This window comes from Ambystoma mexicanum, chromosome 1p (assembly GCF_040938575.1).
Source record: "Ambystoma mexicanum isolate Mex_15411 chromosome 1p, UKY_AmexF1_1, whole genome shotgun sequence".
In the NCBI taxonomy this organism is placed as follows: domain Eukaryota; kingdom Metazoa; phylum Chordata; class Amphibia; order Caudata; family Ambystomatidae; genus Ambystoma; species Ambystoma mexicanum.
In genome coordinates, this window is record NC_090921.1 from 727,368,421 (window position 1) to 727,512,599 (window position 144,179).

Here is a 144,179-nt window from a genome sequence, read left to right on the forward strand (position 1 = left end):
TTTATTAATGGCGTGAAGGTGGGTTCCGGTTGTGTGCCTTACTCGGCTTCTACCTGTATGTCACTGTTTGTTAGCAAAAGAAGCGCGTTGACGATTTCGTCCAGTGGTGTAAGCCTTCTCTCTGTTTGGAATTTGCGAGCTGTATTTTTAAGGGAAGCTTGTAACATTGACACCTTCCATTATCTATTCCGTTCACTAGCAAAGCTTGCCCAGCTGCTGGCTGTCTTGGGTGCGTGTGTGTGCTGTGGCGTATGTGTGTCTCACTAATCCTTTTTGTGTTGTAAATGCATTTTGAGGATGCTTGCACTAATGCGCCCTGCATTGTTTTAGTGAGTGGGGCTTACATTACTGCATCCTTGGCTAATGACTAAAGCAAAGGCCAGAGAGACACAGGCTTTCGGGAAAAGGAGTGTCACACTGAGCCAGGTCCACGAGGAATGTCGTCTGGTTAAGCTCTGCACACATGCACGGTCCTTTTGGAAGGCATATGTCCCCTTTAAAAGCTATTTCTGAGGGACGTTTGCAGAAAGCAACAGATGCCTTCTAAAGGCAGGCCTCGCCACGTGAACCCAATCCTTCAGAGTCTTTTCTTAGGGCCAGGCCCTGGGATACACGTTTAATTGCGATTTCATACAAGTGGAGAGCAGGAGAAGGGCAGGTGGCAACTCGTCTCGGCAGGGTAGCATTGCTGGCACACCCGTGACCCTCGGCTGCCAAGGCAGGGGCAGTGCCAGGCCTGTGATTGAATTCTGTAAAAAGCCAGATTTGCAGCCAAGCCCGCTCTGTTCCTTTCAAACTCTCCCCGGTAAGAACAGGTTGCACTTGGCGGGAACGTAATGTGGGGCCGGGAGGAGCAGGCAGAACATTCTAGGCCAAAAGTACACACTATTAGAAAATAGCAACTTGGCTCGCGAAAGGTCCTTTTACCTAAAGAAATGGTTTTGGCTGGCAGAGGGGGATACAAAGCTGAGAAGGAAGTAACTGAGCTAGAAGCTGGTACCCGCAAGCCAACACAGGCTCAACTGGTGGTACCATCGAACTGCTTGAATATAGGAATAATATACATCTCACTTTTTATATAGCGCCACATACATCCTAATACTTCTAAGCACTGTAATGAAAGATTGTACTATATCCCAACTCACTTGTTCTGTAAGGAAACGGGGATTTTCAGACATCCTAGTACCTCTCTGCAAGGCCGTTTGGTTGAGGAGCGATGCTACAGGTTTTTGTGAGATCTGGGACCAAATTTTTTATATTGGAGTGAGGCTCCTACTAGTTTTTCATGCAAGCCCAGTGGCACAACCAGCAGAATGCCAATTCTACTGCTTAGAGGCCTGCCCTTTTGGGGTGGGACCAAGCCTGATTTGCATACAGTCTTTCCCCTTCTGTAATGGCTTGGCAGGCGAAGAACGATGGTTTGGAAGGTTTCTGCTTCTCTTTGCTTTCACCCATTTTTCCATGTTTTATTTATTTATTTATTATCGACTTTCCCTGCATTATATAAGTATTTTATTCCCCACTCTTCCACTGTTTACTTCTCCTTTTTGCTTGTTTCTACCCGTGCTGCACATTCTGTTACCTCTCCCCACTACTATGCCTGCTCTGTCCCAAGCCCTTGCCCTCTTCCCGCCCACCTGCCCGTTATTAGATGCCTCTACAAGAACTATCCTTCTTTATGGAGAGCCCCAAAGCAGCCTTGCCTGGGCAGCCCTCGGCTAAGGCTTAGAGGCAAAGGGCAGCTCCCTACCAATCAGACCTATGTTTGCCCTTGATCGCCTGGGACGCCTGCCGCAGTCATCCCGCAGTGACTGATAAGGTTGGTGTGGGTGGGGAGTACAGCCATTACTGTACTCCAGTAAAACTCACCACTCCTATTACCCAATATTGCATGCTTACATGCATTTAGCCCAACTGCACTACTTAGCCATATTCTGCTTTTAGCTTAATTTTGTTAGCCAGCCATATCTCACACTCTAGCCTAATTGTGTAAGGCAGCCATATTGTGCATTTAGCCTAATTGTGTAAAGCAGCCATACCTTGCTTTTAGCCCATTTGTGCTAGTCAGCCATATCTCGCATCTGAGCCTAATTGTGAAAGGTAGCCATACCTTGCTTTTAGCCCATTTGTAATAGTCTGCCATATCTCGCATCTGAGCCTAATTGTGAAAGGTAGCCATACCTTGCTGTTAGCCCATTTGTAATAGTCTGCCATATCTCGCATTTAGTTGAATTGTGTAAGGTTACAATATTCTGCATTTAGCAATTGCCAGGGCTAGCCACGCGTCACACATAGAGATAGAATTGTGAAGAGTAACCAGGTGTCACACTTAGCCGTGCACCGCATTTAGATAGATCTGTGAAGATTAGCCACAAGTTGCAGGTGATTGTGAAATTAGTCATGCGTATCATTAGAAAGGATTGTGACGATTAGTCATGCATCACATTAGATAGAATTATGTTGGTTAGCCACCTAGAAGAACAGAGAGAAGCCAATGTACTAACCTCCCTGCTCCTGAACCCTCCAAAACAGCACCCATATACTATACTTGCCCACTGGGCTAGCCAAATTATACACAAACATACTCACAATATAAGTAAGACTTGCATATAACAAGCTATCCCTGACACTGAACCATACGGATACAACAAGCCAGTGCGCACAACCACAACCTTAAATACCAGCCAATCTGCACATAAAACACACAGACGCCCCCCCCCAACATAACAAATATTCACCTAGGAAACAACCCAGGCATTAGGCCTTACCCGTATAGATACAAAAGCCAGTCCACTCAATCAACCATCTGCAAGCCAACACACACAGACGCCAGTTTCTCCTGGTTCTGAGCCAATCCTATTGGTTCCATGTGAAATGATCTTTTTTTAAAGGTCTCAAGAGAAAAAGACTGATTTACTTTGACCGATTTTCTTTTGAACGGTCACTGTAGAGGTCTTTCTCTCTTGAGACCTTTAAAATGAGGTTTTCCCTTTTTGTTTTAATTTTCGAGGGTTTCACCACCCTGAAACCCCATTGTTCTCCCCTCCATCCTCTCCCGTGTGATTTCAGCCCCAGCCCCCACCCCCACCCTCTCTCGTGGGATTTCAGTCCCAGTTTCCCCCACCCCCTAGCCCCCACAAACCTTCCTCCCACCACTAAATCAAAACACATCCATACAACACGCACACAGCCGCACACACACGCATTTACCCGTTCTCCTCTCCCTCTGCTTCCTGGTCCCGTAGAGCCTGTCAGCCCCTGCACACACATGTGTGGCAGGGACGTGACAGTTTGCTTTAGAAAGACCTCTGTGGCCGGTCACGGAGCGGTCTTTTTAAATCAACCTTTTAGTGAAAGGATCTTTTGAAAAAGATCTTTTCACTGGGAAAGATCCTATCCCTTTACCCTCACTAACCAACACCATCCTCTTTCCTGCAGAACCACGTGAGCACCTGTAGACTGTCGGTGGGTGGTAGTGATGTGCGGTATAAATCAACATAACATAACATAATATGTCTCCCACCCCTGCATGCATCTCCCAGCCCTTCATCCTGTTACCCCTAAAATGTGCCTCAGCCTGCATTGCTTACAGCCCTGCATGTTCCCTATTCTCACATGCCCCTTGCATCAAATTCCTGACAACTTCAAATGCCACCCAGGACTGCAAGACCCTCAAGCCAGCCAGACCATTGGCAATACACGCCTTCTACCTACCCCATCCCTGGCATGGTTCCCACGCTCTTGCATGGCCTCATTCTCAGCTATCCCACAGCCTCACATGTGAATGGACTAGCAGGGTAAACATACATATTTAGGGCAACGGAAGGAAGCTGAGGAAGAAAGTGGAGAGTACACGAACAAGAGCACTTGCACAGCAGCGATTTAACTCAGTGATGCGCTGACTGCCTGTGGGCCAGCAGTCTTCCCCGTGCCCATGGAAATTGTCCACGAGCAAAGACCAGAGCAGCTGGCATTACCTTTACCGAGTCTGTGTTGGCTCTCATTCATTGGGCCCCCTGCAGTAGACAACACCAGGAATGCCTGGGTCATTAATGTTAGATGAGGGAATCATTTACGCCTCACATAAGCAACCCGCTGATTGATCAAACTGGCTGATTACAAGTTCATACATAGCAGCCAATTCCAAAGTAAAACTATACCAGAATGTGCAATGGGGAAAGCTTTGGGCTACACTCAATGAAAAAGAGGGGGCAGGATAGGATACTACCACTAACCAACCCTACTAAAAAAACTCATCTTTCCACATACACCCCTCAAACTCTGAACTGAACACAGCCAGACCTCTATAGCACAACAAGCCGCATGCACTTTACTATACCACAACAACGTAATAAACCACACATAGCCTCGCCCAACAGCACATGGCGGCTACCAAAGGAAAAACACACCTATGCTAAGCGAGCGGTGTCAACCGAACTGGAACTACCAATAGCACATCACAGCTCTCTTGCTACTTTCTCCCACTCATCCCTATAACCAATCCGCCCCCTCCACTTTGCTTTACGCCGGAGCGCCAAGAAACCATGCAAGTGAGGACAGTGCGCGGTATAAGAACCTTTAACATAACATAACATAACATAACATGTTCTTCATTATTAAATCCACCAGTTGATTTGCACAGGTTACTCTGAGGCAATGCAACTTGCATGCACACCGTGCATTCAGATGCATAACTGCATCCCCCCATCACAAAGAGCAGGTCACTTAACCACACATGCATAGCTCAGAAGCGAGATTCGAGACATCTGGGCGCATGTTAAGTGCAAAATGCTCAGCTTGTCCTGGCTTTTAGACACCCATCGCTGTGCGTGCTGTTACTTGTAGTCTTGCCTTTATGTGGCAAACTAAAACCACAAATACCGTGTGCAGGATGATGCAGACTTAAAATGCCAGAACTTGCAAAACGTCTCAACTCTGACCCCGGACAAACTTGAAAGCTTTGTTTCGACATGTCTTTGTAAAATGTGTGTAAATATGCAACACTATAAAGGGGATAGTTCTTGTACCTTCGGATTATTGGTAAGTGGGGGGCGGGAGGGGTGGAACTGACAGGCTGGAGGAACAGAGAGCATTTTAATCAATCGTGTTTTTTAATTGTATGTCTTATCACCTTTACACAAATTACAACTAGGTGCGTGTTGTGCCGAATTTTAAAAACACGCTAACCAGTCCTTAATTCTGACTCCGCAATATTATTACAGGTCTGGCGGTCTGGAATTAACAGCGGCGGTAAACCCGCCGCCACTGTTAATTCCGGACCGCCCGATCCCGAGTCCTGCAGGCGGGAGGTGAAGTTCCCGCCAGGTCTGACCTGGTGGGTTTAACACCGCCGGCCTGCAGGCGGACGTGGAAACACCGGCACCATCACGAGATGGTGCCGGTGTTTCCACTTCCCCATTCCCATTGAGTCCTATAGGACTCAATGGGAATGGGGATTTACCGAATTCCGCCTCCGGAATTCCCGGGACACCAGGGTAGTAATGCCCTGGTATTTCCGGGAGTCACGGAGGCGGAATGGTAATACGAGTCCGGCGGTAACCGAGGAAGTAAAACCGCCTAGTTACCGCCTGACTCGTAATGAGGCCCCATGTCATTAATAGCACCTGTTAGCATGCAGTACATCTTACTTTCACATCGGCACCTTCCCCAGTGCTCTCTTTCGAGCCTGGACTGCAAGTGATAGTACAACACCATAGCCAAGGGATACACACAAAAAAAAAACAAGTGTAGATGTTCCACAGATTTTCCTAGATCCTAAGTTTAAGGTTCCGGAAGATTGACCGCCGCCCGTCAGTTTTGGGGTCTCTCTGTATGTGCCAGACTTAGATGTGGCATACCAGTCAAGACCACACTAAAGAGAAGAGCAGGTTCGCAAAGAGGTATGGATGAACAGGCAATAGCGCCCAAGAAGGAAATATCCATAGGGTGTATATGTTAAAAAAAGAACCATTCCATAGCTTTAGCAGAAATGGAAATAATGTATGTTATAAGGGGGGGGTGACCTTTTAGCGACGTCTGCTTTTGGTTCTCATTTAGAAAGGCACGTGAAATGTGCTGGAACACGCTGTTCTGGCGAAGGCGTGCATTTCACCCGTGCATTATGTTCCGGCCCGTTCTGGTAATATTTTCTGGGCAGACTTTAGAGAGACAGCATGCATTCTATCCGCCTACAAAACATGCTCTGTTTAGAAAATAAGACTGCATCTTCACCGAGGACATGACTGACATCCCAGCAAGCATCGCATTTTCATTCTGCCGGAGAAGCCTGGATCCCTCTCTATAAGCGGAATCCATAGGGATTTAGCTTAAAGCTGCCTTCTGCCTGCACTTACTCAGACAGACCCTCCAGCTGATAGCGATTTTGCGATCCCGCAAAATGCTGCGAAAAACGGCAGTTTTTGCAAAAAAGCATAAAAACGGCAGTTTTTGCAAAAAGACCCTCAAAAATGTGTTTTTGCACAAAAAAAGAATAATACTCAAGGCCAGTTTCTCAACTCTTTTTTTTTTTTGGGCTCAAGAAATGAAATGCGCAAGCACATCTCATCACTTGAGGGGGAAAAGAAAGAGCAGTCCAATCCACAATGGACATCTGAATGGACGTTTCTTATATGCGCCCATTCAGATCTCTTTATCACCCATTTGCGCAAATCAGGCGGTGTTTCTGCGCATTTAGAAGCGCATCCCAAATTGACAAGCAAGATGCGCTTTTAAATGTGCAGAAATTGTAGGCCACCCTATGCGCCCACTTTAAATACGTGAACGAGGGGTGCCACTGCTTTACAGGGTCATTACTGACCATACTGACTCATGCAATACTTAAAAAAATAAAAAATAAATAACTGCTGCTGTCTCACTTGCATTTCTGTTCCCCAAATGGGATAGAAATGTGTTTTTTTTTTGGGCTGCATTTTACAGTGGCAGGACCCTTAAGGGCCAGTCACGGTGAAATGCACGGGGAGCCTGTAGACCATTGTCGGGAGAGTGCTTCCAACACAAACGCATTCAAGGTGGCTGGCCAGCGCATCATTTGCGCTACAGCTCAGCCCCATGGAGATGCTCAGGTCACCTTTGAGATTAAGGTGGCCTGCTCATTTCCAAAATTGGGTTATCTAAAAACAGCACATCGTCTGCTCTATTTTTAGATGCCCCCTTTTTTAGGCCAAAATCTACAGTTTGCTTCAAAAATCGAAAAATGGTCACAATATGTGAGAGAAAGGAGTGAGAGGGTGAGTGATGGGTGAGCTGTGGCGTGGTAGGCAAGAAAGCAAAGGGAGATCAGAGGGAGAGCAGTGGGTCAGAGGGGGAAGCAGTGGGCAAGAGCAGAGCGGATGCAGTGGGGCAGTGGGCCAGAAATCAGAGAGAGAACGGAGGTAAAGAAAGTGGAAGGAACGTGGGCTCGGGGGTAGTAGTGGGCCAAAAGCAGAGAGGGGTTGGCAGGAAAGGGGCAGTAAGCTGCAGACTGGGAGAAAGGATGAGGGAAGAGTGATAGAATGGGAGAAAGGATGAAAGATGCAGAAGTAGCACGCAAAAATGAAGGACTGTATACTGTGGGAGGAATTGGGGAGCGTACCGTGTGAGTTGGGAGTATGATTGGAGTTTGGCAGGGACTAGAGAGCGCAAATTGTGACTTGGCAGTGTGACAGAGCATGTGAGTGTAAAGGAGGTCCCAGACCTGACTTGCACCCCTGCCTCTCCTTTCGAGGTACCCGGAAGGTACTCGCCAAGGCACGTGACGTATGAGGAGCAAATGAACCAACAGCGAGTCGCGCTAGGACTCTGCCCAGTATGCATTAGAAGATCCATACCTGTTGAAGCGCCCATAAACAGACAACCTTGGGCAGCACGGTACCCTATCAGACAGCCATACCTGCCACCAATATGAAATGAGTGCCTACATACGGTCCACAAAGAGACCCCAAGAGCGGTAATGGAAGGCCAGTGGAAATGACACAAGGGCCTGAACAGACTCGTGAATGAACAAAAGGTCACTATTGACTAGAACACGCCAACAAAAGTAAATACTAAATAAATATAATGGACACAGAGAAGAGACAATGTTAAAACGTGAGGAAACAGAGTTACGAGACAAGATGGAAGCAACCGACCTGATTAACCGTGTGTAAATAGGCTTGGAACGCAAGATGCTAAGAAATAGATACTGCTTGCAATGCTTAGTAGAATATAAGAAGCGGCATGCGCCAACTATATAGCTACCTCAAGAGGCACGTTATACAAGTGTGACTCCATTTTGTTAAGCAGAAATGGGCCCAGGCTGCCAGAGGCCTGGCAGGCCAAGTTTCACAACTCAGCCAGAACTGAGAGGAAGAGCGGAATCGAAACTCAACAGAGAGCAGCTCATGCCTGGGAAATCGAGGTCACCCAGAGAAGGGAGGAGAGTGTCAACTCGCAAGAACCAAACTTCGGAGCATACCAGCTCGCCTGTGAAGGTCAAGATAAGAGAGGCCCAGGCAGGTGGTAGGGCCGAGGTAGAATTAAATACAATAAAAGCTGGAAACTGAAGCAGATCCATGGTGAACAGACACGTGACCAGCCAGGCGCGAAGAGGTACCATCGCCTGATGTCATCCAGAACCCAGGATGCCATAACTTTTCCCGATAAGAGACTATAGTATTGAGGCCAAATCCAGCCAACTAATTGACACATAGTCCTAAGATACTGATTGATGGAAGGGAGGCAGGTTGAAACTTGGTACACCAGACCCTTAGGTGTCCATTCTGCATGCTGCTAATTAAAATGTGGATTTATGTCTAGGGGTGTAACCTGACCAATCACAATGAAACAAGTTATCTGGAGTCTTATAGATAATAGAACCAATGAGACGTCGTACTTGTAGTGACGTCAATCACGTGTGATCTAGTGGGATGGGCATAGGCGCCCACCCAATAAGAGTTATCCAATCCGCATGCCCTATTATCATATACAGATATAGTACCTATATATAGGCACTTAGATTAGATTGCATGCCAAGTTTTTGTAGAGTTAGACGTCAATGATGACAAATATTGTCTATAAGAAATGCTGTTCAACTGAAGTTCGAGGAAGTCGGAGCGAGACAGGTGATCGCACTAGAGCTGATTCCTATTTGTTTCTCTGTTTGATGTGCTTGCCATTAAACGGACTTCCCTTTGCCAATTTACTGAGTCTTCCTTATTGAGTCGTGCTGGAGTAAGTGAATCTTGCACCCCCTGTCCTCACATGGTGCAGCTATCTTGTCTTACAAGTTCTAGAGGATGAGTGCTGACCAATGGGCCCATCAGCGAATTCCGCTCCTCCTGAACATGAGTATGTGTATGACTGAGCATGAGGTTCAAAAATACTGTTCTGCCAAGCCATGGACATCTAGGACTCTTCCTATTTGATACAAAAGCTACATATATTGACACCGTGGCTCTCTTGTAGCCTTGCACACAGCCTCTTTCCTACAATGTACCTATCTTGCACCCTCCAGTCAATAAGAATTGTGCTGCAAACATGCAGCCATAAATAAAGAATTGTGCTGCAAAATTTGCCATTCCATGCCGCAAAATCCTGGAGGGTCTGCTCAGAGCATTGCTGCACTTTCTTTCCCCTCCCTTTCCCCTTGCACTTTTGGTTACTGGAGGGTGTGCTCAGAACATTGCTGCACTGTTTTTCCTCTCCCTTTCCCCTTGCACTTCTCGTTCTCGCACTTGCATGATCTGAATGACACAAGGCCTAGGAAGATCATTTGTTTTGTCCTCCCTCTGTCTTCCCTCCCTTGTCTTGTTGCACCTAGAAACACTTGTGTACAGGCGCGTTATAAATGACGTATCATATCATACCATGCACGTGCATGGTGACACACCTTACTGTTGTTTTTGCTTGTGTAATGGGTGTAAAAAAAGGCACAGAAACCTGGTGTCGAAACTGATATAATATTGTTTCGTCTTATTGTATATGTTGGCCTATACCCAGCCGCTTTGCGAGGAAATCCGTATTGCAAGGTTGTGACCTTAAGTTAATCAAGCCTCCATTTTAGGTTAGACCGCCATTTTGGTTTATCGTGCAAAGTCACCCTGTGGCCTAAAATGGCCGACCTGTGTCCTCTTGTTTTCACTTTAACCTCTTCAACCTCTGCAGGCTATGTGTTAGGGTCATGTAGACCTTGTCCTTTCTTGACCTAGGGATCAGGGGATTACTTGAATCGGCGATGTTAACCTACAAGTATACAAGAACAATAATGCTATTTAAACATGAAATGCGAAACATTTGTTTGACCTGCATTGAAGCAAATGTGTAAAGAGTGTAAAGTCACATCCAGAGAATAATAGTACTTGTTAGTAAATGTATTAAGAAGTAAACCACATGCACGAGATATGTAAATTAGGAATGAACCTGGCGCGAACCCTAGCCCAGTACATGATTAACTTGTAGGAGGCTGGACATCGTTACGAAGAAACTGTATAAATATGCTGATGTCCAGCTAGCAATTCCTGTTCACTGTTCACATTGAACCTGCTGGTGGTCTCTGTGAAGTACTGACGGCCAAATAGCTATTTGTGTACTTTGTTTTTGTAAACTGTTCAGTGTTGCAATGAAGATTCTGGGAATCTTTACAAGCCCGTGTTGGTGTATTTCTCTTTGCATGGTGTAAAAACCTTAATATTGTATTTTCTGATTTCACAGATGGCGCCCGAATAGGGACCCTCAAGATTGACTTTGTCTCGTTGAAGGTTGGCACAGTTGTCGGACCGGGATCGGATGGTGTCAACAAAATGGCCCCTCTGGACGAGAAGCGAATTCCTCGACAGAACAGCATGATCCGATCCCTGAACGGTGAGCTATAGCCCGAGACGACGTCTTGACGAAGGTCCATATATCGAGGTGGGTACATTTTCCAAAATCACCAGACACGTGGGTTCTTAGATTGTCTTTAGTAACCGGATCGGACCTCCCAGTCCTTTGGTCAGGTGAATCATGACCCGATTCTTAATTGAACCCTGACAATTTGAATTTGGCGCATTGTACTTGCGAGCACAATTATTTGACCAGGTAACACCAGAATTCTGATATGCCTGAGAAATTGTCTGCCTGCTTCAGGGCATTATTCCGCAGTGACAGACAATCTTTGGAAGTTAGCCGCCCCGCACCACAGGAGGGGTCGCCGGCATGTACTATGTACTGTAAGAAAGGCTTTGGTAGTATAGCATTTAATGATATTTGCCACAGACAGACCAGACATAACTCTAATCTTCGGTGGCCAACCAATGGTAGCTTCGAAATCCCTCGGGTAGAATTTTTAGAGTCTGTATTGATAAAGAAACGGGCTAGACCTGCAGCATTTGATGCATTGCACAGTTGGAAAACAGAAGCTTTGCAGCAACAAAAGAGTAGAGAAAAACATATGCGTCGACATATGACGAATGCCGAAAAGGCACTGTTATATGATCAAAATAAACAATTGGAATCAGTTAGGAACACGGACAGAGCGTTTCAATTAGGCATTCAGAAAATGTACCCTTCGAAAGATTTTCATACATCCGATGAATTGATTAACAAACTTTTGCATGAACGAAGGCCTGATGCCTCTGCGCCACTCCCGTACGTTCCTCCTCCTGATGCTTTGCCCCTTCCTGTTGCTATTCCTCCTCCCATAGTTCCCTCGGTCCTTTCTATTGTTCTTCCTGTTGTTCCTCCAGCCGTCGCTCCTTTGCCTGCTCCCTTGCCTCCACTTATTGATATTCAGAATGTGCCTACTCTCCCTCTTCCAAGTGATTCCGTATCGCTTGTAGTAGACCAGGGAACGGGATCAAGGGTTGTGACTCGTAAAACTGTGTCCCCAGATAAAAAGAATGAATTGATTGCTTGGGCTAAACATTGTATGAAGAGGGGTGAACAAGCTGATGTTTTTTCCACACTCGAAAATCTAAAAAGTATCCCTGAGAAAAAATGTTTTATTGAAGGACTAGGAATTCATTTGAGCATAATGTGGAATAGATTAAACGATGTAGATCTCCCACAAGGGTTACGGGATTTGAACACCTTAGTGTTGTCTAGAGATACTGCGGAGAAAGTATATGAGCATGTCAAGAGGATTTTTGTGTATAGGAAGGAGTTGGAAGAGTTACAGAATGAAGCATCAGATGGTGATAGTTTAGGCACTGTATTCTTACAGAAACGGTTTTCTCCTCACCACGAATTGATAGGTGAGGAAGTGCGAATTTGTACAAAGGATGCGATAAGATGGATTTCGGATATGTCGATAACTCCAGCCGAAGTATATGACACGTATAGTCCGTATACGTTAGAAATGCAAAAGAAAGTGATACAGGTTACGCTAGAATACCTGCAGGATGAGTGTGTAAAAAGAAAGATTTGTTGTCCCGCAGAATTGTTGGGTGTTTATAAGAGAGCCTTTTCGATTGACACCTCTTCGACTGCCTTAGCGCTTGATTTGGCTCTGTTGATTTATTATTTCCCGTACTCCTGCCAGTTGATTTGTGGAAACAGATTAGGACTGTAGATGATGTACCTGGGTTAGGAGATACATGGGATAACATGGTTAGGCTCGACAGAGAAAGACCAGCTGGCGAGAGACCGCCTCAAGTGATATTAACTTTGTCTTATAGGATTATTGTAAAATTAAAAACCATAATTCCTGAAAAAAGAATCATTTGGGACAAGCTTACGGCATGTGTCGAAGGAAAGTCCGAAGGTGCTACCGAGTTCTTCAATCGGTTCGAACAAGTGTTTTCGGATTTCAGTGGACAAGACTTAGGCACAGAGTCAGGGAAAAGGCTGTTTGTCGAAAAATTTGTACGTGGATTGCTGCCTGACATCCAGTTGCAGATTATGTCCTCTGAAAGCGCTTGGCAGGCGAAGTCTCAATCAGAAGTACTGCACATGGCTCAGTACTATGAAAATCGTGTGAATAATGAAAAGGAAAAACTTGAAAAAAGAAAGGGTGACCTGAAAACAAAAGTACTATTACAACAGATTGTTAGAAGCCCCAGAGGGGGTAGTACGCAATTTAGAGGTCAATATGTTCCACAGGGAAGTATGCCCTTGGCTCCGGTAACCATTAACCAGTGTGCCTATTGTCGACAGGAAGGTCACTGGCGCGCACAATGTCTGACCTTGCAGCAAAGGTCATTTGGGAACATGGGTAGACGATCCAGCGGTCGCCCATTTGTAGGGGGCCCTGGTAGAGGTCAGTTTACGCCAAAATCACAGCAATCTTTTTCACAGGATAAACAAGCATCGAGTGTGGATAATAGAAACATTTTTGATCATCCTTCTGCTGCATACCTCTCTGAGGAACTTCCTTTTGATGACATTCTGTTTCGTTAGGATTGCCTAAAGCAGGATTTGGAACCAACAGCTATTCCCGTTCATCAGAAAGGTCCCTACGTTGAGATGGTAGTGGGAAATAGGAAGCATCTATTTTTAGTAGATATGGGAGCACAAAAGTGTTCCATTGACCATTCACAGGTTCCAAACATTCCCCTGTCAGGGCAATCCAACGTTTCCGTAGGGTTTTCAGGCACACCTGTAGTTTGTCCAGTCTCTTTGCCGGTACCGATAACAGTGGGCCCCTTCACGGAGCAGTGTCCATTTCTACTTACTACAAACTGTGGAGAGAATTTCCTGGGGTTAAATTTGTTGAAGGAATTGAATGCAGTAATACATTTCTCCTCGGACGGAGTTCGGTTAACAATTTCACCTCAGCAATCACTCGCCTCTCAGTTTTTGACTCGACCTTTACCGCCAGAATTCAGTAACATTCCGGAATGCTTATGGGCAATTGATGATAATGATGTGGGCATTCTTCAAATTGAACCTGTTAAAATTATTCTGAAACATGGAGTAAAACTGCCTCGCATTCCACAATATAAGATCTCAGTTGAAGGCGAACAGGCTTTGAAATGTATAGTTTCTGATTTTGTACATCGTGGAGTGATTGAGGTAATTACAGGTAGTTTATGTAACAGCCCGATTTTGCTGGTGTACAAAAAAGGCGATAATGTGATTCCTTTTCGGTTTATAATTGATTTGCGTGCTATTAACAAAATTGTGGCTCCTCAGTTTCCCATTGTACCTGATGTAACAACAATACTAACTATGATTCCGGCTTCTGCCACTCACTTTAGCATTGTGGACCTCAAAAATGCGTTTTTCAGTATTCCTATACACTAGGATAGTAGGTATTTGTTCACGTTTACCCTAGGTGGACGCTCGTTCACATTCACTCGTGCACCACAAGGGTACACTGAGAGTCCAAGTATTTATAGTAGAGCATTGAAAGAGCAACTCGACACTCTCGAGTTGCCTACTACTTGCACGTTACTACAGTATGTAGATGATCTCCTCTTGGCTGCTGATTCTGAGAGTGCCTGTAAAGAAGGCACCATGTTGTTGCTTTGTCATCTAGCAAAACATGGCCATAAAGCTTCACTCAAATAATTCCAATATTGTTGCCAGGAGGTCGCCTATTTAGGCTATCTCCTGTCAAAGGAGGGAAGAAGGTTGACACCTGAACGAATAAAAACTCGTTCTGGCATGTCTGTCCCAAATATGCAGAAGGAAGTTAGAGCCTTGATAGGTATGGCTTCTTACTGTAGATTATGGATCCCTAATATTTCGTTAACGATTAAACCAATGCTGGCATTGACAAAGAAGGGCATTTCTTTGCCATTGCCATGGACTTTGGAACACCAGACAGCATTTGATTTACTCAAAACCACGCTGTGTTCTGCACCGGTTTTAGGAACTCCAAATTATGAAAAGGCCTTTGTGTTGTATGTGCATGAACGTAATGGATGTGCTTTGGCTGTGTTAACGCAGGAACATGGAGGGAAGAATAGGCCGTGCAGCTATTTCTCATCCGTCCTTGATCCTGTTGCATGCGCTTTGCCAAGATGTTTGAGAGCTGTCGCTGCTGCGTCTGTCAAACAGAGCGAGGGAATGTTCCTGGGTCATGCGTTAACCCTAACGGTACCTCACTCTGTAGATGTTCTATTAAATAGAACTCAAACGCAACACCTTACTTCTGCACGATTGACAAGATCCAAATTGATCTTGTTTGCTCCCCACATTCAAATTCAGAGGTGTTGTGTATTAAATCCGGCTGAACTTTTACCTGTCCCTCAAGATACTGTTGATAGTGACGAAACGTCACACGATTGCCTTTACACTACAGAACAAGAGACTAAAGGTAGAATCGATTTGAAAGATACGCCTTTGAATAGCCCACAAGGAGAGCTATTTTGTGATGGCTCTTGTTTCAAACTTCCGAATGGTACATCCAAGGCTGCTTATGCCATCACTACCTTGAGCACGATTGTGGAAACCAAAAGAATCATGCATAATTATGTGCAGGCCGCAGAAATTATAGCATTAACTCGAGCTTGTGAACTTTCTGAAGGGCTTAAGGTAAATATATATACCGACAGCCAGTATGCCTTTGGTGTGGTTCACAATTTCGGTAGACTTTGGAAAGAACGAGATTTCTTGACCTCACAAGGCACAAAAATACAGCACGGCACTTTAATAGTGCGATTACTTTCAGCGCTCGCACTCCCTGTTCAGTTAGCCATTGTAAAATGTACAGCACATCAGAAGGTTACAGATGATATATGAAAAGGGAATGCTTTTGCTGATCAGATAGCTAAACAAACTGCCACTGATTTTAGTTCAGAAATGTATGCCGTAAGGGAAACTGTAAATGTTTGCACTTTTGGTGAAAGTATTGATTCCGTAAAAGACATTCAAGCAGATGCTACTGTAGAGGAGACCAAGAAATGGGTCGAGGGTGCACGGAGATTGGATGGTGATGGGTGTTGGGTGGACAATGTTGATGGAAAATGGTTACTCCCTGACGCCTATATTACAATGATGGTCATTATGGGTCATGGTCCGACCCATGTCTGTGCACGTAAATTGACTAAAATGTTACACAGTGTATGGGTCAATAATAAAATTTTCAAAATTGCGGAGCGCTTTGTCCAAGAGTGCATGGTCTGCTTGCAGCACAATGTAGGAAAAGGTACCTCGCCTCCTAGAGGAAGGTTGGCTCCACCTTCTGTTCCGTTTGAGGTCATCCACTTTGATTTTATTGAAATGGAACGTTGCAACAATCTTAAATATGTGTTGGTCGTCATTTGTGCATTTAGCAAGTGGGTTGAGGCCTTCCCTGTTAGAGATGCAACTGACATAACCACGGCAAAGACTCTGTTGAAAGAGCTATTTCCTAGGTTCAGGCTGCCAAGTGTCATCTGGTCGGATAATGGGCCACACTTTATCGCTGCTGTAATCCTACAAATATGTGAAGGATTGCAGATTGATAAACGGTTCCATTCGGCCAGACAAGCCCAAAGTGCCGACTTATTGGAAAGACATAACGGCATTATAAAGAACAAGCTCGCTAAGGCGTGTGCTGGCACCAAGTTAAAATGGCCGGACGCCTTACCAATCATGTTGCTGTCGATGAGAACAACCCCTCAAACTAAGAATGGGCTCTCTCCCTTTGAGGTGGTGATGGGGAGGTCTGCTAATATTTGGGGTATGCCAAAGAGTCGCTCATTGCGGGATGTAGAGAATGTGCTTCTTTCAGATTACTGTAACCAATTGACTAAAAATCTATTTTCAATTTATCACAAGGTGCGAGAGGCATTACGTGTACGATACGAGGGTCCCGGTCACAGTCTACGACCAGGAGACTGGATCTTCACGAAAGTTTTTGAAAGGTCGTCTTGCCTTGCACCTCGGTGGAGGGGTCCCTACCAGGTCCTGCTAATCACCCAGACTGTGGTGCGGGTAGTGGGGCGGAATAATTGGATACATGCAACGCACACCAAACGGATCCCGCAGCCCGTGCCATACTATACAGAAGACACAGAATCCCTTTCCAATGCTGTAACCAACGTGCCCGAAACAGCAACAACCGACAAGAGAGTATCGGAGACTGTTCCAGAGTTCGTAATGCCAGACAAAACGGCCATCTTGTCTCCGCACTCTCCAACAGTGGTACTTCCGGATCATCCATTTTCTGATCCCATTTCTGTTTACTCACCACCTCAAGTGGGAAGTGACGACACCTTGTTTTCTGATCCTTCAGCACCGGAAAATGTGAACTACAATTTACGTCCAAGAAAATAGACGTATGGCACGGTTTAACTGTGCGATTGGAGAAATCATTTGAGGGCTTGTCTTTTGGCCCGACTGTACGAAAGGATTCTGTTGGCTAAGGGTTGTGGGAAAGACATTAAGAAGACGCGCGACTGGAGTTGCCAGCAAACAAACAATTGGCGTTTTTTTGATTGAAGACTACGATGCCTGCACCCGCTACTGCTCATACCGAACTTTTAGATAAATATGTGACTAGCAGAGACAATGAGCAAACGTCTAAGGGGACCCCGAAAACGTGTTGTTGCCTTTTTGTAATAATAACTGGGTTTTTAGTAACTACTGGTTTTGGGTTGTGGTACCTGGAGGAAGCATATCCGCTAGAGGACTTTTTACCTGTTGAAAATGTATCTGTTATACCCACTCCTTCTGTGCAATTGTATACCTTGTCACCTAGAGATTCTTTGCATAGACGGAACTATCAGAATAATACTCTTTTGTTAATAATGAATGCCACTCATGCAATTTCCAATAAGACCAACTGCTGGATCTGCTCGCATTTGCCGCAGCATGGGGATAAGGGCCTAGGTTGGTACATTCATCCTTTACCTTTGACAACTGCTTGTTACGCTTCTCTTAGAGCACTGTTCTTTGGCCGTTGGAATGACAGCATCTCAGGGAACTTTGAAGGTACAAATTTGAATAGTTTTGAAAAACGTGTTTTGATGCCCCTGGGATGCTCACTTTTTGCAAATAGGAGTAAGCCAGAGTTGCTTCTGTTAGGCCCTCTGATAGATTGTCTCGTCCCTTTCAGTCTTTGATCTCTTTCAAAATGGCTCCTATAGGCGATAAGGATGTCACGCCTCCATCTTATTCTGTTAACCATAGCCCCGACTCAGTGTCCTTCAGCATACAGAGGAATGGAACACGGTCAATGGGTGATTTTAGAAATTGTGTGAACGTTGCGAACTTGACTAGTGAGAACAGACCTCTGTATGTAGGTGAAGCTGTCTATTTTCTTTGCGGTAATGTGGCATTTCCATGGTTGCCTAGGGAGTGGCAAGGAACTTGCTATCTAGGGATCCTATTACCTGGGGTATTTATTGGCAGTACTGCAGAAATCTCGAAGACTCGTCCACGGCGAGATGTGAAGGGGGATACTCCAGGACAAACTTTAGGGGACATAATGAAATCCTTTGTGCCATTTTCTGGGCAAATTATGAATTCAGAAGATATCAGGGGACTAGCGAGAGTACTGGAGAGAACCATCAACCGGACCACTGACATACTCTATAATATGACGTTAGAACAGAAAGCGATAAGATTAGTAGCTCTTCAGAACCGGATGGCATTAGATGTCATTCTGGCTGAGCGTGGAGGAGTATGTAAATTAGTGGGGTCCGCTTGCTGCGTTTACGTACCAGACTCCTCTCCAACGATCTTTAGGGGAATCCAAAATCTACATGTTCTTAGTTCGGAAGTGCATATTCCTGAGGGAAACTGGGAACTTAGTGCATGGTTTTGGGATCTCCTACGGTCATGGGGATGGAAGTTGCTTTCGGCCCTGCTGATTATCTTGTGTAGTTTACTGTTCCTTTGGTGTTGTATACAGTGTCTCCCTGGTATATGTTTGGTATTAGGGGGATGTTGCGCACAAGCAACAAGTGTATTAGGACATAAAATATACGCCCCAGATAAGGTTTCCAAGGAGTACGTGTTGAAAGAAACTCTAGTGTCTGATCTAATGGCAATAGATATGTCTGATAATGATTCGGGGTGTATAGACGTTGAAATGTGGAGTTAGTCGTAAAGTGATTGAAGGTAGTTTAGCGCTTGGCTTAGGCCAAAAGGAGGGTTTTTGTCGAAACTGATATAATATTGTTTCGTCTTCATTGTATATGTTGGCCTATGCCCAACCGCTTTGCGAGGAAATCCGTATTGCAAGGTCGTGACCTTAAGTTAATCAAGCCTCCATTTTAGGTTAGACGGCCATTTTGGTTTACCGTGCAAAGTCACCCTGTGGCCTAAAATGGCCGACCTATGTCCTCTTGTTTTCACTTTAACCTCTTCAACCTCTGTAGGCGAGTTAATGTCCAACCTGCTTGCAGGCTATATGTTAGGGTCATGTAGACCTTGTCCTTTCTTGACCTAGGTATCAGGGGATTACTTGAATTGGCGATGTTAACCTACAAGTATACAAGAACAATAATGCTATTTAAACATGACATGCAAAACATCTGTTTGACCTGCATTGAAGCAAATGTGTAAAGAGTGTAAAGTCACATCCAGAGAATAATAGTACTTGTTAGTAAATGTATTAAGAAGTAAACCACATGCACGAGATATGTAAATTAGGAATGAACCTGGCGCGAACCCTAGCCCAGTACATGATTAACTTGTAGGAGGCTGGACATCGCTACGAAGAAACTGTATAAATATGCTGATGTCCAGCTAGCAATTCCTGTTCACTGCTCACATTGAACCTGCTGGTGGTCTCTGTGAAGTACTGACGGCCAAATAGCTATTTGTGTACTTAGTTTTTGTAAACTGTTCAGTGTTGCAATAAAGATTCTGGGAATCTTTACAAACCCGTGTTGGTGTGTTTCTATTTGCATTGTGTAAAAGCCTTAATATTGTATTTTCTGATTTCACACTGGGACCACTCGGATTCCGGTGCTCTTTCACCCTTTGTTACGCAAAAGAATCAAAAGTGAAAGTGGAGGGCCGGACACACACAAGTGCTAGTAGCCCACACTTCTCTGTGCACTTACTTTGAGTTCAGAAATCACATTTTAAGATGTCGTTTTTAGAACTTGAGAATATCCAATACTTTAATATAGCACAAAGGCAATAGTTCATTGCTGCAGTCAACTGTCAAACTCTGGGCAGGGCCAGCACACGTTGAGGTTGTGCTTAGCTTGCACCCAGTATTTTTCTGCGGGCCAATGTTGATAAATGCAGCAACAAGTGGAAAGCCTAGAGTCGGAGGGAGGAGGAGCTGTCACAGTAATGTTTCAACTGTGAAGGTGCAGGCTGTGCTCCAAGACTATGAAGGATGACACCAGGAAGCTGGACGACATTGCTGGACCCCAATAAGAAGAACATGCTGCTGGAGATCAGTGCAGCTGGGCCGGTATGTGAGATTGCAGCCGTGGTGGATGAAGTGATGTAGGTGGAGGGCTAGTGGTTCAGAAACCAATAAGGTGACTCTTAGGCAGTCATAGGTCTTGTACTCTGCCCACTGGCACAACAAAACCTACATTTTGGGAGGCTCGATGGTGATGGGAGGGGCCACTATCTAAACTGGGCGTGGCAAACCTGGAGGCTCTGCCCCCTCTGTTCATCCGCCAGGGTTTTCTGGCATGGGGCCCAAGAATCAAATGGTAGCAGTCCAGCATTACATAAGCGCACACGCAATTACACATTCATTCACCATACACTCACTCATTTACAAGCACACTCATCCTCCCATACATCATACACTCATTCACACACACCCACTCATTCACACATACATTACATACACACTCCTTCCACACATGCATTCATTTTGAGATAAAACACACCCTTTAACACAGCTACTTTCAGAAAAGGCTTCCCTCGTGTCTCTGCCAAACAAAAATCAAGTGTGCACATCAGCCCCTTCCCCTCAGATTAGACTTATGTGTGCATTTGATTTTTTGCTAGTCAGAGAGGCGAGGTGAGGGAAGGCTTTTTTGAAACTAGCAGATTAAAAGTGTTATATGTGTTTGTGCAAAGACATGTATCTGCACGAACACAGTAACACTTTAAAGGGGCTGGTTTCAGAAAAGGCTTCTTTCCCCTCTCTGACTAACATAAACTATTCAGCGCAATACCATTTAGCTAATCGGGCTTCAGACCCTCTCCTCAGCTCACATTGGGGGGGGGGGTGCTGAAGCCTGATTTGCTCACTGGTGTTGCAAGCCTGACTCCACCTACTGTCAATAGTACTTTGCTGTCAGATAATAGAGTTCAGGAGCACAGCCTTCACCTTCCTTGGGTAAGGTCCCCTCCCTGTCAGCTGCTTTGGGATGAGTACCAGTGTTTGACAAATATATGGTGCGAATCCCTATTTGTATATAGTTTTTGATGGCACAATTGAAATCCAGTCTCTAATCACACACTGCACTGTTCAAACCTTTGATGGACAGCCATTCATGAGTGGTCGCTACATGATAACTTTACCTGGATTCTTCCCTGGCAAACTCTTAGACTCTTGCATCAGTAGGGAATACCAGACACCCATTTAAAACATCTGGCCAAATCTGGTCATGGCTTCTCTTAGCTCCCAACTCTGAGTCTCAGGATTGTCATGCTCCCGTACAGCACACTCTGGTTTCCATCCTTACCAGGGAAGCACAGCCGGTTTGTCGAGTTTCACTAGACTTCTTAACCCAAGTCACCTTTTTAATGGGTCAACTACTTCCCTTATTATTTTCTTTTGCAGGGGGTTGCTCACCATCCACCCCACTTTCCAGTCCTACCACTTACTACCCCACACCCAAACATATGTATCCGCTGGCCACTATAAAAAAGTGCCGACCAAAATTACATCAACCAATCAGTGGTCAATTTAACAAAGGCAAGCAGGGATCAGGCCTTTTTACCCTGGTCACAAAATGGCTGCAGCAGCGTGCAGTCTTCTAAAATAATACAACAAGCAGCTACCAGTTAGTGAGTTACACAAGGAACTGACCTGTGTGACCGGTTTGGGGAATGTTCACTAGCGCCTTGGAGCGTATCTCATGCGCAGAATGGAATTACCGTAAGAAATGAGCTCAGGCCGAAATAACCGGACAAACTCAAAGAATATGGCTAATTACTACTTTATTGTCAGGTGAAATAAAATAGGGAAATCTGGTGACCATACAAAATGCAACTCACTCACTCTCGTCGAAGTTTTAATTACATAAAGGCTTTACATCTCAATGTGCGTCAGGTATGACATCGTCCTACGTGGAAAACAGCAAAACGTATCAAGGGGAGGGATTGGTTAGGGGAACATATATACCTATAGTATGTATAAGTGTTTATGACACCATTGGCTACCTCTTATCTGTTAGGCATGCCTCGAACTACCTCTAAATACGTATAATGCTGATTAAGAAAAATGATAACAGCGGATTGGCTATTGCAACACTCATGATTGGTAGGCATACTTTCCCAACCTTAGACATTCGGCTCGCTAGCAGCATGCGAACAGAATGAAATCCAGGTGCAGAGAACTTTACTGGCTGTTTTCTTCTCTGAGATTTTAAGGGAGTCGGGGTGCACTGCTTTCTTCATCTGAGGCTTAATGTATGGACCTTGTTTTCAAATCCTGCAACACGTGTCAGCAGACCACTAATTTTCCATTTTGACCTGCTATTTACTGTTCTTGGCCTCTGGGGGCTTGTTTGCTCCGTCTTACTTGTGCTTTCTGCACTTTTGATTGTCCAATACTTGCCACATAAAGATGTTTTCGCTTCTGCTTAATCTAAGAGAAATGTGCCCTTCGTTCATAGCTTATCCTGGTTAGCTCCCTTTGTGCTTTCCATTTATGTCTTGCTCTGTTATCCTTAGTCTTGGCAAAACAGATATTCTTTGTTTCTCACATGAAGCCGTTTTCTGCAGCGTTTCTAATCTGCGGCCCTGGTTTGTCTCTGAGGTCGTTTTGACACGGTCCGACGTACATCTTTTCATCGTGGCCGCTTTCCTCACATTATAGTTTCTACTGCAGTAAGATTCTATGTAACTCAGCTGCATTGTGTTTCTCTGTATATACATTTTTTGAGCTTCATCTCACTTGTCTTCTTGGCATAGATGATTTATTCATCTCTTTATACTTCATTACTTTGTTACTTGGATTACAACTTCATTCTTTAAGTATTATATTGTTTCTTTGCGTTATCGTGGCTTCCCTCCATGATGTCACTTTCCCCTGGTCTGACTTTATTTACAGCTCTTCTGCATCCAATGGTGTATGCCGACATCCCTCCACCACATCAGTGCGAGGGTACATTTGATACGCAGAACACGTCTCATATCTTTGATACGGTATTGCGATAGTATTTGCTGTCATATACAGAGTCTTGTTGCTATTCTTCCAGTATGACGGAGGTGAGGGGGCGGGCCAGTCGCTCCTGGGGACTACCAAGGTCATCTGCCCAGTATTACATTGCCAGTGAGGCACTGGATGGGGACTCAGGTAAAAGATAGATTAAGTCATTGGGCCCCATTACACGGATGGCGGTGGACCAAGGTGCTATTAGCACCTTGGTCCATGCCGGTAAAATACTAGCACCGCCTTGGTGGAAAGGGGAATTACCGCCCTATTCCAAGGTTGGTGGGGCGGTAATTCCCCCTTCCCCCATTGCCCTTCCCATTATGCCCTATGGGGCAAAAATGGGGAAGGTGCTAATTACGGCACCGCAAATTGCGGTACCGTAATTAGCTCCCTGGTCCCTTTGCGGGTTGGTTTTTAACGCCTGCAAAAAGCAGGCGTTAAATTCTCCAACCCGCAAAGGGACCTCGTAGTAAGGCGGTAAGGGTTTACTGGTACCGGTAAAATACCGGTACCGGTAAACCCTTACCGCCTACCGTGTAATGAGACCTATTGTGTAGGCTAGCTATAAGTAGTAAATAGAATGCAGGCAGAGCCGCCATTGTACAGAAAATGGACATTAGTATCATGAAATAATAAGCCAAAGAATCATGGAGAGAAAATGGAAGGCTGTGTCGCAGTAGAATAGCAGTTTATTGGAGCTGCATTGGGAGGCTGTCTGGCCTGAAGTCAAGAACTGAGAAGTCAAGGTCAGCTATCTACGCTTAAGAGAAACGTGTGTGGAGGATGAATCCTCTCACGTTAAGGTGCAAGAAAGAATACAAATGATGCCAAGTCTTAATTCATTTAAAACATTTAAAAGCTTGTAGAATGAGCAGAATCGTGGTCTCTTGTCACAGGAGTCGAGGATGGAAATAGGGCTTGAACTTGGAGTTCCAGATACGATAGTGAATGCACTCACTCCCGTTGCATTCCCAGGACAAGAATACTCTGCAAGGACAAGTACAAAGAGAATTTAATGGCAGAAGACATGGGTGATGAGAGATGTTGGGCTAATTGGGTGGTAGAGAAGCCTCGTGTCCTATCTACTTGCACCTGGGTCTTGGCTTACTTGCTGCTAATTGAACCGAATGTTCCAGATAAACAAATTGTATTAGTCCATATTACCAAGGACCTTATAGCTTATGAAACCAATGAAACACTGTGTAACTGATTTTTCTTAAATGACACGTATGAAGAGGTAGGCAGAAATTGTTCACATGATATTGGACAGCCAATAACAAACCTAGCTCCTATATGATTGTATATCTAGATGTGTTACTTAACCCATCCCAACCCTTGATAGGTTTTTCGCTATTGCCAAGTAGCATGACATAATTCTGATGCATAAAGAAGTATGTAACTGTATTTTTTGTGGAAATCGTGAAGAATGAGTTTACGTCCATTGATGTTAATTATAAACTCCCAGTTTTAGATATTTGCTAACAAAACAGCAACTTGCCATCTTCTTGAGTTTTTTGGATTATTTGGACTCAGTTACACTGGTGTATTCCCATCCAGTAATAGAAAGCACGTTCCAAGAACCATAACCTCATGTGGTAGCGGTGCAGATGGTTTCAGATCTAAACTAGTTTGACTTCAGAGTTTCGGACGATCAGGCATCCTCTGCCATCAGCTGGAAGATTGTGGAGTTTCCTGTGGAGAGCGGCCGACAGAAAAAAACAAGGGCGCTCCGCAAGCAGAAGTCGAAGTGGTCAGATTGGAGAATCGATACCGAAGGCCTTGAGTCGATTAAACGAATGTAAGTAGACTAAGGGAAATGGCAATATAAAAGGGCGGGATTGTGATATTTTATGAAAACAAGTGGGTGAATAAAGAAACGCCTAGGTAATCCAATTTCAAGGGAGATAGAAAAAGACGTCTCAAATTCCAGTTGGAATATTAAGAGAGAGAATACACATGGTCAGTACCGTGGAAGGTGACATCCACCTCTGCATGGGGTAATATAATTGGAGGCGAAGAAAGAATACCTCTTACTATAAATAATAATAATGATTATTATTTTTTTAAGTTAATATTTTATTGGTTAATCACATTTCAACCTTTAACATGTAGAAAAGAAAAGCTGGTGCCAGGGGCAAGGAAGGGGGTGGGGGGCAGAAAAAAGATGAAGAACTCAATCGACTCGAGATCCAAGGTACCCAATCACACCTCCCCCTATCCAGCTCATTGTCCTTTACAGTTTGTAATAGCACTCTGGTTTCAACAAGAATTCCCCAAGTTTTATTATTATAGGGAACAGAGTAGGTGATCACAGGGGTTGTTAATGTGTATTGTGTTATTATTGTGATTGTTATTTAATGTAGATGTATGAGGTTTTGAAAAGTGATAAATTGTGAAAGTTGGAAGTGAAGCTTGCTTGAGTTAAAGTGTAGTAAACGATTGGTGCCAGTCAGAAGACAGATAGATTGTGGAGACAAAAGAGGATTGAGCGGCGATTGATGGTGCTTGCTCATATTAATAGTTTTTAATGATTAAAACAGTTGACCAATAAGCTTTGAGATAAGTAGAGATTTATTAAATAAAACAAGATAACTATCTGGTAAGTATAAACAGTTAATTGTGACTTGTATTTATGGAGGACACTCCTCTTATGCACCTTTGTAAAATATTACCACGACGTGCGCCCAAGCTCAAACAGTACAGTGCGGAATGGGTAAAGGGCAAAGCTGATAAAATGTTCATGCCATGGCCACAAGGGGGATCTTGTAAAAAGCAGTATTACAACACATGACCGCATATGTGCATGCTGCGTACAAGAAATTAAAGAAAAGACTGGCAGTTTTAGAACTTTGGAAAATGTATCAATAGGAGAAAGAGGACCAACCATAGGAGGAGATTATGCTTAAACAGCATAAAATGGAGGGTATTGAGCCCTAGCTCCTCTCACTCTGCTTGAAACTAAGAATGTAGATGCAGAAGAGACAGGATGTTATCCTTTGAAAGAATTAAAAGCAGTGGTGGGGTACAGTAACCCGACAAATGCACCCCCACTTATAGTAGCGATGAAAGTCCAGAAGAGAGCAAAAAGAGGAAGACGCATTTAAGCTCATACGAGATAAAGAGGAACGAGGCGAAAGATCGAATTCATAGACAGATATAGACAGAGAAATGAAGAGATGGAAAGGAGAAAAGGATAGGACTGATGAGGTAAAGCTTGTACAGAACGAATGGATGGGAGGACAGATATTACTCAAGTTAAATGGGAAAAGTATTGAGGAAGTTAGGAAAAAGAATGACAAAGACAAGCAAGAAAAGGATAGGGAATGAGAAAAATGGCTGAGGGAGGATGAGCAAGGAAGGAAAAGCGGGGTTAGATGGGAAAAGAAATATAGAGAAAAACAAGAGAAAGATGAAAAGTGGGCAGAGGAACAAAGAAAGTATGTCAGTCAGAAGAAAGAAATAGGAGAAAGGGATAGGAGAGAAAGGAAGAGAGAAGTAGTAGAAGCACAAAGAGTGAAGGAAAAAAGATTACATAGAAGAAGAGAATTAGAAGAATGAAGACAAGCAGCAAGAAGGGAAGCACGAAAGCAGGAAGAAGAGAGAGCAAGAAGGGATGCGAGAAAGCAAAGGGAAGTGGAAGAAGAAGTAAAACTAAATAGAAGGTGGCAAAATCTTGATGCCAGTCTCATTCTTAAAGAATGAATAAGACCAAGTGATGAAATACAGTAAGCAAAGATTTCCCAATGAGAGAAATGACTCAAGAAATACCTAAAGTAGCAGAGGAAGGATATGATGCAGAAAGTATTGCAGGGAGGATTGATAAGGTATATCAGCAAATAAGGCAGAACAGCAAGAATGAGACTCAAGGGAGTGGCAGACGATCCCTGATACCACAACCATGGGATGTGGAGGAAAACATGTTTAGTGATGAATGCAGAGCATTGTCTTTGAGTAGATTACATTTAGATAGGGAAGAAAACGATGATCGCACACCAGTTGGGATAGAGCAATGTCAGACAAAGAAAGGGAATCAGGTTATGAGATAAGAGGGGAGGGTACAAGCGCCCTCTTGGGAAGTCAAAACCTTGGGAAGTCAAAAAGATGGTCAGATCTAGGCCACCCTAAGGAAAGAACACCAGATCCTACACCATATCCCGAACTTCCCCAAAGATGGTCATGTAGTGAGAGAGGAGAAAGCCCACCTTATGTGAGTAGGTTAAGGTTGTTACTAGCACAAAGAAGAATAGGGACCATTACCCCTACCTTGGGTAAACAAATAATGTGGTCCAATTAATGAATGGGGTTCTCACAGTTTCCCTTGCTAGAGAAGAGGGAGCAAGACCGCAATATATTCCATGGCCTCAGATGGATAAGGATAACTGAAAGTGCAAGTTACCTAGTTTGACTTCGGGGGCTGGGAAGTGGATATACGTATTATACAAAATGACAGGAGGAAATATGTTTGCCATAGGGAACATAAAACGTCTTCTGGCAGCTATTCTTGGAGAGAGAGCTGATGATATTTGGAGATGAGCAGGTTATGTGGGTGTGACAGCACAAAATACAGCGCATGATGTGCCATTTAATAATTGTAGGGTGGATGTTTGGAGGGTTCTCAGGGTCCAGTATCCTGATACATCAGATATGGGTGCAATTATGACACATAAAATGAAAGAAGATGAAGACCATATTGCTTATATTCAGGATATTTAAGAGAAATTGCAGCTCGAGGCACTTGAGCATTGGGAAAAAAACAGTGGCACTATTCTATCACTATTCTATCATATTTCTTGTCAGGGATTGCCACAACAAGAACATGGACAAATGAAAAAACAAGTAAGAATGAAAGCAAAGCCATGGGCTGAGGTACAGTTTATTATCGTTCATCATTGCCGATTATTACAACAGAAGAATAGAAAGAAAGGTGAGACCAGAATGATTGAGGAAACCAAGTTAGTTCAGAAGAAATTGTTAAAATGTGCTATTCAAGGACCAGTAGGAGGAACACAAGAAATAACAAGTGCATCGCAAGTGAATAATGTACACCCAGAGGATCAAAGAGGATATGGGTTTTGGCCATGAATAAGGGGTTCTGGAGGATTTAGAGGAAGAGGAGGTGGATTTCAGAATACCCACAGTGGATTTCAGGACACCCAGGGTATTGTATTGTAGGTGGATTTCAAAGTGCCCAGTGTGGGAGTCAGAATAGTCAGGGGGGATATAATGGTGGGTTTCCCAGAGGGCCACCCCCAGTGTGCTGGAATTGTGGGATAATAGGGCATATTGTGCATGTATGTAGATGCAGAGGAAGCATGCAACAGAATGGACAAAATTCAAGAGGGGGACAGGTCATCCGCCACCATACACCACACAAACACAAGAAGGGTATGCCCAGGATCACACATTCTATCCGACACATGCGCCACAAGCACAGCAAGCACAGCAGCTGGGGTCAGTGCAAAAGTACCCACCGTAAGGGAAATCACAATAAACTCCTATTCAGACACAACAGAATGTGAACACAGGACAAATTCTAACACATAGGATAGGGGGTGTCACTGTGGTAGGAGGGAACCCTTTTATGGGGACAGGGATGAATTTGTACCCTCAATAGGACAGCTCAGAGAGTGACTTCATGTGTTCAGTACTATCAGTAACACCAGACCCCCAAGAGGAAACAAGGGTCGATGTAATGATAGGAGGGAAATCTTTTTCTTTTTTTGTAGACACTGGGGCAACTCGCTCTTGTATAAGGGAGGGGTAAATAACCAATGTCAGGTATTGTTATGAGTGCTCAAGGGTTCTTTGGAGCTACAAAGTTAGTTCCTTTTACTGATAAATTACCTGTTTCTATTCGGGAATGTGACATGTCTGTCCCCTTGTTATATTCTCTACAAGCGCCAGTTAACATTCTGGGCAGAGATTTCATGACAAAACCTAACATGTCAATTTCATTCACTGATCAAGAAATAGTGTGCTCCACTCCAGAAATACACTATTTAAATGTAGGAGAGTTTATGCTGGCATTTACAGGACAAGTGGCTCTAAGAGGAGTACCTGTAGATCAAGAAGTCTTCATGAATGGAGTGAGCATTTTATTAACATGGCTACATGTATTAGTGGGGAAAATTATGAAGATACCTGATGAATTTGTATTTAGACCACAAGTACCTATGGATGAGGAAGATGGACAGATTATTCCTATAGAACTGGAAGCAGCTATAGTACGAGGGTAAATAACAATGTTTGAAGGAGTAGATGATGAAGGCAGTTCATGGAGAACAGTGATATCTCTTGAGGAGGGATACAGATTGACTCACATAACAGATGAAGATATGTTCAGAGATGAACATATAGATGATGAGGTAGTGTTTTTTATAAGCACTTCATACTGGATAAAGATCGAGAAAAGGGAAGTCACACAGCGAATGGTATTGATGCAGCAAAGAGCAGCGTTCTTTCAAGAATACATAGAAAAGGTGCCAAGGGTCCTTTGGACTATGGGCTCATATGACGTAGGCCCATTGAAGCAAATAGGGGAGGTTAAAATAAAACTTAATCCAGGAGCAATTTTGCCCTGAGCAAAACTGTCTTGAGAAGCTGATGGCATATTCAAGACAATTTCAGCATTGATGCATCAGTGAATCTTGGTGCCATCGGAGTCCCCATATAATACTGCGGGGTATCTGATAAAACCATCTAAAGGGGGGGTTGGGAAGATCTATCCAGGACTTGCACTCTCTGAATCAGAATGTAGAAGCAGAGTTTCCATTAGTTCTGAATTCTGTGACAATATTGTGCAGCATCACAGTTGAAGCTAAGTACTTCACCGTGATTGATTTGAAAAAATGTGTTTTTCTCGATCCTGATGCACTAAGACTCACAAGACCTTACTTCCTTTACGTTTAGACAAAAGAGACTAAAACATACTTGTTTACCTCAAGGGTACTGTGAGTCCCTGTCGATCTTTAATATGTTGCACAGATGGATCTAGGTACAAATATAGCTCAAGAGTGCGGTAAATCAGTAGGTATATGACATAGTAATCTGTAGTAAAACAGAGGATGAATGTAGGCAGGACTCTGTTCAGTTAATGACTATATTGGCAAACAAAGGATACAAGGTAGATAAGGAGAAATTACAGTATTGACAGGAAGAGGTGTTTAACATAGGCCAGTTTCACATGAAGGAAAGTAAGTGACACCTGAGAGAGATGAGGCTATCATGAAGACACCAATGCCAAATACAGTGAGGTAACTGCAGCAATTTCTGGACTTATGCAATTATTGCAGGGCCTGGGTATTTGACTACAGCACATACACAAAACTGCTTTTGTAAGCACTTAAGAGTGCGCAAGTTGGTAAGGAAAAGATAGAATGGACTGAAGAAATGGAGGAAGTATATGAGGAATTAAAAAGAGCAATTTGTACAACTCCAGTTTGGGGAATCCCCAATTATAGTGAAGAATTGAAATTGTTTTCACACACTAATGGGTCAGTAATGACAGCAGTACTTACACAAAGAACACGACTAGAGTATAAACCTTTGGGGTATTACAGTGGGATTTTAGATCCAGTCATGAGAGGACATTTTCCATGCGAACAATCTTTGGCTGATGCCGCATTTGCAATTGAGAAGTCCATAGTATTACCATGGGCTGTGCAATGACGCTATGTTGAGCACGCCTTATTTGCCATTTTAGAGATAACCAAAGGTACATTGACAACAAAAAGAGCATCTGCATACAAAATAATGATTTCCAATCCAGCAATTAAAATTGTAAAGCTTAAAATAATGAACCCACCCACGTTTGTAGCTGAACCTGTAGAAGAAGGTGATCATCTGCACGATTATGCAACTTATGTTGAATTTGATGATGATGTACCCTGTGCGAAGGAAAATGTTTTAGCGGGAGGGAAGGTTCTCTTTATTGAAGGTTCAACAAAAATCGACCAAGCCAATGAGGAGAGGCAATCAGGATCTGCAGTTGTAAGACATAGATTAAATGGTGAATTTGAGGTAGTTACAAGTGCAAGACTGCCATCCAATTTTTCAGCACAGGCAGCAGAATTGGTAGCGCTTATTATTGCACTTGAGAAACACAAGGATCAGAAAGTAACAGTGTACAGTGACTCTGCCTATGTGACGTCAACCGGGCTGCCATGTTGGAAAAGGAGGGGCTATCTCCGCACAGACGGCACTCCAGTGGAACATGTGTCTTTATTGGACAGGTTCATTCAGGCACTACAACTCCCCGTAGCCATAGCGGCCATAAAATGCACACCGCATACTCATCAAACAGATGTTATCTCTTGTGGTAACAAAGCCACAGAATAAGAAGCCAAAAGGGTCGCTATTCCTCCGAAATTTCAAGTTTCTAAACTGAAAATGCAAAAAACATATTGAGTAGAAGCATGCTGGTACGAGAGGAATTTAATATGCTGTCAATTATGCAACTAATAGAGATACAGGGTAGAACCCCACAAGAGGAACAGGAGCTATGGAGATGTAAAGGGTTCTCATTATCCCCCACCTAAGCACTATGCAGAGAGTAAAGCACTGGAAAGCCAGTAATGCAGCATTACTGAAAGTCGCACTTGAGCAGCTGCATTACCCCACGCATATAAGAAAATCTTGCTGTCACCATTGTAGATGTCTGGTTTGTTCCCAATTTATTGGAACATGTTGCACAGTTCATTGTGAATTGCATTGTGTGTCAGAAGTTTACACCTGGGCATACAATAAGAACAATCGGAAGAGTAATACCCAATTTCAGCATTTACATATCAACCAGAGGGATAGCCAGGATTGTCAAACAAGTGAGGCCTGAAGCTAATGTAGTTGGGCCTACCACAGTGACATTAACATCTGTACATTTCCACACAGAGCTGCTGAGTGGGCATTTACAGATTATGGGTGTGCCTTACCCGCTCATGCCCTACCCTCTCTACGCCTCTGATATCGACTATGTCAATATGCTGCAGATTTGTAATGGCTATAGGTATCTATTAGTGGTGGTGTGTCCCTTTTCCTGATGTATTGAAGATGTTCCTTGTACACACCCTGATGCCACCTGCACAGTGAAGTCCCTAGTGTGCGAAGTATTTCCAAGATGGGGTTTGTACGAAGTAGTAAGGACCGATAATGAACCGCACTTTGTCAATGAGCTGTTTGAACAAATAGGGCTTTTATTGAGCGTAAAGTATATGTTTTCTTCTGCTTATCACCCACAAGCAAACGTGATGTGTGAGAGGCTCAACAGCTTCCTAAAGGAAAGAACATCAAAGAGCAGATTAACTTATAAGAAGGGATGGCTATATTGCCTTCCCCTAGCCTTGTATGCCCTTCGAAATCAGCCAGGTTCACATCATCACTGTATGCCCCATGGAATAATAACAGGTTGCCACATGAGGATGGCCTTTACGCCCCAATCTAGGGTCAGGAGTGGTGCCCAGAGTGTAGCAAAGATGCTAGGTGATGAGATGCTTGATTATTTGTCATGTATGACTAGCAGTGTTTCTTTCAGTTCAAGTCAAGAATCGGAGGGAGGGGTTGAGTATCACGGAAGAGGACGGCCCAGTAACTGATCCAAGAGAATTATTGCCACCACCAAAGTTGTATGTTGGAGATCAAGTGCTTATCAAAAATGTCACCCGTAGATGGCATGCGCCATGGTTTAATGGACCTTTTCAGGTAGAGAAAGTTTCCCCTTCTGAAGTTAGGGTGGCTGGAAGAATAAATTGGTTACATTCGGGCAATGTAAAGATCTACAAAGGCGAGACCCTCCCTCTAGTACCTGCTGACTGAGAAGCAAGACAAGAAGAAGACTGCCAGATTTGCAGACTTGCCCGATGACCAGAAAGAAGGACGATAAAACAGTGTGTGATTAAACATTTTCTTTTGGACTGGAACTCATTGGACACTACTTAAAAATATTAGCAGGAAGTTCATGGACTTGCACAGAATTTCAGAGCTTAAACGTACATTTTAGAGATTCTTTGAAAAAGTAAAAAGCATATTGGCACCATGTCCAAGCGCCAATTCATTCTTAAAAATTTGAAGAGAGCTCAATACCCAGATTTATTTTTGGGAAGATATCTATTTTAAGAATAACCTATGACACCAGCCGAAAGTGACACACATAGATTTGTGGTAGCAGTATTTGTGTTTGTACTCCAGACTCCAGTCATATCCTACCCTTGGTAGGAGAGATGTCAATATTCTCACTTTTCTCCACGATCCGGAGAATGGCCCAGTTATAAGAAGGCTTTTAATTGCAAGTGTTTAGTGCATTTCCTGTTAACCTGCTAAGTATATTCATAACCTTTGATCAGTTATGTACAAATGTCCAACCTGTTATATGCCTAACCCACTTGTACCCTCCCTGTAACTAAAGTTTCCCCTCAAGTAACAGTGCCGTACCACGATGCCCATGGGCTGTTTGTGCGCTATACAAATGCAAAAAATAAATAAAATAAAATAATAATTGAGGAGATTGTGCAACTGCGAATGTGATTGGAGTAATTGCATTATACATGATTCAGGAGGAAGAAAATACAGTTGCAGGAAGACTAGCAATTTAAAGATGCATCTGCTTTCTCTTTTTCTTTCTGTATCTTACATTTTGAAGTCTTTATCATTCTGATGGTCCAATTGAAAATACGACACAGGTGATCTTTCCCAGTAGAAGTACAAATGATGATAATTTCTTTAACCTATTTGGGCATGTCAGATGACAAAAGAGGGATGTAGAAGACAATAACCAGGAGATGAATACCTATCTTGATAATTCATCTCACTTGGGGAATAAAATGTGGTACCAACATATGAAAAAGGTGGGGGAGAGGGCATCTGATAAGAGATGCTATGTCTGCTCTCTCACCCCCTGCGCCATGAGTACAGTAAGAACATTCATTTTGAAAGAGATGTTGGCACATGATCCGAAGTGCCTCAGCCATCTAGCAGCATGTACTATCAGAGGACAGTTCCAAGGGAGTTAGGCAACCCTACGATGGCGATCAAGCCAGTAATTCCCATACCAGGATGATTATGTCAAGACAACACAAATGGGAAATGAGCCTGGATGCTTGTGTATCCGTCCATGGGACAAGACAATAATTGAAGAAATTAAAAGGATGAATTGCTCTGACAAAACTGACAACACTTGAATGCCTGGATGATGGGATCACTCACAGCTGTTAATCTATCGATGAGTGATTATGACCAAAGGATGGGAAGACAGGATGATGTCCTGTGCAGCTCATCTACTAAGACAGGAACCAGTGCACAAGGTGCAGAAAGTGAATGATGAGTGCCTAAAGTAATTGACCAAGAATTCTAAACTGCTGACATGTGTGGACGATGAATCAGGACCAAAGGCTGTAGTCCCATTGAATAATGTAGCAACGTGCTTTCAAATCAAGGGTAAAGTCCAAGTTGGAGAGACTAAAGGGTTCAAGAACATAATTGATATCCCAGGAATGAAGAGAGGGACTTCTGTCCTAATGGATCAATATTATGCCTGTGGATCTATAGCATATATGAAGTTTCCAAGGAACTGAGGAGGAGTGGGTTCCATTGCACTCATCCATGTCCCAGCTTTGGTGATTCCCCAGAGCGACCTGTAAATTGAGGGATTTCCAAAAGTGGAGGACAAAAAGAAGGTCACTTGCAATCCGGCAGATGAAGAGGGAGAATTATTTCTCATCAAAATCAATAATGGCTTATGAAGACATTCCGAATGAACACAAGTTGTTCAGCAAACTGCTATGATAATGACATCTATATTCATGGCTGGACTCCAAACAGTAGTTAATGACAAATGGCTGCAGATTACCAGGTAGGAGCTGTTATGGACAATCAATGCCACTATAAAAGGATTTAACACCAAAAAAGAAGAATTGAGGGCCATAAAGTTAATGACCCTCTGGAACAGGTATGTCCTTGACATGAATACAGCAATGGAAGGAGGTGTTTGCGCCAAGGTTGGGCCTTCTTGCTGTACATTCACACCATCTCATGACGGTGAGAACAGAACTTTGACGGATGCTATAACCATGTTGGCAGAAGTAGACACAAAAATGGAGGAGGAGATGGAGGCTATTGGAGATGACGATTGGTTCACGTACCTGTTTTTATGGATTCCCGACTGGATGGTGAGTATATTGAAGTCCTTGGAGCAGTATTAGTGATGATGATGTTCATATTCTGTGTTATAAGGATAATAATTGGACAATGCCACGAAACAGCAAAGAAAGGCTATGGGAATGAAGATCATGATTGATGTGAAGGATGAAACTAAAGGCATCATGCAAACTGAAAGTACCATTAGAGACTGCATAAAAGCAAGTATTGTGGCACCTGAGGGTACAACGTTCCTGTATCCAAGAGATCCTAAGAATTATGTGGGGTGTTGGGTCTTCTATACCCCAAGTGGAGAAAGCAGTTACATGACCTGAAGTATGGACGAACACATAAAAAATGCAGGCACCCTGACAGGGGTGACGAAGATATGGATACCAAAGAAACCTTTCTTCAAGAGAAGATTCAAAGAAGCAGGAAAACTTGAGGAGGTGGTTGAGGACTTGACCAGAGGGGGGAATGTAGAGGAGCAGACGTACATATCCGCAAGAGATCCTACCCCCCACCTTCCCGGTATTGCAGCCATGAGAATGTGCCTTGTCTAACACCAGCTATTGTACCAATACTGCAGCAAGTATGTGGAAGACGGTATCCATTAAGATGACCATATCGAATGTATCCTCGAGTTTATGGCTGCCTACAGGAAGAACTCCCTGAAGGAATATGAGAAAGATCTAAGAAAATGGCTGGATGACATCATAAGAAAGAGTGCACAACATTCTAAACTACTGAATGAACTAGATGTATGGATTCTAGAGGAGAATAACAAAGCAAAGAATCAAGTGAACCTTAAAGTGTAAAAGAAGATTACATGGTAAAAAGTGCTGCAGTAATCAGATGTATGAAAAATGTATATACGCTGAAACGCAAAATAGATTAAGTCATTGTGTAGGCAAGCTACAAGTAGTAAATACAATGCAGGTGGAGCCAACATTGTACAGAAACTGGTATCATTGGTATCATTAAATAATAACTCAAATAATCATGGAGAGAAAATGAAGGCTGTGTCACAGTAGAATGGCAGGTTATTGGAGCTGCATTGGGAGGCTGGCTTGAAGTCAAGAACCAAGAAGTCTAGGAAAGCTAAGGTGCAAGAAAGAACACAAAGAATGCCAAGTCTTAATTTATTTGAACCATTTAAAAGCTTACAGAATGATCAGAGTCATGGTCTCTTGTCAGGTGAGTCGAGGATGGAAATAGGGCTTGAACTTGGAGTTACAGATCCGATAGTGAATTCCCTCACACCCATTGCAAGTACAAAGAGAATTTCATGGCAGAAGGCATGGGTGATGAGAACTGTTGGGCTAATTGGGTGGTAGAGCAGCCTCATGTCCTATATACTTGCACATGGGTCTTGGCTTACGTGCTGCTAATTTAACCGAATATTCCAGACATGGCACAAGCATGCCAAACCAATTGTTTTAGTCCATACAACAAAGGACCTTATAGTTTAAGACACCAATGAAACATTGGGTAAGTGATTTTTCTTAAATGACACGTATGAAGAGGTATAAAATAAAAAGTCGAGTTCCCAAATCTGGGAACTCACGTCCTCTGCACTCTATGGGTGGCTCAATGATGAGTCCTATTATTAATTTTTTCTATTAAATAGAAGTTTGGGTAATATATTCGATTGAGATTAACAGTAGAATGATCAATAATAATTGTTCAATTGCATATGTACAAATATACACAATGACAAAAACGTATATTAGTTTAAATCCAATGATTTATTTAGGAGCCCAACGCGTTTTGTGAATTGGTTCACTTCTTCAGGGCAATTTTCATAATTTTCAAAATTTTCAAACTTTTCAAACAATCTCTGAAAAACACAACATTCAAATAAATCCACATTAGAACAAATCATCTCAATGCAGAGTATCTTATATATTATTACAAAGGTAATCAAATCAGTCATATCAAAACACCTAATTTTGTGGATAAAGATCCAAAAATAAACCCATATCACGCTCATTCATTTGTTCCTTACTAATAGTCATAGACACACTGTGTCCTATCTGTACAGAAAAGTTCATCACAAAGTAAATCTTGGTATGTTGTGTTAAACCCAATAGTCAATAAAGTAATTGCTGTCAAAAATAGGGCATGTCAATATTCTAAGAGAACATTTACCTATGGTTTAGATTAAATCAGTCATCAAAAAGAAGGTTTTACATCATAGAGAAGGTGGGAAGTAGATCCTCTGTCTATTCGAAAAATGTGCAAAAAAATATAGTAAAAAATTATTAGAATGGATAAGTAGGTAAGAAAAAGTAAGGATAGTAAAGGCAGGCATAGCTGTATCTTACCAGCAAGGGTCTCAACACAGTTAACGAGTAAATACTGAAGCGGGATCCAGTTTAGTAGTGTGGTCAGCCATTTTGTTCAGCAATGAATGGGGCAGGAAAACCCCTGTTCTGAAAAGAAAACCCCAAAAAAAGGGAGGGTTAAATGACCCTAGTGGGCTTAAAGTCAAACAATTTTTTTTTTTTTTTTTCAAAGTCAAACAAGTATCAAGAGTCGAAGTACACTCACGTTGGACGAAATAGTGTAAAAGAAAAGAAGAAGAGCACAGTCTTCCGGGAGGAGCTGTCTCCTGTCAGGATCCACTACAAATGCGGTGACTGGAAGCAGCCCTTAAATACTCAGAAGTATAGCGATGCAAATCAACGTACTGCGTCGAGAGAACGTGTGATGTCACGGTGTAAACACTGTGACGTCATCACGCGCATGCACAGTTACGGTCAATATCGAAGTAGATACGAAGAAACCAGAGTTGTTGGAGGATGTCCTTGGAAAAGATCTGTTTAGTAACGAATGAAAAAAAGGTGGGGGGTTTGATATTGTGTGTAAAAGCAGGAACATGTATATTCCAATATAAAGTGTCTTGGTAAACACTAAAGGATAAGTAAAAGAATATTTAATGGATGCTGAAAGCAAACTTGACTGGCAGAAAACATCTGGATGATGTTTAACGAGTAAAAGCATCTAAAACAAAGTAAGAACCAATAAAATCGGATGATGCGCATGAAGAAGTATTATGGGATAATAGTATGAGATAATAAGTGTGGTCAACATCGTAAGAGTAATAAAAAAAGGGAGGAGATGGTAAAAATAGAATAAGTAAGAAAAAAATGTAAAAAAATTCATGTTGTGGGGGATACATCTCGTTGTTTGAATTCACATGTCACTAATACTAAATCTATCTAATTTGTGATAAATGGTAAAAATGACAATAACATAGAAATCACAACATAATCACAACCATTCAGTTTTGTAAGGTGTTTACAATTGTATACAGAGAGATGAAATGGAAAAAAGACCATTAGTAACAGGGAGGCTGTCTTTACGCAAGCTCACAATCTCAAAAACATATCATGAGGAAAACATCATGAGGAAAACATCAAGAGGAACAGTAGGGTTGTTTAAACTGGAGTTAAAGACTCTGAATAACGGGAACAAGAATCATAGACCTGGGGGGGTGAAAAAAAGGGTCTGCTGAAATTAATATAATTGTAAGTAGTATTTTGGGAGGTTAATTATCATCTAGATTCGTCTTATCTCTGGTAAGATTTATAAGAAAGTACCCATATAGAAGTCTTTGTTTGGACCCAATGGGGCTAATGCATCAAGTTTGTGGATCCAATATAATTCTCTTTGTGCAAGTCTTTTTGCATTATCTCCTCCCCTGGGTAAGTGTTTCATGATTTCCAGGACCACCCATCGGATCTGTGAGATGTTATGTCGGTTCTCTTTGAAATGCCTAAATACTGGTGACTTCTGATTGCCTGTTCTTATATTAGATTTGTGCTCGGTAAGTCTTTCCTTTATTTTTCTCGTGGTTTTGCCTACATAGTATTTGCCACAAGGGCATTTCAAGGCGTAAATTAGATTTTTGTTGTCACAAGTTGCAAAATCTTTCAGAGGAATTTTCTTGCCACTATTGGGATGTCGGATGTGGTCTACTTTTAAAATATTAGAACAATGTTGGCAACTAAGACAGGCAAATGTGCCGTGTTTTGGTTTAGCCAGGAACATTTGCTGTTGACTTTTTTGTTTTTCAGCTCTGATCAGTGAGTCTCTGAAGTTCTTTACCCTTTTAAAGGCCAACATTGGAGGTTCCGGAAATAGTTTGTTGAGATTGCTATCAGACTTTATGATGTCCCAATTCTTTAGAATAATCTTTTTGATCCGAAAGCTTTGACTTGAAAATTTGAGTGTGTCTATCAGTCTCATGTTTTCATTCCTTGGCTTCTCTTTCAACAGTTCTTTTCTCTCCAAGGTTGCAGTACGTTCGCATTTTTTTCAAATTCTTGTGTGAATTGGGTTACATCTGAAGTGATTCTTTTAGCCCTTAGGCATTGGCTGTACGGTAGATTCTGTTTCAAATGTGATGGGTGAAAACTTGCGTAATGCAGGGTACTATTGGCATCCGTAGGGTTCCTATACATTTTTGTGATAAATGTGTTGACTAGTCTGGCGATGTCAACATCCAGAAAATGTATTTGTAGATTGCCTATTTCCAATGTGAACTGAATCTTTCTGTGACACCCATTAAGGTAGACAAACAATTGTTGCAATTCATCCTGTGTCCCATTCCAGATGCCAAAAATGTCATCAATAAATCGTTTCCAGAAAATCAAGTTCTTGTTCCAAGGTTCTTTGTTTAGAATAAATGTTTTCTCAAAATGGTACATAAAAATATTTGCATATGCAGGGACCACTGAGGAGCCCATTAATGTGCCGAAATCTGGAGGTAGAATTTGTTGTTGAAGCGGAAGTAATTATTGTAAAGAATAATATTGATGATTTCAATTGGAACCATTCCAATGAGGCTATACCTTCTGCATGTGGAATTGACGTATAAAGGCTGGTAACATCTAGTGTAAACAAAAGGACTTGGCATTCATTTAAATGTAGTTCATCCAACAAGTTCAAGAAATGTGAAGTGTCTTTTAAGTAAGTTTCTGTCTTCTGTACCAAGGGCTGGAGTGCCTTGTCCAAATATATAGCCAATGGGTGAAATATGCTTTCCGTACCCGCTACAATGGGTCTGAACGGTGGATCCTGTATATTCTTATGAATTTTAGGTAATGCATATAGTACTGGAATGACTGGGAATGTCTTGAACAGAAATTCAAAATACAACAGCAGTGGACTAGGTACACAACTCCTATTGACACATTAATGTAGTAGTATTTTGATCCGTTGAAGTGCGGCAGTGAATGCTAATAAGAAAGTGACGGATCAAAATACTTTCTCCTGAAGAAAGTTCTCAAGAAATCACAGGAACTCAAACATGTCGAGGCATACTACCAGGGATTAGATATACTGGTTTATGTATTTAGGTCGTCATTGACCAATATTTCTTCCTCCTGTATATATTACATTAGTGTGTCAATAGGAGTTGTGTACCTAGTCCACTGAATGACTAGAGACGAATTGTTACAATTTTATTGTGATTATTGTGTCACTTGCACTTTATCTTTACTAGGTTTTAACATCTGTATGTTTTTTATGATGTTTTTTAACAATTATTAATAAAAGTTGTATTTTGTGATAATTCTTGGTTGCTGCTGATTTACTGATTTACATTTTCTCTACCTTGTGCTGTTGTATTTTGTCTCTATTATCCCTTCTTGAAAGTAGAGGTTTCTTTTACTACCCTTGGGAGTAATTGTTTTTTGAAGGGATTCCTCCTAATATATTATATTGAACAGGAATTCACCAGTGCAGTCTGAAATCCAATCATGGTTGATTGCTTTGTCAATGGTCTTTTTGATCACCTCTTTGATTGCTGTAGTAGGGTCATTATCAACAGCATGTATGTTTCTTCATCTCTTAGTAATTTCATGCATCCTTCATTGTACATTGTAGTATCCATCATAATCAAGGCTCCGCCTTTGTCCGCTGGCTTAAGAGTGATAGTGTTATCCTCTGCAAGTTCTTTTATGTTGATTTTACTGCTGGGGCCATATTTGAGGCGTTTGAGATCTTTAGTGGTTTTATGTTTGAATAAATTGATTGCTGCATGGTTAAGTTGAGGGTGAAATGTGCTTTTGTTCTTCATTTCAAGGAACTCATGTTGGTTACGTCGAGTTGGAGCTTCAGGTATTGAGTCGAAGAAGACTTTAAGTTACATTTTACGGATTAGTTTAAAAAGGTTAACCTCTTCTTCAAAGAGTGTTGTGTAAGTTGTGGGAATAAAAGAAATTCTCAAATTGAGAGTGTCTTATTGTGCTTTGGTGAGTTGTTTAGATGAAATATTGAAGATGATTAAATCCTTTACTTGTTTTTCTGTCTTTGTTTTCTTTTTCCCTCTGCGGGTCTTTCGCCTCCTTCTAAAAAAGGAGGTGGATCACTGATGGGTACGGTTGGTGTAATTATGTTAGCTATTTGAGCTTCGCTGGGTGGTGTCCGATTTTCACTGGTGCTAGTACTTGGATTGTTGCACTCTCCACTGGTCACATCTGAACTGTCAGTGTTGTCCTGTTGGTTTGGATGTCTTGGAGGTCTTGTTGGCGGTTTTTGAGGTCTTAAATTATTGTAATACTCCTGCCAGGAGTATACAATGTCTCTAGCATAGTCCAAGGTATCCCTTCTAAATATACGTATTTTCCTCTGCTCGATCTCTTGTTTGTATGACGTAATTTTTTGATTTGTGTCTTCAAGAATTTGTTTCAATTCCTCCTGTGTTTTAAGTTTTGAAAGCTGTGATGTGATTTCTTCAATTTCCACATTGATAGAGTTCAAAGATTTTAACAGTTTCTCAATTGTTAATAGGATTAAATTCAATGAGCATTTATTAAGTATCTGCTCCCATCTTTTGACGAAAGCCTGGTTCTCTTTGCACAATGTAAGCTTAAGATAGACTCTGAGTCCTCTGGGTATTTTCGTATGAAGAGGTAGCCATACGTTTTTCACCTGATATAAGACACTCAACAACAAACCTAGCTCCTATATGATTGTATATCTAAATGTGTCCCTTAACAATCCCAACCCTTGATCGTTTTTTTACTGTTGCCACGTAGCATGACATCATTCTGATGCATAAAGAAGTATACAACTGTATTTTTGTGAAAATCGCAGAGAATGAGCCTACGTCCATTGATGTTCGTTGTAAACTCCCTGGTTTAGATAATTGCTAATAAAACACCAACTTGCCATCTTCTTGAGTTTGTCCGGTTATTTGGACTCAGAATTACTCTGGTGTAATCCGATCCAGTAATAAAAAGCATGTTCCAAGGGCAATCAGCCTAGTACACTAATTCCTTTATGGACATGTAGATAACTTGCAGATGTACGTTATCCTTTAGAAGATAATCTTGTATTATTATGTTAGTCCTGTCGCTCATCAGCACAAAACTGATTGTGCCTGCCCAATAGAGAAACCCTTGAAATAATTGTAGGTTGTTTGGCTGAGAATTGCACCTGAATTGACTTTTATTTCAATCATTCAGATTCTGTATTTTCCAAAAAGATTTAAATTGAAATCATATTGTGATCATTGATTTGAAACTTCTGATTTTTCATTCACATTGTGTTTAACATTTCTCTTTGTTTTCTTCATTTAAATTACATTGAATTAAGACCTCAACACATGTTTCACCACAATCTAGTGGCTCATCAGGAGGATTTCTTAAAGATATCTGTACAACAACAATGATTCTGAAGTCTTATCAATTTACACCATCTAGTGTAGAATGGTATTTCTCTATTAGGTGCAAGCTGGATATGATAGTCCAGCATTTTGGGAAACTGAACGCTGTACCGCTGGTCCACACATTCCTTTAAAATGTTTTCAAGGCCAAATTGGCCTTGAATTAACTTGCCATTATTTATAGTTCAATGTGTAGAGCTGCACCCTGAGTACTCATCAAGAGCATACTTCCATTATCTTCCAAGACATCTAAAATGGATACGTCCAGTGTGCCCCAAATTGCAGGCCCTTCTGTAACTGTTCAGAGACATCTCATAAACTCAAAACGGATCCCAGCCACCAGGACACATTCTCTTAGTGTGTAAATATGGCTGCTAATGGCATTGAAAAAGTCGGTACCCTTTTACCTGTGCTTGGTCCCGCAAAGAATTTCAAAACAACGTACATTTGAAGATCAAACCTTGGTACATGCACGCCACTCTACCTATCTTCTCTCCTACAAAAGCACAGTTTACAGAGTTCCTGTCCACAAGCGCGATGGTCTTAGCTCTGTCTCCTTGGACCACTAATTAATTAACTCAACAGGACTCTTCCATCCTATCTGCCTCCGAAGGCTGACATTTTTGTAATCCAAAATAACGGAGTCATTGACATATACAAGACAAAGTTTAGGTTCAGACTGACATTTAGTAGGAAAAAATAAAGAGAATTTAATGGTAAATGAATCCGATCGTGCATGTAAAGGTTGACGTGTGGGGGTAGGAGGAGATGAAGTGGGAGATCCTTGCTTCAAACTACAATCAATTGTAATGTGCCTTGCGCAAAGCCCTTGCCCCACCACAAAGCCTTCTGAATTAACGTGACTCTGGGGAAATCACCGACCAGAGCCTGCAGGTAAGTTTACTGTAAGGTTTATTAGATGTCCCATACATAACAGGGAACCATAGTCAATATGCTTGTCAGTAGATACTGGCACGTCCCTTGGAGCCAGCTTCCATACTCCAACTGTCTCTCTTAGAACGCCCGGCTTCAGATAACAACAAACCCCAAGACGCCACACATGATGTCGCAGATTCCACTGTCAATGACATCACCTTCCAAGAAGGACACTACAACACCTTCTCATACATGATTATCCCTGCTATTTATTATTTATTTATTTATTACATTTGTTATACGCACAGACCCGGAGGTATCACAGCGTAGTTACAGAAAGAAGCAAATACAATCTTGGTGATGATAAGAACATTAGGACAGCAATACAGGTTTACCTAATTACATTATGTACATTTATATACAGTGAGGGAGCTGAGTTGGTCTGAGATGCAAAGTATTTGGCATGAGCTTAGAACTGGTTGAATAACCACGTTTTAAGGAGTTTTTTGAATAGTGGGAAGGACTGTTCATTCTTAAGGTTGATGGATAAGGCATTCCAGTGCCTAGGAGCGAGTACTTTGAAACTGCTGCCTCATGCTTTTTCTGTTTTGTATCATGGGATTAAGAGGTTTTCACGGTTATTCGATCTGAGGTGTCTGGTGTGGGATTTCTTAGTGACTGTGTTGAGAAGCTATTTGGGAGCTTTGTAGTGATGCATTTATCGGCGATGCTGAGGGCTTTGAATAGTGTTCTGGCTTTGATGGGAAGCCAGTGATTTTGTCTCCTGATATTAGAGATAGGGTCGGATTTCTTTGTGCCTAATGCTGCTCGTAGGGCTTTATTCTGCATGAGTTGGAGTTTGGATAGGATGGTGTTGGAAGTGCCTAGGAAGAGGATGTTACAATAATCAAGCTTTGATAGTATGAGCGCTCTTGCTAGTGTAATGCAATTACCTGGTGTGAGGAATTTGCAACTAAGAGAGATCAGTTTGGCTGTGTTGGAGGTGGAGGAGACAAGGATGTTTACTTGCTTAGTCATGGTGAGTGTTGCATCAAGGTAAACCCCTAGTGTCTTTACTTGTTTAAGAACTGGGATTGTGGTGCCATCAATGATGAATGATGAGTATACAGGCTGAAGGGATGCGTAATCCCTTAAATGTAATGACGGAGCTGCAATATTCAGATCTTGCAGCTTCCTCCAAAGCATTACCCGATCTACCCGGCGGCTTCCTCCAAAGCATTACCCGATCTACCCGGCGGCTTCCTCCAAAGCATTACCCGATCTACACGGCAGCTTCCTCCAAAGCATTGCCTGATCTACCCGGCTGAAAGCTACACTAAAGACTGTAAAATAGCAACACACTTCTTGCTTCCTTTTGATCAGAACTCTAAATAAGCCAAAGAATATCAGTGGTGCCCGGTCGAGCAGGGCTCGTGGTAAGCGGCACACCTGTCCATGTTACTCAATAATATCAGACTGATATTCCCAAGAAAGTAACATAGGCAGTAATAATACTTGGGTTTCTGCCCCCTGATGCAAACTGCACTGCTCCGGCATCTGCACGACGCGCCACAAAGTGGACTTTGCAAATGTGTTTCATGATTTTAAGAGGGCAATTAACATTAAAAAAGACATCTTAATTTTGAGTAACTACTTGATTCAAGGGAAGTATGAATTACAGCAAAATGTGTTTTAAAATTACAAACTTAAACGTGATGACTTCACAGTGTACTGTAATATTATCAAATTACTAAATAGGAAAAAGCATACAAATTCCATCCAAGTAAACATCAAGGAGGAGGGATAACAAAGGAGTCACACAAACATAAAAAATAGAAGGTTACAAGGCACATAGTGGCGACCCAGATCATCATGCGTCAATGGGCCTCATTACGACCCAGGCTGTAAGGGGTTTACGGCAGCGTAAACAGCGCCGACCCTTACCGCCTGAGTACGAGGTCCCTTAGCGCCATGGAGCTTTTAACACCTGCTTTTAGCAGGTGTTAAAATCCATGGCGCTAAGGGACCATGGAGTTAATTACGCCACCGTAATTTACGGTGGCGTAATTAACGCCTTCCCCACTCCCATTATGCCCTATGGGGCAAAAATGGGAATGGGGAAGGGTAAATGGGGATTGGGGACTTACCGCCCCGCCAAGGTCGGAATGGGGCGTTAAGTCCGCCAACCACCATGGCGTAAACGTAGTTTACGCCATGGTGGTAAAGTCACGGCCCAGGCGGTAACTTACCGCCTGGGTCGTAATGAGGCCCAATGTGTTGTCACGATTACAAAATTAGGAATAAAAAACAAAGACAGTTATAACCAATGGATACAAATATTACCAGGCTAAACACAAAATACATAAAAAATAAATATACAATAAACTTGCATTCCATCATTTAAAACAAGGACACAAAATAAAAGGAGATGGAAAGGAAAGGAAAAAGGAACAGCATGTCCATGGAGAGGGAAACATTCATTTGTCCTTCTTTTTCTCTCATTTTCCTGCTTTCCTCTTTAGCACTTTCTCCCCCTCCCATTTCGCGCTCCCCTCCGAGGCCGTACCATTTTCTTTTACTTCCTGACCTGACCCCTTTTCTTTCTATTTTTGGTCCTCATTTTAAAGCATTATATGTGAGTATTTTGTCTTTAGTATCATGGTAAGATTATATTTCACTTGATTGTTAACTTTCTTATTTTTATTCCGGATTTTGTAATCGCGTCATCATGCTGACGTATGATGTGCTGCATCGTGTCTAACCTGTGCTGGTTGTTTTTTATGCCAATGTGCTTCATTTGTTCCTTCCTCTTCCTCATTAATGTTTACTTGGGATTACCATTAAATTCTTTATTTAGTCATTTGATAATACTGTGGTTTGCTGTAAAGTCTAAGCAATTTTTACATACTGGCATCATTATGTGACAACACCATATGCTATGGGAATTTTTGGCATCTGGATTAAGATTCTGGTTAGCTACTTCATTGTTTTACTGATAGCATTAATATCTATGGTTCTTTTAATTTTTGTTCCTATTTAAGCCTGCTAGACCTCTATTTACTTTACATTTATTTGTATCTTTTGCAGTGGTTCGACTGTTGCTCCTGATGACAGCATCTTCCAAAATGCATTTAGCCTTATTTGTGGTAACACCATATCCCCTACATCTTTCATTAAGGATTTCCTTTAAGAGTATATGGGCCTCATTACGGGTCTGGCGGTAATCATGCCGGTAAAACCGGCAGGTCCCTTCCAGACTCGTAATGAATTACCGGCGCCTGACTTCCCGGTACCACTGGGCTATTCCGTGTCCGGTGGCCGGAAAGTCAGCCGCTGGTCATTTTGTAATTCCCCATTCCCATTGAGTCACATAGGACTCAATGGGAATATCTCCATAGCGGAAAAAAACAGGCAATTGGAACTCGGCTTAAAAGGAAATATTCTCGCATCACAAGGTGCCATACTACACGCACGTTACGGCAAATTCTCACTAACTCCATGAGGGGTTTCTACATACAAAAAGTTGTACCGATCCCCACTTATGGGGGGAGGCTAACCTAAATTTATAATGGAAGATCTGGTCTACTTCGGAGAGTAGACTCTGCAAAATCACTCTAAAGCTCCCAAAATGTTTGCAGATGGCTGCAATAATAGCAGAGTTAGGTTTGCAGTCACTACAATCAATGATTGTGTGGAAATCGGTAGGATTATTAAGGAAAATTGCACTAGAAGATTTGGCAATGGTCTACAAAATCTTTTTTAAAAGGACCAGGAAAAGGTTCAGTAATATAAGACAACTGGAAAGAAAATTGTGAGAAACATCTCGGGTCTTTAAATACGTGTCTGGAAAAACTAATAATGAACCCAAAGAAAGTCAAAGAGAAGTTAAAAAGCGATGACAGGATCAATACCCTCGAAGTATTAACACAGAATAAGCCCCTATTGGGGATGGCTGAAGTACTGAAAACGAGAGACACGCTTCCGCAATATTTATGGAAATTTCCAAGTAAACATCACAGAAATCAGCTTTTGCAGATAAGGCTAAACTGCTATACCACGAATGAATATCGCCATATTACAGGGAAACGTGGAGTTAGCAATGGAACATGCCGACTGTGTAATGAGGGAAAAAACCTGGAAACGGTAAAACACTTATTACTCTTATGCCCAGCAGTGACAGAAGTTAGATCACTGTTCTTGATATGATATGATATGATAGTTTATATATATAGCGCCTATACACAATGTGTTTCAAAGCGCTTCAAGGCAATGGAGGGAACAATTGAAAAAACAATGACATTCTTACAGGCCATGAACAGTAAGGATGTGAAATTAACTATCGTACTCGGCCTGACGACATTTCAGATAGTGCAAGAGCTAAAACATAGATAAGGAAGGGAGGGGGAGAGTGGGAAGGAAATGGCAACAGACAGGCGACTACCATACTAGGCCTGACGACATTTCTGGTAGAGCCGGAAAAAAAAACAAGAGGTGAGGGAGAGAAGTGCAGAAAGGTAGGGGAGGAACAAAACAAGCGACTATCATATTAGGCCTGACAACATTTCAGATAGTGCTGGAAGGGGTTTCGGGAGGAAAAAACCAGTAAGGGAGGGAGGAGGAGACAGACGAAGTTGCTATCATACTAGGTCCAGGGACAATTCTGATACAATAAGTGCATAGAGGAAAGTAAGGGGAGAAGATAGGAAAAGGGAGAAGGGAAAGGAGGCGAGAAGAGAGAGTTAGCAGTCAAAAGAGTGGAGAAGCAAGAGGGGAGAGTGAACACAATTGCAGAAGTCAGAAGTACATAATGTTGCAAACCAGGATACAAGATGAAGATGGGAACAGCATTATTCAGGGCCACCATGAGTACAAGATGCAAAAGAAGTTCAGCATGAGAGTTGAGAAAGGGTGGCGCACCATGAATGAATGAAGTCCATAAAAGTCAAATCCAGCATTGTCCACAAGACGATGATGGTGAGACCAGAATGTATCAGGACAGACTCCTGCAGAAATAGGCTTGAATGGGGTGAGGGGGGAGCAGGGTAGAAGAATCAAGTAAAACAGGCAACACCTGTGTGCGAGAATGGGGAGCACAAGGGATCATCAAGGGGGGGATGAAACTTATTGATGAATACAAGTCCCTGACGGCTGATGATTGGTGGAGACCGTTTTTGGAGGGAAGGAAAACATCTCTAGTTTGTGGAGGAATTAACTTTCTTGAGAAAATAATGAAATATCAGGAAATAAATAAATAGAATGACTGACATTGGGGAAAATAATCAATGAAACTGGCCTGATACTGAGAAGACTTGGCAATTGTATTGAATTTAGCTAAGAGGATCTTATTAACAATAGTGGAGAATACATGAATGGCCCAGGTGGGCTTTGTTGAAAGGAATAAGGAGTTTTGTTTTGTTTTAATGTGTAAAAACTTTTGTAACAAACGAATTCACAATAAAAAAAAAAAAAAAAAAAGGGGCCTCATTACACGGTAGGCAGTAACCATGGCGCTATTAGCGCCCTGGTTGCCGCTGGTATTTTACCGTGTCTGCCTTGGTGGATGGCAGAATTACTGCCCTACTCCAAGGTGAGCAGGGGTAGTAATTCCCCATTCACCAAGGCCCTTCCCCATTCCCATTTTTGCCCCCATAGGGCATAATGGGAATGGGGAAGGCGCAAATTACGGTACCGCAAATTGCGGTACCATAATTAGCACCAAGGTCCCTTTGAGGCACCCTACCTTAACAGCTGGTAAAACCAGCCGTTAAAGTCGGGTCCCGCAAAGGGAACTCGTAGTAAGGCGGTAAGGGTTAACAGTCACCGGTAGCATTACCGGTGACTGTTAACCCTTACCGCCTTCCATGTAATGAGGCCCAAGGACTTTCCGTTTACATGTTATCTCGAACTTGAGATATTTAAAATTCAATAAACTCTGTTTATTTATGTTCCTCACCAATTTAGGAGCATTGTGTTTATTAAATCAATCACATCAATAATCATGTTTTGTATGTATTGTTTGTATGTAGGTATCACTAATATTTAAACATGGTTAATAGTTTCCTCAGGATCTTACTTTCCCTTTAGAGAGTGTGCCACTTGTCATCATTCTCTTCATACTATAAGACAAAAGGTCAATTATTGTTATATTGTGCAAGGGACAGGAGAGTTCTTCTCAAAGGACAGATATAATTTAGCATCAATGCTTTGGTTTGTTATGAAGGTTTGGTTTGTCCACTATTTTCTGTGATATAAATAGACACCCCGTGTGTGGAGGAACCCCAAATTGAAGTGGGACAATACAAACATTAATGACCTGCTGTCTTATAGTATTCTTCATGCAACCCTTGGTTGCTGGTCTGATGGATTTAGTCCAAGAGTGGGACGGGTGAGTCCCTGACCATAAGTATACACTTAAGGCAGATCTAGGCAGTTAGTGGACAGAGAGACAGGAACATTTTCAAAATCTGCAAGGAGCTGGCCAATCCTGCAGCAGTCTCTATCTCTCCTGTTCCCTCCCAGGCACTCTGCACAGCCCTGGCTTCTCATTTCACCACTAAAACTCAGGATATCCTATCCACTCTTTGTTCCTTTACCTCCTCTTCCTCCCCCTCTGCCGGCCCTAGCCTTTCTTTGACCGCGTCACCTCCCCTTTTCTAGTCATTTCCCCTGCTCACCCCTGACAATGTTTATAGACAAGTCCGATCTATGAAAGTCTTGTCAAAGCAAGTATTCCCCTGTTCATCCAGAACCCTCAAGGACCACATTGACACCCTGGCTCCAGCCTTGGCCAATTTCTGCAATTACTCGTTTGCCACTGGAACCCTACCCTTCCCCTTCAGCACTCCCTTGTGCACCCCCTTCTTAAGAAGCCCTCTGCTGATCCTTCCTCTCTGGCTAACTATTGCCCAATCTCTATCACTCCTTTCCTGGGCAAATTCCTGGAAAAGCTGCCCATCTCCCAGTTTAATCTACAAACTGAATCTGTTGGATGTCTCCACGACCACCAGTCTGGCTTCAGAGCTGCCAGAAGCACGGAAACTGCTCTCCTGAACACACATGAAGACTTGCTCTCTAATCTTGACTGACCCTAATCTTCCTTCTGTCCTCATTCGCCTCGATCTATCCTCTGCTTTTGACACAGTAAACAATGCCACCCTGCTCAATTACCTCCATGACAACCTAGGTTGCACTGGTCAGGCCCTATCCTGGTTGACCTCCTTTCACACTGACCGACCGATCCAAGTCCAACTGGGGTCTTTCCTCTCTTCTATCTCTCTCTACTTTCTCTACTTGTGGTGTTCCCAGGGGTTTAACCTTTCTCCCTGGCTATTCAACCACGACCTGGCACCTCTGGCCCACCGCATTGCTACATTCTGTTCTAACTTTCTATGTTATCGGATGACCCCAGCTCTCCTTCAGGCTCCCCTCTGCCACCTCTTTGCCTTCTCTCATTCAAGACTGTCTGGCCACAATTCAGGAATGGTGTTCTGCCAATAATCTTTGCCTTAATGCCAGTAAGACTGAGATTCTCCTCATTGGGACACCTGCTCCCTCCTTTCCTCTCTCTCTCTGGCCGCCCACCCTGGGCCCCCTTCCTGCTCCTTCCTGCTAGGCTAAGAACCTTGATGCCATCTTCGACTCCACCCTCTCCTTTTCTCCTCACATCCCAGATGTCTCTAAGAAGTCACCCTTTCAGCTGCACCTCCTCAGTGGTATTCTGCCTTTTCTCTCTTTCCCCAGAAGTTCACAGTCTCTAGAGCCATGATCCTCTCCAGGCTGGACTATTGGAACAGCCTCTTTCTAAATCTACCTGTCTCTACTCTTCGACCTTTACAACTCATCCAGAACAGGACTGCAAGACTTGTCCTTGGCCTCAAGCCCAGGGAGCGTATCTTTCCAGCTCTAAAATCTCTACACTGGCTCCCTGTGGCTGCAAGGATCAAATTCAAGACCCTCTGCATTGTCCACAAGGCTTTCTAGGGCATGGGACCGCACTACCTCCAACATCTTCCTTCTCAAGGTCTCTGCTCATCCACCTCCAATTCTCTGAGGGTCAGACACATTTCCAAGAAGAGAATGGGGGGGCAGATCTCTTTCCTGGGCTGGGGCCTCCCTCTGTCCCTCTCTGCCTCCCTCAAACTTGAGCAGAACCACCTCTAATTCTGTAAGCAACTCAAGACCTTCATTTTTTTAAATTAGCATTCGGTTTAATACAAACTTTTGCTATATCATTCCATCCTTGAAATCATTTAAAAATCAACCAAATTAAACAACCTCCCCACTCAAAACGTATCCAAAAACAATAGTCCAAAAGTGCCGAGGTGAAGTGAGCGGGGAAGTAAAACCACCTTAAAAAGTAAGTAGTATTTAACCAATTCGGTAATTATCCTTGTGGGCTCCCACCATGATCTGCAGTCCATGATCAGGGTTATTAAGTTCAGTCCCAGGATATGTGATAAGTCATGTCCAAAAGTAGTCTGCCATTCGTGCTTAGTCCACCAAACATCCCCTCTTGGCTTTTATTCAGTCGCTTTCCCCTTGATTCTTTGTTCAAAGATGAGCTCTAAAAATTTTTGCAGGAGTCTTGTCAAAGCCGGGATTGTTCCTGCATATAGACACTCCCACCAGGCTTCTCCATCTAAACCAAAAGATTTCACTATACGATCATGCAAAGGATAGTTCTCTCAGTTATTAACTCAGAGCAGAAGAGAATCAGATGCCTGAGTGATTCTTGCTCCAGTTTACATAATCAGCGTCTGTCTTTTCCCACCATGCCACCATATCTGAGCAGAGTGACCTTAGTATGAAGAATCTTCAGTTGAAATCTCAAGATCATATCCCTATATAGTTTGGGTATGGAAATGTCTTTAGGTACTGAGGGGTAATGTTCAATTCTCCCGTAAGTAGTCTGGTTAGGAAATGTATCTTTGAGCTCCATCTTCTTGCTTCTGTTTTAGACCAGTCTGTCACCCAAAGTGATCTTTTAACCAGAAGCGGGTTCCTGCAAAGGATGTCGACTGACAAGCCTAGGTCATTTAAAATATCTAGGCTGTGGGATGTTCTAACTCACTAATCCATGCCCTGCAACATCACTGTGCATTTCTTGCATCAGAAACATCAGAAATGGCTACCGGAAAGAATTGTGCCCGCTAAAAATCACCAGAAGTGCACAGGAGAACCTGAAAAATAGGCTGCCAATCCACTTTTGCCCATGTCAGTGGTAACGCAGAAGACCACTGCCAAACCCACCATTGGGCTACCCACAGAGTAGCCTGAAACTACTTGAAAAAGCAATGCTGATTGCCAAAAGAAACACAGAGCTGTTTGGAAATCCATTTTTCTTGGTTGTCAAATTTGCAGAAATCATGGTTCACAATCCACACAAAAGATCCAACCTCCTTGTTGGGTGTTAAACATCATTCTACTTCAAGAATCCACATAAATACAATATCAGCAGAAGTACATTTATCAGAACAAAATCCACCTTTAAAGATGCTTGCTGTGAAAGAAATATGTCAAAAATGGGCCCAATACTGTTACTCGCCTCTGTCAGAAGCTGGCGATCTCTAAATCTGTCATTTTAAAGTTGTACTTTGAATCAAAATATGCCAAAGAAGAGACTTCCTATCCAAAGCAAGATGGGTTGTTATAATTCAATCCCTATAGTTTAAGAAGGCTGAAATTAAGAGATTTGTAGTTATTTGTTAAAAATGTAATTTGTATTTTAGGACAAAACTGTTAAACTTGGTTTTCAAAGGGAATTAAAGCCAACTACATTGAGCTTCAAAGGCATTCCACACCCTTTTGCCCAACAAAGGAATCTTTCCCCCTGCTCTCTGCTAAGAAACTGGCAGGTTGGTGTGAAAGGAACTGGGAGGGGGACTTTGGCCTGTTGTTCAGCTAGCAGACAAAGGACTCCGTTGAACTGAATGGAAATGCTAATTTGGGTGTGAACTGAAACCAGCCCTGGCAGGAAGAAGCCCATGTGACTCTCTAGCCCAGCCAAGACCTTGGAGGCGGAGACAAACCCTTGTGTGTATTCAGAGAGCACAGAAAATATTGTTTTGGAAAAGACTTATAAAAAATTGTACCGTACTGGCAAAAATATGGAATTTAGAGATTATTAAAATGAAAATATCGCTCACAAGTAGAAACTACTCTGGAATTTTTGCGATGTTCAGAGACTGAACTATCAGAATGTAGACTTTGTAGCAGTTGTGATTATGTGAAAAATATGAAAACATACAGGAATATGTCCAGAGGGTATGTGCATGTATGGGGAAAAAGTTGTGCAGATTTAACATTGAGAAACCAATCAAAAGCACCAAAAATTGTCATTTGTGAACCAAAACTCTTATGAAGATAGGACTTGAACAGAGACGTGCCTTAATTAATCTGTGATGTGTTTATATAATATTAACAAGTTGGGGATATTGTGAATATGTTTTTTCAGGAAAAATAGATTTTCTGGAACAGAAGCAAAGGGGAGGTTTTTTCTTTGGACCATAAACACAGTGTCACTCTGACACATCATGACACTCTGTTCCTTCTCAAATCAAGGGAGAGGGAATTGTCTGACCTATCAGATTCTTAGAGGGTTGGGCATAGTATAATCAGCCTCCCCACCCCTTTGGAAAATGGATAAATAGGGACTGCTGAGGACAGGCAAGCCAGACACATTCACCCATCACTGATCGACTGGCGAACCACTTTGAAGGAAGATCCAGACTCCAGAACCCACATCCAGACTCCAGAACCCTGAAGCAGAGGCCCAACCCAAAAAGCTGAACCCTTTTCAGCGGGCCTTTAAAATCATGCAGCCTGATTTTAACCCCTAAACTTTCATGGGGCCTAACCCATTCAACAGCCTGGCTGTGCTGTGTTGGCTGCTTCTGGCTAAGAACCCTTGCTAGAACCAAGAGATCCAGATCAGTAGAGCAGAGCTGTTCCCAGAACCAACCCATCAGATTCAATCCAAGAGGCCGTGCAGACCAGAGTGCCTTGCTGAGAGCAGAACTAAGTGCCTGAGACCTGTCCGGTGGCGAGCAAATTCCAGCCAAACCTTTGACCAGATCTTGACGGGCATATTCCATTCCAAACCATAGTTGTGAGTATTTAGCATAGAACTGTCCATAGCAAATCTCTTAGTATTAAGTAATCCAATCCAACCCATTCCAACAAAACCAAAACTGCATTGTAGAATCTCTTGTGCCTATCCTGAATCCTTCTCTCATCCATATAATCTGTGATAATGGTAGTGATAATCATCTGTGCGCTGATATTTTTCTGAAGAAAGTCAAGTGTCCTGGCAGACAAAAGTCGGAGCGGAGTCGCCCTGCTCTGGTGGCTGGCTGTTGGGTATCTTGCATCTTCATAGCCCCTTAGTATAAGCCCATCCTTGATGGTAAATCTTCAAAAGCGCAATCTCATTTGTAAAATCGTGACCTCTTTTTGAGAAAAATCAACCTTTACTAAAACCTCTGTAACCTCTGAACCGTACGTGCTAGGAACAAAATTTAAATGTCATTTTGAAGCTAACATCCTCAGCTTTCAATCTTTCAATCGCAGTAAGAACCGCACTCCTACCCTACTCCTTATAGTTCTTCCGTAATCGCATTTCTGGCGCGCGGAAAAGTTGCCGCGAATTTGCACTTGGCTCAATTTCACTCCATATAAAAATAGCTATTTCTTGCATTCAACTTCTGAATTTCGTTTTCAATCTGCTAATCATTCAACAACCATTGCTTGTGTATACCTGAACCAATCCAAAACAACTCCCACTAGTTCTGAATCCAATTTGGCAAATTAAAGTCCTTTTTAGCACTTTCCATTAATTTCAAATCACATCCAAAAGTATTTGACCTGTTTTAAAATCATTCCTATTCTCTCTAAGCTTGCTGGTGAATTGGGATTCAACTGCATTGTTGATTATTATTCCTGAAACCTGTGTGCCCGCATTCCATCTCTTCATATTGCATATTGGGGGGAGTGAGTAGTAACAGGGGGAAAAAGTGATTACATTACCTTTGATTGAATTCATATCAAGTTTCATTTCTGTGTTGCATTATTTCCTATCCTTGCCTTTCCTTGAACCCATACAAATTATTCTCTGCTACATTATTCTTCCTATTACTACTCCTAATTGATTAAAGAGATTGATGATCTTGTCATATTACCCATTGCGGATCACTGTATAAATATTCATAAGTGTGATATTCAGATATTGTTCATATTCATAAAGGTTTGATATATATATTGGGCAAATCTTCAAATAAATCTTTTAACTTTGCAAACAAGCCTCTTTCTTGGTTCAGTGAGACCGGGGGGATTCAAAGAGAGGGGTGTTATATAAGGGTACATCATCCAGAAATAAAAGAACTTTTGACATAAAAATATATAAATAAGGGTTTCAATTGGGCATCCCATACTAGGCATTGACTTAGGTGGAGTGCTGGGTTGAAACCACTTACAAGGCATCAGACTCTCCATAGATTTAGCGCCCAGTCTGTCATGCCATCTTCCTTCATTTTTATGATAAGATGCTGTGGTGAACAATCCAAGGAGTACAGTTTACCCAAAGTAGACAGAGACCTCCAGATGATATGCACGTGCAGAGACAAGATACCCAGCTCGTGCCTCAGGATCACCATTGGTACGGCTTTTGGCAGTCTTAGGATCTGCTTCCAGAAGCAGCTCTCCAGTTTCTCTCAGGATTTGCTAGGCATTCCCAAACCTGCTTCTGCCACATAAATCAGTGTAGGGTCTACCTTCTGGTTTGCAGAAGACAATAACTGGAGATAGGGACAATTTCCCATATTTTCTGGCTATCATTAAGCCTTAGGCAGTCAGTTGTTTAATTTTCCCCTGCAGGGTGAGCAGCCAGGGTTTCGCTCAGCAATTTGTGCTGATTGTTATCCCCAGATATTTTATTTCATGCACCGATCTTATTTTGTTTAGACCCAATGCCCAGGAAGATGGTCTCTTGTTTCTTGGTTTTGTGTTTTCCATCGTCAAGATTTACATTTTTCTCATGTTGATTCTCATACTGTTCAGGTCTACATACTTCTGTAGGGCCTCAAGTTTTCTCTGAAGCCCAATGGGAGTCTTATCTAGAAGGACTAGATAATTGGGATATAAGAGACAACCTGCTGAGTTTGCATTTATCTTTGGTGGAAAAGATCTTTGCGGGTCTAAGATCTCATTCATGCCTGAGATAAAAATGTTGTACAGAGTAGGTGCCAGGGGGCAGCCCTGCTTCAATCCTTTTACAGTTTGTATCTCTCTACTGTGATTTCCCTCCTGGTCAAGCTTGATCTGCATCACTAGTTCCAGTGTAAAGTGCTTTGATTGCCACCAGCAAATCTGTCGGAAAACCCATTGATGACATTTTGGCCCATAAACGATTTCTGTCGATACAATCAAATGCAGCTCCCATGTCGATGCAGGCAATGTATACATTTCCTTCTCCTTCTTGGCCTTTATCTTGAGTAGATTGATGAGGAAAAGGTTAACGTCATAGCCTACCTTGCTGACGAAGCCGGTTTGCCTTGGGTCATAAGATCTTGATTTAGATACCCATTCTTTTAGGCGATTAAGCAGGAGACCCGCAAAGACTTTTCCCAGAACTTCTAATAGGGTGATTGGTCAATAGTTCTTTGGGTTTCCTCTATCGCCGTTTTTATGAATGGTGATCACCACTGCTCGTTTCCAAGAATCTGGGATTTGACCTCCACTAGCAATCCTTTCAAACAGTGTCAAACACAAGGATGCCCACTCTTCAGGAGCCCTTTTGAGGATAGTGTTTGTCAGACCTTCCTTTTTGCTGTCTCTTTCTCTCTTCCTCTCCCCAGCTAATGTCCCTGATAGCTCTGCACACTGGTCACCTAGCCACCCCTGAACTCGGGCCCTGGCTCCTGCATGTCCAGTTGCTCTTGCACTCCTTCCGGCTCCCTCAGCACTTAAGGGTCTGTATATGTAACCTTACAGTCCCTTCTCTTTGCACTTAAGAGCCACCCTCTGGCAGCACTTATTGAGTAACCTACACTTCTCCTCACCCCCACAGCCCCTTTGTACTTCTCCCCTGCCCTCTTCCCTGCACTTGAGTGAATGACACAAAACATAGTAAAATTGTTGTTTGTCCTCCTTCTGTTTCCCCCTCCTTGTCTTGTAACACCTATAAACACTTGTGTACAAGCGTGTTATAAATGACATATATCATATAATTTGCATGGTAAAAAAAATAGCTATTGTTAAATGGAAGATGGCGGATCAAAACTACCTGGCTTTTGCAGAGGACCTGGTGGCAGGAATTTTGGCGAATCCCTCGATTTTGGGGGAGGATGTGACCGTCCAGAATAGAGGAAACACAGATGAGTGGAATGATATAGAAATCTTAAAGAAGAAACTTATTAGGGCTGGACTATATGGAGCACTGATAGAATATATACGAGCCCATGCAGCACCAAATGGACTAATTATTCATATAGAACCACAAATATTCCTGGATGATATCCAATTCCGGAAAGATTGCTTGAACTAGTCCTATAGCACAGCGAGTAGAGTGCTCGCTTTGACATCTGTGCAGAGCCTGATGATGCAGGTTCTAACAGCTGGTAGAGAGATTCCCTTGTTTTGCATAAATTAACATTGGGTCTCACCCTAAATTACCAGGGCGATCCAGACGTGGACCCCTTGCACAGCTTCACCTCACTGATGATGCCCAACAAGGCTGAAAAACGTGTATGGGGTTGCTGTTGGTACTCTTGTTCAGAGGAGAATTGCCCAGTATTTCGGTGCTGGACTGCCCCTGGGCAGGACAAATAGTGATATGCAGGGACATTTCTTCTCTGTGAAAGGGACAGTGAGCTAAATACTTGGTAGAGTCCCTCCCAGGGGTTATTCACCCAAGAACAGGTCATTAAGCTGTGTTCGTGCTGGTAGAGAGATTCCCAGACCCCCCCTTGTTTTGCATAAATTAACTTTGGGTCTCACCCTAAGTTACCAGGGCGATCCAGACGTGGACCCCTTGCTCACTGTTCTTAGAGAGGCACAGCTTCACCTCACTGGTGATGCCCAACAAGGCTGAAACACGTGAATGGGGTAGCGGTTGGTACTCTTGTTGAGAGGAGAATTGCCTAGTATTTCGGTGCTGGACTGCCCCTGGGAAGGACAAAGACTGATATGCAGGGAAATGCCTTCTCTGTGAAAGGGACAGTGAGCTAAATACTTGGTAGAGTCTCTCCCAGGGGTTATTCACCCAAGAACAGGTCATTAGGCTGTGTTTGTGCTGGTAGAGAGATTCCCACTCCCCCCTTGTATGGCAATAAATTAGCAGCTCTGGGTGCGACTATGAAAGAGTTTTGGGATCTCAACCTTAATAAAGAAATCATCAAGTTGAAGAAAGATGTGGCAGCTTTTGAACATGCACAAATATATCTGTATACCACTGATGTACACTATCAACAAGAAGTGCAACCAGTAAGGCAAGATCAGAGGAGAAACTATTCATATATGGGATGCCCCAATAGGGCACATTCCGAAGACTGGAACTACTCAAGTAACAGCTCAGAAGATGATCAGAGACTCAAGTACATCAACTGGGAGAAGGGAGGACCAGAACCAGGGGCGTCAAGTATGTTTCCAAGACCAGAAATGGTGGAATTGGAGGGCAGCCTACGAGTTCTACACAATAACTGCACCAAGGCAGAACTCATGGCCTTGATAACCCTGGAGACCAATCACAATATCATCATAAAACCAGCTGATAAAGGCGTGGATATCGTGGTTATGGATAGCATTGATTACTGCAAGATGGCTATGCGACTACTATCAGACCAGACAAGTTATAGGAAGAGAATAACAGATCCTGCAGAGGAGTTGAGGTTATTAATAGCCCCCATAATTGAGGAAGCTGGATTGGCGGGCCCGATTAGCAGCAAAGAAACAGCTCCCCTGACACCACAGTTTCCAAGGCTTTCGATGTTTTATGCCTTACCTAAGATTCATTAGGGCATTTCTCCTCCACCAGGCAGACCTATTGTGTCCAGAATCGGATCTATCCTGGAACCTTTGTCCCAATACGTGGACTACTTTGTGAAGAGAGCAGTTCCGAAAATGGGCTCCTATGTGACGGATTCTACATTCATGCTCAACTTGTTGAAAACCATTGAATAAAACCCAGAGACTCCATTTATGGTGACCATGGATATAGAATCTCTATGTAGTAAGATTCCACAGGAGGCAACCCTGTTGGCCATACAGACATACTTGGAAAAGGAATCTGTGGGAATACCTCCTTAATTCATCCTGCAGTTAGTGCGTTAACAAAAAATGTCTTTGGCTATCAGGATAAACTATTTGATCAGATATCTGGGACAGCAATGTGATAACCATTTGCCCTTAGTTTGGCAAATATTTATGTCAATGGGCCTTATTACAAGTGTGCCGGTCAGGTAACAATGGTTCTGGTAAGCCTACCAGCACTGTTGTTACCGAACCGGCACACTAGTCTGTGAGTAGTTGTCATCCCGCCACCAAGCCTGATCTGGAGGTTGGGACAGCACCCACTCGCAGACTTTCACAGAAGCACCAGTGCTTCCATCACCCTCGTCCTATGGGACTCAATGGGAATGGGGAGTTACATTGTTCTGGTGCCTTACTTCCCAGAACATCGGGGGTGTAATCCCCCAGTTATTCCAGGAAGCCAGGAGCCTTAAAAATGTATGAGTCTGGCGGCAGCCTGCTGGTTTTACCGGCATGGCTACCGCTGGACTCGTAATGAGGCCCAATGAGTTTGAGGAGAAAGCTATCTATACGGCCACCAACCCATACTTGAATCAACTGAAAGTATAGTGTCAATATATCAATGATATTTTCCTAAATACGGCAGTTGTATGTGCAACATCTGCTGCCTTGATTTTAAAATTCATAAATTCTGTCTCTGTAATACTGTATGGTGTGTGCAACTCAGGAATACATTCTGGGAATTTAACCAAACAAAAACATTGCTGTAAAGTCTCCAATGTCCCTTCAAAGAATCAAGAAAGAAATAAACAGCGCCCACTGAACGATGTCCTGTTAGGATTATATGGTCAGTGGCGACTTCAACCTCAGACTTTTATAATACACCAGGCAGATGGTAAACAAACTATAGTGATTTGATCAATATGCAACCTTTCGGTGAGTGTGTGTTGGCCATGACATTTTGACAAAAGAAACACAATGACAAGGGTTTCGGACCTCACATGAGTGACTTTTCTCCCTTTTAATGGGATAAAGCGTTATCAAAACAAACTTTTATGACTGATTGCAGTGAGGGGTCATGATGCCCATGCCATGTGGTTCCAAAATAATGCAGGTCGAGGCAGATTTCCAAAGAGATGACCTGTGACTCAGCAGCAAGCTCATTCCTCAAAATGTTCATTTTAACACTTCCACTAGTCACTCTTTCATTCAAGGCGATCAACGAGTAAGGTCCATGAAAGACCAAATCTGCAGCCGCCTTAGATTCCTCGAGGATCAGCTAAAAAGGTGCAGAGACAAATTTCAAAATGCTAACAATTTATGATCTTTAAGAAAATATTTGTTGAGATTAGTTAACTCCACCTGCTATACTGTGATAACCATGATATACCGTCATTTGGCAAGAAGGTTATCATACAGCCATAAAACTAATACCATGACATGACACCCCTACCTTACATTTTCCGCCATTGAAGGAAGACCAGGATTTCCAAAGAGGGAAGCAAGAGCCCTCCCCTAAGCATCTCCCAGGGAACGTAGGGAGATACTGAACCCAGTGGGCCCCCCCAGCAGCTCCAGAACCGGAACCCAGCCAACACACAGCGTCCTCTGCTAGGCTCTGCAAGCAAGCTTCCTATGTGGGAAATGCCCATGAGTCTCTGAACCAAACCAAGGACAAGGCCGTTGCCTGCAACACTCTCCTCAGCTTTGGCCCATCCACCTTAAAGGACACAAGCCCAGTGAAGATGCTAAGAGGAGTGCATTGTCAAGCAGCAACCAGCGTCTGCCTTCAAAGGCATTTTCGAGCCAATCGAGCCTCTCGAGCTACAGCTGACTTCACCACTGACTGTTGTCACGCCACAGTCGCTAACGTCCGAGATGTCTCAACCAGTGCTTCAGATCCGCCAACCAGCACTTAGACAATGATTCCTGTCCCTGGAGCCACTGTGTTGACCAGCCTGCAGCTGCCTATCCAGCTTTGCTCACCGAACTGCCTGCCACCTGATACTCGCAGCTGTCTCATGTCTTGAACTCTGTCGCAGAAGCTGCAAAGCACCCTGAAACCAACTCGACCCTGTTGGGCACCAAGAACAATCAAAAGGTACATTGTGGTTCTGTCCCCCTGGTCCTTCTCGAAAGGCCCATAGTGATGTTTTATGACACATTTATCCCTTTGTCCGGAAACCAAGTACCCTTGAAGTATTGTGATTAATTACTTTACCAACTAACCTCCTGTCAGTATCCAGAGTGCATCACCTTTCCTTCCTGAAACTGTCCTCTGCATTCCTTTACAGGGTGGGATGTATTTTGTAGTGTGCTAGAACTGTCTGGTGTGATAATAATAAAGTAGATATTTGTATACAAACTTGACTGGACATTCACTTTTATCATTGGGTAATAATTGTATGTTTGCTGTGTTGCAACTAACCAACAATCCACAACCTTGCAAAGATAAGCCTACCGTTCCATCCACATTACCAAAATCGGATATGGAGGATTATAATTTGCTTGTGTTTCCAATCTATTCCAATCTCTTCTGGTGTACTAGAGGTGTGGGGTGGATTGATGGTTTAAAAACCGATATTCATCCCTAGACCACTCGTACCGCGGAAGTTGATTTGTCACACTCAGTTCCCATATCACTTCATTTGGCAGGCCGAAATATAATATCACCAGTAAACACTGCATCAGAGATTCTGTCATAGCAGACTGAGATTCATTTCCTGCCCTGTTGCTGCCAATCACTGAAGTTGCCTGGGCCATTCATAGGACTACCCCAAATGAGAATGAGTGAAACTCTTTGCTATGCCAGGTTATGCTATGTTATTGAGACTTGCATAACACACTTGCTACCTTTTTCACAGTTTCTAGGGGATTCAGGACTTATAAGCAGTGGGTTTGGGGAACTAACATAGGTATGATATGATATAAGGCATTTATACCGCGCCTATACACAATTGTTTCAAGAGGCAAGGGAGGAGGAACAAAGGGAGGGCAGACAACGATCATACTAGGTCAGGTGCCATTCAGATCGTGCAAGTGCAAGGGAGGGGGAAGGAGGAAAAGTGCGGGGGAAGGGAAAGGGACAGTTCAGTACATGGGAATAGAATAACAACAATAAGTTAAGGTAACGGCCAGCAGGTGGCAAGTGCAAAGGTGATTGCAGACATCAGTCATTTCCCGAAAAATTCCTCCCCCATGCTTTCCGCTCCTTCAGGCACCTGCTACGTTTGGCAACCCTGACAGTTCTTCATCTGAGACAGAGGCCTGTTCATCACTGCCTTGGTCGGCTGCTACATGCTTCTCCACCCTCCAATCGCCTCCACATGGTGATCATGCATGCTACTATCCTGTCACTTCTATTCCATGTTAGGCATCTTCATGAACTCCTTCTGCAGGCTGAAAACCTCTGGGGCACACAGAGATGGATACCTGTCTCAACTCCCACCACTGGCTCAACCTACATCACCCCAATTCCCCGCAGGCTCGGACCAGCCTATAGGGCAATAGGACAACGCCTGAACTAAAAACACAAAATGCTAGTGTGGATAGTTTGTTGGGTCAAAGTGGGACACTTTTTGGGCCATGTGGGCCAGTTTTGTAAGTTACTTCACCATGTGGCTAGTAGTTTTGGCCAGCGTTACTGAATAAATATTCTTTAAAATGCACAATTTGCATCACGTTTGATCAAAGACCTTCCTCATTGGGTACTACTCAAACCGTCATTCACAAAAGAAATGAATTGCAATGTGCAACTGTGGGCCATTTTTTCATTGGTGCCTGAGACAGTTTTATGCTGCAGTCCGACCATGCCCCCAGAGCCGTTTCCTCTCGTGCTGTCCCATTTTACTCCCTTTTCTTTGCCAGCTACCTCCCAATGTTATTACTTTAACTGCTTATGTTTCCATACCTCCAGGTGGAAGGTGGCCGGAGTGCAGCGGTGTGCTCCAGTTCTCCCCTGTTGGCCTCTGCCACTCCCCATCCCATCTTTCCTGTCAGGGTGTGCTTGGTGACTTGCCTTTGCATTGTAACACAAGTTTTCGGACCCTCCATCACTCCCACTTCCCTTTGCCCATCTGTGACCTGTTGGGCCCAGCATTTCCAGCCACATTGTGCTTTCTATGGCCAATTCCTGCCGCAAGCTGTTTTGGGGATCCACAAGCTAGTACAGCAGCCAGCACTCCTGCCCACGCTGCACCTTGTGTCAGCAGCTTGCTCCTGATACCAATTAAGCTAACAAAGAACACCTGCAGCTCATCCGTCCCCGAACAGAGTTGCTCAGTAAATTGATAATTTAATTTCCTCCTGATATGGGGCCAGGTAAAGCCTGGCCCTCTCCCACTCTGCTTCAATAAGTGACACATGGGAGCCAGTGATGCTGGTGCATAACTGGCGAACGGGGAGCCATATGCCCTTTTATTCACACATGTTGCGGAGTCCCAATGGAATCCTGGACCCACGTAAGACCCTCACTGCATGCACACACACAAGATGCATATATTCAGTTCGAGCTACACGATCGCTCTGCTGCGCCCGGGAACACCCCCTTTATTTAAACCACACATGGTGGAATTGTGTCACTCTGCCGCGTGTATACGCCCTTAAAGGGGCAGACACCACACTCCTCCTTTTTCATAACAAAACAGCAAAAGAGGTAAAACGCACACAATGCACAACCATACACTGCACCCAAAATAAACACCCCTTTACTTACATGCCACCCCCAGATCCATCAGTCACTTTCCAGTCCATGGGCTGGGCCTGCCAGTTCATGGGTCCAAAACATACTCATTGAGATTGGCAGGCTTCCCCCTCCTGACCATTTGGGGATACCTCCTGCCCGCCTCCTGGATCAGGCCCTCCTCTCCTGTGTTCCCCTTACCTGGGGAACTCGGCGGATGGGCGAGGCACCTCCATCGACCGGTACCTCACTGAAGTCCCTTCTTTGCATCGCCTCTGGCCTTGTTTCTCCAACCTTCTTAAAAAAGCTGCCATTGCTGGTGACAGTGGCAGTCCCGTCTGAAGCAGTCACCATTGAGTCATGCTGTGGGATATTTTGACCCATTCCAATGTGCCGCACTGCATCGCTTCACAAATGGTGAAAGAAACAGCCTAAAATGGATGCGCTGACACCTGTGTGCGCCAAAATCTTCAAAACTGCGTTTGGGTCACCGCCAGAAAAATCTGCACACCCTGCCACACACAGTAAGGGGGGTGAAAATAGAGTCCTCACTGCAGGAGCATGCATAGGCTAGCCATTTGAAGACTTGGTAGGATTTCTTACTGCGTAAGGAACTGAAGTTATGAAAAATGACTAATTGCGCAGAAACTATTAATGCTGCAAATATAATATTGTGTACTCATGTCCTAGGGGTGATTACCCATATATGTACCAAATTAGGAATTGTTAGGCCAAACCTTTATGATTTAAATTGCCAAAATTCAATAGAAAGAAAAAATCAGGTCCCACCGATTTGGGAGTTGGATGTAAATATGGCCCACGAAATATGTAATTTATGTGTCCGATATTTTCTTAGAGGGCATAAGTATGTATAATATATATATATATATATATATATATATATATATATATATATATATATATATATATATATACATATATATATACATATATATATATTTGTGGGAAAGTTAAATTTTGGTCCCAATAACTATGGGAGTTTTCCAGTCACATCATAAAACATGACAACCCTTTCTGTCACCCAACCAGCAAAGAGCAAGGCGGGAAATGTGCCTTTTGCCAATCATAGCCTTGTGGGTGTGGGTTGTAAGTCTGCCCCTACCATAAACTGAGTGATGGCATGATAAATAAGGGAACCTCACAACACACAAACACACACTGATTCCTGACTCCATCCTGATTTCCACGTGGCGCCTTGTTCCTGAATTATCCATCTTGTTCCTGATTCCATATTTCTTTGCAAAGCCAATGCCTCAGAATTGCTGAACTCCTTTTTCAGCTAGGCACAAATTCTGAAGCAATCTCAAAACTTAAGTGAACATTTTAATCCAGTTTGACTTGCTACCATAAATGCTTGCCTGCTGAAACTTGCCATCCCACTGATCTACAGTGTCCAGCAACCCGAAGGGCCAATCTAATCCAGTCCAGTCCAGTCCGAGGTGCCAGTCCAGTCCGAGGTGTCAGTCCAGCTGATCCAATTCCGCCAGATATGCCCTGCTGTCCTAAGACCCGATCCGTGATGACCAGAGCTCTTGACGGTCCAAAATCTTAAATTAAAGTGGACTGTAAGTACCAATAGGAATCATAGTAAACCATAGTATATTTGCCTTGCCTTGTCATATCCCAATCTATAACCTATCCCATCTTTAACTTAAGAACTTATAATATTGTCAGAACCATTCTTGCAACCCTAATTGTGATTCCGAGTGTTAGCGCTGATTTCTCCTCATTCTGTTTTACTAGACCATAAGTCATTAGTGATTTGGATTAAATAAAATAATTCCCATAAAGAAAACGGGGTATCCGCCATGTGAAGGGTTACAGTGGCAAAGTAACTGTGGAGATTCACGGCTGGCATTCTTCTTTGTCTTCGCCATTAAATCTAGATTAATTAAAATCAACCTGTCATTTTGAAGCCGATTTTCTGTTTTTCTGTTTTCTATTTTCCTAAAAACACCTCTCATTAATACTTGCATAACTTCCTCAATTTAATAGTTTGAGACTTCATTTCAACTCTGACTTAACCTAAGACCTTTAGCTACATCCCTACCCAGGATAATAAACAAGAAAACAGTCAACAATTTAAACAATTACACATTGCACCTTAGCTGTGGGATGCAATTTAAACAATAACACATTGCACTGCGGCTGCGGTACCCCTTCGCTTTCGCTATCCTTTTCCTATAGCATTCTTGTGTATTTGTGGTGCCACTCCATTTCATCTCTTTCTCCTTGTCGCAACACCATCCTTGCTTGCCGTAGTAACCTACACCCCATCGGCTGAGAAAAAAACACATCCTCATCCTCCTGCTTAGGTACGGCTGCCATGTCACCTTCACAGAGCGCGGTTTCTTCCATGCTTCCATATTCTTAGTTGCCACCCCATCGCTGGGCATCCTCTAGCATACAGCATCACTCCCCCACTCCCCGCTCCACTTTTCCTACTCTCTGTTCGACCTGCGTGTACTTTGCCCACCTTCAGCCATTTGATGGCCTCTTCCAACATCACTGACCGTGTTGCGGCCAGCTAGCAGGCTCTTCTCAGCCCCAACAGTGTGCCCAAGTAGGGCTGAGGGTCACAGGTCTCCCTTTAAAGTCAAATTCTGGCACTGGGTGGTTGTGAAACAGACAGGAGCCTTTGGGGTTAGACAGGTCCTCTCATGTCATGTCCTGGTGCCTGCATGTTACTCGCCCCCTGGCCTGACCCTTCCTTGTTACTTGGCACAGGCGTGCTGAGCAACGCCTTGCTGGCCGATTCCTGGTTCCCACTAAACGTGTGTTCTCTCTCCATACTCTCTCTTCGTCCCTGTGGCTCCCCCCACAGGCCCCTGGACCAGAGCACATGAGCACCCTCGGGGTGATAGCCTCGGCAGGCAGTGTATCGCACACCTCGCTGGCAAGAGACACCTGGCAGCCGTACCTGTTGACATGGCCGACCCCTTCCTTTCTGGCTGGTTCACTTCTCCCACTTTAACCCGAGTGACCTGCCCCCCATGGGGCCTGGGCCAAACCACACAAGCACTGTGAGGGTCATGCAGGCGGGGAACCGCAAACCACCAGCTGATCACTCCAAGGTCTCCGGGCTGCACCTGATCTCCAAGCAGCCTCCCTCAGCACCTTCAGGGATTGTGTCCCAGTATGCAGCACCAGGCCGTCAGCACTTGAGCAAGTTTAAACCCACATGCTAGGTGCTCAGGCAGCGTGCACCTTAGTAGCACGGTCCTCAATGGAGGAGCCGGTGGCCATCAAGGAAGTCCTGTGACAGCAGAGCTGTGCACTTGATACATGGCGTGCCGAGCCCTAGGCGCACACCAGGGACTAAGGAGGTGCAAGCCTGCTGTCGGCGGAACCCCCTCTGGGATGTCGGCAGTCGCCGGAATAGACCCAACCAGGATCTGAGTACCGCGATGCGGATGCTCTTCATGGCATGCACCAGAAAGACCGTTTGCACACGTGGTCACTCGTAGTCCTTCGTCACCAGTTGTTATGGTGCAGGTTAAGTCCTGCCCCCCTCCCAGTCTGCTTCAATAAAAGACACACGCAGTGGTCGAAGTGTACGAAAACAAGTAGTGGAACTATGTTCCCTGCTGGCCTGCTCCGCTCCACATAAACCCCATCACCTCGTCCCCTCCCACACACAACACACACACCCAAACACTTGCACCTGCTGTTTAAGTGCAAGTTTCAACTTCTTCCTAAACTTTTATTTTAAAACAAAACCATTCCGGAACGTTTTCTTTTTCGGTGAGTACTGGAGCACAGGGGGACCCTTTTATTCAAACAGTCACATGTCACTCCATGTGACTGAACACGTAATTCTCACTGGCCATCAGGTGGCGGATTGCGTTACAGCACCACCCATATGAAAAAACAGACGGTTTCACCAATGTCCATTTTAGGTCCTTATGCCGGAAGTTAGACCCCAGCAATGTACTGACCCGCCACCCAGCAGGGCAACCCAGACGTTTGGATCCTTGCCGCCCTTTCCTGCAGGGTTTCTTTTTTCACAGTTCCTGTATGGTAATGGCCCTGGGCAAGACCCACAGTGTCCCAGCATGCCCCCGCCAGGGGGCATACAAAGTATAAAGGATACGAGTTAGCCCACATCATGCACATCGCAGCCTCTCTGGCAGTCATAAAGCTCGTTATACTTGAACACCATCCTCCACGATACTCCACGTTAATTCTTGTGTTTAATTTCCCCGGCAGATCGTTTTCTGCTTTAGGACTGCAAAAGCAAAGCTCATTCATTTATTAATGTTTATCTCCCGACAGCTCGCGGATTTTCAAGTGTTCGCCCTCTCCGTTTAATTAAAGAACTAGGCTCCGTAATTGAACCTCTTTTTGTTACATTACACAATCGCCTGGTATCAGTCCAACTAATTAAACTTTGCGGGCCCTGAAAAGGTCAGGCTGTGTCTACTGCGAGACGGCAGACAAGATCCGGGCACGTGTCACCTGTTTCTGTCTTCAAAGAGGCACGCATTAACGCATTAATATGCTAATATCTTACATTCAGAGCCTCTCCCTGGGCCGGGCTTGGCATAAGAAATAGCCACTGTAATAAAAGAGTGGGCGGAGTGGATGAAAATTCGAAATACCACTTCAAATGTTAATTCAATAGGCCTTTTCCTTATGCTGTTCGCCGGTCTCTCCCCTTTGCTTGAAGATGGAGGCATGTCTTGCTGAGAGAGGGGCTGTTACAGGAGAACCATAGATATGGGCCAATATTTACGGAAAACACTATATTTTGGCTATTATGGTCCACTTTTTGAATGTTGAGGTTCTTTTGGCACAGTGTGATATGATAATTTATAAAGGATGCTACCAAACAGGCATCTTGGCGTTGAAGACTAGTGTGACCATCCCAAAACAAGCCTAAAATCAGGGCTCAGAAAATCTTCCATTGCATATAAATGTATTCACTAACAAAAACGTTGTTAAAGGGATGTTCTGGTTAAGTTGCGCTACTAAAAACATATCACCTTTACTGAAAAAAGATGCTAAAGGAACGTTCTGGTTACAGTGCCCTACTAAAAACCTATGCAATTCACTGACAAAAAACAATAAAGGGACGTTATTGTTAAGTTGCATTAGTAAAAACCTATGCACTTCAATGGACAAACGTTCTTACAGGGACGTTATGGTTACAAGTAAAACCGAAAAACCCAGAAGTCGCCATTTATGGTAAGCTAAGCAACCATAACTCGCGCCAGCACCGTGCACTTCTAACACTAACACCCAGGACATCAAAGATGACATCACAAATCCAGATGAAACGCTAAGGACAGAGTGTGGTCCAGGGTGTGGTTTCATAGCTGCGGACCGCACCCTGTCAGCACTAGCGCACCAAGGATGTCAGATAGATGTATCTATCCGGTGCCATGTTGGGGTCCACAGTTGGTTCCTCTTTGGCAGCCATGTTGGGATGGGTTGCCGTCTTGCTCCATGTACGCCTCTGCCAGCCAGCCATCCCACAAACCCATTGTCTCCCTACACTGTCATGGGGGGAGATCCTCCTGGCCCTGACCCATCTGCCTTATAACTGCACTGCATCCTGACAGCACTCTCCTACAAAGCCCCCCCCCCAAGGAGGGCAAACCCAGGACCTAGCTTTGTGGGATAATTATGGTGGTAAAGGGCTAACAAACAGGGTGCATGAATGTGTTCTACTGGTTCCCAAGTCCAATCTAAAACGCTGTACCCTTTCCAATCCACCAGGAAATGTAATTTTCGGCTAATAATCATGGAATCTAAGATGTCCCGTACCTCATACTATTTCTCCCCATTTAAATTTTCTACTGGAGGAGGATTATTCATTGAGTTTCGTGTGGCGGGGCTGTACTGGTTTCAGTAACTATGCATGGAAGACAGGGTGGATCTTCAATGAGGGGGGTAGCCCCAGTTTAAGTACAACAGGGTTAATGATGGCTGTTATGGGGTAGGCACCAATGAATTTAGGGTGAAACCTTTTGGGGCTTTTTAACAGAATATGTTTGGTGGAGAGCCAGACTTGGCTGCCGACATCATAAACTGGTGCATTTCTTCTTTTGTTATCGGCAAAATGCTTCTGAGCAATTTTTGCATCATGCAGGGTTCTGGTGGCTTTACATTAAGTCTCTCCGAAACTAGTATGCAGAGATATTGCAGCTGCCACTTCCAAAGTGGTAGTGGGTTCAAGAGCTGTGGTACGTGGATCAATTCCATATAAAAAGTGGAAGAGTGAAAAACCTGTGGCACTGTGAATATTGTTGTTATATGCATATTCCACTGCCCACAGCAGATAAACCCAACTGTCCACCTGGGTAGACATGCAATGCAGGTATTGCTGAAGCATTTGGTTAGTTCCCTCCATTATTGGTTTGTGGGTGATGGCTGGTGCATAGTCTGATTTGAATTTGAGCCTTATCACAACTCCTCCAACATTTGAATATGAATTTACTCCCTGGGTCTGTACTGAAGGGCAAGTTTAGCTGGTAGGCATCCGACTCCAGTTACTTCACTGAAGACTAGCTGGTCAGACCGGCTACGACTGGTGAGGCGTTAATATAGATCTTGATCGCTTCGCAATGTAAAACGTAACTTGTATGTGCAATGTCTTTGTAGATGCCTTGAATATTAATAGTCTCTTAATTTCTTCACTTCTAGGCTAAACACCGGAAAGCTGTCTGTACTCAGAGCGGAGGGAAGAAGCTGGAATTTTTATGCACGTGAGTGCAAGTTAAACCGAGTACAGGAACGGGGAGGTACTTAGTATTTCAGTCTCTTAATATTGTCATTTTCTGATTTCCAGTTCCCAGGAGCTGTGATTACTTTAGACAGCAGACGAAGGACCGGAGATACCGGGTTACCAGGATGGGACGCTACAAGTGTTCTGAGGTCAAGGAAATGATAAAGACCGAACACGAAGCAGTAGGCCACCAGGGCAAGTAGTTCTTTAATTCCGGGTGAAAATGCTGCAAACCCGCGTAGGGGCCGATCGCACATGCAAAAGAAACAGGAGCAGTAAGCATAACCCCGCTCTGTTAGAAAGCAGAGGAACCGCTAAGCGCAGGGTGTGGTCCGAGGCGTGGTTTTATAGTCGCAGACCGTGCCCTGTCAGCAGTACACCACCAAGGATGTCAGATCCATCCGGTGCCATCTTGAGTTCCACAGTGGGTTCCTCTTTGGCAGCCATGTTGGGCTGGATTGCCGCCTTGTTCCATATACGCCTGTGGCAGCCAGCCATCCCACAAACCCATCGCCTCCCTATGCTGTCATGGGGGGAGATCCTCCTGGCCCTGAGCCATCTGGCTTGTACCCACACTAGAATCGTGACAAAAACACCAGCAGCAACCAAATGCATAAAAAAACAGCGCTGCAAAAAGGAAGCCGGTAAACATTTACAAAACACCAACTGCTATACAACGCCACCCATCCTACGCACATGTATATGGCAGAAATCGTAAACCATTACATTTCCTCCTACTTCAAGAGCACACCTTAAAAATTGCTGTTACCACTGCAAACATTACTGTAAATCATTGTGCACCATAGCAGCGATGAAATTTCCAGTTTTCTTTATGCAGAACGGATTTTTTTTCCCCACAGACCCAATGAATATGCAAGCTAACACAGGCACATTGCACAGTACACTGAGTCAAAGTATAGTACCTATGAGGTACTAGTTGTAAGGGTCCACAAACTGAACAAATATATGCAACATTGTCGATCACAAAGTAACGAAATACCTGCTCTAACATATTCTGGTCCCGTTCCCCACGGACAATGCAGCAAAGAGTACTACAACATTTCATATTCCATACACAAACAACAACACAGCTCCTCCCCCATCCAAGCAGTAAGTATGAAGTTTGTGCTATCATATGTCTGAACAATGTGCACAGTGCAATGTGTGCACTTACTTCTGCAATGCACATACCAATGCCACAATTTGCAATGTATACCTATAAAACACTGCACAGCTGCTGCCTAAGCCCTGCACGCTTCACTGCACCCAGTACAGTGTACGGTCTCCAGCCATGCACTCAATATTTTACACCCTGCCCACAACTAACTGCAGTCCCAAACATGTTCATACTGCAAGACAGCAAACTGTGTACGATGGCCCAGCTACCCACATACACTGATCCAGGGCACTCTCTGCCTTCGTCCACCGTTGCCTCGTAACACACTGCACATATAATTTTTCTTCAGGGACAGAAAATGCACATTTTATGTATTTTGCCATCTGTGCATGCAGTGCAGCATGTGAACGGCAGCAACATTTCTCCTTACACGTCGTACCACCTTCACCGTCATAACACTACCAACATTCGGAAATACATGGTACAATGGAAACACGTTGCCGCCTGATTCCTTTTTTTTCCCCCAGTATCATCTCCGGAAAGCGAACATACCTCTCGTTCAACAGGACAAATGCTCATTGTAAAACAGCCTTGAGTGGGAAGCATGATTAGCGCCAAGGGCAGAAAATGTATGAAATTGTGCAAAAAAAAGAAAGATAACTGATACTGCAGTTGCTCTGCCCATGTGCTCCAGAGGGTGTCTGCAACGATTGAATACGCTTTTCACTGAAATTTGTGGTGCACTCAATACAAGCATGGAAATTGCCGAAATGATGTAAATCCAACTTTAAATCACAAGTGTATTAGCGTTAAAATGTATGTGACTGCAGTTCTGTATGCATAATTATAAACTTACTATACTGCACACTTTCTCTGTGTGCATTGTGCAGAGCTTTGTGACAGCAGTATTCACGTGCCGCTACAGTGCCATGTCTCCACCATTCCCCGTGCATTGCAACTATAATTGCACTTTGGTTTCTTGCCATTCTTCCCCAGCCTTTGCGAATGCAGACACAAAAGGCAAGACGAAAAGGCACTTGTGCAATGCTACATTCCCTGTTTTGCCTTCAGTATGCCCTTCCTCACAATCAGCAGTTCTACCCACCCTCACTGTAGTCAAAGTAATAACGGCCAGAGGTGCACGCAGCGGTCAACCGGCACACAAACGTGAACAGGTCACATTTCAATGTTGCAATTTTCAGCAAAACAGCTCCTGCATTCTCATGCAATCCAAGAGGACACCCATGAGGGTTTTTTAAAAAACTTTTTTCCTTTGGGCACACACAGAGACATTGTGGCGTGGGTCTAACAACACTTGCTAATACTGTCGTTTTTTATAAAAAGTAAACATATGCAAGGAGCGTCTGGTGGGAACGTTTTGAAAGACATTTTGCTTGTGTGGCGCCGTACAAGGACATTATCACGTACACAATAGAGAGCAAAGCAGTGGGTTCACATATGACGCCACTCAACAACATTCACTACATGTCCATTGAGGCAGCCTCTTAGGACAACAACCTTCCCGCAAACTCTTGTCCTATACGCTGACAGTAGTAATGGCTACTTACATCTATTCTTATTCCTGTTTCTTCTTAGATATCTGGCACCTTATTGCGCATGCCACTCCTTCCACATTCCAACAGACGGGTGGAGGACCAAGCATATCAAGATTACCATAACCAATGTGTTTTCTGTCATTGTTATCTGGGCCGACCAATATGGCCGTTTGTCCATTTGCGGTATCGGCCATACGAACCACCCTGCACACGTGTTGGATATAAGGCATCACAGAGGAAACAACTGGTACCTTCTTCACCTTGCAAATAAAATGTCTTCTTCCCCACAGGCCACCAAGGGCTTTTCCACTTTGCTAGACACCAACAAAAGGACGGAAGTTCACAGAGAGCATTGCACACTGGATTTTGTTTGCAAAATAAAAGAGCGGTGATAGCAGCCACCTTACATGTTCTCGTGATCATTCTGGAGAGAAATAAAGCTCTTGCATCAATTCACAATGTTGGTCGTACAGTATGGGAATATTCTGGAACCGTATGCTCTGTGTGAGCATGTGTGCTTTTGGTTTTGTTTCTCCTTTCTGGAGCGAGGTGCTCACATGACACAGTGCGCTAGGCTTGGCACACACGTAACGAAAATACTTGGATTGCACACCGTGAGCAACCAATCTCCAATATAACATCTGTCATAAAGAACTGGAATGCCGCTGGTGCATTACACAGGCCAAAGGGCATGACTGTATATTCGAATAACCCAAATGTGGTGCGAAAAGCAGTTTTCCACTCATCCCACCCCTTTATGCGGAATAAATGGTAAGCCCCGCGCAAATTAAATTTTCTGTATTTCTTCGCCTCTTTAACATGGTCCAACAGTATGGGAATGAAAGGTAACGGGTTCCTATTCTTCAGAGTTATCTTATTGAGTCCCCTACAATCGATGCAAATTCTAAGGTCCCCTTCCTTCTTTGGTGTAAAAAAGACAGCAGAAGAAGCTGGGGACTTAGAAGGCCAAATAAATCTGTTTGCCAAGAACTGGTCCAAGTACTGTCGCAAGTGCTGGTTTTCTTTTTGCCTAAGAGCAGAAATGCATCTAGATGGAACCTGCAAGCCTGGTATCAAATCGATTTGGCAATCATATGGCCGGTGAGGAGGAAGGGTATTGGCTTGTTCTTTTTGAACCACATCTTCAAATTCCTTGTATATGGCAGGCCGTTTTTTCTCTCCATTGGGCTGTATCACGGCCCCCAACCTTTGTGTTCTAGACGCTGGCTTCTTCGCCACAATCGGTACAAATGGGTAACAGGTACGAAGGCACTCAGATGGAAATATTACTGTATGCGTTTTCCAGTTAATAACAGGATTGTGGTACTCCAACCTAGGCATGCCAAATATAAGTTGGAATTGTGGGGCATTAATCAGGTGGAAGGCTATACGCTCTCGGTGGCCTTCTCTGCACAATAGTTCAACCTCTTCCATACACTGCGTTACTGGCCCAGATGACAATGGTAAACCATCTACCGAGACTATGTTGTCCACCTTCTTCCTTTGGTGCCCCGGTATGCCGATTCTCTGCGCCACTTTCATATCTATGTAATTACTGATTGCACCGCAGTCGATATAGGCTTCCAAGGCATACTTTTTTTGGGGTTGTTCTAGTCTGATAAGGATGACAGGTTACTGTAAGGTGTGAGTCCGTGGTTAATTTCTGCTCCCTCGAAAAGCCGATCCCTACTCTTGTTGAGTCTTGGAATTGTCTGACGGTGGAGTAGGACCTTTTGGGGTTCACTGGGAGCACCTAAGATGCTGCCAAGGGCCGTTTGCTAGGTTTCTTGGTACAGTCCTTCAGAAAGTGGCCTGCTTTGCCGCAATATAAGCACAACTGGTCATGCCAACGTCTCTCTCTTTCCTCCTTGGATAGTGGCCCCCTCACATTAACCAACTGCATGGGCTATGGGGCAATCGCCTGAGCACGGGGGTTGCATTTCGCTTGTGCGGATGTATAAGGGACTATTCTCTGACTGGGCATGCTCTGCCTTTCTCTCCAGTAATCAGTGATTTAGCTGTGCTACTAAATGTATGTATTCTAAACATCGTTATGGTATATTCACCACTTGCACTAACACATCTTTAAGTTCCCCACACAGACCCCGATAGAAAATGGTGCTTCTATTTTGTTCGGGCCAATTGGTTTGAGCGATGAGTCGCTTAAATGCAGTGATGTATACTAGCAATTCCTGTGATCCCTACTGTAAGGCCAACAGCTCCCCATGTAATGCTTGCCCCTGGTTTTTACGAGCAAATACTTTGGGCCTCATTACGACCCAGGCGGTAAGGGATTACCGGTACTGGTAAGGGTACCAGTACCGGTAATCCCTTACCGGTACCAGTACCGGTAATCCCTTACCGCCCTATTACGAGGTCCCTTTGCGAGTCCCTACCATAACGGCTGGTTTTACCAGCCATTAAGTACGGGACCCGTAAAGGGCCTTTGAAGGTAATTACGGTACCGCAATTTGTGGTACCGTAATTACCACCTTCCCCATTCCCATTGAGCCCTATGGGGGCAAAAATGGAAATGGAGAAGTGCCATGGTGAATGGGGAATTACCGGCCCCGCACACCTTGGAATGGGGCGGTAATTCTGCCATTCACCATGGCGGAATTGGTAAAATACCGGCGGCAACCATGGCGCAACTAGCGCCATGGTTACCGCGCAGGTCGTAATGAGGCCCTTTGTCTAACTCTAGTTAGAAATCACCAAAAGTATGCAGGATGGGGTAATCTCGATTCACTAAATGCACTGACCAAATAACGGCATGCCCACCCAAATATGACTACACTAAAGCCACCTTCATTTGCTCCGTAGGAAATGCCCCTGTCCGACACAAATAATGTAATCTACACTGGTTCATAAAAATAGCATACCTTTGTGGGTCCCCTAGAAATCGTTCAGGAGGGGCCAGGGAAATGGTAGGTGGGGTGGTTACATGTATATGGGGCGCCTCAGCTATGGTCCCATCAGATGAATGAGGTAGTAGCACATGGCCTTCTTCCGCTACCAATAGGCGTTTGGCCAAGTCATCGGTTCTTTCTCTATTAACTACTGCTTTCCTTCACAGTGAGTTTGTTTCTGAATGGGCTGCCAGCACCTCTGTTTGCAAGTCCCCCAAAAGGGTTGCTAACTGGTCTACCCCTGATTCCGTGACACTCGGGCACGGCTGGTGCCGTGGGCCTAGCATTCTGTAACGCTCACCTCTGGTGCCCTACAGGAGTGCCTGTTCCGGGCTGTACTGATGCGTTGCCCCCTCACTCGGGTTACCTCGGCACTCAAGAACACCCCACCCACTCCCTTCCCCTGCGGTCTGGTGGTGGCTTAACCTCCAGAGGAACGTGAGCCTGGGAGGACCTGTATGAACTTGGTTCCTCTGGAAAATGGTGTTCGGGGGGGGGGTTTAGATAACCTAAAGATATGTGTATGTAGGTAATATTGGTCTCTATTGCTTTCTCTCCCATCTCCCCCCTTCCCTAATGTACATGGATGGCTGGTGCGTCGCGGATGTAACTCACCGTAATAAACTGAGTACTGAAGGGCAAGTTTAGCTGGTAGGCATCCGACTCCAGTTACTTCACTGAAGACTAGCTGGCCAGACCGGCTACGACTGGTGAGGCGTTAAGATAGATCTTGATCGCTTCGCAATGTAAAACGTAACTTGTATGTGCAATGTCTTTGTAGATGCCTTGAATATTAATAGTCTCTTACTTTCTTCACTTCTAGGCTAAACACCGGAAAGCTGTCTGTACTCAGAGCGGAGGGAAGAAGCTGGAATTTTTATGCAAGTGAGTGCAAGTTAAACCGAGGACAGGAACGGGGAGGTACTTAGTATTTCAGTCTCTTAATATTGTCGTTTTCTGATTTCCAGTTCCCAGGAGCTGTGATTACTTTAGACAGCAGACGAAGGACCGGAGACACCGGGTTACCAGGATGGGACGCTACAAGTGTTCTGAGGTCAAGGAAATGATAAAGACCGAACAAGAAGCAGTAGGCCACCAGGGCAAGTAGTTCTTTAATTCCGGGTGAAAATGCTGCAAACCCACGTAGGTGCCGATCGCACATGCAAAAGAAACAGGAGCGGTAAGCATAACACCGCTCCGTTAGAAAGCAGAGGAACCGCTAAGCGCAGGGTGTGGTCCGAGGCGTGGTTTTATAGTCGCAGACCGTGCCCTGTCAGCAGTACACCACCAAGGATGTCAGATCCATATATCTATCCGGTGCCATCTTGAGTTCCACAGTGGGTTCCTCTTTGGCAGCCATGTTGGGCTGGATTGCCGCCTTGTTCCATATATGCCTGTGGCAGCCAGCCATCCCACAAACCCATCGCCTCCCTACGCTGTCATGGGGGGAGATCCTCCTGGGCCTGAGCCATCTGGCTTGTACCCACACTGGAATCGTGACAAAAACACCAGCAGCAACCAAATGCATAAAGAAACAGCGCTGCAAAAAGGAAGCCGGTAAACATTTACAAAACACCAACTGCTATACAACGCCACCCATCCTACGCACATGTATATGGCAGAAATCGTAAACCATTACATTTCCTCCTACTTCAAGAGCACACCTTAAAAATTGCTGTTACCACTGCAAACATTACTGTAAATCATTGTGCACCATAGCAGCGATGAAATTTCCAGTTTTCTTTATGCAGAACTGATTTTTTTTTCCCCACAGACCCAATGATTATGCAAGCTAACACAGGCACATTGCGCAGTACACTGAGTCAAAGTATAGTACCTATGAGGTACTAGTTGTAAGGGTCCACAAACTGAACAAATATATGCAACATTGTCGATCACAAAGTAACGAAATACCTGCTCTAACATATTCTGGTCCCGTTCCCCACGGACAATGCAGCAAAGAGTACTACAACATTTCACATTCCATACACAAACAACAATGCAGCTCCTCCCCCATCCAAGCAGTAAGTATGAAGTTTGTGCTATCATATGTCTGAACAATGTGCACAGTGCAATGTGTGCACTTCCTTCTGCAATGCACATACCAATGCCACAATTTGCAATGTATACCTATGAAACACTGCACAGCTGCTGCCTAAGCCCTGCACGCTTCACTGCACCCAGTACAGTGTACGGTCTCCAGCCATGCACTCAATATTTTACACCCTGCCCACAACTAACTACAGTCCCAAACATGTTCATACTGCAAGACAGCAAACTGTGTACGATGGCCCAGCTACCCACATACACTGATCCAGGGCACTCACATTCTGCCTTCGTCCACCGTTGCCTCGTAACACACTGCACATATAATTTTTCTTTAGGGACAGAAAATGCACATTTTATGTATTTTGCCATCTGTGCATGCAGTGCAGCATGTGAACGGCAGCAACATTTCTCCTTACACGTCGTACCACCTTCACCGTCATAACACTACCAACATTCGGAAATACATGGTACAATGGAAACACGTTGCCGCCTGATTCCTTTTTTTTCCCCCAGTATCATCTCCGGAAAGCGAACATACCTCTCGTTCAACAGGACAAATGCTCATTGTAAAACAGCCTTGAGTGGGAAGCATGATTAGCGCCAAGGGCAGAAAATGTATGAAATTGTGCAAAAAAAAGAAAGATAACTGATACTGCAGTTGCTCTGCCCATGTGCTCCAGAGGGTGTCTGCAACAATTGAATACGCTTTTCACTGAAATTTGTGGTGCACTCAATACAAGCATGGAAATTGCCGAAATGATGTAAATCCAACTTTAAATCACAAGTGTATTAACGTTAAAATGTATGTGACTGCAGTTCTGTATGCATAATTATAAACTTACTATACTGCACACTTTCTCTGTGTGCATTGTGCAGAGCTTTGTGACAGCAGTATTCACGTGCCGCTACAGTGCCATGTCTCCACCATTCCCCGTGCATTGCAACTATAATTGCACTTTGGTTTCTTGCCATTCTTCCCCAGCCTTTGCGAATGCAGACACAAAAGGCAAGACGAAAAGGCACTTGTGCAATGCTACATTCCCTGTTTTGCCTTCAGTATGCCCTTCCTCACAATCAGCAGTTCTACCCACCCTCACTGTAGTCAAAGTAATAACAGCCAGAGGTGCACGCAGCGGTCAACCGGCACACAAACGTGAACAGGTCACATTTCAATGTTGCAATTTTCAGCAAAACAGCTCCTACATTCTCATGCAATCCAAGAGGACACCCATGAGGGTTTTTTAAAAAAACTTTTTTCCTTTGGGCACACACAGAGACATTGTGGCGTGGGTCTAACAACACTTGCTAATACTGTCGTTTTTTATAAAAAGTAAACACATGCAAGGAGCGTCTGGTGGGAACGTTTTGAAAGACATTTTGCTTGTGTGGCGCCGTACAAGGACATTATCACGTACACAATAGAGAGCAAAGCAGTGGGTTCACATATGACGCCACTCAACAACATTCACTACATGTCCATTGAGGCAGCCACTTAGGACAACAACCTTCCCGCAAACTCTTGTCCTATACGCTGACAGTAGTAATGGCTACTTACATCTATTCTTATTCCTGTTTCTTCTTAGATATCTGGCACCTTATTGCGCATGCCACTCCTTCCACATTCCAACAGACGGGTGGAGGACCAAGCATATCAAGATTACCATAACCAATGGGCCTCATTACGACCCAGGCGGTAAGGGGTTTACGGCAGCGTAAACAGCGCCGACCCTTACCGCCTGATTCCGAGGTCCCTTAGCGCCATGGAGGTTTTAACACCTGCTTTTAGCAGGTGTTAAAATCCATGGTGCTAAGGGACCTTGGTGTTAATTACGCCACCGTAATTTACGGTGGCGTAATTAACGCCTTCCCCACTTCCATTATGCCCTATGGGGCAAAAATGGGAATGGGGAAGGGTAAATGGGGATTGGGGACTTACCGCCCCGCCAAGGTCGGAATGGGGCGGTAAGTCTGCCAACCACCATGGCGTAAACGTAGTTTACGCCATGGTGGTAAAGTCACGGCCCAGGCGGTAACTTACCGCCTGGGTCGTAATGAGGCCCAATGTGTTTTCTGTCATTGTTATCTGGGCCGACCAATATGGCCCTGTTTGTCCATTTGCGGTATCGGCCATACGAACCACCCTGCACACGTGTTGGATATAAGGCATCACAGAGAAAACAACTGGTACCTTTTTCACCTTGCAAATAAAATGTCTTCTTCCCCACAGGCCACCAAGGGCTTTTCCACTTTGCTAGACACCAACAAAAGGACAGAAGTTCACAGAGAGCATTGCACACTGGATTTTGTTTGCAAAATAAAAGAGCGGTGATAGCAGCCACCTTACATGTTCTCGTGATCATTCTGGAGAGAAATAAAGCTCTTGCATGAATTCACAATGTTGGTCGTACAGTATGGGAATGTTCTGGAACCGTGTGCTCTGTGTGAGCATGTGTGCTTTTGCTTTTGTTTATGTTGCTCCTTTCTGGAGCGAGGTGCTCACATGACACAGTGCGCTAGTCTTGGCACACACGTAACGAAAATACTTGGATTGCACACCGTGAGCAACCAATCTCCACAATTGGAGTCAGCTATGCCAGTGCCTGTTGCGATGGTGTATCGTGCACGCACGTATCGGTAACGGAAGCACTGGACACATAGGAATTGCACGCAATAGGTACACCAACCTTGTACGTGGGCCATCCCAAGAAGTATGCAAAAGAAAGCTACCAGTCAGATGGTCTGCCGTCCTGTATGTAGCGGGACTTATTGGCATACATAGTTTTGTTCAGTGCAAATGTATGTGAGTCGGTCTATACATTATCCATACTTACAATGTGTGCTGCCTAGTTACGTGTGTCATGACGCAATGTCTTTCTTAACTCACATAGCACAGAGTATTATCAGGGACCCACCATACCAAACAGAAATGGTGGCATGTCAGTCCGTGAATGGCAACAAGGCCAATGACGTACACCATATGGAAGTGCAGGCACTTTATGCCACCTCTGGTGGTGTACCAACTGCAAAATGTCCTCCACACTGATACTGTAATGGTGGCCACTCACAGGGGAGATGCATACTTCCAAGAGTGTTCGCTAGAGTTACATATCAGTATAGGAATGAACCCAAAAAAGGCAACAATCAGAAACCTACTTCCAACCTGTGGCAAGACTGTTAGTTCCAAGGGCCATAGCCATGCACACAAGGCAGTAGGGGCTTCCCACTCTCAACACAACAGAGTACACAGAATGGAAATATCCCAATATCATCTAAAATACTCTCCCCATCCCCAATGGGCTCTGAAATTAGTCGCCTGTCCAGGTACCCGACAGTGATTTATGTGTCAGAAGCTGCGGAAATAGGCCTTATGGCAAAAGTGTGATGGTAAAACAATCCTTACATTTCCTAATGTCTTACTACACTCCCTGACGCAAGGCTCTGTTGACGGCCACACCATTCCAAAGGGAAATACTGCCATGTCACACCACTGCTGCTGTAGGAAGTCAACCATGTTCTCCACAATGAACATACAAACGTGGACACTTCCATACTTAAAAGTGTGTGGGATGTATGGTTATATTAACTTATCCAAATGAGTTAAGGCAAACGTAACCCACTCTTTATACATGTGTGTGCAATGCACATACTTGTACCACTGTGCTCCCATACATGCCGGCATTGTGTTGCAGAGGTTGTGCCCAAGGCCTCCGCCCATGCACCCAAGCGCCTAATCCTTGTGCACACCCAATACAAGCCAATACAGCCATGCATGGCATCATGTTGCCACGTAACTTTGCTGTCTACAGGTACGTATGGACATAGTAACAAACCCAAACAAGGCACCATTCTCACACCTACTTCCAACCAGAGCCCAGAGTGTTACCTCCAAGGGCCCTAGCCATGCACACAAGTCAGTAGGGGCGTGGCAGGCACAACATAACATAGTACACCGACTGCGAACATCCTCATAGTCTCTTCAAAGCACTGCCTATCCCCATTGGAGTCGGCCTGCACTCACCAAAGAATGATAGTGGCCTGTGCAGCTACCTGCCAATGAAGTATATGTGCGTTGCTGCGTGAATGGTGCATATCGCCAAACTGTGATGGTAAAAATTCCTTCCATGTGGCAATGTCTTAAGACCCTCCCTGAAGCAATGCTCTGCCTGAGCCCTAGCCTCTTGGGTATATGTGGAGGCCTACGACCTCTGCCCATGCACCCAAAAGGCTAAGCCTTGCCCACAACCACTATACGGCAATGGAGGCATGCATGGCAACATTTGCCCACGTACCATACTTGTCAAATCCTACCACTGCCACTGACACCGCTACCAAGCGCTAGAATACAATGGAAATCCACAAACTCAACATAAGCACCGACACCCCTAGGCAACAGCATAATACATTGTCGAGTTTGTCGCATCATCCGCAATGCACTCTCCGTTCCCAATGGAGCGTCCATGCAGTCACCACAAAAGGTTGTCTCCTGAGGAGCTATCCGCAAATTGCTGCATTGCTCGCATACACCACTTGCACGCCACCGTCTTCTTTGACCTAAACAAATTTATCCTAATTTCGGCTTTTTACTCCTGCAACCTTTTCATGTCCTCTATCACCAACCCGATCCTGCACACCATGTTTTGCAACTCCTTCCGCAGCGGTACTATCCTCTGATACACCATGGCAGCGTTTCCCACACACGCTTCCCTCCAGCCAACCAACGGCTGTGTCATTGACAGCACGGCGTACTGCAAGCCAATGAGCCTGCTGTCCGTGGAGCGAGCAGGGAAATGGGGCCACGGAGCGGAGCCAGATATCACACATTTTTTGTGATGCCAATTCGGTTCTTCAAACAAAAGTACTGGTCAGATCTCCACCAAACACACAAAAGCACGCTTTCTGACCCAAGCCCCCATTCCTGCCACAAATCTGGTGCAAATCCGTCCAGCCGTTCGGCCTGTAGCCATGCGCAAAGTTTTTCCCCATTCAGTCTATTGAAAAATAAAAAAATGTGGGACCCCACTATAACTGTGGCCCCCATGCACGAAACCTCACCAAACTTGCTAGAAAAATTCAGAGCGGGCCATATACCCTTTTTCCAAAGTTTGGTGAGGATTCCTCCAGGGGGAGCAAAGATATAAGCCGTTGGATTAGTGGTCTTCCTAAGAGTTTAGCAACTGAACCATAACTACACAGCCGCTACCGCGAGCCGTGTAATTAGGGTGGCAGTCATATATATATATATATTGTAGGGCAGCAGTCGTAGGATGATCTGATTTTCAAAATAGAAAAACAAGACGGGCAGAAATATAAAGGTAGTACTACACCCCAACTCCCCAAATTCGCCCTCAAGCCCCCAACTGACTCCCACAGTAAAATATTTCCTTTTCCAGCACTGCTAATACTGGATATACTTGGCTGTGAGTATAAGCATGTCAAAACAAACACGTTTTTTCTCTGATTGCCATTACAGGCTTTGGTATGGTCCCATTGCAGTTAGCTCTGTGGCGCAATGTTTTTTTTTTTTAAAAATGATGTGCAAAGGGACAGGTGAACAAAGGGCGCAATTCTGGGACAGTCCCAGCAAAACGGGCCTTGCTGGTCACCTCAGGCAGTCACCACCCTATAGTTAAGTTAAAATCAATGGGCAGCGCAGGAGGCAGGTCCAGTGAGTGACACCAAACTCAGATATTCTTTGCAAGGCATTAGGCCGCATTTCTTACATTTCTTACCACACCCAAATGTGATAACGCCATACGTGAATGACTTCAAGAGCACTGTTACGTCATCAATTACCTACTTGAGCGTGGGGGATTGGACCTGGCCAACGCTGCGGGAACAGGCCTGAGGGAAATATGTGACCCCGTAAACTGACCAGAACCCCAGTTCCATCCCCCCTTCCACAGCCTGGTAAGGACAGCTCAATGAGCGCCTGGTATGACACCTCACTGTTCCTTGCCAAACCTTGGACCATCGCATAAATCAGCAATTCATCTCCCTGCTGTGACCCAAATTGCTTAGTCCATAACTCGATTCCATGAAATCTGCTGTAACCTACCACAACACACCCTCTGAAACCCTAATCTACAGGGTGGGAGGGTGGTACATTTCGGAACCCTACTGCCTCTGAAGTTCACCGGACTCGGGCGGGGGCAAAAGAGAAGAGAGAGCACCTCATATTCCCTACGAGACCACTTAGCTCTGTGCTTCTGGCGCAGAGTGGCGGTGCCAAAATAGGACAAAATGTCACACCACCTGGCTCAGGATGACTCACCCCCTGCCCTTCCTGGTGTCACCCACTTCTCGGCTCGCCACCACGCTTCCCAATCCGCTGCCATAGCTAGGCGCTAGGGTTGTTATTGTGGGCCGTGCAGTGCAGGCAGCAGGGCCAGTGAGTGACACCAAACACATATATTGTTTGGAAGGCATTCGGGTGAATTTATTAAATTTCTTACAAAATTTTGTGACAAATCCTCACATGAATGTCATCAAGAGCACCTTTACGTTATCAATTACATACTTGAGCATGGGATAGTGTATGTGGCCAACGCCCTCCACGCTCCAGGAATGAGCCTGAGGGAAATATTGTGGGCAGTGCAGGCGAAAGTGCCAGTGAGTGACACCAAACACAGACATTCTTTGGAAGGCATTAGGCTGCATTTCTTAAATTTCTTACAACACCCAATTGCAGGGACGTCATTTCACCAAAATGCAAGGGGTAGCGGAAGTGACATCACAGGACCCTTGATCTCTGATGACATCACAGGAAGTGATGTCATTTTTCCCGGCCCCCAAGTGACATCATGGGAAGAGGTGACACACAACCTTTCACCCCTTGACAAAACAGGAAATGGCATCATATAGCATTTTTCCTCAGTACACTAAGAAAAATATGGTTACGATATCACTGTTCAGATCAGTGTGTACAGACCCATATTACCATATTACTGTGAATGAAAGCCAACGTCCAACACAACAGCCTGGACTATTTTGTACATCACTCGAGCTAAACTGTAAACAGAGAGAGCCTCTAGAAGAGGCCTAAACCCCAAAGGGCAGACTTCCAGTATCTGCCAAGCATCTGGCCACAGACTGGAAAGAGTAACTGACCAACACAAGGCCAGCCAGAAAAATGATGGTCTGGAGGGTTGCCCAGTACTATGCCAGTTGTTATGAATGATTTGAAACCTTCCAGCCATCACATTTCTGTTTTGCTTATTTGGTAAGTAACCCACTGTTTAAGACCCCTCAGCCAGGCGATCCTCCCGCAATGGTCCACCCCCAGGCTTTGGATCCCAGGGCAATGGCTGTTCCCTGGCCACCTGAGAGAGAGATTCCCGGGGACTACCAAGTGAGACACCCTTTGGTTTCTCACATCTGTGACAAAAATCTTAGCTCGGATTCCCCCCCCCCATGCTCAGACTACAAGTACATATATGCGATCACAGCAGGTATCAACAGTGAGCCCAGGGTGACTAGTGTGAAACCCCAAGTTTTACAAATCAAGCAAGCGTGTGGAAGCCCCTCCACTGAAAATGAACATGGACCAATTACCCTGTTCTATGGAATTAGGTCCACTCAGGAGCGTCTACAACCACTTTTTAGCTCACTGCACCCTTCACCTTCACCCTTCCTTGCCCAAAGGAGAATTGCCTAGCATTTTGGTGCTAGACTGGCCTTGAGGGTGAGGCCAGACTGATATGCAAATGGTTATTTCTCCTCTGTGAAGGGAGAAGTGAGTTAAAAGGTGGTTGTAGGCCCACCTGGGTGGAAGAAATGTCATAGAACAGGGTACTTGACCCATGTTTGTTCTCGGTGGAGGGGCCCCCACACCCTTGCTTAATTTGTAAAAAATGTGGGATTTCACCCTAAGTGACCCAAGGTAATCCAGACATGGACCCTTTGCTCACTGTGCTTTAGAGAGGCCCAGCTTCACCTCACTGAGGAGGCCCACCAAGGCCAAAATACGTGTCTCGGATTGCTGTACTCTTGTTCAGAGGAAAATTGCTTAGCATTTCAGTGCTGGACTGCCCTTGTGGGTGAGAACAAACTGATATGCAAATTAGTATTTCCCCTCTGTGAAGGGTTGAGTGAGCTAAAACATGACTGTAGACCCTCATGAGTGGAAGAAATTCCATAGACAAGGGTATTTGACCCCTGTTCATTCTAAGTAGTGTAGGGAAGGCATGGTGTCACAAGTATGACACTGAGACAATGGATACAATTTGTTAAACCTTTATTGAAAATGTTGGGGTCGGGGAAACTCCTATGTTGCCCTATAACTAAGGTGGGAGTAGTCTCGACCATCAAACGATAAACAAAACAGTCCTAGTGGAGTCTGTCAAATCAAAATGGCCTATGCTAACAAAACCTAATGCCTGCCGTATCTCTTGTACAAAGTCTACGAAAAGATACCAATGCCAGAGTAACAAAATAGTTCTTGAACTTACAACCTTTCTTTTTTACAGTCAAACATCAAAAAGGACAAGAACAGAGGAATGTTGATTTGTTGAGCTGCTTTCCCATCAGTCAAGAAGGAGAAGCCACAGAGATGAGGAGAAAGGTGTGTGATGAATTGAGCAAATGTGTCTCTTCTCCCCCTATGAGGCTAAGGATGTGAGCCTGCTCAGCAACACCCCCCTTAGATGACAAGGACTCCTGGACAAGGACTCCTGTTCCTGTGAGGAACTCCCTAAAGCTGTATAAACTGTTGCCTACATGGGATGCTCTAAAACACCAAAGACTTTTAAACAGCAAGACTGTGATGAAGAAAAACTTATTAGAGAACATGGCCCTTTAAATGGCAGTATCCAATCCACTACGACGAGTCTGTTGAATAGAGATTACCCCACAAGCAACAGAAAGAGAGAGGAACACATACGCAGGCAAGGGGCGGCCCGAGCTGCCATAACACCTAAGAGGCAGAGTAGGCATGAGCCGTGAAGCCCACTAGATTCAAGCTTGCACTGTACTGAACAGGCAGACGCCAGAGTTATGGCAAATTCCCACCGTGAGAAGCCGAACGGGCAGGAGCCCAAAGGAGGTGGTGGTGTGACGAAGAAGGATCTGTGGTGGGCAGCTGGCCCACAAACTATCACCGATACCACTGCAAGCACAAAGCAACAAGGTGTCCAGTCACCCAGCAGAACACAGGTACGCTGCGAGCAGAAGAGAAATTCTGAGGAAGGAAATGCTGGTGAAAGTAAGCCAATGGCAATATGGGGGCAAGAGGGAAGCTCCTAGAGAAACCAGAATCCCGAAGGTGTTCTCCTTCATAGTCAGAGGTAATGGGAGAATGGGAATAATGGGAGGCCCAGAGGGAATCATTATAACGTGCAAGAAACACATCACAGTACAATTTACGAGAAAATGTTAAACGTCAAACTGATGTTGTGATGTAAGAGAAAGAAGTAGTGAAAAATCGCGAGAGTGAAAGAAAAGGACAGTGCATAACAATACCCTGGAAAAAGGGGAAAGTACCCCAGTATTCTATACAAGAAGAGAATAACATAAGAGAAATAGAACTTTATGAGCCAGAACTCAGACGAACTGTCCTGGTGAACATTATATAGAATCAAATAGACCAGAACAAGGTGAATCATAATTGCAGAGGAGAGACGGCTTACCAGAGAAATAATATTTTTCAAGAATACTTTGAATCTAGTAACCAGAAATACAGATTGTATAAAGGATCCACTAAAGCTATATACAAGGAGGAGAGAAAAGCTAGTAGCCCACTTGAGTTACAGAGACTAATACACGAAATAGCAAGAGACTATTTGGAGATTATATATTAATAAGGAATGATATGACTGATAACAGAAGCACCCTCAGGATAAGGGAGCCATTCTTCTGGCCTAAATTAGTTATCATAGTGTTAGGGTCAGTTAGGTTAGTTTGGACAGAAGGCTTATTCCTTTGGACTTTCAGGGATGACTGACAAGCACCTTAGTTGGTAACAAAGGTAGGGACCATTGTGAAAGCATCATGAAGTAAGACACAGACAACAGATTCTGAATTCAAAACAAACACTTTTTTTGACTTAAATGTCAGGATGGTTGAATGCCTAACTTGCCCTATTACAAGGTGGGATTTCCCTACCTAAATAAAACTAAGGAAAGTCTGAGTCAAAGAGTTCAACTGAAGAATCTGTCTGTGTCCAAAACCTATACTTGCCCTCAGAGCTAATCTATACAATGTGCAAGGTTCAGCAACCAAAAGAAACAGTGTCCAACATAAAGTGCTGAACCTCTTCCAGCTCGTAGCTTCCTTTAAGCTCCCTTTCGCAAGTATAAAACAGTTCCAGCAAAATGAGTCTCATATGTACCTTTTATTGAGTTCAGGATGAAACAGTTTTAATCAATACTCTGGGTTCCCTTCCCCAAGTTCCAAGTAACACAATTCCGAGCATCAAGGGCCTCAAGTCAATAAATGTCTCAGGTTTCAGGGTTCCCTTCCGCAAGACTTAATTTCAGCAGCACAAAAATATCCTTCGTCTTTTTAAAGTTCTTTGCCACTTGTGTGACTTCTTTTTATGTTGGGGTTTTCAGGCATAAATTGGGACGATGTTGAAATAACCTTCAAATGTTTAATTCATTCTGCTTTCAATGTCATTTTCTGTTATATGCAGCTCTCATTTCATTTTGTATTCAATATGCTTTACGTTGTTGTAATGTGAAAGTTCCATTTACTTTAGAATACAGCACATATTGGTTTCACTTGGATTTACAGTTTCATCCTTGTCAGCATACAGCATCTAATGGGTTTATTTGGATTTAAAGTCCCATTTTACTTCTGAACTTAAAATGTAATGGTGTTGCTCTCTTGTAAGGTTTTCATTCATTTTGGTATTCAAGAAACATAGATTGTACTCACTTTGGTGTTCAAGAGGCACGGGTTACACTTGTTTTGATTTTCACTCAGTTCAGTATTCAAGGTACATGGATTGTACTCAGTTCGGCATTGAATATTGCACTTATTAAGGCTTTCATTAATTTCGGTATTTAATAGGCATAGGTTGCGCTTAGAACACACCTTTCATTCAACCCACTGTGTAATGTTTCTTTAATTCACTTCAAACAAAATTTCTAATGCTTGGAGACTTTGGAGAACATGTTTCCTCCAACATGCGACCACTCCGATACAAAGTATTCCTAGTATTATAATGTTGGACAATGGATTGAATCGGAGAACTTCAAAAATGTGTTTCCTCAACCACGCGACCACTCCAATACAAAGTATTCCTCAAATAGCAAAGTTTAAATGCTTGTGCACCGGGTTTCTCAATTGCTAGAAATTCACTGGTCGCGTTCAGCAACCTGAGGCACACAGCCTTCTGCTCTTCATGTCAGGGTTCCACTCCTGCCCCTCACGCACTCCTGTGACAATGACCCAACACACAGGAACGAGCATCTTGAACACATATAAAAGGGACCGCCTCTCCACATGGATCTCTTTGTGATGTTCGGCTTGGTCCACGGAGCCCCAGCTCCCACGCCACACTTCCAAAGACCACCTCTCTCTGCAGACCTCACCGTTTCAGTGTGTCTCTCAAGTATGGTCCCATGCTGCTTGCACCGGCCTGCCTGCTCTGCTCCTGTCACTCCTCCACACACAGGTCTCCCTGTTGTCTCACCTATTGCTGGGCTGGTCTCCTTTTATACACCTGCAGCCCCTTGACGGCCTGTAGGTATGGATGTCCATCAGCCCTGCCTGTCCACAATCAACAGAAAATGCCTGACCTGTACAGCTCTTAGCAAGCACCTTCCTTGTCCCAGTACCAAAGTGGTGAAAGAGTGTGGTCCTCATCGTTCTTAGTTGCCTCTTCTTCATCCCAGTACTATCAAGTGTCAAATGGGGAGATATATGGGGAACTGGCTTATAACAGCCCATGAAGATGGGGGAAGGGTTGGGCTAGTCACTAATAAGAAAAATGGGATACCATGTTGCACCCACTTCCAGTCCCCAAGGACCCTCCACCCCCAGGGTCAGGTTCCAAGAGCAATGGCCTTTGCCTGGCTACCTGTGCAGAGTATCCAAGGGGTCTAGGAGGGAGGATACCCTCAGGTTTCTCACACCACCCATAGTGATAGGGAAAGTTGGGCCTTATAACTTTTTCTTTAATAAAGCCGCGTGACACATGTTCGCAGAGTGTCTGCGTCCATCTTCTGATTCACCACAGTATATTTCATGATTTTTTTCTTTATCTAGATGTTATGCATACAGTTCTGAACTGAAATGGGTGGCTGGATTGGGTGTAGTGAAGAATCACAAGGACGTATAGCACTGGCAAGGAAAAAATTAAAAATGGCACAAGATGCTACAATGATTGCAACATTAAAGTGAGAAAGAAGTAAAACTAAATTGTGAGACTGTGTGTAACGACTTTAATAGGCTGGCTTCACCCAGGAATGCTGAAAATCTTGGGGGTGATGATCACAACTCGGGATTTTACTGGATTTAGTTCTGGCAGGGAGCGAGCGATGCAGGGTGGTGGTTTACTTTATTAAATTCATATGAACCATGTTCCCCCAATCCCCTCTATATCCCCCTATGGGCAAGGCTGGATCCACTGAGCCTTGTTGTGGTGTGGTGTGCACAAACATGGTGGCTATGACACTGTGCCAATATGCATGTAAAATGTAAAGTAATGGACCATTCGCACACACTTTCATGAAATTGGAAACGATCAGTAATTTGTCCATTTTTGGCTTTCATGTAACCATTGCTCCAGCAACGTTCACATACCTATCATGCAACACACGTGTACATGAATGTAATTGCAATATGAATTATATATGTTCCATAACTATTTGCCCTTTTCCTACTGATCCTTGAATACTGCAAAGGCCAACAAGCGGGTGCATTGCATGCATGCAGAGAGTGCATGCCTACTCACATATTTTGTTTCTCATACATGCAGGTAGAGCAATCAATCAAGAGATTTCCTGAGAGGCTACACGTCCACAAAATGCATACACACAAACGTGCTGGAGAAGACAAGAAAGGGGCCAAACTCGATGAACCCCACCAGCAGCAGCAGCGTGGCTCAGTCAGCCATCAACCCATCCCAATTCTTCAGAACACTATAGAGGATGAACAAGGCAGTACTGTTGACTCTGAACCCAAGGCAGGATCTGATTCAAAATGTGGGCAAAAGAAGGTGGACGGCGTTGTTGTTCTGGAGACAGTCTTTGGTGGTGGCAGTCAGTCATAGGAGGACTGGAAGAGAATCAAGATTTTACAGGTTGCGCTTCCTGCAGAAGGAGGGCGGGACAGTGGTATGGTGAAAGTGAGGAAAGGTCCAAGAGGAGCCGCTCCTCAGCATTTTTGCTTTCAGCTGACGATTATGGTACCATTGATCCAATTTGGACCCCTGCGGGTTCTGCTAAGCGGAAGAGGTAATATTAGTCAACGCACTCTAGTGGTGACAATAGCAATGCTGCTGTCATCCCTGTGATTGGAAGTGGGACAGTGAAGCAGCAGAAGCACAGCACAAAGCAAACAGTGTTGGTGGCGCCACCAATCACATCCATTTATTTGGCCAAGAAAATGAAATTAAAACAGAGTAGAGCAAGTAATCCAGGTGTGACTGGGAGCCCAGTGGTAGCAACAGATAGCAGTCTAACAATCCCAGGGCCTCGCGGTTCTTCTGTGTTGTCCACTCCAAAATCTGTCGGCACCTCCACCAAAATAGGAAGTCCTGTCACTCAATGTTGCCAATGTGAGAAAGCCCACATCAAGTGCCTGGGATTGTTTCACTGTTAATACGGCCTATGACTACATTGCAATCTGCACACTCGGCGAAAAACATGGGTGTCACGGGAGGCAGAGCACACATTCTGGCGCTAGGAGACCGTGGAGTCACTTGTAAAACAATCATCGAGGGGAACTGCAAGCTCATCAGAAAAAGAACGAATCTGGGTCGGATTCTGGAATTTCTTGCAAAGGGACAGTGCTTATGGTAGATGAATAAGATGGTACGGTGAAGGAGCAGCTCAGGATGTGAGCCTGGCATCAAGCCTCTTGTACACGCCTCCAGGTGGCACAGTGATTTCTCCCATGCCTGGTCGTGGTCACTCTGACAGCACACACTCACAGTCTACTAATCCTAAAAGAGTCAGCATCAAGACTGCTTTCACCATGCCCCACATAAACCATCCTTGTTTTGTTTTTACAATGGGAAGCTGGTCAGAATGTTGTGTGTTTAACTCCTGCCCTATTCTTTGGTGGACACTGACGGATTCTGGCAATTTATCAAAGCCATTTGTCCAAAATATCTTGTACACTGCCACACAGATTTTTCAACAGTTGCAGTGCCTGGTCTCCACAGAACATGTTTAGCAATGTTTGGAAACTCCCTTATGGGGTCTAACTTGCACAACATTCATATAAAAGATGTGGCACAGTGGACAGGCAATGGACTACACATGAATCCCGGCACATTGGGCTTTATTAAGCAACTGGTCACTGAACCACCACTGCCGCAGCTGCTGCCATCCCACAACAATGTTGACAGCAAGCAAGTTTTTAATGTGTTCCTTGGAGAAGACACATTCAGCAGCAACCATCGTGCCAGTATTCAAAGCCACGGTTTTTGGATGTCTTAAACCTAAATGATTGAATGTTGGTTTTGTTTTCAGAGACAATGGTAGTAACATCATGCATGCAATGGCGGATGAGAACTGTTACCATGAACTCAATTTTGCATAATGTTCAAACCTCATAGTGCATACATTCCTGAAAAAGACACGGAGGTTGGCAATGTAATGACCGTATGCCACAAAATATGTGGCGATTTCAGTGATTCTGCCAAAGCCCCTAAGACAGTGAGAAGATTGCAATCTGCAAATGAGCTTCACCCTCTCTGCCTCAGACAAAAAGGTAAACACCTGATGGAATTCAACCCCATTTATTCTTCGACGCCTCTTTGAACAGCACAAAACAATCAACGAGTCTGAGATGCAACTCAAATTTGAAGCAGGGTCATCCATGTCTTTGACTCCCAGGCAAGGGGATCCTGTGAAATGGCTCATCCAGCTTCTAGTACAATGTGAATATGCTACACAAGCTGTCGGCAATGAAAACAGAACCATGGTGCCACTAGTTCATGTGATCAGCGACCAGATCGAAAGCCTGGGGCAGTAAGGAATAGGGTTTTGAAGCTCTGGGTTTGGCCAAATGCATACACCCATACTTGGTAACACATGTCAGTATCAACATAGACCTATTTGGCTCCGGGAAGTTCATCTGTACCACTATATCGAACCCATGCAATAGCTTTCGATTGTCTTTTTTTAGAGGGTAACTCGGCAAGATACAAGGCATGGATGCTGCACTGAATTGTGGCTCACAAGAGGAAGAGGTGTTACTTACAACTTTCCAGAAAAGTAATTGGGAGATACCCTCTTCACCTCCAAACAGAGCAATCTCAGAGGGAACCACCCCCACCACCCCTTCCCTGCCACCACACTCCCAGACCATTGGAAATTGCCAGCCTCTACAATGTCTCCTCAATCAGCACATGTTCAAGTACGTTTTCTACAGTAGCTTACCAAATTCAGCCAAAAGCAGAGAAGTCTATTTGGAAACTCAGACTGCTTGACCATGTCAAGGACAGAAAAGGAAATTCTTGAGCAATATCTGACAGATAATGAGATGTTGACAACGCATGACAAGCCTGTGCTTAGTTGGCATATCAATACGGAGCAATAACCAACACTAAGCAGGTTGGTAATCAACAGCTAGAGTGCCCGGCAGCAAGTGCCAACTGCCATCATGCTTTCAGTGCTGCATGGAGAAAGAGGCTGTCCGCCACACGTGTGGGACCCTTGGCAATTCCCATGATGAACCAGTGCTTCCTACTCTGCACGTGCACTGTTCACACACATGAGGATTTCGAGTAAGCACATCATGATGCTGCTGACGTAACTAACAATGTTGCACATGGCACTGTCACCCACCAGTATTGCTGGGGTCTTCTGCACTAGAGAAACCATGTACACATGTTTAACATCTGTATTGACTGAACCCAGGTGTGCGAGTTATTCTTTCCACAATAATCACAGTTCTTGCATAAAGATAATTTACCTTTTAGAAAATGCCTAATCGATGCTTCCAAATAAAGAAGTTAAGCCTGACAACCCACATCACACAGCACAACAACAACAGCTACAACAGAAGGCCAAATGCCTGAGGATGAGTTTGTCTTACTTCAACAGGAGGTTTTGCTTCTATGAGGGCTTGTGCATTTACTGCACTTTCAACAGCAATGCTACTTTGGATGATGTGTCTATATATTTTAGTTATATATTTCATTTTTGTAATGCACGCTGCACTTTTATCCAAGGAAAGGATTTTGCATAATGTGCTCAGTGACATTGTGCAAAATGGAAAGGTGAAGTAAGAACTACTCACCTCACACATGAGAAATATGAGCATTTGAGGATTATAGAAGGATTATAGGAGGGAAAATCAACCAACACCACTGCTACAGCAGAGTAACCCACGTGTTACTATGCCACGCATACATCCTGCCATGACAACGACACTGGTCTAGTGGCTTTGGTGAGCTGAACAACATAGCAAATGGCTCAAGGGAGTGCAAGGGGATTTGATTACAAAAAACTAAAAACTCTTACCTCACAGCAAAGACCCAAAAGTTAAAACAAAAATATAAAAGCATACCACACCAGGTTGTAATGTATGAACAACTAGTGAAATTGAGGGGAACCCATTAATGCCACTGTTTTATCCTGGAGTTGATAATCCTTGTTATGTTTTGACTTATGTGTTGATGGTTGGCGTTGTTTTAGCTGCGAAAAGCTAATAAAAAAAATTTAAAATAAATAAATGCATTAAAAAAAAGTGAAAAATAAAACAACGGAAATTGAAATTATAAAAGGCCAACCCCTTGCAATAGACCATGTCGAGACACTATTGAAGACCATGTGTCGTAGACTCTACACGGTCCCGCTGGTTTAGGACTTCCCAGAAGATCCCATGTATTCCCTTCCACAGTACCTGAAGTCTGTGATGGGCCACTGGGTAGATAGATGCCAATGCCATTTGGACAGGGGTCACTTCAGACTGCTATGACTTCTTATGGTTGAGTTCCCACACCCGTGCGTCTTTCAGCTCAGTGACTTCCCGGCTGCGGCTCCCGATTATCCATCTATAAAGGTAACAGGTGTGTTTTTAGCATTTAGGAGATAGAATAGTACAGTTTAGACTCAAGAGTGTTTAGAGTTTGGAGTGTTTAGTGTTTAGACAGTTGGAGTTCAGACTTACATTTTTACAATTTGGAGTTAAAGTTTAGTATTTAGAATCTTGTTTTTAAATGTAAGTTTAAGGTTTAATCAGACCCAGATTTCCCAAATCACTTGCTCATGCTTACTGCCGCTTTCAGTTCCTGTTGAAAACCTGGGTTTCACAGCCTCCCACACCTGCATCGCGAAACTCAGAAGAAAAGTCTGACTCCCAGAGCCACACATCGTACCACTGACAATGTGTGGGGGTAGACTTGTCGCCAATTCTCACCTCCATCATAGAGGCAACCTTTTCCCACGGTGCCTTTCTTACTGGGAGGGGTTATGGCTTCACACCCCACTCCAAAATAATGGTCTTGTACACGCTGTATTAGGCAAACCACCTCCACCTCACTGCATTTTGTGCTCCCAGGGGCCATATCCCGAACCACAAACACCAAGAGAAAGCAGCAGCCAGACTGATCCTAAAGTTGCATGTGCCGTGTGGGTATATGGGCTTCCGCTTGCACCTACATCATCTGTACTATGGGTGACCAAACATTCACCAATGTACATATGTGCTTTCCACTAAATGTATGCTCAGCCAATAATAATGGTTGAAAATGTGTTTATGCATGTTGGTTATGTTCCACGAAATGTACTTTAGGAAGTAAACTTTGCAAGTGAGGTTATGGTTCTCAATTCTTCAGTGCAACTGTATTGTTGAGAACTGGACCTTAGTGAATTTTCTCACAATCACCCAGAATCACCCGCATTTTGGGTGATTCATCAAGGATGACCCGGTACAAACTTTTTGAAAGGTTTGTCTGAAGTTCTTTTACATGGTTTTAAGGGCGACATGTGGCTGAGACTCCCATTCAGTCTCAGGCAGCTTTCAAAGAGGCACGATATTGTTGCTTGAGGCAGTCTTAGGAATGTATGGGGATATTTTGGGATGTGTAGGGATATTTATAGTAGTTGAATGAAGAAGGGTGTGGGGATGTAGTGATTGACCTGGACAGTTAGATTTAGTGGTGGCTTTGCTTATGCAGAATTGTGTGACACTGTCACTGAATTGGGAGTGGGTAAACAACACAAGTGCCATCTCTAGAAGCTTTGGGAGGCGGGTGACATACACGCCAGTGGCTGTCTCTTTAAGTGAGTGGATGAGAAACACCTAGCAGGAGTAATAAAAGGCAGTGGGAATCCCTGAGGGAGGGAGAGAGGGAGGGAGGGAGCAGCAGTTATTCAGGGACGCCGGTACAACAGTGGTCAGTGCTAGTTTCTTGACACGAGTGGGGAAGCCACATGCTATTAGGTGTCACCTGGAAGGAGGAGTGGAAAGAGGCAGGAATCCCTCAGGCCAGATTGTGAGAGAGTCGCACTTGTCTGATGTTGCTGAGAGGGAGGATCCAGTATTCTCTGAGGGCAGCTTGTGGGAAAGTGACACTCACCTAAGTTTTCTGAGAAGGAGCAGCACAGATTCAGGGAGACAAGTGGCATGCCAATCAGTGTCCATCACTTGATGTGAGTGGGTAAGACATGTGCCATTAGGTGACACCTGGAAGGAGGAGTGTGAGGAGCTGAGAGTCCATGTGGGCAGCTTATGGGAGAGTCAGACTCACCGGATTCTACTGGGAGGGAACAGCAAAGATTCAAGAAGGTAAGTGACACAACAGTCATTCTCCATCTCTTGGTGCAAGTGGACAAGATGCTTGCTATTGGATGAAACCGGGGAAGAGTAGTGGTGGGAGCCGAGAATCTCCAAGACCAGCTTGTGGAAGAGTCACTGTTGCTTGATTTTACTGAGAGGGAGGATCCAGGAATCCCTGAGGGCAGCTTGAGGGAGAGTCACAATCACCTGATTTTGCAGGGGTGGGGGGGTGAGGGTGTGAAGCAGAGATGCAGAGATTCAGGAAGTGAGTGACACATAGTTAGACACATTTTGAACATACGATCTGCACCTGAATGAGTGAAAGGTAGGGAGATATGTGCTGCATGCAGTCTTTACACTCCTGAACCTGCCCTTGATGTGTGCACTGGGGAGGCGAGAATTGCACTCAGTCAATTGAGGGAATCATCCAACTCATGTTCCACTCCCTCCTTCTCAAGTCACTCAGTGATGCATGCGCCAGTACAATAAAATGCACAGGTATTAAACTATGGCAATAAACCTGTAATGCCGCAAACAGCGCTGAGAGCACTTACTGTTCTCCCACGCATCTCAGGGACAGGAGGAAAAGGTGTGCAGATCTTATCCAATTGAAATCAGCAGAGAATGACAGAGTTTCTATGTCCACCACCTGCATCCATTGGGTAAGACTGTTATAATATTGGATGATGATATAGACAACAAATATGCTCCATCAGAGCCAGGGTGAAAGCATTGCTGTTGGAAAGCAGTGATACTGAGATGAAGGGAGTGCATGTCATCGCCACAGATTCAACGGATTTAGTATTAATTGAAGTTTGTCCCCTACCTGCATACAGACTCTTTGAGAAACAAAGCACCCACTCTAGATCAGAAATCACATCACATCATTATGTGGTACCCAGAACCTCACCAGCACCACCACCATACAAACATGAATCTAGCCTGTGTGCTGCAAGCCTACTACAAAATTAAAAAGTGTGGCAGTACTTCACAGAAAATAAAAAGCAACCGAATCAGGCCGCAGGCACAGTCTGCAAGAAAACAGTGTGACAGGGAGGAGGCCGCTACACACTTAGGCACCACAACCATATGGTCCCATATGCAGGAGCAGCAGGCACCTGTATGGGAAGAAGTAAAAAAGATCTGAAGTGCATAACTCACATAGGCATCAGACAAGTAGCATACATCCACTCGCCTGCACTATTATCCCTAAAATACTTCAGCTTCACCAGTACTTGGCAATGTGAGTAGCACACCAGGCTCTACCCCCTCCACCACAGAAGTACATAGCAGTGGTCCACCATTGCATAAGGGCAGGGTGGCCTTTCATCATGGCCAGAAAATCACAAGTCACCATGACAGACAGAGTGTGTTTGATACTAACCTGGCTATTATGTTGGCAATAGATCTCTTGCCCTATTCATTTGTTGAAAATGCAGGTTTCCGGGGCCCTTTGGCTAAAGTCGATTATCGCTAGGACATTCCAGTCAAATATTTTCTCTCTCAAAGTGGTACTAGAATTGTACGACAAGGTTATGACTAGAGTCGGGGGCAAAATACCCCAAAGAACCATGTAGCAGTAATCAGAGCCTTGACTACATGTGTATCACCGCACATTGAGTGGAATTTCCTCCTCCAACAGCCAAGAGGGTTGCCTGAGCAATTCACGGGTGTAGCAGGTGTGTGCAATTTGGTAGCAAGCAGCCTTGTGCATGCTATGTTTTTAGGGCATAAGCCACTGAAGTGTTGACGTTTAGTAGACGGTGGAGGAGGTGGACGCAGAGTGGCTAAAGTCACATAGTGCGCACTTTGGGCTTTGTTACAGCAGACAATTGATCACATGACCTTACTGTTTTTTAAATTTGCAAGACAATGCACAACGTACCCTGGTTTTTACTCATGTCCTCCACTTTGTGGTCACACACTTCATCAGCAATTGTGAACCTGTCAAATAAATGGTTGCTGTGGTTTGGAAGATCCGTTCCCATTTCAGCTGGCTTACGATGCTAAAAAATAAACTACACCAACTTCAAGTGTGATGTTTGTTGCCAGTGTACAACCTAAAGACTTTAGTGCCACCCATTGGAACTCTACTCTGCATACATTAACCAATTTATATGAGTAGTGCAATGCCATTACTGATTAGTGCAACACTCATAACAGAGCATTATACACTCTGTGTCAGGGCAGCTTCTGTCTGCTATGCACTAAATCTTTTAAAATCTTTTCGAAGATGCCTCTAGCCAGGTTAGCCATCACAAGCATCCCTGAGTGAGATTCTTCCTTTGGTCTATTTGCTTGAACTCATCCTGACCAACATGGGCAGGGCCCAAACCTTGTCAGGTGATGCTAATGCAGCTGGCTGGTGAGGGACCTGATTTCAACCTTGCATGGTGATCCACCGTTTGTTGGTTTGAATTGTAACATTTATGGCCTGCTGGCTGCCTTTGTGGAAACCCTTGTCAACGTGAAAGTGGCTGTTTTTCAACCACAGGGAATGCGTTCTTGCATCAAGTATCATGAGGAAGAGACACTGTGCACGGATACTTTGCTACAAAATGAACTGGTACAAGAACGTAGGCAGCAGTAAGAACACCAGGCAGCACACATTTTGCAAGTGAACCGGATATGCCAAGCTCACAAATAACATAAGCATCAGTGGGCAGTACATCACTGATACCCGTTGAAAGCTTTCAGAGCAGTGCAGGCACAGCCTACCATGGGGAAGAGAATCTGGGAACACCCTCCTGAGTGACTCATGGATCCTGAATACAGACAGGTCATCCAGAGCAGACAGTGGACCATGAGCATCAGAGATGCTTGAAACCTATCTACTAGACACTTCACCTGTGGGAGGTGTGAGGGTGCAGAAGTAAGGCTCAGACACAATGGTGACATGTTTTGAGGTATAAACATTTAGGAAACGAAAAGGGGTGGGAAAAATGCGTCTCTGGCCCTAAAACTAAGAGGGGTTTCCCTGCCTCTAAGAAAACTAAGGCCATTGTCAGAATGTCCAAATTATAAAGTCCTTCACTGTCGTGTCTCAAAAAGCCTACTTCTGTCCCTAACACTAACAACGTAAACTGACTGTGCAAGAATGCACTCTTGTTAAAGTAGCGTGTTCTTTGTAGATCCAACCAACAGAAAAGTTCCCAGTCTCTTGGGTAATCACAAGTGGCAGAAATAAAAACAAATTCAAAACTGTAGAACTCCATGGTTAGGGTCATAGTCCTTTCCCCTAGATTACTTCTTATATGGTTTCTCTCCTTTTGGGGCCTCTCAGCTGTGGGATGTTTAAACTCCTGCGTTGGAAAGGTGAGTTGCTTTGGGCCAATCACATTTGTTGAGAACCTAGAGCACTCACTCTGCTTCTCCAGATTGATCCTTGGACTCCTTGATCCTTGGACTCCTGGTTATCTTCTTCTTCTCAGTATATGCCATAGAGTCAGATGTAACATACTATGCATTTTCTAAGGTTTGAGTCTTGTGAAGTAAATTACATTTCCCAATACTTGTAGTAGACCCATATGCCATATACTCTGGAACTTTCAGAGGGCACAGCCGCCCACTAAGGTTCTCCGGTATTTACACAGATAGCAGCTGCCTTCTAAGGTTCTTGGGTATTATTACAGGGTGCAGCGCTCACTAAGGTTCTTGAAGGTTAGGGAAAGAGGTTTTCTGTTACATTGTAATGTGCTGTACTTTCCATTATGTGAATTGTGCTTATGATATTGCTGCATTTTGGAGTGCACATTTTGTATATTTGAATATGACACTGCCTTAAACTCAACAAGACATATCTATTCATATACATGTATGATTCCGAGCCTTGTTTGTTTGAACTTGTGTCAACTTTTGGTGACGGCCTGTAAAAGCTATGCGAATTGGTGGTGATTCATCGCATCGGTTGGTGTTCTGTTTTTTGCAAAGTTGCTACTGATTCTGATTGGGCAGGCTGGATGGGTGAAGGCTTTGGTCTCAGCATGCCCAATGTCACATCTCTCCTGTATACTGGCCTGGGGAGCGCTTTTCAGAGGTGGTAACAGAACAGATATACAGCGGGGGGTAGGATACATAAGGACACAGAGGAGTGGTATAGCTGTACAGTGTGGTGGGGAGGAGAGGGGCGGACGGCATCTAGAAAGTCAGATGGCATGGGGGCATCATGATGGCCTAGGTGTTGAGGAGGATAGACTCCTTGAAGAAGTGACTCTTGAGTTCTTTTCTGAATTTGTTTTAAGCTCCGTCGTCTGTGAAGGGAGTTGATCACTGGAATAGGTTGCTCATGCTAATGCATGAGCGTCCTTTTCTAATGAAAACCACCTCACTCCCGCGTCAAAGCGGGGAGGTAATCATCTCAATAGGGTACTGATGCAAACCATCAGCACCCTATTGTTATTAAATGCGCCCCACCCGCGCAGGCGCATTTATTAACAAAAGGGCGCCTGTCCCGCCTTCTTCCACTATGCCAGCTTGAGGGAGCCCTTGAAAGACTCCCCCGAGCTGGTGAGGTGGGGGGCTGATGGCACCCTGGGGGGCTATAGTGCCCTGGGTGGTTTCCTGGTCCACCCTGCCCTAAGGCCAGCCCTGACAGGGAGGAGCCGATTTGTGAATCCATTTAAACACAGTACAAAGAAAATGAAAACGTAGAGGAGAGTGAAACGGAAGCTAGGGCAAAGAAGCAGGACAGGGAGATACTAAAGTATCTCGTGATATGATATGATATGGCATTTATAACGCGCCTATATACAAGTGCTTCAAGGTGCGATGAGGTATGGGAGGGGGAAAAGAAGGAAGACAGACAACGATCCTACTAGGCAAGGTGTCATTCAGATCGTACAAGTGCAGTAGTAATTCAACATTTAGTGGCCTGGAAGGTAAGGAAAGGTTGCATTTTTGAAATATTGAAGAAATCCGTCATGTGTGCAGTACGGGATATGTCGAGTGAGAAAGGTCAATAATAATAATAAGGAAGGTAACATGGAAGAAAAAAGATCAAAGAAGGAGGAGAAAGTAAAGAAGGAAGTGAAACAGTAAAATAAAGAATAATTTCAGCTTTGGAAGGATTTAGATGAAGCGAGTGTGTAAGCGACCATGCTTGGGTAGCACAAAGACAAGAGGAAACAGAAGATGAAGCAAATAAGAGAAAGTAGCAAGGCTTTATTAAGGTTACCAGGGCCAGCATAAGGGCAGGGCCACCCGGGCGACCGCCTGGGGCGCCTTGCCATTAGCCCCCTGCCACGCCAGCTCGGGGGAGTCTTTCATTGGCTCCCACCGAGTTAGCACAGTGGGAGAAGACGCGGCAGGCAACCTATTGAAATTAAATGCGCTCTGCTCTCAGGAGCGGAGGGCATTTAATAACAATAGGGCGCTTGCCGTGCCTATTGAAAAATGTGCCACTCTCCACCCCTCCCACATGACCTGGGGTGCTCAGGGGGAAGGGAGGGGCGCAACATTTTTGTATTGCTACCCAGGGTGCTGCTGCTTCTAAGGCCGGCCCTGCCCTAACAGTACTTTAATTACATTTCAACCTTAATGGTGCTCTGTTCTTTGCCAGTTCGGGTTCCGAGGGGAATGGGTCCACCTCCTCCACCCCCTTCACAGGCAGCAGACTTTGCTCACATTATCCTGTAGAGCGAGGCATATTCACGCTATGTCAATGCACCTGTGCGCAATTTGTGGAGGTGTTTGCCAGAGCTCAGCACTTATTTCTGAGCCCCGGCACTTATTGTCTCAGACTCAGATTGATTGTGTAGTAATGATAGCCAGAGCATTCATCATTCCCAATGAGCAGGTGCACGCTGTAGTTTAACCCCAAATGTGTTGACACTGTGGGGAGCAACTCTGGGTGGCAGCAGCAATGGTGCGGACCTGCCTGCCCGCAGTGTCACAAGCGTGCTGGAAAATATTTGGGCCCTAGCATTTATTTTCTTACAAATTAAGCACTGACTGTGTGGTGCTCCGGAGAGCAGGCCCGCCCTCAACATCTCGTTTCTGACTCTTGCATTCTCCACGCCATCAGCCTTGCTTGTAATCACTGCTAAGCCACCTCCACAAAGGGCTGCTGGGATCATTAAGCTGCGCAGATACATAATGCGGCCCTATACATGATAGCCATAAAATTAACACCATGAGACAGTATTTTGGTCAAACAATTGTTAGGGCACAGGCAAAATACAATTTTAAGCATAGTTAAAACTAGTAAGGGCTTTCAGGCACCTCGTGGTCAAAAGAGGAAGTTCACCTCCAGCCAGTCGTTTAGGGTCCCCAGATCTATCATCCGATCCATGTCGGTATGTTTCATGACCAGTTGCCGCTCCGGTCATCTTGCCCAGGTCCGCTTTCACATTTAGCAAGTGGGATCTGTTCATTCATGAGTCTTATCTCCTTACTTTGGTCCTCATCAGAAGTTGGGTGGTATCTCAGTGGGAAATCCACCGGGATACCGACCAACGCAATTACTGTTCCTGCAACTTGGTCCGGCGCTATTAGCGCCAGATCCCAAGTTGTGGTGTCAGTGTAAGTCCCCATTTTTCGTTTAGTCCGTAGGACTCAATTGGGCACTTTCGGCACAAAATAAAAATGGGTGGAAAGTCGACAGATTTACGGCCAGCTCAGAGCCAGTGGTGAATCCTCTGGGTTTCCCTTAAACTCAGCATTGGCCGGTGCTGTAATGTGGTGGTAATAGTGTTACGGCTGCATTTTTACCACACCGGCCAAATCCAGATGAGTCCCTTTATTAGTTGGCCCTCTCTCATATGCAAGTGGGCTTCCTCTGCTCTGACCCGTGCCGCCATTCACCTGCGACGTCTTTGTTTGTATTTTATTTGTATTTATTTTATTTGTAAAATGCATCCAGGCCCGTGGGCAACTGGGCGTATAAAGGTGACATACGTGGTTACATACAAGCAATTATAAACAGTTACGTAGTTACAAATGTACAGGTAAATAAACGGAAATCACAAAGATGCAGTAGACATATCGCATGAAGTATTTACAGTGGTACAAGTGTGCTGTTAGTGAATGTGATAGGCCATTATGTGTGGACCGCAGCTAAATCCTGCTCAGAGAGCCAATTTATGACTTTGTGCTTGAAGGAATAGAAGGAAGGCACAGCTCTTACTGCAGTAGGGAGGGTATTCCATAACTTGCCCGCCAAGACTGGGAAGCTGGCCCCAACTGCTTTTTGCAGTTTAAATCTAGGTATGCGCAGCGAATGGGTGTGGGTAGATCTTAGGGGTCGTGTGGAGGTGTGCGCCAAGAAGCGGTTTGAATGGTATTCAGGTGCGCGGTTCGCTTGGCACTTGTGAGTCAAGGTGCGTGTTTTCAGTGCTATTCTTTGGTCAATAGGTAGCCAATGCAGGTTGTGTCTGGTATCAGATATGTGTGATTTCATCGGGATGTTAAGGGCAGCCCTAATGGCGTTGGTTTGCGTTACCTGAAGTTTATTGATGTTTCTGTGGCTGGTTCCAAGATAAAGAGTGTTACAATAGTCAATCTTAGACATTATTAGGGTTCTAGCGAGGGTGATGCAGTTAGCAGTGGAGAGGAAGGTTCTACAGGCTATCAGTTTGCAAGTATAAGCAGTTGCTGATGCCACAGCATTAGTTTGTCTATTGAAAGATAAGGTGGAGTCAAGATAGATGCCCAAGGCTTTGGTATAATTGGACACCTTAATAGTATTCCCATCGATATTGAATGCTTTGAGTGAGGGGGTCTAGTTTGTTCAGTCTAGGGCGAGAGCCTAGGATAAGTAACTCAGTTTTTTAATCGTTCAAACAAAGCCCATGGTGGGCCATACAAGCCTGGATGGTCGCATAGACCTTATTGAGGGTGTACATGGTCACCTGAGATAGGGATGAGTATTTGGGTGTCATTCGCATAATTTGTGTAGGTGACACCAAGATAGTCAAGAATATCAAAGAGTGGCATAGTAAAAACATTATAGAGGGTGTGGGAGACGCAGGATCCTTGCGGTACCCCACATAGAACAGGGGATTGCTCTGCGGAAGTGGCGGGTGAAAAGACCCTCATGGAACTGTTAGCCAAAAAGGATTTAATCCATGAAGTGGCTTCGTTAGAGAAATGTGTAGCAATTTTGAGGTGGTGACAAAGGGCCTCATTACGACTCAGGCGGAGGACCATGGTGCTCTTAGCACCATGGTCCATGCCGTTGTCCGCCATGGCGGAATGGGGAATTACCACCCCATTCCGAGGTTGGTGGGGCGGTAATTCCCCATGCCGCCATGGCCCTTCCCCATTCCCATTTTTGCCCCATAGGGCTCAATGGGAATGGGGAAGGCGCTAAGTACGGTGCCGCAAATTGCGGCACCGTAATTAGCACCGAGGTCCCTTTGCAGTACACTACTTTAACGGCTGGTCTACACCAGCCGTTAAGGTTGGGTCCCGCAAAGGGACCTCGTAATTAGGCGCTAATAGGTTAACGGTGCCGCAGCCTTTTACAACACCGTTAACCCATTAGCGCCTGGGTCGTAATGAGGCCCAAAGGATTTGATGATCCACCAAATCAAAAGCTGCTGATAAGTCAAGCAGTAGTAGTAGTGCCAGTTTGCCCTTGTCTTTTAGGTCCTCGATTTGTGTTTTTAAATCATTTAGGGCGGTTTCTGTACCATGTCTAGGTTGGAAACCTGATTGGCGTAGACCAAGGAGATTATTTGCTTCTAGGTAGGCCTGAATTTGGATGTATGCTGCTCAGTCCAGAATTTTTAGAAGGAAGGGCACCGTTGTAATAGGTCTGTAATTGGCAGAGTTGTTAGGATCAAGGGTAGGTTTTTTGATTAGAGGGATGAAGCAGGCGTCTTTCAGGTTGTCAGGGACAGTCCCAGATTTAAATGAGGCATAAATGAAAGAGGTGATGAAAGGATCTAATTCATGAGCAGCCTCTTTAATGATTGGGGCCGGGCATGCATCGCCTTGGCAGTTGGATGGTTTGATCTTTCTAATGATGATTTCTACTTCCCAAATGGAGAGTGGGGAGAAGTTAAAGGGTTTGAACTAGGGCTGTACCGAACTTCGGCTTCGAGTCCCTATTCTGCCGAACTTCGGCTGAAATACAGCTATCCGGCTTCGGCAGAATAGTTTCTGTTTAGGGACTCGAAGCCGAAGTCCACTTTCTATGATTAGCTGCCCTCTCCCTGTTTGGGAGATGACAGCCAATCATAGAATGTTTGACAGTGTTCAGTCAGGCTGCAGAAGCCAAACAAGCTGTTTGCCTATTGGCTTCTGCAGTCTGACCACAGAGGAACCAGCCTAACGTGTTGAAATAGGAAGCGAGGGAAGGGAACAGTTCTTCCCTTCCCTCACTTCCTATGCCAGCACCCGGACCCAATCACCAGGTAAGTGACCCGACTCCCCCCCCCCCCATACCCCCTCATCACGGTGAGGCTGCGGGGCCTCAGGGAACCCCCGCGGCCTCACCGCAATAATGTTCTGTTTGTCGGGCCACCGGTGCAAAGCCGGTGGCCCGACGTTTATTTTGCATTGGGGGGCCGCTCCTACAGGAGCGGCCCCCCCAGACTCATGAGGCCGCCGGGGCACTTTGCCGACCCCGGCGGCCTCGGTGCCCCCCATCCCCCTCACCACGGTGAGGCCGCGGGGCCTCAGGGAACCCCCGCGGCCTCACCGCAATAATGTTCAATTTGTCGGGCCACCGGTGCAAAGCCGGTGGCCCGACGTTTATTTTGCATTGGGGGGCCGCTCCTACAGGAGCGGCCCCCCCAGACTCATGAGGCCGCCGGGGCACTTTGCCGACCCCGGCGGCCTCGGTGCCCCCCATCCCCCTCACCACGGTGAGGCCGCGGGGCCTCAGGGAACCCCCGCGGCCTCACCGCAATAATGTTCTATTTGTCGGGCCACCGGTGCAAAGCCGGTGGCCCGACGTTTATTTTGCATTGGGGGGCCGCTCCTACAGGAGCCGCCCCCCCAGACTCATGAGGCCGCCGGGGCACTTTGCCGACCCCGGCGGCCTCGGTGCCCCCCATCCCCCTCACCACGGTGAGGCCGCGGGGCCTCAGGGAACCCCCGCGGCCTCACCGCAATAATGTTCAATTTGTCGGGCCACCGGTGCAAAGCCGGTGGCCCGACGTTTATTTTGCATTGGGGGGCCGCTCCTACAGGAGCGGCCCCCCCAGACTCATGAGGCCGCCGGGGCACTTTGCCGACCCCGGCGGCCTCGGTGCCCCCCATCCCCCTCACCACGGTGAGGCCGCGGGGCCTCAGGGAACCCCCGCGGCCTCACCGCAATAATGTTCAATTTGTCGGGCCACCGGTGCAAAGCCGGTGGCCCGACGTTTATTTTGCATTGGGGGGCCGCTCCTACAGGAGCGGCCCCCCCAGACTCATGAGGCCGCCGGGGCACTTTGCCGACCCCGGCGGCCTCGGTGCCCCCCATCCCCCTCACCACGGTGAGGCCGCGGGGCCTCAGGGAACCCCCGCGGCCTCACCGCAATAATGTTCAATTTGTCGGGCCACCGGTGCAAAGCCGGTGGCCCGACGTTTATTTTGCATTGGGGGGCCGCTCCTACAGGAGCGGCCCCCCCAGACTCATGAGGCCGCCGGGGCACTTTGCCGACCCCGGCGGCCTCGGTGCCCCCCATCCCCCTCACCACGGTGAGGCCGCGGGGCCTCAGGGAACCCCCGCGGCCTCACCGCAATAATGTTCTATTTGTCGGGCCACCGGTGCAAAGCCGGTGGCCCGACGTTTATTTTGCATTGGGGGGCCGCTCCTACAGGAGCCGCCCCCCCAGACTCATGAGGCCGCCGGGGCACTTTGCCGACCCCGGCGGCCTCGGTGCCCCCCATCCCCCTCACCACGGTGAGGCCGCGGGGCCTCAGGGAACCCCCGCGGCCTCACCGCAATAATGTTCAATTTGTCGGGCCACCGGTGCAAAGCCGGTGGCCCGACGTTTATTTTGCATTGGGGGGCCGCTCCTACAGGAGCCGCCCCCCCAGACTCATGAGGCCGCCGGGGCACTTTGCCGACCCCGGCGGCCTCGGTGCCCCCCATCCCCCTCACCACGGTGAGGCCGCGGGGCCTCAGGGAACCCCCGCGGCCTCACCGCAATAATGTTCAATTTGTCGGGCCACCGGTGCAAAGCCGGTGGCCCGACGTTTATTTTGCATTGGGGGGCCGCTCCTACAGGAGCGGCCCCCCCAGACTCATGAGGCCGCCGGGGCCCTTTGCCGACCCCGGCGGCCTCGCTGTGAAAAGTGCTCACCCCTTGAGCACGGTGAGGCCGCGGGGCCACAGGGAACCCCCGCGGCCTCACCGCAATAATGTTCTGTTTGTCGGGCCACCGGTGCAAAGCCGGTGGCCCGACGTTTATTTTGCATTGGGGGGCCGCTCCTAAAGGAGCGCCCCCCCCAGACTCATGAGGCCGCCGGGGCCCTTTGCCGACCCCGGCGGCCTCGCTGTGAAATGTGCCCCCCCCTCACCCCTTGAGCACGGTGAGGCCGCGGGGCCACAGGGAACCCCCGCGGCCTCACCGCAATAATGTTGTGTTTGTCGGGCCACCGGGCCAAAGCCGGTGGCCCGAGATTGTATTGCATAGGGGGGCCTAAAAAAAAAAAAACTATTCGGCTCACTATTCGGCTCCGGCCGAATAGTTGACAAACTATTCGGTATCCGGCCGAATACTAAATATGCTATTCGGTACAGCCCTAGTTTGAACGTGCATACATGAATAGAGTGGTTATTGGTTTTGGGGTTATAGGGGTGATCTATTGGAAGGCTACATTTTTTGGAGTTGATTTTGATTTGCAAAGTAGACATTTTCTCTAGGAGTGCTTTTTGTATATTGGACACCAAGTGGTGTCAGTGGTACAGTTGTCGATCGGGGCTATAGGAGATTCAAGTTCTCTGAGAATCTTAAAGAGATCTTTGGTGTTAGATTCTGCCTGAGATATGCGCTTGTAAGTGTCTTTTTTAGCCAAGAATATAGCGTCTTTGTATGCAGTTGATGCCGTGTTTAGAATATTTTTGTTTGATTCTGTGGGGTGGCCTTTCCAATGTGCCTCAGCAATTCTCTTAGCTTTAAGTAAATCTCTTAATTGAGGGGTAAACCATGAATACAGATGGGGGTGAGGTTTGGATTTGCTTAGTTTGAGAGGGGCTACAGCATTTAGTGCCTTTAGTAAGGTTCGGTTGTAGATGTCTACCAGGACTGTAGGGTCGAAGTGGGCTTCAGAGGCTTTGTCGAGAAGAGGAAGGATTAGGGGGAGAGGTTTCTCCTTGGAAATGTCCTTTTTATTTCTAGTGTGGATGGGAGGTGCAGGGTTTGATTTGAGACTAAGGGGATCGAATTTAATGGTGATAGTAATTTTATAATGATCCGACCAAGTACATGGGGTGATGGCTCCAAGATTAATGGAGCAGTTCAGATCGGCAAGCCAATCCAGAGTTCTTCCTTTAATATGAATTGGTTCCTGGATGTGTTGAGTGAATCCTGAGTCTACTAGTGAATTGGCTAGGTCTTGTGTTCCAAGTCCTTGGTGTCTTGACAACCTAGATTGAGGTCGCCAAGTAAAATAATTTGGGTGTTGAGCTTAGTATTAACTGTGATGAGTGCTCATATGTCTTCGACAAAGGTGTTGATTGGGCCAGGTGGTCTGTAGATAAGGTGCATTGTGGCTGTTTGAGTGAGAGATATCTGCAGTTTGACTGTGAATAGCTCAGCAGAGTTAATGTGCGAGTTTGGTATTTGTCGCAAATTAAGAGATCTTTTAAAAATGAAGGCTACGCCTCCGCCTTTGGAGAGGGAGGAGTCTCTATCACATCTAATGATGGCGTAGTTCTCTGGTACTGCTAAGGATAGTGAGGGGCCCGATGCTGCATGTAGCCATGTCTTTGTTATGGCAAGGAAATCCAAGGCTTCAGTTTCGATGAAATTAGCAATGTCTAGTGTATGTGCTGGGATAGATCTGGCATTGATAAGGGCGCATTTGATCAGGGTGTCTTTAGCCTTGTGCAGAGTAGTGTTATAAGTAGCAACTTTTTTAAGCATGACAGTAGGAGTGGCATTGCTTAAGTAGTGGCCTGGTTTAGATGAGAAAGAGGTCGAGTTGTGTGGTGTTTGCAGTGTGAGTCTAGAGCCTAGTCTTAGGTTCCTGTATTTGGTGGAGCATAGTTGGTTTGGTGTTGGTTTGGTAGTGAAGTGTTTGATCCATAATGCTAGGTTATTCAAATATTGATTCGATGCGGATGTAATAATTGCCGGATCCATATTGGGAGGGTGAGTTGCACAGTGGCAGTTAAATGTAATGCCTAATTTGTAACAATTAAGTATAGAGATAAAACACAATAAGAGGAATAGCCCTAAGGTTTAAAGTGCATGGTACATAGTGTACTGCAATTGGATGGTAGTCTAGTATAGTCAAATGGGATACTGAGCCTAGTACGTTAGTATACTGGATGGTGCTGGGTAGCAAGGATCAGTCCTCATATAGTAACGTATAGTCGATTGGGTATAAGGCACAACCCAGGGATGTGACAATACATCAAGTGGTGATAGGAAAAGCACCAGTACTGACTACCGCAATAGTGAGTTGTGGAGATGATGCCTATTGCGAATAGTGTGGGAGCGGTGAGGCAATGTCAAGCCTGCGTAGAGGTGAATACTATGCCTGATAGCAGCAACTAATGAGCAGTGGAGGTCTCGTGATGGTGGGGAGGATGTGAATACATACGGCCTATGGTGCTATAGCTCATCTATTGATTGGTGTAGTCTGGCAATTGGAGTACTGAGTGAACCTGGAGTGTGGCGCGATGCTCAACACTAGCAATACAGTTGCAAAGGTACAATATACAATGCGTAATACAGAGCGTAATGGAAAGTGAAGCAAGGCAACAGTACATTGATTGGCTAGTAGTAACAGGTCGTATGGCTAGTACAATGTAAGGAGGCAAGGAAGGGCGAGGCGAGGACAGTGTAATGCCTGTATGATTAACACATTTAGCCCAGTTTTGCTTTGGATGAGTATGAGAGTAACACAATATTGTCTATACAGCGGTATAGAAGGTGCTGTTTACATAGTATGGCGGGCGCAGTGCTTAGACCGGATTAGTTCTTAGAGAGCATTATCTGGTCGTCGAGGTAATGTTCCGAACAGCAGTGGGAAAAGCATCTGAGTGTTGATATTTAAATCAGGCCTAAAGGTAGCACAGCGCTAGATAGGGCATGTCAGGAAAGGCAGCATGCAGGGCTGAGGACGAAACTTGAAGCGAGGTTAATGGGGGGCAGAAATACCGTAGGTGCTAGGCTCGCAAGGGCGAACAGACGGCAAACAGGAAGTTGGCCTTTTTCCTAGGGCCTTTTTCAGGTCAGGCGATGCACGTGGAGCGGCAAATAACAACAGCTGATTACAACGGATCACAGCATCGGATTCCAGTAATCACTAAGCATAGGATATTGCAGCACCAAGGTAACACACACAGTGTTATTGTGGCGTCGCTTGCGAGACGTACCGTAGGTTCAGCTGAGTGCACAGGGCACGATGTAGTGGGGGAAGACTGCTCTTGCAGTCATAGGTGAGCAGGGCTCCAGCCCTCTCCGCAGATGGTGGTGGAAAAGAAACAAACACCCACCCACTTGTTGGCAGTGTTCTTGCCGTCCTTTAACTCTTTGTGCCAACTTTTAGCATCATTCTTTGCTTTTAACGCTTGCTTCCGTGAGGAGCAAGCCAGGTACCCTCTTTTACTTTTCGAATTGTGTTGTATGGTGTGGGACGGTGGGTGTTTGTTTCTTTTCCCTACTCAACCTGTCTGCTTGAGGGGCACAGCTGACAAAGAGCTGCTGAGTATGATTTGGAGCGCATGGTGCATGTTGCCCCCCCCCCCCATGGACGTTTTGTGACCCCGGCCTTCTCACTTCCTTTTTCTTTTGGCCTCACCCTGCTATTTGCTCACCTTTGTGATGCCTTACTTTGAAGCATGCCTACTGTTAGGTGGCCAGGGTCTGTGGCCCCAAGTGGTGAGGATCCCCCGTTGTGTGGGGCAGCGTGAGCATGTGACCCTGAACATGTGACTCAGCATGAGCCCTGTGGCTCGTTGCTGATGTCACAACACCTACCGAATGCTGCCATAGGCTAACAGTGGTGACACCTAACTGCCAGTATCTGCCTTTGCCATTAGCTTCCTTGTGTTTGCGCTTGACAGTACCACATCCTGCCACCCCTGCCTTCCTGATCTCACTAGCTTAAACTCTTGGCCCCTTAACTGCATGGACTGTGGCCATTCCGTAGCCAAGAACAGCTTCTCCTCAATGCTGCCAGCCCGGTGTGGCCCCGGAGTGGGCAGATGCTCCCTAGACCACCACTTCTGTTTGTTCCATACTGTGCACAAGGTACGGACCTCCAGCTTCCCCTGGGCTGCACTCCTGGTGCGGCCCAGGCTAACAGCATTCCGCAGCCTGCCCAGGCTAGCCCCAGGGCAGGCCACCTTCCTCTACAGGCCACTTCCATCCCTCCCCGGGCTGCACCGGCCATATGAACCCTGGGCACTTCAGCTTCTCTGTGTCCGTCCCTGCGTATCCAAGGGTGGGCCACTGTGTCTTCTCCCCCTGACACGGCCGGGTCACCATCTTCTCCACACGCCGCTCCCTGTGCAGCTCAGTTTGGGTTGCTTCTGGAGCCCGATAGTCTCTCCACACCCGGAAAGCGGCTCAATACCCCACTCCATAAGGAAATTCTCTCTCATTTCCTGCAACTCTTTTTATCACTTTTTTCCTCTAGGATCATTGCTCGTGCTTGGACCAGTCCATCTGGCCACCTGAGGTGTGACCTTTCACCAGTCCATAGTACCCTCGGTCACCAACATTCTGGGGCTACCCTAGGAGGGACTCTTTGGTATAACCTATAAACATCAGGTAAGGGAAGAGAAACTAACACACATATATTTAACAACCAAAGCTGTGTGTGTCTTCCTTTCTCTCTGGAAGGGGTTGCTTTCTTGGTATATGTATGTAACCGTTCCCTAACCCTACTTGATCCAGAGGTTACTCAATTCTCTGGTATTTCAGTTATCTTTAATATAACCTTGTCATCCGTTTCTTGGCTTCGCATTGTCTGTTGATCCTGCAGCTATGGTGTATGGTATCAGAAGAAGGATCAGCAGAGTCTGCAGCCAAGCCACCCCCCTCCATAGACCCATTGGGGGCCGAGAAGTACAATCTGAATAGTCATGAAAACAGATAGGAACTTGCTGATGAGAGAACTCTGATGCGCAACGGGGCCAGCGTATATTGGATATGGGGTTAAATACCAGCAGAATGGGGTGGGAGGGGGGAGTTAAAGTTTTTCTCATAAACCTAGGGAACAGATTGCTCAACTTCTTTGCAAGGTGATCTTCCTCCTAGAATGAGACCCAAAGGGGCATCAAGGACTTTGGGTCCACTAACGGCTCCAACCCCCTGCCCAAATGCTGAGGGACTCCACCTGTCTCCCGAATTTGTGGGCAGCTGAGCCAAACATTGCTGCGCTATGGAATGCATTTGATCAAACAAGCTCAATAGAAGCGGGGCAGGCAAACCGGGGCGTTTTTCATGGAACTAATCTACTGGGGAGCAAACAATGTGAAATGGAATGAGGTCACCGATATATCAAAAATGGGGGATGGATTTTATAGTTCCCATGCACCCTTCTAAACCGGGGAACGGATAGATGAATGCTAGTGTCTTATAATACACTGCACACTATCCAGTGGCATTTGCACTCAAAAACGACACCACCAAACAAATATTAAAGCACGTGGTTACTTTTTTTCTCACATAGGTTTTCCAAAGGTGATATTAACAAACCAGGGATCTACCTTCATGTATTTTAACATACAAACCGACAGAACCAATTGGATGCAGCAATGAACCAGTTTGTTCATAAGATGAGGGAACATTTAACGCTGGTATGTGACCTGGTAAATAAACCAATACGCCTAGACTAGTGTTGAGGCACCTGTATGGTTGACAGGCTTGACTACATAAATTTAAAGTTCGGGAGCAGGTTTAGGTGCTAATTCCAACCTCTGAAAGCAAGGTTCTCACACAGGGGCATGGAACCAACGTAAAGTTTTGTTATGTTAATACATAGGTATACTGCACCCACAACATCACGAAAGTCCTTTGTGACCTCAACTATCAAGTACAACATACAAGCCATTGAAAGCCGTCACAAATATACCACCTGAATTTGTTGCAGGTATGGAAAGTACCAGATGTGCAAGTCTCTGTGGCCACTGCTTAGTGTGAGCTTCTGGAGGATTTTATTCACATGTGGTCAAAATTCATTATCCGAGATGGACTAAAATCTTATCAAATGGAAGATCTCAAAGAATTTCTAGATCAATTCTGGGATGTCTACTCAGACTAGCTAAGAAGACATAAGGACTTCTTACACCCCATATATACTCCCCCTAGTAATTCGGACCAGCAATTAGCTGTGGTGGTGGAGAGGCCTATTGCCAGTTGGTGCTTCGGCACCCAATCCCAGATGATGAATATAGCTTTCACCCCTGCTGTGGGAGCGGACATGGCCTTTAGTGGGCCACGAGCCTCCGCGAGGGCTGTTGGCTGATAAATGCCATGTCTGCCCCCCACAGTAAGGGTGAAAGCCAGTCGCACCGCAGGGTTTATCTGGGATGGAAATATGTTTTTCCCTTGGAAGATAGGTGTCGTTTGCGCAGCAAATCTCCTGAAAAAACAAAAATGAAAAAAAGATCGCCACAGCCATAGGGGAAAAGGGACTAAGTCCCTTTCTATGGTGGCTGGGAGATGGGAGGAATGCCAGAACTGGAGCACAAAGTTCCGGTCCAGCAGATAAGTGGGGACGGAGGGGGGCAGGTAAGGGGTAAGGATTGTTTTGGTGGGGAGGGGGTGTGGAGGCAACAGGGAGAGACTCCCTGCTGCCCCAACAATAAAAATAATTTAATAATATAAATGGTGCCACCCGGTGAAGTGCCTCAAGTAAGTAGCGTGCAGAGAATGTGTATTGTCGCCTGCTGTTCCAGCCACCTGATTGGCTAAGCACCCTTCCCCAGTGCAAATGAAACATCCACTTTGATGTCTACCCCATGCACTAAATTGACAAGATAATCAAAAGCTTGGTTGCATTCACTTGAATGTCCAACTAGGATCTCAAAAGGTATAATTGGTAGATCCCGCAGGCTCCCGAGAAGGAAAATACCACCTTCTCAACACCCCATGGTCTGCTCCAGTTCAACATGCTTCCATTTGGTCTGCAGAGAGTACAAGGGGCACATTACAGGTTCATGGATCAGGTCTTACGACCCCATCCGGTTTATGAGTCTACCCAGATAATATACTAATAGCACTTGGGCTGAGTACATTTGATAAGAGGACGGCAACCTAACCCCACAAAGTGTCATGTAAACCTGGTTGCCGCTAAGTCCAGAACAAGCCTGCTAGTTGAGGAAGCAGATCGCAGACCGCCGACCGCCGCAGCGGTACCCCTGGAGGGAGCCAGAGTTCCTCCCGTACCAGAAGCTGTAGGTAAAACCTCTTGCACTATTACAATAGCAAAGATCTACTTTTGCATGACCCAACAGAAACACCTTCCAAAATGGCCGCTGCGGGCGATAGCACAGGAGTGCTACATTCATGCAGCATGTTGCTGCTCTGATTGGCCAGCCCTTCACACAAAGCTGACCAATACGGGAGCTGGCAGGTGTATGCCGGCCCCCCACCTAAGGCCCACACTCAAGGGCCATGTCCTGAGCCTGTCAGAGACAGAAGCAGCCGACAGCCACACTCTTTGACCAACGTGGCACACCTTAGCAATCTCGGGTACTACCGTCGTAACTTTACGGTAAGCTAATGCGCTCCGTAGCACCTATATTCTACATGTTTTCCATGCCTGTCTAAACCCAAACCCATGAGTCTTAACCATTTGGATGTTGTGATTGCTACCACATCCAACAATCCTAACTCATTGCTTTTGCTCCCCTCTGCATTGCGTCTTGCTTGGCATACCGCCACAGTCCCTCCTTGCTTCACCACTCGCACTGAGTATGTTCAAGGCACACCATAACCGAGTACGAGCTTGCCCACCTGCTCCCGTAACCAGTTATATTAGCAGCCCATATTGCCCAGTGCATAACGCTGGCTCCTTACCGGAAATATCGCATCCTAAACACAGTGCATGCCACCTACTACTGTCAAGTTGTTTTCTCTTGTTTTCTGCTATTTACTACGCATTGCTATCATTTGTGCTCAGGCTGCCCACTGTTGTCATTTTGAACTATTGCATCTCCACCGAGCTATCTGATCGGGTGACCACCTAATTGGTGCCTCTGCCAGGCATTATCTCTCCCTGTTTTTACTGTTATGCATTCTCCATGAGTATTGAATTTCTGTACTAAACCTACCTGCCCTGGCCACTCCTGTCTAGGCTGTCTTCCACCTACTACACAGAACCTAGGGTACTATCCATCTAACCCGCTGTGACCAGCACATTGCCTAGCTTTATTCCCTGACATCATCTATGGAACACAGCGCAGCCAGCCTCACTAACCTCCGGTAGCAGGACATCAGTGCAGGCTACCTCCCCCTAACATTTCAATGCTCCTTGCCGCACATTGCCTCTGCTATGCCCACACACAATGCTGCTGCCACAGATACAAATAACATCACCTTGCCTACTCTGCCCAATACCTTGCCATCATGCTTCAGTCCAGTCAATATCGATATCCACTCCAACCCCTCACCTCCTCCTCCCTGTATCCCCTCTCTTGATTGCGCCCTCATTAAGGCCCGCTCCCTCCCAGCCCAAGCAGTTGACATACACGACATGATCATCGTCCACAAGCTTGACCTCTGTGCTGTTACAGAAACTTGGCTGCATGAAGCATCTGGCCCTGCCCTTGCTCTTGCACTCCCCATGGGTTACACCATCTTCCGTCAAGACCGCCCTCTTTCCAAAGGAGGTGGGGTAGCCCTCATAGCCAAAGACTCCATCGCCATTAGAAAGACTGACCAATCAATCACAAGTAACTGCAATCTCCTATCCCTCAAAATCACAACCTAACACAACTGCACTATCACAATGCACATTTTCTACTGCCCCCCCTGGTCCTCTAGCTGACTTCCACTCCACCATCACACACCTCTTATCAGACAACCTCAAATCCTCTTCCTGAGTCATTCTAGCAGGCGATCTTAACCTAGAACTACATGATCCTAGTGATGCCCCAGCTAAAGCCCTAGCCAAGGCACTGGAAACACTAGGTTTCTCAGACTCCATACCATAGCAACCCATAGCAAAGGCCGTACTATCGACTGGATAGCCCACCACAACTGCCCAGCAGTTGTCACAGCAATCTTTCCCCTCCCATGGACGGACCACCACATCATCCTTTTCACCCTTTCCCCACCAAAGGTCCAAAAACCAATCGTCATGCCTCTCCCCTCCTCCTCCACTAGAAGCCCACGCCTCCTCACTAAAGAAAGGTTAGCCCCTTACCTCAGTGTCCCAGGCCTATCGGCCCCTTTTTCCAAAGACCCAAATGCTCTTGCCGTCTCCCTCAACACCATTCTCTCTGAGGCAATTGATGACATTGCCCCCCGAACTGTCTGCAAAGCCAAACACACCAAACACTCCAACACATGGTTCACTCCAGAACTCTCGGCCCTGTGTGTTAAAAAGAGTGCAGCCCTATCTAAGTAGCAAACCAACCAACTTGCCTCAGGCAAACTCGAATTCAACAAACTGTCCAATGAATACAAAAAAGTGATAATCGTAGCCAAGGCCAACTCATTCAATACAAGAATCGCCAATGCCAAATCTAACTGTAAGGAGATATTTACCATCTTCAGGGGGCTAGACACTCCTGCACTCCCCCAGCCCCAAGCCATCCAAAAAATGAAGCTTGCTGTGCTGACATCCAAGCAGCCATGTTTCACAAGCTTGACACCCTTCAGAACAAAATCCGAGCGAATCAACTCCATAAACACCCCTCTAATCATGCCAAGCCACACACCCCCAAACAGCAGGCTTCCAACACAATAATCTTCTCATTCAGAGATGTCAATGAGACTGAAGTTGCCACTATCAAGAAGAACATTAAACCCTCCATGTGTAGGGGTGATATCTGCCCAGCATCCCTTATCAAGGAGCGTGCAGACCCGCTCATACCCTTCATCACAGCGTTCATCAATGCCTCCTTTGCATCACGATCGGTTCCTCCCAGCCTTAAAGAAGCATGGGTTCGCCCCCTTCTAAAAAAACCTTCACTTGACCAATTCAATCCCAATAACTACAGGCCAATAACCACCATGCCCTTCCTACTTAAAATTCCGGACAAGGCAGCTTATCTGCAAGTCCAGCAATTCCTAGAGTCGAACAATATCTTAGGTACCCGTCAATGAGGATTCCGTCCTGGTCACGGAACCGAAACGGCCCTACTGGACCTTAAAAACCAAATTGATGATATCAGAAACACAGGGAAACCTACCCTACTCCTTCTCCTTGACCTCTCAGCAGCATTTGAATTGGTGGATCATAAACTACTCAGTAAACACCTCTCTGATTCAGCCTTCTTCTCACCTAATTCAATCAATTCAATCGCCTCCTTCCTTCAAGGAAGAGCTATGCGTGTCTTCTCAGACCAAGAAGCCGCAACTCCAGGCACCATCCTATTTGGAGTCCCACGGGGATCCTGCCTGCCCCCCACGCTATATAAAATGTTCACCATTTCTCTATTCAATATACTTGACAAACTCGGCATCATGTACACCAACTATGCCGACGATACTCAAGTTTTTTAAAATTAAATTAAAAGATTCCTATTCTATTCCCGATCACAATCTAAAAATGGAATGCTGTCTATGTCGCATTCTGGTTTCTCCTGTGTGCACTCTGTTTATCCTGCTGGTCTACCGCCCACCTGGGTATGATGCCCAATTTTGCGAACAATTTCCGAATCTTGTGCTTGAGCTTCAAGTTAAATATCCTGGTCTCCTTATTGCTGGAGATTTTAATCTCCTCTTGAACACTGCCTCTATGTGTCCGGTTACCAATTTCTTAGCCTCTACGCAAGACATGGGTCTTCCCCAGTTCATCTCTGAACCTACCCATATTCGGGGTAACACCCTTGACTTAGTTTTTGCCCCCATAGCTGATCTGTCTTCTATTTCTGTCAGTCCTATGGTCTGGTCCGACCACTTTTTGATAGCATTTACTTATCTTCTTCGGGGTCCCCCTCCCCGTTCTGTCAAACCCTCTGTTTTTAAACGCAGCTGGTTGAGTGTATCCAGCCTCGATTTGACCTCTGTTCTGCTTGCTAATCCTGCCAACGCTGTGGACTGTTCTCTACTTAAGCTTGAAGCCGCCTTCTTAGCCTCGGCTGACTTGTTAACCCCTATTAAACTTTGTAAACCCAAAACCCGTACCCCTGAACCTTGGTTTACTGCTGATCTTTCAGCACTAAAATTGCTCTGTCGCCAGGCAGAGAGAAAATGCCGCCTAGATTACTCTCTCTCCGCTAAGAAACTATTTCGCTGCTCTCTGTCGGCCTATCATAAGGCTATGACTACTGCTAAGATGCTCTTTTATAGCCAGAAAGTTCAATCAGCTCTTAATAAACCTAAGGCCCTCTTTGATCTTGTCCAATCTCTTTCTTCCCCTGAGAATGGGAAGGCCTCGGTCCCTCCTTCGCAAGGCCTGTGCGACTCTCTTTTGGATTTCTTTCTTGAAAAAATCTCTACCATTCGCAACCATATAAAGGCTGGTTTGCTGTCGCTCACTGCCCCTAAAATGGTCACTCATTCCCCCTCTCCAACTACTTCCTGGTCTTCGTTTCCGCAGTTCTCTAATTCTGACGTATTGTCAGCCATTTCTAGACTAAAGTCTGCATCTCCTAACGATGCTATACCTCTTACTCTTTTAAAGGCGGTACCTGCTGACCTCATTGAACCTATCACTACTGCTGTTAATACTTCCTTCGCCACAGGGCTTATTCCTCCTTCCCTTAAGTACGCCCTGGTTGTCCCTCTTCTTAGGAAGCCGTCTCTTGATCCTGATGTTCTGTCCAATTATTGTCCTATCTCACTTCTTCCTTTTTTCATGAAGTTGATGGAGGCATTAGTTTCCCCTCTTCTCTCTAACTTTCTTGAGTCCTCCCATTTCTTTGATCCTTTTCAGTCTGGTTTCCGCCCTGGAAGGGGCACTGAATCTGTCTTGAACTCTCACTTGATGACCTGGTATGTTTGGTGGACAAGGGTGGTGTCGGAGCAGTCCTAATTTTAGATTTGTCGGCTGCTTTCGACACTATCGATCATTCCATCTTGCTCTCTCGTCTTTCTAATGCTGGTCTTTCTGGCTGGGTCCTTGATTGGTTCACATCGTTTCTGTCTGATCGCTCTCAGTCTATTTCTCTTCCCCCATTCTGATCTAAGTTGGCTACACTTCTCTGTGGCGTTCCTCAGGGCTCTGCACTCTCTCCTATCCTTTTTAATATTTGTATTAGATCTCTTCTGCTTCTTATCCACTCACATGGTTTCCGCTACTACTCTTATGCGGACGACACACAGATTCTCGTCTGCCTCGATCTTACTCAAGCTGAGACCGCTGCACGACTCAGGAACTGCTTGGAGGATTTGGGGCACTGGATGATGACTAATTGGCTTAAATTAAACGGCAGTAAGACCGAGGTCCTGGTTGTAGGTACTTTGTCCCCCCTTCTCTTTTGGACCTCGCAATTCTGGCCATCGAGCCTTAGCCCTCTTCCTCTTCCGGTTCAATCGGTTCGTAATCTCTGTCAAAATCTCTGCCTCGCTTTCCCTTGACAATCAGGTGGCTAGTGCATGTAGTACTGGGCACTTTAAACTCCGCATTCTGCGGAAAGTCTTGCCCTTTATTCCTGCTGAATACAGGCCCCGGTAGTGGCAGCCTTGGTTCTCAGCACTCTCGACTACTGCAATTCTCTCTATCTGGCCCAGCCCCGCTACCTGATCCAAAGGCTTCAACTGCTGCAAAATGCTGCCGTTTGCTCTATACACCACCCTCCTTTTGGATCTCATATTTCCCCTCTGCTCAAGAAACTACACTGGCTTCCTGTGGCCAGCCGGATCCTGTTTAAATCATTGTGTCTGGTGCATCGTGCCTTTTATGGCCTGAGTGCTGAGTATCTCCAGGCAAAGTTTGTTCATTACACTCCTTCCCGTCTACTGCGCTCTCAGTCTGCGTGTCTTCTCACTGCCCCCCACTATCGTCTGTCACGCATGGGAGGCCGTGCCTTTTCGGTGGCGGCTGCTATATCTTGGAACAAGTTGCCTACTCCTCTCCGTGCAACTGAAGACCACCTTACTTTCCGCCGGTTGTTGAAAACAACTCTGTTTTAGGCCATCTCACTCTTATGGTGTTGTTGGCTGCTCCAGACTTTGACTCCTCTTCAGTAGCCAGCGCCAAGATGCCTTTGGGTGTATGTGTGCTTTAACAAGTTTTTATAACATAACATAACATAACATTGTAATGTCCTCTTCACAGGAACCTCAGCAAAAAATCTGGACAAACTCCAAACTATTCAAAATAACTCCCTTCGCACTGGCTGCCTGTCCGCCAGCGCATCCTTTTCAAAACACTTGCCCTCACGCACAAATGCATCGATCACACAGCACCTCCCTACCTCTCTCCCAGAGCCATCATTCCTCATGCCTCCAGACCCACAAGAACACCTTACGCCAATCTACTGCCTGTTCCCAGAGTTAAACATGCCAGAGGTGGGAGTGCGAGCTTCCCCTTCATTACCGCCCGGCATTTGAACTCCCTGCCACGTGCCCTCAGAGCTGAACCTTCTCACCTCGCCTTCCGCAAAGCAATCAAAACCAGTCTGTTTGCTTAAAACCTCACACACAACGCATCTAAGGCCTTTACCCAGCCACCGCCATATGTCTAATGTCAACCAAATGCATCCAATTGACTTTGAACTATGTGCGTCCTGAGTGAAACAACTGTATCCAATTGACATTGAATCATGATATGCAGCTCAACATGTAACCCTGTGCTGCACTATCACACCTGTAACCAACCCTGCATACCTAAACTCAGGTAAGGGCTAACGTAACCTAGCCACCTATCTAAGTAATGCAACTAAGCCATGTTATCTTGTGGGCTAATGTAACCTAGCCGCCTATCTATGTATTGTAACTAAGACATTTTCTTGTAACAGTGCCTCGAAGCCCCGGGGCTGTGTGTGGGCTATATAAATGCAAATAAATAAATAAATACTTAGGATTCCAGATCAGCAAAGGCATTGTACATACAGAGGAAGGGAAAGTAGAAGTGGTGCAGAAGATTCTCCTACCAACCCTTACAAATAAGTTCAAGATTTGTTTAAGTTTCATTGGGTATTATCAGCGCTTTATTCCCCCATGTAGTTTTGTAGTATAGTGTTGGGAAGCGGGGACGATTGTCCCAGGCCCTCAAGAGGTTTTGAATGCGCCAGCCAGAGGTATGCAGAGTCCTACAAGTGTTTTGTGGATACTTGGGAAGGTCATAGGGGCTAGGACGAGTCATTAGGAGCTGATTATAGGTAGGTTAGTATGTAATTGGGTGTAAATTGCAGTAGAAAATAGGAGCCATCTTGAAATCGAGGCATGGCGGCGTACTGCAGCCAGGACAGTAGGCCTGGGCGCAGAGCATAGGGATGCATGTGTGAATGCAGGGTCAGGTTGCAGCCTGGGCAGCAGTGGGAAATGCCAAACCCACAGAGATTCATAAACCTATTATTATTTAATACTATTAGCACCTGTAACCCAGAAAGAATGTGCTCTGCAGGGCTATTAGAGGGCTGAGAGCTCCCTGTGAAAAGCTATCCCACGGGAAGGAGGGCACAAGCCTCCAACCTACACCAGTTCAAACCCTAGGTTATAGTGCCCAGATACCCCGTCCCAAGACCTCAGTATTCTGAGGTACAGGCCAGCCCCAGACCACCAACCATAAAAGCCCAGCAGAAAGATCATTTCACAATTTCCAGGACCTCTATGATTTGTGCTGTGAGGTGCCAGGGGTGAAAGTAACCCATTTTAGCTCAGGGTGGGAAGAACTGTAAAGGCACCAACGCATTTGGGATTGTGCTGGGGTTTGGAAGTCAGTGTGACCTCGGAAGTATCCTCTGCGACCATGTCTGCAGCATCAGGTGCGCATTAGGCCACAGATAGGGGATGTACTGAACTGTTTTTAATTGGCAATGATGTGCTCTGCGCTTGATGACGTATGAAGAAGAATCCCACGTGGGAGAAGGTGGAGAGGAGAAGTTGAGACCAGTGACTGGGCATCCCTTATGTAGCAGGCCACCCATGTATAGGGATGCACCAACCAGCTGTACATCAGTTGTGACGAGTTTTATCTTTAAAAACTGTTGCTTATGCTGAATTTCCCAGAGCGCTCTATGGTACAGCGACCTGTGCTGGCGCGTCTTTGTTTTCACAGAAATAAACCTTGTTCTCCTTGCAAGAGGTGTGCTGGGCCTTTTTCCCTAGTGGGTTGTATTTTTTTCTGGTGTAAGCGTTGAGGGGCTTCTCTACAATAGTTTCACCCCTGGATGACCAAATGAGAGCTTCTCATGCCAATACCCAACACACATGGAGTAATCAAAGAGTTTTTGAGGATTTGAATCGTTCCCTGTTCCATCCACCCCTACTCAGAATTCCTGATTTATCTCAGGAGTTCATTTTACAGATCGATACCACTTGAGTAGGGCTGGGGGCTGTTCTTCCCCAAGAGTGAGCACCCAGTTTTATACATTGCAGAAGTGATTTCCCCTTGAAATGAATGATGCCACTATCTGGGCAGTGGAAGCACTCAGATAGACCAACCCTCATATTATGAGGTTTGTCCTCAGGCTCAAAACTTATAACTTAGAAATAATACATTCGGAGGGGCGCCTGCAAGCTAACATAGACGTCTTGTGATGCCATATTCTTAAAGAAAACAAGATGGATGTCGTTGAATGGGGGGCTGGGGTATGTGACAATGACCCATGTCTCAGGCTAGACCATGGTACTTGTGTGCACATGGGGGCCGGGGACTGTAACACACTTTATGATGTAGGCCCTGGAGGTGATATGTGGGGATCCCAGATGCAGCCTAGCCTTCCTCTGCTCTTGTGTATATATCCTAAATCCTGCCAAGAAATGTCCCACGCAGAACATGAACAGTGCTGGAGATGCACAATTACACTGAAGGGGAGGCTGGTGAGAAAAGGCAAAAGAGATCCGTGATCTTGGAGTGAATCTCCCAAGAGAAGCAGTCCCATGAAATCAGGCTTTTTTTTACAGCTCTGTTCCCTTCATCATCTGATGAAGCATTTTAAATTAAATTAAAGAATACGAGCAATTAATGCGTTTAGCTCCTCTACACTTGATTGTGACAAAATGTTTCTAGGACTGCAAAAAAAAAAAAAAAATCAACTCCGTTAAATGTAACTAATACAAAAGGTTTCTGCTTGTTTACTTCTCTCCTTTTCTGCCAGGAGCCATGCACACTGTGGAAATTGGACTGCGTATCTGTAGGCCGTCGTATCGGGTATACGGCCCTGTCTTTTGCATACAGAGCCTTTTACGGCCTGATTTAGATGTAAACAATGAAACTCGAGCTTCCTCATATGATCTGTTCTGCTCCGTGTTGTCTTTTTGGCCATTCCACACTTCAGATATGCATTCTTTAATGGTGGCACCTTTTCTTGACAGCAGACAATCCTGTGGAATAAGCTTCCCCCTCAGAAGAGTGCCTTCTGCTTTTCCAAAGATTTGTAAAAAAAATGCTCTCTTTTGCAGAATCGGTTTCTTTTACCGGAGGATAGCTCAGGGGCAACGTGTGTGTTGGGAACAAGTCAACATGAAGCAATCAGTGGGCGAAGTGAGCGTGAGCGGTCGGGAGCGTTGCTCCTCTACTTTTTTGTTTTTGTTTTATTATTCCCACAGTTTAAATTTAAAAAGAAACCATTCCGGAAACGTTTCGTTTTAAGATAAAAGCCCAGGAGCAAGTCCAAACTTGCCATACATCTCCTCACACAGCAGGAACGGTTCAGTTTTGCATTGCCCTTACTGGGGATTTGAACCAACGACCTGCTCCATCAGCTCCAACCTCACATCACTGTGAGCCATTTTAGAAGAACTGGGATCCTGTTATTATTCCAGTGGCCTGCTTGGGACAAATCCCTCTCCAAAGCCCATCATAACTCTGCTCCTGCAGCAGTCAACATTTTTCTTTTGCATTTAAGCAATTTAAGGTGCACATTCTGCAGGCACAGCTGTACGTGCAGTTAATGGGTAGGTGGGAGGGGTGACTTTAATCTTTAGCATGCCCCTTAGGAGGCAGGAATGGTGGGTGATTAGAAAGGGGTGGGGTGAGTAAAGCTGCATGCTGTGGGGGACACTGAATAAAGGTAATGGGGTGATTTAAAATGTATTTTGCATTTTCCTTCACTGTTTCTTTCATCCTTTACAAGGTGGTGGTGGAAGGAAGGAAAGGTGAAACCCAGGTATCGGGTTTGTATTGCGCGTGTTAGGCGGCGTAGCAAAGGGGTTTGTGGAGAGCAGGGTCAGGCCAACAGGGAACATAGTTCTGCTACTTCTTTTCGTACACTTCGACAACTGGGAGAAATACAGATTCAAATCCCGGTTCTGTGCTTAGAGACTGGTCTCCGGTATTAAGCGTGTTTATGAAAGATTAATTAATTAATTGGTAAACTGGCTGTGCTTAAATCCTTTTTAGCACCAAGATGCTTTCTGGTAAACACTGTGCTTAAGCAAATGGAAACAAACTGTCCCCAGTAAATCATACGCCATTGCAGCTCTCTTTCTCTGGGTCGTCTTCCTCTCTCTCCCTCCCTCTCTCTCTCTCCCATGCTTTATCCCTCTCTCCCTGTGTTTGCAGCATCTATTTCCAGCTCCCAAATCATCTTATCTTCCTTTCTTCCAGCAGGCTACGGTTTGGATTCCTCTAGCGGGAACACAACACACCATTCCATGGAGATGCTTCTGAGTTCTGCAACTACTCTAGGGTGATTTGGAGCATTGTAAAAACATATCAACATAACTGTCTCCCTGTGGGCGATAGTGGTGTTGTCAGTTGCGCATTTGCTAGAGACCCTGCAACCATGGCTGGCAGCAGTGAGACCAGAGAAAAAACATATATATCTTGAAGGAGGGTGTGGGTGTGGTGTTCTTATGATTAATAACAGAATTAGGGCAGCAGCAACAGAGGCATTTGGAGACCCACATTGACATCAAGTTTTCCTATAGGAATGCTGCCAGCACACTGCATTGTCTATGTGTAAAATAAGCTGTCAGGTAAGACCTTGGTGTATTTAGAAAAGACTGGTAGGCATTGCTTGCCTGCCTCTACTCTTCGACCTTTACAACTTATCCAGAATAGGACTGAGACTTGTGGTTGGAAGCAAGTCCAGGGATCGTATCTCTCCAGGACTGAAATCTCTTCACTGGCTGCAAGGATTCAGTTCAAGACACTCTGCATGGTCCACAAGACTTTCTGGGGCCTGGGACCGCTCTATCTTCAACTTTCTCTTCCAAAACATCTTCCTTCTCGAGCTCTCTGCTCATCCACCTCCAACTCTCTGAGGGTCAGCCGCTTTTCCAAGCAGAGAGTTCAGGGCAGATCTCTCTCCTTGGCTGGGGCCTCCCTCTAGAACAGCCTCTCTGCTTCTCTCATACTTGAGCAGAACCACCTTCTGTTCCGGAAGCAACTTAATACCTTCCTTTTCGCTTCTGCTTTCTCTCTTCCTCTCCCCAGGTGATGTACATGACCGCTCTGCACACTGGTCACTTGGTCACCCTCTGAACTCGGGCACAGGCTCCTCCATGTCCAGTTGCCCTCACACTGCCTCCGGGCTCCCCAGCACTTAAGGGTCTGTTCCTGCAACCCTGCAGTCCCTTCTCCCTGCACCTATGAGCCACCTACTGACTGAACGTATTGATGTACCTGTACTCCTCCCTTCCCCTGCCCCCTGGCACTTCTACCCTTCCCTCTTCCCTGCACTTGCATGATCTGATTGACACAAGGCCTAGTAAGAATGTTGTTTTGTCCTCCCTTTGTTTCCCCCTCCTTGTCTTGTCGCACCTAGAAACAATTGTGTACAGGCACGTTATAAATGCCATATCATATCATTGCTTGAGGGCACAGCCAGTGAGAGCAAGGACAGCTACAGACGTCTCCTTGATTTTACCATAGCTTCGCCAGGGCTATGCAACTTACCGCCAGGAAGAAAGTGTTCCCTCATCCTCTCTAAATTAGACTACTGCAATGCACTGTAATTAGGCACCAGTAAACACAACATTAACAAACTCCAAACCCTGCTGAATAATGCCCTCAGAACAGCCCTAGGTTTCCCCAAAGGACAACACATATCTGCCCATAGAAGAGCCGTCAACTGGTTGGCCATCAATGACCGTATCAAATTCAAAACTCTGAACATCACACACAATTGTCTGAACAACAAAGCTCCTGCATACCTGACAGAAAAATTCACACAGCACACCTCTGAACGTCCCATCAGAAAAGCCCTCTCAAATAGCATCAAAGTCCCCAACTTTAAACTGAAAAGAACTGGTGGGTCCAGCTTCCCGGTCCTAGCAGCGCAGCTCTGGAACTCCATCCCAGATGCACTTAGAGCTACCCCTGCCTTCCATGTGTTCAAAGCCAACGCTAAACTCTGGCTTAACACCAACGACCGCTAAATGCCCCAACTGTACCAAATACTCTGTATATTTAGTGTAAACACTTGTAACTGTTACTTATCTCTTGTAAGTCATCCGATATTGCAACACAAAAAGATGTTAATATATGTAACATATCTCTCCTGTAAGTAAGAAATGCTTGATATATGAGCTTGTAATATATGATCCTGTAACTTAAGAAATGTAACATACTCATGTACCTGTAATCCAAGATTTATTTTCTGCAAGCGCCCAGTTGCTCAACGGCCAGGCGCGCTCTATAAATAAATAAACAATACAATACAATACAATATGCCTCACTGAAGTGATGCAGATAGGCTTAGTGGGGAGTGCTCAGGTTCTGAAACACTTTGTAAGGGACCCGATGGCCAGACTGCAGTGTCTATAATTGTATTTATTATTTTTGTTAAATGTTTGTGTCTGTGCACACTTTGACAAATACATGGATTCAGCAGCACTACAAACCAATCACTTTCCAGGACACACAATTAATAGTTGCTGTGGAGCTCACAGAAGAAGCCAATAATTGGTTTAAACCTGAGTGTGACCCTTTCTAAGAAGGTAAGGGATTTTGAGAAATAAAGTGGTGTGCATTTGTTTTGTTCATTGGGTATTTATAATGCACCTATACAGCAAATGGTGTAAAAAGGAAAGGAGTTAACTGTACTAACATCATATGTCGTCTCTTTTTAAACCTGTTACATGTTAAAGGTCCCAATAACGATCCTGAGTCAGCACTCTAGGCACAGTGCTTATGAATTGGAGCCTGTGAGCTGTTGTGTACCATACTTAGATGCAGATATTGTGGCATAGGACAGGGGGTAATAGAGAGTCCGACTCCATCAAGAAGAAAAGAAAAATGAAGTAGAGAGTGAGTGTCTGCTAGCTGCATAAAATGTATCCAGCCCTGCCGTAATGAAGAAAAGAACTGGTCAGTGAAACTGGAGGGCCGGACAAGGGGGACATGCCTGCATGCAATCGCCCTGGATCTTGCTTTAAAATGAATAGGTTTTTTTGCTGTACAAAGTGTTTCGGCCCCATCCTTGTTGGAGAAACAGCCAATGACTATAAAGTAAAGGAGACTAGGAGCACAGCAGTCACTACAGTGAGTATCTTTTTCATAAACTGGAAATGTTAAGTCTCTAGTTGACCCTGGCAAGGTAAAGAATTGACAACACTCTCGGTCTATATTTAGAGTCTTTCCCAAGCACTAATGAAATACTTGTAACGTGCATCAACACCTTGCTTACATTTTATAAATTACAAAGTCTATTTCCGTATAGGCCTCTGCGTGGACATGTTTACTCTAGTAGTACCGTGCTACTCTGTATCCCTGCTGCCCCGTAAACCCTTAACAATTGACATTGATTGCTCGACCACACCTATCACTAGATGAGTCATGAAAAGAGCGTGGTTTGCCTGTTTGCTTAGGTTAAGGAAGGTTACACCCAGTGCTTAATTTGTGAAATAAGTCTCAGGGCCGGCCATTTGCTGTAGTAGGCCATCCAGTGCTACTTACTGTTCCGGTGGTGAGCAATCCTTAAGAGTTTGGTTTTTGGGGGGTTTAGAAACGTGTCACCATTTCACATGTTAAAACAGGATGTTAAATCATACACCAGATTAAGCATGTGATAATCTGAAACAGAATGGGGCATTTAAAAAGATGTTTGGCCTTCTGAATTCAACAGAACTGAATAGTATGGATTGGAGAGAATGCAGTGCCGATTCCTTAAATACCACAAGTCGGTGCTACACATCAGTGTCTCCTACAAAGTAAACTTTAAATATTTGTTTATCACATTGTAGTTATGGAATGTTATGATATGATATGGCATTTATAACGTGCCTATACACAGGTGTGTCAAGGTGCGACGAGGCAAGGGAGGGGGAACAAAGGGAGGACAGACAGCGATCCTACTAGGCCAGGTGTCATTCAGATCGCGCAAGTGCATGGGATGGGGGAAGGGGAAACGTGCGGGGGGAGAGGGGAAGGGACAGTGCAGTACATGGGAATAGAATAATAATAAGTAAAAGTAACAGCCAGCAGGTGGCAAGTGCAAGTGCTGATAGTGGGACTGTAGGGATACAGAAACAGTCTCTGAGTGCGTAGGTTGCCAGACAGGCAGTGCGGTTGTGTGCGACTGGCAGGGGAGGGACCTGGGCCCGAGATCAGAGGGTGGCAAGGTAACCAGTGCAGTTTCAGTTTCAACCAGGAGATCAGCAGGGGAGAGAAGGAGAAAAAGCAGAATCAAAGAGAAAGGTTTTGAGGTGTTTCCAGGAACCGGAGATGGTTCTCCTCAATTTTCAGGGAGGCAGGGAGGCTGTTCCAGAGGGAGGCCCCAGCCGAAGAAAGAGATCTACCACCAACTCGTTGCTTGGAGAAGCGACTGACCCTGAGGGAGTTGGAGGCGGATGAGCGAAGAGCTTGAGAAGGAAGATATTTAGGAAGAGGGAGTTGAAGGTATTGAGGCACCAGGCCCCAGAAGGCCTTGTGGACAATGCAAAGGGCTTTTTAACTTAATCCTCGCAGCCACTGGGAGCCAATTCAGAGATTTCAGTCCTGGAGAGAAACGATCCCTGGGCTTGAGGCCAAGGACAAGTCTTGCAGTCCTGTTTTGGATGAGTTGCAGAGGGCGGAGAGTAGAGGCAGGCAGATTTAGAAAGAGGCTGTTGCAACAGTCCAGTCTAGAGAGAGCCAGAGCTCTGGAGACAGTGACCTTCTGGGGGAAGGAGAAGAAAGGAAGAATACCTCTAAGGAGGTGCAGCTGGTAGTGTGACTTCTTAGAGACGTCAGAGATGTGCGGAGAGAAGGAAAGTGTGGAGTCGAAGATGACCCCGAGGTTTTTAGCCTCACAGGTGGGAGCAGGAGGAGGGCCAAGAGAGGCCGGCCAGAGAGCGACAGGACAGGAGGGAGTGGGTGTGCCGATGAGGAGAATCTCAGTCTTACTGGCATTAAGGCAGAGGTCATTGGCAGCACACCAATTCTCGAGAGCAGACAGACAGTCAGTGATGAGGGACGGAGACGAGGTGGCTGAAGGTAGCCTGAAAATAGCACTGAAAGTTGGGGCAGAGAGCGGCAATGCAGTGGGCAAGATGTGCCAGGTATTGGTTGAACAGCTAGGGAGAGAGGTAAGACCCCTGGGGGACACCACAGCTAGATAAAAAGGTAGTAGAGAGGAAGGACCCAAGTTGGACCTGGGCGGGGTCGGTCAGAGAAGGAAAAAGGTCAGCCAAGCCAGGGTCTGACCGGTGATACCCATGTTTTCACGAAGACATTTGAGCAGGAGGGCATGGTTGACTGTGTCAAAGGCAGAGGAGAGATCAAGCAAGATGAGGACACAGGGGGTGTTTGAATCAAGGTTGGAGAGCAGGTCTTCACGGATGTTCAGGAGAACAGTTTCCGTGCTTCTGGCAGCTCTGAAGCCAGACTGATGGTCATGAAGACAATCAACAGATTCAGTGTGGAGATTAAGCTGGGAGATGGCCAGCTTTTCTAGGAGTTTGCCCAGTAATGAGTGATGGAGATTGGGCGATAGTTAGCCAGGCAGGAGGGGTCGGCAGAGGATTTCTTAAGAAGAGGGTGCACAAGGGAGTGCTTCAGGGGGGATGGGAAGACTCCTGTGGCGAAGGAGTGGTTGCAGTAGTCCGCTAGGGCAGGAGCCAGGGAGTCAATGTGGTCCTTGATGGTTTTGGAGGAACAGGGGTGAATCTGTTTAGACAAGACTTTCATAGATCAGACTTGTCTAGAAACCTCATCTTCCGAGAACAGGGGAAAGGCAGAGTAGGGGGAGGAGAGGCTGCTGCAGAAGGGCCGGAGGAAGAGCAGGGAGTAGAGGGAGGGAGGGGAGAGGAGGAGAGTGAGGACAGGATTTCCTGAGTTTTAGAGATGAAGTGAGAAGCCAGTGCCGTGCAGAGGGCCTTGGAAGGGACATGTGAGGTAGAGACTACAGCATGATTGTCCAGTTCCTTGCAGATTTTAAAGAGTTCAGCTGAGTTGTTAGATGCCGCAGAGATGCGGGTTTGGATATGAACTCTCTTCTTGGAGAGGACAGAGAGCCGGTATTGCCTTTGGAGCAGGCGGCAGGCCAGCTTGTCAGAGAATGTACATGAAGCACGCCATTTCCTCTCGGCCACCCTGCACTTGCGTTTAAGGGTGGTGAGGTCAGAGTCATACCAGGTGTTGCACTTGCCTTTGGGCTTCAGGCGGATCCTCATGACAGGGGCGAGAATATCTAGAGTGTCAGATGTAACAGAGTGGAGCATGGAAACGGCTGTGTCAGGGTGGGAGTCAGCCAAATGGGGATTGGGGTGAGAAAGTGGCGGCAAAAGTCTCAACTGACATGCGCTTCATGGGTTGGATGACCGAGAAGGTGGGTGGCAATGATGGAAGTGGCTTGACCTGAGGGGTGGAGAGGGAGATATGGGAGGAAAAGAGAAAGTGATCACTCCAGGAGAGAGGCGTGGTGAGAGGGACAGAAAGGGGAAGGTCTGATGAGATCAGAACATCCAGAGTGTGCCCTGCAGAGTGAGTTGGGCCAGAGGGGAGAATAGAGAGTGAGAGTTGCAGAGGACGCGAAAGAGTCCAGAGGGAGGACAAGAGGCATCCAGGTGGATGTTAAAGTCTCCAAAAGGACTAGTTCAGTGGTCGAGGCCAGGAGTGACGAGGAGAGGTCCGCCCACTCAGAGAGGAAGGAGGAGATCTGACCAGGTGGCCAATAGATAGTAGCCACAGGAAGGGAATGGTTAGGAGAGAGGGAGAGCCTGCAGATGAAGCATTCGAAAGAGGAGTAGGCCTGTGCAGGAATGAGAGAGGCAGGAATCCACTTGGGGAAGATCAGGGCTAGATCCCCTCCGGAGCGATGGACCCGGGCGCGGAGAGGATCTTGTAGCCGTCAGGGAGGAGCGTGTCAAAGCTTGTGACAGAGCTGGCCGTGAACCATGTCTCGGTGAGACCAAGGACATCGAGGTCAAATTCCTCAAGGAGGCGGCAGATGTCAGAGGAGTGTTTGACAGCTGAGCGAGAGTTCAGAATGTTTGTGAGCATACTATTTCCAGGTGTCTATGCAACTGAGGGAAGGAGGGAATTACTCCGCGAGTGACCATAACAATCAAGTTTTTTTAAATGTATTTTTATTTACTTGATTTAATTGATTTACAATTTTTACAAGGGTATATGGATAGTCCCTTCCCCGTTCCCAATCCCTCCCTCCAGTTCGTGATCGCCTTCCTAGTTCGCCTCATTCAGTCTAGGAGGGTGCCATCATAATCGTACATCCTCCTTTATGATTTCATGTCTTATCCTAAATTGATGTTCTGGAGGAATTGAGCTACCGCGATCACCCAAGATGTCTTTTCACTGCTCATCAGGCAAAACCAGCAAGTTCCTTCTTCATATATCTCTAGGTTTGAGAAGAGGTCACCCAGGTAGGTATGTCTGGCCTCTGTTGTACCTTGACATGATAATAACAAGTGTCTAATTGTTTCGACTTGATCTTCTTTTTTGCGGTAGCGGCACTTGTTGCTGCTAGCTTTGCCTCTTATTGCTAGTATCACTCTCTGAGAAATGTGAGGGAATGTGGCCAAAGGATGCATTTGTAATTAGGGTATTTCTATCTACATTGGCTAAACAGCTACAGAATTAATCCACTTGTGAATGGGAGCTCAAACCAAGCAGCAATCCAGTACTTTAAAGTATGGCACAAGCAAGAAAAGTATCATCCCACTGCAGGAAAATATGAAATGAGTGTATCCTTCAGAAGTATTCTGCTTTACATCAGATGCAACTGCTTTGCAATACGGGGGGGCTGGGACAGAGTCAGCACAGCCAGCAGTTTAACATAGATGGCAAGCAACACTGACAGTGCTCAGCTCATTTCAAAATAAATCCTGACAGCCCATGCACGCATTCAGCACGTTACACCATATACTTGTCACGGTTTATTACACGGCACACACAAGCCAGGGTACTCCTTCCCCAGCAATTAATGTGGCACACAATAAAATGCTTTTTATTATTTTAGTATACTACGGATTCTTTTTGAATAGGCCTCGAACCTGTCTCATACCCAACCTCCACAAACATCCCATATCACAATGGACTAGGAACCAAGCCGGTGTGTATCAATAGGATATTTATTAATGTATTATTTAATGTCAAAGGAAAATCAACCAATTACAACAGCCACCAATGTTGTGGCAACATAAATACAAAGACTTCTAGAAGACAGCCAGGTTAAGATATACTGCGATACTACTTCCTTTTTTTATGACAAAGCAAGACAAAAACAATTCAACTCAAAATGTTTGCATGAAGGTTAAGCACTCCCCTTGCGACTTTTGCGACACTCAACCCAGAAACATCAATTGGACTTGATTCCTTTGAATGGAAGGCAGTGGCAGGGAGTAGAAATACAGGAGGGAAGTCGTTTTTGGTGTGATGTGCACAGAAACAATATGGGGAGCCAGCAAAGCAGGGGGAAATCCGTTTTTGGAGAAGCAATGCAAGAATGTTTTTTTTTATTATTTCTCACAACTGCTAGGGGAAAGAGAGGGAAAAACAGGAAATTTGCTTGCTTCTGTTTAGAAAGACAGGCAGAGCTTTTAGGGAATATTAATCAGCACACAAGGAGAACATCAATTTTTAGAATATACACACATGTGCAATGGAAAGGGAATGCACATGAAAAATAGTTTTGACCACACAATAGGGAAAGAGGAACAGAAAAGTGAAATTGTTTTTTTGGGATGTTAAGCTTAACTTCAAGGGAAAAGAAAATGCAAATGGAATTCGATTTGTTTATACTGAGGCTGCAAATGACAGGCAGGCTCTGGGAAAGGAGTAGGTCACACAAGGCAAATCGGTTTTGGTTCAGGATGACAGATGCAAAAAGAAAATACAGTGGCAAATGGAAATTCGTTTATCAGGGCCCAATTTAAACACAGGGACAAATTTGTTGCTCAGGACACAATGGGATTGAATCTTTTGGGCAACTCTTTATAACTATAACAATTGACAAAACCACTGGGAAAAAGATTGCTGGTTTTGAATGTCATCAATCCCAATCCCGTGATATTCAATGAGGGAATTAATAGATTTACTTTACAAAAATACTAAGGATTTACAGAGACAAATTAGGGCTGTTTTCAATGGGGATATGCTAACATACATGGGCATGCAAGAGATTCTTCTATGGGGAGATGACTGAAATACAGGGGCAAACAAAAGATTCTTCAATGCAGAGATGACTGACATGCCCTGGCAATTGGTGTTTTGAATTGGGAAATATTGGATACAATGCTACAAGAATGAAGGGCTTATGCAATTTAGGGCTTGGGCTATTGCTACTTACATAGCAAGCCTTTGTCTAAGGTTCAGGAAAGCCAACTGCATCTGAGGACACTCTGGAAAGATAGGGCAGGGGTCTGGTCACTCCTCTCCCTAAAGATGGTAAGTTTCAGCAGCCTTCTCTCTGTTCTCCTCCTTTTTCTGTCTCCCTGTTTTTTGTGTTCCTGTCCTAGTACAGTCCCCCTTATATAGCAGAAATGACATCACCAATTTTACGATCTAGGGGAAGTACCCTACAATAATCCCTGTAACTATGATTGTACAGTTACCCTCTCCCTCTCCACCCCCAGTCGGAATTGGTATAGGGGCTTGGAGCAACATCTGTCTTTTCCCATTTGTCATCATCCTTTGTTCTCCTTTCAACTTTTTCCAAAACTAGTTATGTATCACAACTTCATAATTGCACTAGCAACTGCCATAGTAAACATATTTTCTGTTTTAGCTGATCATGGGGAATTAGATAAGCTGACCGCCAAATCTGTACGATGTGGCAATGCCATGTGTCACATTTTTGTCGTTTCCATAAAATGCACAATAGTTATGAAGATGTAAGTTATTAAGCATATCCCTCATTTCATTTTCCACCTTTTCACCAACTCTCATGTTCAGATCAGCCAGAAACCTAGTGTAACTGGCCATTACAGTTCCCAGATTCACATGTAGATGCATTTCATACCCCCAAAACCGCCTGGAAATTACATGAAAAATGGTGTAAAAATGAAATCAATCCACAGGATGGCTGCTGTGCAAAATAGCCTAAAATGAAAATAGTCTTCTAAATTAATTGTGAGTGTACCTGTTCAGCAAATGGGATGACTGCTTCATCTCCCACAGCCATCTGTCCCCCTGTGCCAGCCTGTGACCAGAGGTTTTTATGAGTCTCTTTGAAGTTAGTGTGTGTGCTCTTTTTAAAAAAAATATTCTTTATTGTTTTACAATAAACGAAAACCAAACGGCATTGCATTCTCTCAACGGTGTCCCGTCCCACCGCCCCCCAACTCACAATTCACAGTCCCAATTGGTTATGGATCCAAGTTCCATATACATTAATGCACCAATCTGTGAAGTGTTCATGAACACATATCGTATCGGCCTCTCCATTCATGTCCGGGTGATTCCTCTGTGTATACCACACCCACCAGGTTGACCCAGGGAAGAGCCAGGAGTCTATGCTACTTGTGCCTTGTCCAGTTGGTACTGCCTGAAGGGTGGCCAGTAGTCAAACGGGCGATTAGTGCTTGGAAGTGATGAAGCAAACATAGACTCTCTACGCTCACAGAGATCCATACATTCCAACCACCGTGCGAAGGTGAGGGGTTGGCCCTCCCCCAGGTTCTGGCCACTAGATATCTGGTTATCGTGGAGGCCATGCCCAACAGCTTTTTTCTGTGCAGGGGCCTCCCTCAATCAGGGCAAGGATCCATAACTCTGGTGTTTATTCTCAAGTCGATGTGAGCATCTCGGACATCGCTCCCTCTATATTGACCCAGAAGGTCCTAATATTAGAGCACCCCCAACTCACATGATAGAATTCTGCACTTTCAGCATTGCGTCTCTTACAAGTGGACAGACTCTCAGGGAAAATGTTGCTTAGTGTGACAGGGGAATAGTAGACTTGGTGTATGTACTTGTAGTAGATTAGCCTGTAGGAAATATATCGTGATTGTACACACACAGATCTCCACTGTTCCTGGCTCAGTGTTTTACCCAGGGATGCTTCCCATGTGGTTTTGTACATGTGTTTCTGAACCACTTTCCCCCCTTACAAGTTAATAAATGGTGGACACCAACTTCCTGGTGGATGTGGGACGGATAATGTAGCTTTGAGCTGAGTGGGGGGATGGGGCACGTGGGAAGTCAGGCCATTTGGCCCCGAGGGTACTTCACAATCTATAGTAGTGGAGTGGAGTTACTGCATCATGCTCCCCTTTAGGGTGTAGTTTTTCCCACGATATAAACCGGCCGTCCTGTATTAAATCCCCCAGGTAGTGCACATCCAGCAATTGAAACCGCTCCCTAAAGGACCTTTCGTGAGTGAGTGGAATGCCTATTATATTGTATACTGGCAATTCTGGCAGGAAAAATGGGGAAGTTCGCAATATTTGATTTATCTTCTCCCACCCCTGCAAGTTACTGCGTTGGGCTGAATCTCATCTTTCGGAACTGTTTCCTAAATGCCCCATATCATACCCATTAGGGCATTCGGCTAAGTAATGGCCTTGGCTATCTGGACATGTGGGGCTTCGGGGGCAGGAGAGTTCCACCCATATATGTATTGTGACTGAGTTGCCAGGAAGTAGAGGAACATATCAGGGTATTCCAGCCCACCCATCTCAAATGGCCGGGTCAGGGTGTCATATGCTATCCTGGGCTGTCTACCCGTCCACACCAATCTCGTCAGCAATCTTCTAATTCGGGCCCAGTAGCTTACTGGTGGCCATATCGGTACATTGTTATAGACATACAAATGTTTGGGGAGCATTACCATCTTTGCCAGAGATACACGGGTGGCCTGAGAGATCGGGAGTAGGATCTCTGCGTCTACTTTTTGTTCTAGATTGTCCAATGGCGTAACATAATTATCGTTGGACACATTTTCTCTAGTAGTGGATATCGTAACACCTAGGTACAGAGACATCTTTATAGGAGGGCAGAAGGGGCACTTGCCCTGGTCCCCCACCTTGGAGGGGGCCTCAAAATGCAGCTTGATTAAAAGAATTGAGTTCCCATTAGTCACCAAAATGTAATATCACATGTCAGGATTCTTTATGGTGTGCTGCTGAGGCTCTAAACATATTGCCTGCTGTTGTTGACGTGTACATTCTGCTCTGATCTTTTCATCCTGTAATGCTTGCTATATTCACTGTTGTATACATAGTTTATGCGGCACAACACCTGTAGCATGCACACTTTCCTGTGGGGATTATATTGATCATGTGCAATAGCCAAAGTTGAAATGGCTATTGATCAATTTGAGTGTCGCGATGGTTCAGAAAATAGCTCATTGTGTTAAGCACTCTGCAGAGATTTGCGTTCATATGCAAGATTACAGTACCAAATTCCTGCAAGGCTCACTCAGCCTTTGCAATGTATGCAGTCGATAAGCCTGCATGTATATGTACTTTGATTTTTAGCACACCAGGTGTTATCATCACCAGTGTACCTGCACCATATAGCGGTTGCTATAGAAAGTACCATAGCATCAGTATGGTGAAGGTCTACAAATTGGTTTGTTCAGATGGGAAGTTGCAAAAGCTAGGCAAGCACCTCCAAAGACAAAGGGGCTGATTCATGGAATTATTTGCGCCAAAAAATGGGGATTTGTGCACCAATCTGCCCGCAAATCCCCATTTGTTAGGGATTTGAGGGCAGAATGGCGCACGAATCCCCATTTATCGGCACAAATAATTCCATGAATCAGCCCCAAAGTGTTAGTCCACGGAGGTGATTATGAATCCAAGTTCCAGACTGTGGAACCAAAACGTTCCTGCTTGCATCCTGGCGTTGCCAGAAGATGATACAGTGATCCTGGACACATCTTTTTTTTATCACTGACAGTACTGTGCTGCCTTCTATGGAAAGGTTTGTGTTTGGTCATGTGATTTGCATATTTTCCTAATCAGTTCTATAAAATGGGATTATTCTAGTTCAGGCTAAGAAAAGACAGTGGTAAAGTGCAGATATTACAGAGAAGTTGCGAATCCCAACTTCACGTTTTAACCAACCTGTGATCCTGGGAATCTCATTTAATCTTGTATTGCTTCACCTGTCAAAATTGTCAGTCCCTCAAACTTAAACATTGTCAGCCCTTCCGAGTGATTTTGTTCTCACGGCATGATCTTCAAAAAAGACTCCATCATGGTTTCACTGGCTATATGCAATGTTGCTTCCTCTATAATAATAGTGGGATTTGATATATTGCACACCAGTGCCACTTTTTTATTTGCTCTCTAATGGCAACGCTACTTGAAAACCATGTCCCTTTTCTAATCTCAGTCGGTTTGGATACGGACAACTTTTAGGTATCTTCAAATCGTCATCCACTCTCTATACTATGGTATGTGTAGGTTTCTTCTTGCTTCCCATTTGTCACCTGTATCCATGCTTGAGCACTTTTGCATCTGTGAGGCAGCTAATCTGTGTTGTTTGTCTATTCTGGTGTATGTGCAACTTTTTCATACGATCTGTGTCCTGTTAAACTATGTCCAATATACCTTCCTCGTGGCTGCTATTAAGTGAAATGTTTCCTGTACCTATGCTAGAGCACAAGTACCCATGTCGTAGACTGACAATGTTGCCCTTGAAATGCTACTCATTTATCATTCTGAATACAACAAGAATGAAGAGGTTAAGGAGACTGAAATGGTGTTTGTCATTCTTTTTTTGATCTCTGCAAGCAACATATCAAGCTGTGGGTTGTGATCGTGACAGGGGTTGGGTTTGGCGCAACACAATATTCTATATCCCTTAATTCCTTTGGTCTGACAGTGGGGGGGGGCAAAGGTGTCCATGCCCTGGGCCCCAAAAGTGCTTAAAATGGCCCTGCCTAGGTAACGTATGCCCTGCGGGCTCCAATGAAGATTATCACCCACATCGGCTCTCTGTACCACCTGGGTTAGGGGGAGGACTTTGGATTTCTCCCAGTTGATCCTGAGCCCTGATAGGTCTCCAAATCTGATCACCTCTTGCATCAGGGGCAGGAGATTTTGACGGGGGTGTTTGACATAGAGAAGGATGTCATCAGCGTATAGATATATGGTAGAGAGGTGGGTACATGTACGGATCCCTCGCCGCGCATGTAGTTCCCGAATGTGACAGGCCAGGGGCTCCATCGCAAGAGCAAATAAGATCGGGCAAAAGGGACATCCCTGTCTGGTACCGTGAGTGGGACAAATATGTGCAGAGGTGAATCCGTCCGTGTATATGGCCACTTTTGACGCGGTGTACAGCAGTTTGACCCATCTAATATATGTCAGGCCCAGACAAGAGCGACGGAGCACCTCGAAAAGGAAGGGCCATTCGACATAGTCGAACGCCTTCTCGGCATCCAGGGCAAATACCGCCATTGGTATTTCAGGATTGACATTATGCATGAGGGTGAAGAGGCATTGCAGGTTATTCTGGTAACACTAGGGCCGGGATATCTGGAAGCAAGCGATCAGTGAGGATTTTGGCAAGTATTTTATTGTCAATATTTCTAAGCAAAAGTGGCCTATACGATGAGGGAAGGTGGGGGTCTTTCCCCGGTTTTAATAGGATGGTGATTAGTGCCAATCTGTTTGACTCAGGGAGGGTTCCATTAGTGAGGGCACTTTCGTACATTTCCAGCAGGGTGGGTGGTGAACTGGTCAATGTAGGCCTTATAGAATTCGGCAGTGATACCATCCATACCAGGGGCTTTCCCATTGGGGAGCGCTTTTATGGTCCTACAGACCTCTTCTTCAGTGATGGGGTCGTTAAGTGCACCTCCCTGCTCGGGGTCTAGCCAGCCAGTGTGTGTGCTCTTTGAAGTGGGTGCCACAAGGATTCACACCTTTTAGTCATGCTGCAGCCACGGATGGCTTTCTCTTGAAGTCCTTGCTTCCCTAGTCAGTAGGTCTGGAGGATACCGAATTTTGACGCCATTAGCAGTGCCAAATTTTATTACGGGTTATTAGATGTGAGATGTAACATCCAGCTGAAGTGGGGCTTTCCTTTGTGAAGTTTTGCCCCCAGCCAGAACAGGTTTTTCCTGAAGACTAAAGTGTCTCTTCACATGTCACTAGAGTTTGGTGGGTGAAACATAATATACATTGCTTTGGTCAGCCCACACATCATGTTTTGCTTTCCTTACATTTTCCTGTGAGCAGTGGTATTTTCCCCATTTTGGCTTTTTAAAGCCGTTTTTTTGCAAACACATCTGCAGGCCGTTTTTGCTTTCAATGTTGAAAAATCATGTTTTCCATGTTACAGGATTCTTTCATTCCTCCTACATTTGTAAATAAAACTGCTGCTTGTCCATTGATAATGATAGGTCGGCCCCTTTCCACCTGGCTCTTTAACTTTACATGAAACAAAAGCAAAAGCGAGGCCCATTTTGTTGCAGTGTTTAAATGGCTGCCATTCAGGTGAAAGGCAAAGGCAGACCGTTTTTGTTGCAGGGTTTAAATGCCTGCCATTCATGTGGAAGGGACTTCTGTTTTGGCCTTTAAATGCACCCCACATACTAAACACTATGATGGGAGATTCCTCCCAACTTTGGTCATATGAGAAATCCACACATGGATAATCCCACATGCTGCCCGGATTTGCAACATCTTATAATAACAACAGGGAAAAACAAGACAGCGAACTTGTTCAACATCTAAAATAGATTGCCTGGCAATAAACCAAATTAATCCATTGTTCTGGTGCATGAAGTACTCAATTCCCTGTACGCTCATGTCAAAAGTAATTCATTGGTTTTGGCTATGGGAGACCTGTACATGCAATTCAAGCCTCTGCAATCGCTTGAGGGGATGTGGGAGGACCACGATTTTGCATGGGAAATTCCCACCTTGATAGCCAACCACCCTCCAAGAATCCACCCACTCGCTGTCAATGCTGCCCACATTTCGAACACCTTGGGTTTGAGAGCCTGTAATGTCAGATATGATTTGGATAAATGTGAAAGCTTGGCCCCTGATGCTTACTTTTTCTGTCCTGGATCGTAATGAGAGTGCTCACAAGCTGCTCGTGTGCTCCATTCATTGAGCCACTTGGAGGCAGCACTCCCATTCAACCCACATAGATCTGCAGACATAAATGTAGCAGGCCTTGCAACACGAAGGGTAAAATGGGGAGATGTGTTGAGAAACAACTCCAAACCCAAAGTGTATCACGTTATATTGGGCGATAATGAAGCAAATTGTATTCCTAGTTTTATTGCGGAAACCATATTGGACAATTAAGAAGCTATGATAAAAAAAAATCCAGCCAATCCTTACTAAGCCTGCTAGGCTTATCAAGCAAAAGGAGTTAATGAAGGGTGGATGTTTTAACGAGGAATGCAGAGCAGTGAAGGGTGATTTAATGTGTTGCTTTAAGGCGAGCGTAGTGGTAGGCAAAGAAAGGCTGCGCAACCTTAGGGCTGCATGTAAATCCCTGACCCTGAAAAATGGCAGCCTTTAGCTGGGACAGATGGGATGATCTGCTTTTGGCGTGTTTAAATGGTGATTGATGCTTGTTCTGGAAAATGGTTACAGGGAAAGATCTGCATGCTCCCAATACCCTGCAGTGTAGCATATCATCCTCCTCATGGCACAAGCATTTCGGGGGGTTGCTTCAAACCAGGGCGGTCCAGCTAAAGGAATGTCCAAATCCAGATAATGTCCTCCCCCTAATCGCAAATGCTCTAGGGTTTACAGCGAAGGAGTTAGAAAGGCCGATCCATGCACAATCAGGAGTCAAAGCACCGGGCCAGATAAGATCCCAGTAGATCTACATAAAGATGAACCCTTAATATGGGTTCCCTTACTGTCTTGTGTTTGTAATTTAGTGCTGGAGTGCAGAGTGATGCCACGGTCATGGCGCAACACGGAAATCATACCGATATTTAAGAAAGGTCACAGAGATCAGCCAGTAAACTAATGTCCCATATCACTCCTTGATGGGGCGGGGAACATTTTTTCCAAAGTTATTCTGGAGCGCTTACAGTACTGGGTAGACACTGCTGGTATCATCAGCCATTCACAGGCCGGTTTTCAGAAAGCGTGTAGTACAATTGCCATGATTTTTCGATTCCATCTATTCCTGGACAAATGCAAAGTCCTTAATAGATCAAGGATATGGACTTAAAGACCGCTTTTGACAGTGTCCCCAGAAACTCCCTGTGGCAAGTGCCAAGCAACAAAGGTATCCCCCAAAACCTGTTCACTCCAATTCAAAAACTGTATACTGACAACAAAGCGTCTGTACGCTGGGATTTGGGGGGTGAGTTTGCTGAGCCAATCCTCATAGAGAGAGGCATCAGGCAAGGCTCTGTGCTGGTCCCACTCCCCTTTAGCACTACATCAATGAGGTCATCA